This window comes from Orbicella franksi, chromosome 13 (assembly GCF_964199315.1).
Source record: "Orbicella franksi chromosome 13, jaOrbFran1.1, whole genome shotgun sequence".
Lineage (NCBI taxonomy): Eukaryota > Metazoa > Cnidaria > Anthozoa > Scleractinia > Merulinidae > Orbicella > Orbicella franksi.
This window is the reverse complement of record NC_138157.1, coordinates 21,059,876-21,176,020: the sequence shown is the minus strand read 5'-3', so window position 1 is coordinate 21,176,020 and position 116,145 is coordinate 21,059,876. Positions and strand designations below refer to the sequence as shown.

Here is a 116,145-nt window from a genome sequence, read left to right as displayed (position 1 = left end):
GAGGCGTGGAATTCGATTTGTAGCAATGCACAGGTGTTTAGCACATGCAAGTTTAAATGGTTTGGAATGTCTCTACGACAACATTGACAGCTAACCCAAACAAACGTTACCCAAAATTTACGGACTTTGTCCACTTCATGCTAGACTGTTAAGAGCATTGTTTTACTTAGATTCTATTTTACCATAACACGTTAAGTGCGGTTGGTTACGTTTTGTCCTTTTGAAAAATCTTTAACAAAGCATGTCTTAATGGTATGAAAACTAATTTACGAGACAAAAGGCGCGTGCTTTTAATTTTATATATAACAGAACACCCCGGCTAGTGTTGGTGAAGGTGAAGTTTCATTTGGAGGCGAGGATATAGAGCAGCTAACAAAGCTCGTATAACAGATGGATGGAAAGCAAGAATCCGCCTTTAACTCAGGTAACGAGAGGGCAGTTATGTCACTAGAGGGAACGACACAGAAACGAAAGCGAAATTCTGCGGCTTTGTCGTACGTAGCGGTGATAGCACACGCTATTCTCAGCTCTCCACGCAAGCGACTCACCTTGTCCGAGATCTACCAATTCATCGAAGAGCAACACCCGAGATTCACAGAGAATAGAGCCCGCTGGAAGAACACCGTTCGCCACAACTTGTCTCTGCACGACTGCTTTGTTCGCGGGGAGGTTGCCTTGAACAAGAAGGGGTGCAATTGGCGGATACACCCAAGCTTCATCGCTGAGTTTAGCCGCGGAGATTTTTCAAGACACAAGTTGTCGCAGAGCCCCTCTTTGCCTTTAGAGATCAGGTATGAACGTTCGCATGGAAACCAGTTTCCGGCGACTCCATCTATCCCATGCAGTTGTTACATTTGCTCTCCAACTGCACACTTTTTGCCTTCTCCTCCTTTGCTGCAATTTCCGAGGCGGGAACTTCAGTACATGCAACTTCCACCGTATTCTTGGAATCCTTGGATTTATTGAAATATTCCATGATCTGGAAGAGTCTCCACGGGGAACTAGGGACATTTCAAAGGTTTACAGCACACAGAGACCTTGCTAAATGTCCACTATAGTAGCACAACTAAAGAGCTGTAACTTGGAACAGGGAGAAACTGACTATTTAAGACTTAATTCACATCCGAAAGCAGGAGATTTAGCAAAGTACAACGAATAAACAACAGATCTTAAACTTGCTGCGCTAAAATCGATTCAGATGAAGGGCAGGTATATTGTGAATATATTCACACACGTAGAAACATTCGAGCTCAACATATCTTCACAAAGACCTTGTTAGAACACCTTTCTTTAAAATTGTATTAAATGAAGTTTTGACTTAATTATCATTTTGTATACACTTGGGTACGCAATAGCTAGCGGCTGAAAAAGCAACTTATCAGTTCTGTAGGAATAAACAAATTAGAAAATAAAGCTTCTCTTTATTGTGGAAAATAAGCCAACAGTTTTTCTTATTATCTTGAGAAGTGCGAAATGTTTGGTTGAAACAAATGGGCTCAGTTTTTCTTTCAACTCTGATACCCATTAAATGTGCAAAGGTACTTGACAGGCTGTCGAATGGGAACACTGTCAACTTATTCAACTCAGTCAGCCAGGGAACGGAAATTAAGACTATTCATCGCATTTCAACGAATGCAAATTGACCGTAACCAATTTAAAACGACCAACAAGTTGGATTGAAAAGAAAAAAAAAGGTGTAAAACAAGTGAAATCTGAATACTGTATTAAAATCGGATTAAGTCAGTGAAACGTGGAGCTAGAATATTAATCCAACACGAACTCGAAAGCCCCTCTGATGACGATGAAAAAAGGATGACGACACAAACATTTTTCTGTGTATAAAAGGTAAATTAAAAAAAAAAAGCTCTCATGGAAGCGCGAGATTACACCATGTCTAGCAAATGTAGCTTGATATCACATCAAGATCACCGCCACAAAGATGGGCCTTCCATTGCAGTTGTCAGGTTTCATTTGCGATACAGGAAGTCAAAGTCTGGCTATTTTTAATACAGAGACGTGTTTTTCTGAGTATAGTGCCCATACGGTGAAACACCACAGATGTTATCAGAATTGACTGAGAACACATGTTCAGCGGAAAGAAGTGGAATTTACAACTCGTCTAGACAACTTCACATATTCTTAGCATACAACCAGCTCAAGATTTCGAGGACTCTGTCATTTTTCAGTTCTGCAAACTCACACCCTTAAATCTTTGATCTGCTATGGATTTGGAAGATCTCGGTTTTGATAAGAAACACATAGAAAAAAATAATGTTGACAAAATCTAAGCTTTCTTGGAGCATTGAAGCAAGCCTTGTTATTTTCTATTGTTTGAAAGAGCACGTGCTTCAGGAGAACATGATCATGTTCAGGTGCGACACTACATTTTATGGGTTTGAAGTGAATAGTGATTTCCCATGACAACGAAAGAGGACAAATCTGCCAAATCTCTACTATGTATTTCTAATACAAAATCCTCTAACAATTCAATGGAAATGACTTCCTCAAAAACATCCACTTTTTTACCAATAAAATGCAGTGATTGATTTCCAGTACATTTCGTGAAGTGTTGAACGTGCACGTTTAGGGTTGTCCACAAGCCATTTTATCCTTGATTGACTTCCTTTAATCATAAGATAATTTGATAGAGTGGTAGGTTCTGACATCGTAAAAGTCATCAACGAAGCATTTAAGAAGAATTAATGAAGTCGTTAACCATATCGTACATCTTTGCACGACTGCACGTTGAAGACACGTGACAGGTTTCTTCTGTCACACAACAATAACAAACATTTCGGTAGCCTAAGTCATGTTTTTTTCTTCTGATGTTACTGCTTTAAGAAATGTTAAGACATATCCTTCCTAAAACTCTCTTCTTAAGGGTGTGAGTTTAAATTTTACTATGCAGCTTAGGATGTTCAATTCAGTTAAGAATTACAAAAAGTGTGAATTAACATATCAATTTCCATCATCGAACAAAGCTTAGCGTTGTACCACAAGCTTTATTAACATTACACAATTTTTCGATATCGGTCCATTAAAAGTTTAATGTCACGAAATCCTAAAATCGCGCGAATTTTTACAAGTAAAAGTCATGTGTTCAGCTAGAACTTCAGTTAATGGTGGGATCGTTTTGCTTAACACAACGCAATACATACAGACAGCTTCTGCACTAAAAATATATATCTTTGTTTTTTACATGATATACTTTTTCTTCACACCACAATGTCACGAAAACTACTCTTTTCATTTCATGTGGCAGATTGATGCAAATTCTCTATTTACTTTTTCGCTGGATCATTCAATTGCATTCAAAAGTTAAACACAGTGCCGTGGGCGACTATATACAAGGGGCGAAAATTGAGTCTCTTTTTTCTTTTTGGTGCATTTGGTAGACGAATTAACAATTTGTTACACATCCTTCGAATATTATTGTATCACTTTGAAACTGGTACCACGTGGAAAATAGATTTCGGAAGATGCAGGTCTGAGTAAATAAATTCAGATGTGGGCTTGCTTGAAGTTACGTTGCTACGGCACGGTATCTCCAACTTTAAACTACAATACGATTTATTAAAATGAAGCCGATGTAAACCTCCCATAAGTTGACAAAACACTGGGAAACTTAGTACGTAGCCGATTGATACAAAGCGTAAAATTGCTATGCAGAAATTGGAACAAATCACAGAAATATTCGGAAAATGACTCACTCGCATAGGGGAAAGAGGCTTTGCAACGAGCAGTTGTGTCACATGGAGATCAATTTCTTTATTGTTCGGTTTTTAATTACTCAAAACATGCCAAATTTACAAGTGCTTTTCTTTCGCCAAGCGATGATTACACCAAAAACACCTCAGCACATGCAAAGCACGACTCGAAACTATGGCCGGAAAAACAAGTTTAAGTTCCTGCCTGAGAAAGTGTTCCTGTTATCTTATACCTGAGCTAGCCACGTGTTTAGGTATGTCGGGGGTGAAAAGAACGGAACCAAAATATGCAGAAAAGTCACAACAAATGAACTTTTGAACATTTTAACACTTTTGAAACATTAACAACCATTCCTTGCGATCCAATTGCACCTGTAGTCGCCCCAATACTAGCAACTCTTACAGTTCTGTAATCCTTTAAAAAATAACCGAACTCATTATTGAAGCAATGAATATAATCTTTTTGGTCGAGATTTGATAGTCGGTTGGTTCATCAAGAGACAAGCTCCAATGAATATTTCATTTGGACTCCTTTACTCTTAACCTCTGTGAATGGTCTCTGTTACTAATGTAAAAATTTTACCATGACCAAATTACGTGCCTAACGAGAATAACTAAGACGCGTTTGTCTATCAAACACCCCGGCAGGTGTCAAAATAGAATTAAAGTGCGACATAATCGTAGTATTTGTGTGATAATCTCTTAAAGCGGTATCAAGGAGTCATTACCACATTTCTTTCAGCAATGCACTTTTAAACTTTATGGTTTTTGTTTTAAGGTTTTACTATATAGCAAAGGCCGGCATGAGTACGGCACGATTTTAGAGATATTATATGCTACTGATGTACTATTAAAAGCAGCTATTCGCTTGCTTTGAGGCTTTAAAACTTCTCTCAGTCTTACACGTGGTACAGAGCTGTTGTACCAACGGAACAACATGAAGACGAAATAAGAACAGTTCATCTTATTTAGAGGAGGTTGGTTAACCATTTTTTCCGCAATAAATTCACTGGTTTACCAATATTTAATAAAATGACTCTGCTAAAGCTAAAAGCAGCCGCCACTCGGGTGAGGCGGCGTTTTTGCCACTCGGTCTTTCAAGATGATTTTCACTTGGTGATGAAAGCTGGAAAATCGAAAGATATTTATGAATTACGCTCCATGAAGCACAACTGCCTAGATAGTAACACAATACACCCCTGTGAGAACTACATGGAGCCACGTATTTACGAACATTGATAGTAAGTTAGTTTTCCAGGTGCTGTTGATGTTTAACTTTGGATAAGCAGTTGGCACATGTATTATTGAAAACCGAACAAAAGGCTAATTAAACAGGCGACTAGAAAGAAGCTTTGGCTTTGGTGTTAGCTGATCTCCAGGTCCATAAATACCTCAAAACAGTCAAAACAACATTGATCCCAAATAAGCCGCTTTAGTAATTAGATAATAGCTAAAAAGGCAAATAAGATGAAGACAGTTTACGGGCTAAAATCCTCGCAAATTCATTCCGAAAACTTTACACTTTTCTCGCATTATTTTCGTTAGTCGAGTTCCCTAATAAAGAGAGTCTCTCTCGTGCATCCTAAAAAAACATTCTATTTTTTATTCCGTATTAACAAAATGGTTGTCACTCACCCGGGGCAAGACAAGACATAACAGGTAAGATAAGCACTAATTCATTGATGTTCAGAGATCTTTGGTTGTTAATCTTGCCTTCTATTGTCTGAAATCTGCCTTTGATGAGCCTTTTGGACGCCGAGAGTTTTTCGGTAGCTATAGCAATGAATATTTCAAGTGCAAATACCAATATATCAACCCTGAACACATGGTGTACTACACTTTATGAAGAGCAGTTGAATGAAGTTGATGGGCCAATGAATACCAAATTCGCATTGGGCGATAGCTCTTTCCTTGTTTAGAAATCAGTCCATAGAATCACAATTATTGAATCACACAAAAGAAACTTAGTCACGTCTTGAGCCGTTTGGGTGTTTACGGTATCAGGAATCCTTTTTTTATCCGCATCCTTTTATGATGGTAATAATGTGATGAACATCAATTTTCGGACAGAATACATTTTATGGTTGGTACACTGTGCACGTATATCATTACTTATAGTATTATTTCATTAAGTATAACAGCTAATCTTGTTGAGCTATTAAGTTGAATATCTTTTAGCAAACGACATATTCTACTTTTATACCTCTCATGGTATAAACGCGAGAAAATCTCCTTTACCTGTTGCACGAATATTACACAGTGTCATTTGTGAGTGGACAAAAGACTCTTTTGCTGATCTAAGAGGTGCTGAATGGAATCTCCACAGAGGTTATAAATTTCGCCAAAACGTCCTTTCTTAAACGCAAATTGGTCTACACACTCATAATTTGCACAAAATGTTTTCCGGTCCTGCCATAGACAAAAATGCCCCACACACCATGAATCGGGTTTTCGGCTTAGTTGCTTCGTTTAGCTTTGGCGTTTTCGACGCGACAAGGGGCAACAAAAGTAGTCAACAAAGTCGTCATTAGAAATGACATTTATATGGATGATTCTTTGAATCCCTGGGCCCCTTTATCTATTTGGGTACACCTGCAAATGTCTCTAGACAACGAGGCTCAACAATGTTTAAAATTTTGTCTGGAGGGGGCAATGTTTGGGCAAGATATATGATCGTCTACACATTCAGAAGATATCCAGTCCTTAGAAATAAGTGTCTCGACATTGGTTATCTTTTAAAGGAGAGTCTCAGATTGAGAGATAAAGGAATGACACTTTCGCCGAAACATTTCTTATGTGTCCTTAAAGAAGTACCTCAAGTAAACCCCACCAAGAACAAGTTTGTCTCTGACTGACTGACTGACTGACTGACTGACTGACTGACTGACTGACTGACTGACTGACTGACTGACTGACTGACTGACTGAATGAATGAATGAATGAATGAATGAATGAATGAATGAAACACTTTATTAAAGTGTCCATAGTATTTAGCTTAAAAAACTAATTGGCGACACTATTTACACAAATAGAACACGGTGGCTCATGTTAAGTCCCCTCACCTGCGCGGACCTTAAAAACACCAAATGACATATTAATGTATCCAAACATGAGCATTGACAGAAAAATAAACATTGCGAAAACAGCAATGGGCTTTTTTTCTATTGTAAAGTAAACATTATTTGTCGTAGTACCACTAGGCAACTGTTCTAAAGTCTTGAAAAATTGATTATTTCTTTCTTGTTCATTTTCTCACAATAATACATCGAATGCAAATATGGCGGACCACTTGGTCGGCACCCGGGACGAGTTGCAGGAAAGCGAGGCTAGTTGGGCCTCGGCGTTTTGTATTGACAACGCTTCTCCAGAAAAGTCTTGCTTCGTCGACGATCTGGTCTGTGTTATTCAGAACGCCTTAATGGTTCTCAAGTCTTTAAACGGTCTTGTTCCGAAATATCTCACGTCTAAATTTATAAAGCGAAATGAATCAAGCTATTCTCTGAGGAACTCGGTAAACAAACTTGTTGTGCCCTTTCCAAGAACTAACTACATGAAAAATAGTTTTAGTTACAGCGGCGCTACCCTTTGGAACAGCTTACCCTGTAACATTAGAGAGTCGCCTTCTCTACCATAATTTTTGAACACGGCATTCATGGAAACCAGGATTTTTCTTAAGTGACATATTAATGTAAGTTAACATAATGTTAGGATTTGGATTTTTAGTTATTCTCATGTAATTTTTTCTACCTTATGTTTTTACCGTGTATAAATAATGATTAAAGATTAAAGATTTCGCTATGCCTACGAGTTTTTGTGTTCCTGAATGCCACCAGAAGGGAATGAAATCTTCCACTGGAGGGAAAGTTTTTTTTTTTGTTTCCCCGTTCGCCTCTGAGGGGAAAACAGACGAAGGAAAGGAGTCCACGATCGCCGAGGGAACTGTAAAAGTTTGGTTGCTTCATTTCAGGCTAGAAGATCTTAGAAAATGTGTAACCGATCGCATTTAGCTCTAAGTCGTTGTCATTTGGCTCAATGCTTTCACTGGTTTCAACGACAGTCATTTAGTTCAGATCGTCTGTTGGCCGAAAACGACACGTTCTCCATTTAAGCTCTGCATGGTTCCAGAAGCCAAACATTGTGTCCTATGAACAGACACTTGATCGACAGTTCGCAAATTGGTATGAGCCTAGTTGGTTGGGTTTTCTTTAGCCATCGGTTATACAACAAAAGCAGCCTTTTAAAGGCAGTCTACTGATCTCGATTGTTGGGAGGCATATCGATTACTTTGTTCATCAATCGGCAGACCTATTGATTGATCGATAGATAGATATATCGATTGATTGATTGATTAATTGATTGATTGATAAATGGATTGATAGCTCAATGAATTGAGTGGCAGACTGACCGAACCCCAATTCCATACCACCAGCGACAACAGCACATATTATATAATCCCTACCAACACCCAATAACACTATACTCCTCCCCCAAACTATCCACGTCTTCCTCCACCCCCCTGTCGACGCATTGCGTTAACAAAGAGTGTCAGCTAAAATTACTTTTCTAAAAACCATTGTGGACGTGTATAATATCTCTGCTGCGTACATTGTGTTCACTGGGTAAAATCAAGTGACTTCGCCGGTTTAAACACAGGGTGCGTTCCTTTGGGAAGATTTAGATCAGGATCAATGATCCCAGCTCACTCGGATCATGGTGCATCAAAAAAATGATCAATCCTTGCCCGGAGTGGATTTCATCGGCTCATTTGATGGCCCATGATTCGAATGATCTTGGATCATTGATCTTGATCCGGATCATCCCAAAGGAACGCACCCACAATGTCACATAACTATATCATAAGGGTAAAGTCTGCATACGAGCAAAGTGGTCCATCAGGCCGGAGCCTATCCCGGTTTCTGTAGAATGAAGCGACCAGGAGTATTGCTTCTTCCCCTTGGATGGGATGCTAGAGCATCGCGGGGCTACCCCCAGCAGTAAGTTCGCCAGCACCCATTTATACACCCGGGTGGAGAGAGGCACTGTGAGAGTAAAGTGCCTTGCCCAAGAACACAACACAATGTCCCCGGCCAGGGGCCCGTTTCTCGAAAGCCCCGGAAACTTTAAGGGCCGAAAAGCCATTTTTAGTTAATGTGTATCTAAAAACAGAGATACGCCTGAAACTTCTTGTATGAAGGCAACTTCGGTTCATATTACGAATATGTGAATAAAACAGCTCTGTAATCATAAGGTTTGAGATTTTGCTACGGCTTTCTGGGTGCGAAAACTTTTCGAGATCTTCGAGAAACGGGCCCCAGGGCTCGAACCCGGACCGCACGATCCGGAGACGGTGAGGCCACTGCGCCTCCGACTCATAGAGGCCTGCCAAAATAATCGGTTGGTTAGTTACGCGAAACATTAAGAAACATTTAGAACTAAAAGATCTTTAAGCATCAGAACTGAAGCAGATTGCCGGAAAGTATCCCGTTCTTATAGCGATGGACATGACTTTTTAATAACATTAGCTAAAACCAAGACGACAAAAAAGAACTAACAAATAGTCAAAGAGATACGCGAAGTCAGTATGAGGAAAAATGGATGTCGACGTCTACACAGCATTTAAAACAAACTTCTTTAGCATCGTTCTGATGGAATAACGGAATGCACGATACAAAGTTATAATATATAGATCAAGATATAGATCGTATTGACTGTCAAAAAATGTCTTCAACATGATTACATTCTACGGAGGGTAAATTGCTTCAAGTCGTCCCTTTAATTAAATTCTACACCTCCGTTTAGAATTGAGTGAAAAACAATCATATTTAGACAAAATCATAGTTTCAGTCGTGATCAACTTGAAAAGCTTAAGTTGGCATAACTTTCAACCAACGTAAAACCAGGTCAAAGTGGGTTATTAGTATAATGTAGTTCCACGACCTATATACCTTACTAAGCCAGTCCAGTGAGTGGTGAACGCCGGGATTGTGCAGTTCACCAAAATGCATGTCACCTCCAACTACTTTAGTTTAGGCTATTAAGAACTAGAAATAATCTCGGTTGTCTCGGAATGGACCACTTTTAATTAGATCATTAAATCATTTAATCATTAAACATTAAACATTAATCAAAATCATTAATCATTAAACCCTTAAAAGGGTGTAATGATGACCATGAGCCAACAGAAACCGAGGTTGCGGTATTTCTGACAAGCATTCGTGTCCCTTTTACATGGCTGCTCCACCACTCCCCAGGCTAACAGACACTTAGTAAGTGAGCAAGGAACTGTTTATTTCTTGTATATGGCAACGGATTCAAACAAAGCACAATTTCGTTGGAGACTTCCCAAATGTTTTAGTCCAGAATATGCGCCAAAATTTCGGCCGAAGATGCAAACCTGTTGACAAGAATTTCATTTATCCAAAATGCACAAGCATTGTGTAGTGCACACAAAATAAACAGTTTGTGAAAAGTAAACTGATCAACGTGACACGAGCGTGGGACAAAGAACAAATCTGAGTCCCATGAACTCCCGAACACCGGGCGGGCGCTCTATCCACTAAGCTACTCAGATTTTTTCTTTGTCCCACGTTCGTGTCATGTTGATCAGTTCACTTTTCACATTTCATTACCGAACTTAAAATTCACTATCTTTATTCACTTCATATACAGTTTGTTTAACACACTTTGATTATTGAGCGAGGCTCCCCTAAGAAATTGTTTCTACCCATTTTGTAGATAAAGATACGCCAGAATATATCGTTATACGAGAGCTGAATCCTAAATTTTCCAACAATGGAAATGAACTTGCCTCCTTAAAAGGAACTGTTCAACTGTAAAAGCTTGCCGTGGGTACTTGAAAACTGAAGAGACTAAGAGAACAGAACCATATAGCTGCTATTTCTTTTTAAAAGATGTTGCTTACAAAAAGTTTTCCAGAGTTGGTAAGGAAATTACAGCGCTGTTTCCGAATTTGGTATTAAAGAAATGTGTCTGAGAAGTACAAATAAAGATAACAGGAAGAGATTTGAAGACACAACACTGCCTATAGCGGGGGTGGAGATATGTGGAACAACCAAGAATACTTTTTGGTTGTTATGATGATAAAAGGGTGAAATATTCATTGCCACAACTGAAAAGAATCATGGAAGAAATGTAAAGTGGCTCTACGAAAAGACTGATGTTTAACTTCATGATCAAATTCAAAGTTATAAATGCAAACAGCCAAGCAAGTTTAATGGTGATCAGGTTGTCAGGTTACGCTACTCCGAGGTTTCCTTCACAGGGTTGCCACGAACCGGAACAAAACAAAGTCCCCGACTTTTCACTAACTGTACAACAATTTTCTCTGACCGTGCAGGATGATTCTGACAATGAATCAACAAAAATAAGGATGGTTCAGATAATCTTTAAAACAAAATTGCCTTGTCTATTCGAAAACATCTAATAAAATAATTTGCAGCAACCTTAAGATAAAATTCCCTGACTTTTCTCTGACTTTGAACAGGGATTTAGAAAGTCCCTGACCTGATACAAAACTCCCTGACTTTTCCCTGACCTTGAATAAAATCTACTTTTCCCTGACTTTTCCCTGACCATGACAATCCTGCTTCATTTAAAGCAAGTGCGCGCACGATGTGTGTAAACAAGGGCTAAAGTTAGACCAGCTCTACATGTAAATAGAAATTCTTATTATGAATTGAATAAACTCCAAAGTAAATCGATGAAAAATTAAAAAAATTAAATCCTCTCGATACCTCGAGCTCAGAGGGCGCAAATCATGCCACGTTCTTCTCGTCTTGTACTAAACCAACAAGAGCAGACTGATTATTCCACTGGATGCATCATTTTAAAGTCCTCGTACTTTCTAAAAGCCAACACTGAGAGGTCAAAAAAGACCATTACTATTATGTCAATATACAAACACTACTTTTTTTGATGAAATCCCAAAAATAAAGAAACAAGAACACAATCACGTGGTACCTGACTGTAACCACTAAATATTCATTGGTGTTCCTGATACTAACTAATCACAAGGCAGTTTAAAACTGCTGTGTTTGAAGACATGAAATGTGATAGGTCAATTTCGATAGATCAAAAGTCTAACTTGGCTCCGAGGTTCGGGGGAGTAAAGCAAAAAATTATATCAACATTGAGGTTAGGGGTGAAAATAATTTCTTTGGCTTTATTCTCCTATGCCTCGGAGCCAAGTTAGAATATAATACATCCATTGTGTGGTTTACACGAAGTGTAAACCATTGAATGTCATGATCTACGTTATTTTCTGCGGGCGGGCGGGATTTGTCACGAACAGAGCGCTTGTCACATGGTTTGCTGGAGAGCCTGGTTACCAGTTTGTCAAACACCTCGAAGCTTGAGGTCGGCTGTTTTTGCTTTTGTAAATATGTTGTTTTTTGCCTATCGGCTTTTGCTCACACGTAGATGAAAGCTAGGAGAGGTATTTATGACTGTGGTCGTGTATCCGTTACAACAGTAAGGTAGCCAGGTCAAAGAAATCATACAAGAGGCCCGAGAAGACGATCGTGTTTAGCAGCTCGTAACATTATTTCTTGGCCAGAGAATTTCCACTCGCTTTCTGTCTTTGTGGAGTCTAAGGTATTAAAGCTTACGATCTTGTTACGTTTTGGCCTCATTGTTCCTGTATTGTTTTGTTTAGTATACACATTGAAATTCTGGCTGTGATCGAAAGTTAGAAACCCGTCATTTCATTCGTGTTTTAAAATACTTCAAGCAAAAAATGTGAATTGCTTTATCTTTTAATTTTGTTGTCCTTCACACTTCATTTCTTTTGTATTGCATGCAGATCGAGCAGAGTGAAAATTACTTCACAGATGGTATGCAAGCCAACCTACATGTACGATAGCGTAAATATAAGCTACTCTGAAATATTTCAGTGATGGATGGACAAATTAAGTGTAAGAGACTGTGACGATCTACTTTTTCCAAGAGAGACACTGTGCAATCATGTCTAACATAAGCCATGTCAAACACGCATGTTGGCTGGTGATGTAGAGTTTATTTTTGCTTCTAGAAATGAGAGATTTAAACAAATTGAAATCAAAACTTGAAATAATTATGGATAAGACAAATTATACTTGAAACTTGTCAACATAAGGATAACATCAGAAGCAGAATTGCTTCCACGGTACAATCAGCCTCTATACCTGACAATAACTTGACAAAAGACGAACAGCAAGCACTGAAACGACTGAAAAACGACAACAACATTGTCATACTACCAGCCGACAAAGGACGTGTCACTGTTGTTATGGACAAGACTGACTACTTTGACAAAATGGACGCACTTGTTAACGACAAACAAACTTACGAAGAACTTAAACGCGACCCGACGCCAGCACTTCAACGTAAACTTAACAGCAAAATACTTACGCTTAAAAAGACTGACGCTATTGACACTCAACGCTACTATCGACTGAGGTGCTCAGTACCTCAACCACCGAAACTTTACGGACTGCCGAAACTGCACAAACCTGGTATACCGATGCGACCTATAGTGTCATTCTGTGGGTCCCCTACGTATCAACTATCTAAGTACTTGACGACCATACTGCAACCCCTTACTGACAAATCAAGACGCAAACTACAATCTACGGAGAACTTTATTGACGCTATTAAGACAGTACAGATACCTGACGACTACAAACTTGTGTCTTTTGATGTGAAATCACTGTTCACCAGTATTCCACTTCAATTGGCATTACAGTGTACCGAGACCGCTATACAACAATCTACTGTTGAACTGCCGTTACCTACAGAAGACATCATGGACTTACTGAACCTTTGCCTTACATCGACTTACTTTCAGTACAACGGTAAACACTACAAACAGTTGCATGGAACAGCAATGGGGTCGCCTGTTTCTGTTGTTGTCGCAGAAATTGTGATGCAACACGTGGAGGAACGCGCCCTTGCAACTTGCCGACAAACGATACCGCTTTGGTTGCGCTACGTTGACGACACCTTTACCGCCGTTCACAAAGACGAAATTGACGATTTTCACGACCACCTAAACAAACAGAACGCCGACATCCAGTTTACTAAAGAGATCGAAGAAAATGGAAAACTTCCTTTTCTAGACTGTTTGGTAAGCCGCGACAACAACGAACTACGAACGACAGTGTACAGAAAACCGACGCATACCGACAGATTACTTGACGAATCATCCTACAACCCGACTTCACACAAAGCCACGACTATAAAGACTTTGACGAGACGAGCGCAACTAGTTTGTGACACACCGGACAGCTTACGTGACGAAAACAGATACCTTGAACGTGTTTTTCACAAAAACAGCTACAACGCTGACTTTATTAGACGAAACATTTACCGACCTACTGAAGCTGACGCTACGAACAGGAACCCTACGCCTGTTACTACAGTGACTATACCTTACATTAAGGGCACTTCTGAGACCATCTCGCGGATCCTACAGCCCTACAACATTCGTGTAGCCCACAAACCTACAACTACGTTACGACACTTACTGACCAACGTGAAAGACAGAGACGAACCTAACGACAGACAGGGAGCAGTTTACAAGATCAAATGCTCCGACTGCCAGGCTTCCTACATTGGTGAAACTGGCAGAAACCTTAACACGAGACTGACTGAACACAAACGAGCCACGAGAAATGGTGATGCCAACAATCACATTGCTGTACATCATCAACTGACAAACCACAACATTGACTGGGACTCTGCTCAGTGCTTAACCTACAGTACAAACTATTTTCAACGACTGACTCTGGAAAGCTGGTACACTAACCTAGAACAAACGCCTCTTAACAGATGTCAACAACTACCGGCGCCTTACAAACGACTTATCCACGACAGAAACGAAACCGACAAACGGACTTCTAACAGACCGACTTAACAATACACGGACCAAAACCGACCTACTTGACTAACAATAGACGGATCGAAACCCACCAATGACTGATGACAAACTTTACACGAGTCTTTCAGCCAATACCATCATGGCTATACTGACCAATCACGTTCAACGGACCAGACTTATAAGATCATCGATTGACAAACACTATTCACTTGACTCTGAAGATGACTTCCGCTCAGGTTGTCGAAACGTCAGTCACCAACAACAGTTCTTTTCAGAACTACACTCACCCGGACGATCACACTATACGAAATAAGTATGTTTTGTAATCATTGCAAAGATCTATTAGAAGAGATATATCTACAATCCTTTTGAATATTCACTGCATTGCTAGTGAGATTAGCACAAACAATTACTAAGATATATAGAAACAAAATACCGTGATTTGTGTTTCGAAGAAAGAAAATTGTTATTTTACTTACATATACGACAATATGTAGTACTATTATGAGGAAATTCGCCGTTCCACAGACAATTCTTTACTATTTGGAAAATTATAGGAAAAAAACCGACAGTAGCCTCTTTTCAGTTTACAGCTACAGATCTTAAGTTTTGTTCTTCACTGTACTTTGCCGATTCTTTGTATACCTGAACGTGTGCAACGCTGTTTCACTAACTTTCATTTAGAAGACAAGTAGTTCGTTATCGGATCATTTGAGTTTCTTTTTATTATTGAAATCTACCTTCCGTTCCCTCAGAAACTAGCCCGCTGAACTACTTTTCACTAATGAAGTTTTATTAGTTTCCTCGGAAGTTAGCTAGCTGAACTGCTTTTCACTAATGGAGTTTTAGTGCTTTCTATTCATAGGATAATTTTTCCTAGCTGTCGGTAACACCAATTCAGAATTTCAAATTTAAGTATCTCACTTTTAATTTCCTAAGTTTGTTCTATCTTAATCTCAGCCTGTGTAATTTTAATCCTAGCACTCTATTTTTAATTTTGGAAGCCTCGTGGTGTTGATTAGAATTCGCTATCTTAATTAAGTATTTTCCGCCCGTATTGTATACCTGAAGTTACATTAGCATATTGTAAACACTTGACGTGTAAAGGATGATATATAAGCAACTACGTTTGTAAAGCTTTATGGATTACATCGGCTACATCGTTAGGATTACATCGATTACTCCGACGAGTATGTCAGTTTCACCCTCAACGTTAGAGTGCAGAATAAACTACTGTTGGACCAAGTTATGTCTCTTCCTTGACGTCCGTAGTGAAGACCATTGAAGTAGATCCTCGTGTACCAGGAAATTGTGACGAATTTCCGTTCCCGCAGCCAAGCAGTGCTCTCCAGAGTTAGATTCCCCCAGTTGTCAGTTCAAGTGTCCGTTCAGTCCGAAATTTACAGTGTTGCAGGAAAAACTTATCGTCACAGTACACTTATTCAGTATTGTATTGCATCAAGCTGGGGGAATACTCTCTATAGTTGACTACACTAAAAGGTGCGCATTTTTTCAGGCTGGAGGTATTATAAATTTATTTTATGTATTTATCCAATCATTCTACAAACTTTAAACTCAATTCCACCCGGTTACGTGAACAAAATCATGACTGAATCTATCAGGCCACTATGGGAGCTTTTTTAGTTCGTAAAATCCTCAGTTTCAAAGCGAGGCTACCTGTGCAACCTCTGTTGTCAAAATGAGACTTCCATAACAAAAATTGGCCAATAACCCTCATCCTGAAAATGAGGATTTCAGGAGCTCCCAAATGGTCTGTTGTATGCTAGTTATCTTGATTTATTGATTGACAGAAACAATCTGCAAAACTGTCTAACTGAAATCACATATTAGTTCTACTAATAGAAACTCAATACACCATGTTCATAAATGGCTGTCAATTTAAAATCTTTTGTATGCATTTAAATTAGCTCAACTAACCTCGTTTGAGAGAACAAATTCTTTTGAATTATCAGCTCAAAAACAAGGTTTGTTGGGCTAATTTTAAAACTTACAAACTTACGGCAGCCATTTATGAATAGGGTCTCTAAGAGATCAGATACAAAAATTTCTGAGCTTCCCATCGAAGCAGTTCAATTTCGTAAGCCACACATTTACGCATGCATGCGCTTCTATTTCCTTTCACACGAAAGTTGACGCCTGTTCACAAGCTAAAATTGGCTATCGACGTGAATGACTCCCGTATTATTAGGGAATTTTACGAAAATGACATGGTCACTTCAGTTAAGATTATTTGTTACACAGCTAAAGCATGCCCATATTCTTAGAAAAACATTCGGTTATTCGTTAAGCTTAATGATCTTGGGTTTCTCACACCGAAAAGGTCTTCTTCGGCGAAGCTGTCTCAATAGAAATCCGTAGCACACTCGCTGTCCGACTCCACTGCGTCCAAACCAAAGCAATTCTCTATTTCTTACTACACTCGGTTGAAAGTCTAGTATGGCGTATAATAAAATAAAAGCTCGATCTGCGTGTATTTCCCGTGCGTGTATTAAACCGTGGCCTTTAAAGCCCTGGTCAAATGGACTCGCAAGTAGTCGCAAGTAGCCACAAGTTGAACTTACGTTGAACTTACGAACTTACGTTGGGTGGCCAAACGGACTCGCAAGTTTCCTCGCAAGTACACGCAGGTCGCAAAAACACCCACTTCAAGGTAGACATATCCTGTATTTCATTGGCTAATAATACGTTAATGGACGTCACTCAACTTGCGTTGACTTGGGTTGGGTGGCCAAACGGCGAAAAACTTGCGTCGACTTGCGTGCAAACTTGATCTCGACCAAAGTGAGCGCAAGTCATCGCAAGTCAACGCAAGTGCACGCAAGGTCTGGCCAAACGGAGTCGCAAGTAGACGCCAGTTGAGGACTTGCGTCTACTTGCGAGTCCGTTTGGCCAGGGCTTAATACTATTTTTACGACTGTTTATTTCTTTAATTGTGACAGAATCATTAAAATTATCACCCTGCTAATTGCCGTGGCTTAAAGTGTTTGGTTTGTTCAGCAAATACGTCAACATCAGAAGTCAAAGTGAATGGTGTGTGGGTTTGTAAAGTAAACAAAGAACTACGAGCGACGGCTGCGGAATCAATGTAGCAAAACACTGTTCACGAAACTGTTTTATGATATCCGAAATAACTAAAGGTACCCATCAAGCAATTAATTTCGAGTTATTGTACGTAAAAAAGACGTTACTCCGTTATGAAGGAGTTTTTTTCTAACAGAGTAAAGCTATATCGAAAGAAAGATTACAGTCGGAGACTCCGAGAAGTTGTCGTTGGTTGCATAATCAGGTGATCTGATTAAATAAAAAGGAAAAAAACAATGTTTTACAAAGGAAACGTGGCATTAATAGCGAGACTCATGCTGAATTTCTTTATTCTCCTCACCTGTGCACCTTGATAATGTATTGACATGGTAAAGAGAGGTTAAATGCCTATCAATGTTCTTTTTTTTTTTCTTTTAACTAAAAACAGCAATGACAAAACCTTAGCCTTCAAGTTGAGATGTAGAGCGTATGTGTTAAGTGTGCAGGTAATATAATTCGGCACAACTGAAGGCTTGAAATTCAAATTATTGCCATGTCAAGAAAATGTCATGGTTCAACTATCCTTTGTCTCATTAAACACACACTTGCGCATACGTGTAGATTTACAAACCACAAAGACAATTTATCGCACTACTCATTCTAGTGTATTCACCCGGATAACGCACTTTTTAATTTTTCGCCGATATCACGAACGATACGATTCACGATTTCTGAACGTTTAAATCTAAAGTTATGATAAGTTCGACTTCCTTGTTAACTAATTCCTTATTGCGAGAATAAAAGATTAGCTGATTAACATACAGCCGACCAAATTCTGACGTGGCCCTAGAAGTTGTCAAAAGAGTGGTTTCTGATCCTTGAGGAAGACATCGAGGAAGTGTTAATGACGATGCTACAAAGATCACGCGAAATGTTGCTCTTATTGATATTTCTTCTGGCTTTCACAGCGATACAAGGTATGCCCTAGTTTGAGTTGTAAACGTGACAAAGATTTAATTGAAATGTCGGAGATAAAGCTTTCGAGAACGAGTGACACACAAGAAAAAATAGTTCATTCCGCCGCCATACATACATGATCACTTCGTTGTTTGCTTTAAAAAGCGATTACAACGTAACGACAAAGACGCCATCAATAAATAAATCATTGATTTTGTGCTATTGATTTTTTGGGTCAAAACTTTACACAATACATGGAACTTGTTTTAGTCAGTCCAAATTAAAATGGATTCATGCACAGAAACGTTAGAGCATTAACTGATTGACTCTGTTAAAAAAAGTTTAATACCACGTTAAACACAAGTTAAATACAAGATTAAATATGTGACATTTACTAAGGGGTTTTCGTTATCCCGGAAACAAAATGTATCCGTTTGGTGTCCTGGCGTGTGACCCTCTTTTAGCTCACCTTCCGCATTCAGATCCCTCCCAAAAGCTATTAATGAAATCAGTGTTTTTGTTTACAGAAACCACAACGGCAGAACGGAAGATCGACATCCGTATATTCGACAGAAGCTACACCGTTAGCAGAGAGGACTTGGAGAGAAAATTGACCACGGCAGCTCTGACAGAACGAGGTTACCGAAAAACGACAACATTCTCCCAAACAGCCGAAGACGAAGATGAATCACGGCTACTTAAGATTGTGCGCTACCAGAAAAGAGTTCCTTGTCAAAAAATGGCAATGGTTGAAGACGAATTACGCAGAAGTATCCCTGGTGTCTGGGGGCATGAAGTGTCCAGCGAAGTGCAAAAAGAGGCAGCGAAAAGAAGGGAGAAAAACCAGCGATGCACCGCCGGAATTGAAATTCATTTCCCTTCAAAAAGATGTCAGCTGAAAAAGAAAGTTAAGCGTGCGGTTCCAGGATGTACGAACCCGAACTCTTGTTTCATGTGCTTTATAGCATCGGTTCAGTGAACGTTAAAGGATAGCTGCTTTTCAGTGTTGCATACTAATACTATAATGAGGGAGACGGCCTAAAGGGCCTATTTCTTGTATGAGCTGTTGAACTTACAACATCACATCAAACTTTGCAACGCACTAATTTTGCAATAAATAAGTCACTGACATTTTCCAATAGTGCATGTACTACAGAAGATATATTATTTCCGATGAATCGTTAACAAAATTAAAAATTGACTCGCGTGTCCGAAACCTAATATTTGTAAGAATAACGATTGATTTGAATGAGTCCGTGAGGTCTATAAAGTAATGACACAAGCATTTAATACAAATTACGGCACACATCGATTGAAAGAATTATGAATTTCTTCGAGCAGATATATTACACTTCGTATAGAGACTTAAGAACTTTGAAGGTATAGTGCGGAGAAAACGGAAACGATATTACACATTCTCCTTCAAATTGGGTTTGGGTTCGCTTTAGGTGGGTAGAGTAAACTATGACACGTTAAAAACACGTGAAGGGGTTTCGAATAACTAAAACATTAAAGGATAAAAATAAACGCGAGCACATAACTGTTTAACTATTACATTATTCGGCTTGTACGTAAGTGACAACAAATAATTCATAAAGTAACATTTAACGACGAAATCGAGGCCATCTCTGTTATAGTTTTCACTGAAATTCTATGGATTCACTCCGACAGTTTACTCACAGGCCGTCTCCGTGTGTTTAATTACTATATTTTCTCCTTTATTTCTCTCTGTTGTGTGTTAGACGTGCATTGATGTTAATTAATACCGAATGTAAAGAATAAAATTACATGTTGTCATCTTGTTTGAAAACAGTCCAAATGGGCAAACTGGAACACCAAATATTATGACAGACTTAATGAATTATATGCAAAGTGGAATGGCTGAATACACTCGATTTTTTTCTTTTAAGATCGTCTAATTTTCGGGTTAGGGATCAACTTTCTTAGTTTATTTTTTTTTTCTGCCATTAACCCGGGACCGGAACGTTTTTAAGATGTTCCCAAGGTACCATTTCCAATCGGTAATTTATTTAGCAGTTGTGTTACCACTTCCAATAGTTTTGAATAAATCGAGACAAGCTATTTGTATTTAAATATGTTCGTAACTGAAGCACTTGGTCATTGGACTGTGTAGACTAGAGTTTTACATTCTAGCAGAGTTCATCGATACTGTTGCATAAAAAAGTCGTCAACATAAAGTTCGTCAAGTGACTCTCAGCCTGGGCTTTGGTCGTAGTGTGTTCTTCAATCTGGGCTAATCTCAGCCTCAGCGCTGCTTCTGAAAAAAAAAAAAAAAGAGTGTACAAGAAGAAACGCTCGACAAATTCTGCTGTTGAAATTGAAAATTGTAAACAAAACAACTGGCTTACTGATTTGATTCAACGTGCAGTAAATAAAGCCGCGAATCTGGAGAGTAACCATGATTCCTCTCAGTCTTTGCTTCTCTTCAAAATCAAATGCAAGATCACATTGAAAGGTCGCTCTTTAAGTCAGCAGAGATCTGTTTGATTTTGGAAACGTTCAGATTTGTTTTTCTAATGGCAATTCACGGACTGCTGCTCTCGAAACACTAAGACTAACGGGTTCTCGCCGATCGGTTGTTCACCTAACGATTAGGTGATCATTTGGACTTAGAAAGGGTCGAACTTTTATGGCCTGTTTTTTGTTCGATTTTTTCCAGCGTATTTTGGTCTTGGTTTAAGCACTGAACAGGACTACCTTAAATCCCGGCAACTCCGCTCTCAAATGAAATGTTGTTTTAAATATTCAAATATGGGGCACATTATTCTGTTTTGAGCAACATCAATAACTGACAATCGCTCAACGTCTGTTCGTTTTTCGCGGCACTACAACTTACATGGGTCAAAAACACAACCAATGAAAACAAGGCTAAAAGTGTTCATTAAGATAATCTCAAATCTCAGCAAATTGACTTTATTTCATTTTCGCCGGACAGTTGGGACAAGAAAGTGTCTGCACTGTGCGTATGGAGGGTGTTCGTGCTTGCTCAGATATTAAAACAACTGATACCATGTTTTATTATATAAACACCAATGGAATACCAGGTGATCTCTCGCGCGAAAACATGATATCTTTATCACACGCGAAAATAATGTTATATTCACATGTGAAAAGATCATTGTCACTATGGTTACATAATAAATCGCGCCTTTCGCCGCGAAAGTGAAATCGTTTGGTATTTCATTGCTTGGAGAAACGAAATTCCTCTTGTTGTGTTGAAAGTATTTCACGAGTGAGCGCAACACTCAAAGATAAATTTCGTAACTCCGCGCGGCCATGTAATATCCTCTATGTGCGTTCCACGGGAACACCTGAAACGTTTTATTTATTTGTAATTTGGTTTCGAGGTTATTAAACTCAATTACCTTGATACAGAGGCTGTTAAAAGAAATTACGAGAGGAAATGAAAGTAAATGCGTACGTCACGCGCCTTCAATGGAAATCCGGCATATACAGAGGTGATGAATGTCTTGGTGCAACTAAACTCTTAGTTATCAAAAGCCCTTCCAGAACCTGACAGGCCCTTCATAGAGGGTCTCAATGGGGTTAACTGTCAGCCGTAAAAAAAAGGCCAAAATTAAAATTGGCAGTTTTAACCGTTAGCCGTGAAAAATGTTAACTGTAGAAATCATTTAGCCAAGAAAGTTCCAAGATCTCTTATGAAGACTTTTTTGCGTCTTGTCTTGTGTCTTGTCTTGTGTCTTGGTAGTAAAGTGAAAAGCCGGGGGACTTAAATAAATAAATATTCGGTAACAATTTTTATAATAATACCTTTTTTCCATTCCGGAATGGTCCGAAGACTTAAAATATGTTATACAGTAGCAAAAACAAATTTTCAACTTTTTGAAACGATGAAAATTAATTTTTAACAATGGTGAGAAATTTTTAAGATTTCTGTTCACTGTAAGGAAAATAAATCAGTTACCGTTAGCTGTCAAAAAGCGTAACTATTACTGAACCGATAGCCGGAAAAGCCACCACCGCATTGAGACCCTTGATATGAGTTGTTGTACCTGATGTACGGCATAAAGTTGTCAGTGGTTGTTTAATATTATCTCGAGAAAATCTGTTGGCTTAGGAAGAGTTAAGACGGAAGTTTAATGTAGTGGGAGGAATTCCAACAAACCTCTGTCAATACTTAAGCCACATCTCCGAAAAAACTATCAAAGCGGTCCATGCACATAAACTGAGGCTTTTACCTTAAGAGATTTACAAAGCAATTTGGTAAGGTATTACACAGAGTTACATAATGTCGCAGTGGCGCTACTTATGTCAGTGGCTCAGAGGCCAGACTTCTAAAACCTGTTACAACCGGTTCAAATAATAACGATGAGGATACAAGATTGTACAATATTCTGATTTAAAGTTAATATCTTAATATCGATCTGTCTCGAGACACTGAACATTCGAGGTGTAAAGGTACTTTTCATGGATTGTAACCAATCAGGTTTTGGAACAAGCTTAGTGCAGGCTGAGTCCCTTAACACAAATTTCATTTAAGTGTGATGGACTAACACAAAGCTCCATACCGCCTCAGAGATTTTCTTATTGGCGTACGAAATCAACTGAAATGTACACCCAAAACAAATTCGATCTCTCTAAGGCCCTGTCAATTGATGTTTAGTATCTCTTGTATCTTCCTGTTTGTTTGTCCGATGGTTTATTTAGAACGACATTTTGTCTTATATTTTTTCTAGCAACGAGTATTTCCCTTGTTTCTTACAAAAAAAATAGAAAGCAATTTTTCGTGTTCTGGAGAATGAGAAATGTTTCGGTAACGTAAGTGATGGGCGATTGTTAACACAGCTTTTGCGTGTTTCCAAACTTGATAGAAACACCAAGAAAAATGCTTTTTTTAAAAAAAGTTCTTTGAGAGTAAAAAAAAGGAGAGAAAAAGGAAAAGAAAATCAGATTTCGCTCATCAAAATGTAAATTCTCTTTACTGACGCCATCATTACGTCAACAGTTTGTGCTTGTTCTGTGGAATTTCTTTCAAGTTACATTAAAGAAGAACGCCTTTGTTTTCGCGCGCTTTCCAACGGGATGTTTCTAAGTGTACGTGTTTGCTCGCTTTGGAAAATTAAACGAAAAATGCAAACAACGACATACACGAAACCACTTCCCAATGTATTATTTACAAAGTGGGCTCTTCACACGGCCGCGGTAAAATGTCTAAGCTTTCAACACCGACAGCTGGTGGACGGAAGAGTTTGTTTGCTCCTGGCACGTGGTGTCGCCCGCGAGTTCTTGGCGCGCGTTATTTGTTTTTCTATTTACCGCCAAACCTGACATGTCCAAATCTTCAATAATTACTTCTCTAACTTGAAAACGGACGCTTGACAACAGATGCTTCAGAATTTTCTAGGCTTCACGTGAGCTATGTTCTAAGGAAAGAGCGAATGCTCCGTGTACATAGCTTTGTTATACTATGCATTGTGAGACAATTCCCTACGAGTCAAATACACTGGTTTTTCCCTGGAATCCCTTTCCTCTCTTAAAGGTGTTATTTTAATATACGAGTGGATAATACAGGTTAATTGAAAACCACAAACGTAATCTCTGTTATGCCATTTTCGTCATCAAACATTGAATGAAAGCCTGCTTTCCCTCGAATGATAAAGTTTATCGTGCCATGACAAATAGTTTTCAGGTGTCGAAGCGTCTGATAGCTGGCAGTTAATAAACTCCTTAACGGCAAAGTCAATGGGAAATAAATAAAAACCTAAGACAAAAAAAGAAACTAACTTCCAAAAGGTCCTAAGAAAAGTCTTGGCTAAAGTAATGATAACTACTTGCAACTGAAGCAGTTTTGAAATGACTCCTTTAATACTGTGCAGCATTAATTGTAAAACCTATTGACATTCATGGTAAGAAAACGGATGAAGAATGGGTACATTCGCAAGACGGAAACCGCAACCAATTAAGCAAACAGCATTACACACTTTAATAACTAAACTAGGTGTTAACTAAGAAAGAAATGTGCAATTTTCTGCAACGATTCCGCGAGGGAAGATAAAAATGGTGAGTAATTGTCCAGCCAAACACAGTAACGGGCTATCCTTATTGAATTATGGCCAAAATTCAATTGGAAGACAAGGGTGTTGATCTTTATCACCTCTTACCTCAAATTGAGCTTATTGAATCTATTCAACAAAAGGAAATTAGTAATTGCGGCCTGAAACTTGTTAAAAGAACCATAATAGAGCTATCAAACATTTCCTTATTAATGGCAAGTAATTATCGTCTGCAACTCATTTTAAAAGCGGCTGGGTTTATTATTACTAATGCCGAGATCACATAAATTGCCTCTGCTCCGTTCAGTCGTTCAAAAAACAGAATCTTTCACAACTACAACGTTGTACAGAGAGGCAAGGTAAGCCGAATTATCAGTCACTTGATGTTGATCGGTAACTTGATGTCCGATAAGATAAAACGTTTTTTAACCTCGCCAAATATCAATGAAGCTAAAGTAGCAAACAGACTTTAGAACGGCAGTTCTTCAAGCTAAGTTTAATCTCATAAACATGAGGCATTGGTCCTTAATCGATAGTTTTGAGAATTATTTTCTAGCGAGTACATTTTTCACGAGAATCCAGCTCATTGATATCGGCAGTAATGGATGATATAAAGAAACTGCAATTTGAAAGAGGGACTTAAATAATCCAAACAAAAGTGAATAAACTAATTGTGAAGGTCGAAGGGAAAGAATATTTAATTTCCGTTACGACTCGCTGAAAGAATCGCCGTCTTTTTTTTTTTTTTTGCTATTCTTTTGTAATAGACGAGCAAGAGATCGTTTAAGATTACAAAAATTTGTACTGGTCAGGTTTTGGCTTGAAGAAAAATCTCTAGAACTACCGAACAGTTTCTTAGCTTTACAAAAAAATTCTCACGACTTTTATTCTACAGAGACTATGGTACTATATTACCACATATCACAGCTGCTTTCTGATTGGTTAAATAAATTAGCATCCTAAGAATCGACCGAAATAATTTTTTTTGATATCTTCATTGTTACTACCTAGAGCATTGAATGATATCATATTCGAACGACAACACTCACTGAATAGAGGAAGGAAACAGTAATAAAAAAGTCTCAAGAAAGTACTGTACTTGTTCACAACTTCGATTCGTTGATTTTGAACTCCGAGAGCCCTACTAATAATGGCGGCCAAAACTGGGAAAATAAGGACAAGAGGTGAAATTCCACGATAAGTTAAGCGGTATCAGTTTTATTCTGGAAACTGTTATGCATGTCGAGTTTTCTAACAAGCACTGGCAGTGGTACATAAACACCAGTTGAAGTTGTGGTCTTGTATCATTGTCTTCCCCGCAGAATTTTCTAACAAGCACTGGCAGTGGTACATAAACACCAGTTAAAGTTGTGGTCTTGTATCATTGTCTTTCACGCAGAATCAGTACTCCGCTTTTAGAATGAAGAACATAACATGGTATATAGGTGCGATATTTTTGGCTTCATGCCTTCTTGTAACTACAACCGGCTCAATGCCAACTCGTCAAGGTAAGTCGCCGTGTAATAAGCTAGATATTAACTTCAAATTCCAATGAACAAAAGTCTAATGTGCCCTTCTAGTGCTGTATCCACTTCATTCCATTGTGAAAGCTAACAATCGTTTTGACCATGATCATAACATGACAGGCAGAATTGTAATTTATGTATAATCATAAACATAAAAAATCTAATGTACATTACCTGCTTGCGTTATGTAATAAAATTTTCTACCTCGAAATATAATTTCGTCCTATAATATCTCTGATCAGTTCATGATTTCATGACAATTTTGGGGCGAAAACTCCTCGTTGAAATATTCCTCCCACCAATATAAAGACGGAACACATTCCAATACGAGATGTACTCTTACTCCTGAGACTGGTTTAGGAGATTAATCCCTAAATTCTAAACCTCGGATAAAGCACTTGTAGCTTTCAGGGCCGGGTTATTCAAAGCCCGATTACGCTAACCAGGGTTAGCAAGAATTTTGATTTCAGTTTTGTATCTATTCGATGAAGTTTTTGTCTACAGTTTGTCTCTCAGTTTTTAATTTAAATAATCGCAAGCCACTGAAAACATGGGCAATGACAATTTTTATACAGAAAAAGTAATACTTCGGTGAACTTTTAATCCTGAGTTAACGTTAAGCGGCTTTCGAATTAACAACCCGGCCCTCTGATGGGTTCCCTGAATTTGGGTTGCCAGCCATTATACCCGTCTTTGACTGTATATATGGAATATGAATGCGGTGGGTCGCCAGGGAAGGAAAGCTCTTTCCAAAAAAAGAAATGGCTGAAAGAAGTACATTAGGTGAGCTTTCTATCGCCAAAATAAGGAAACAATACGAAGCAAATCTATAAATCCGGAAACTATAAAAAGCCAGAAAATACCACAATCAACTAAACTACCTATTTAATCGAAAGGGCTTGTAAATGTACAACAACAGCAACTGAATGAAGAAGAAAACCAAAAAGGAATTCAAAGGAAGAACCAAAAACCGACACAGCATCGTTCATGTTCAGTTATTGTTAGCCGTGAAAACACATTTTTCAGTATAATATTAAGCTTAGCAGTCCAGAAAAGTTTACTACCTTTGATACCTTTCAATTCCGCCTTGTCCTTTTATACTTCAATGCATTTGAACTCGATCGGTTTTGAGCAACACTAACAGTCTGTAGTCTTGATGATGACAGCCGCGCAAACAAGTAAAATTTGCTTCATTTGACTCGAATAAGGCGTCTCGGAAACCTTTCTTCTTGTAAACCTGGCGCTCGTCACATTTTTCCAAAATGTAGAAACCTTTGGAGGTGATTATGTGAGGATATTTCGGAAGAAACCTTTTTGTCTCGCTCGCTTTCCTGACATGCTTCATTCAACCCCAACAATGAAGAACGCCCGACAGATTTTCCCGCCATTTTTAGACCATGGCTTCGTTTAAATCACACTAAAATGCCCACATCATCTAATTGACTGTCTAATTTACTAAAACAATTATTTCATTCGCCCTTGTTGGATAAGAGGTGATTATAATAAACTCGGCGTTTCGTTTGTTATTTAGCACCCCGCATCCTACGTGTACTCAAGGAATAATTGTTAAATATTCAGCGGATAAATTCTGGTTACTGTACAATTGATACATAAAGTTAGATACCTCCTGCACTAAACAACCTTCTGCTTACGCCAACAGAAGTCGGATTTCTTAGTCTAAATACACATAAATGCCAGAACAGTGCGAAGATCATCTAACAACAACCCTAAGACAGTAAATATGGGATACTTTAGAAGCAAAAAATCTCAGCTTTACACCCACGCCTCTTGGGTTCAATGTTGAATCACACACGTCCATTTTTCTATGAAGTTCTTGAAGTACAACTTGAGAACAGACGTAGTTAGTTTACACGAAGATATTATAAAATTTCCACTTTATTAAGCTATATAACAAATCTTGCTAATCTTATACACCGCAGATTCAAGAGCGTCAGAAAACATCGCAATTCGTGTGTTTAACCACAACTATAGGGCAGCCGTCAGCGACGTCCTTCAAAAACTGGACAACGCAGAGCTCGAACACAGGGGCTTCACCAAGACTATCATCAACAAAATCGTCTCCACAGAAGGTGAAGCACCGGTTAATTCCACAGTACTACAGTTTTACAAAACAACTCCTTGTAGACAGCTGCTGTTTGTAGAGGAGGAAATCAGAAGTCTTTGGCCCGAGGCCTGGGGAGCAGAGGTTTCCAAACGGGTTGAATCCGCCGTTTCGCGCGCAATGTTTTTTGGCGGAAAAACATGTAGGGCTGGCATCGAAGTTCATTTGCCGCCACGTGGAGGCTGTGCTGGGAAGAAGGAGAAACGAGAATATGATCGACCGTGCGAAAAGTGGTGTCTGTTTTGCTTTGGCGCTACCACGGAAGACTGATCTTTTAGCGGTGTAATGAACTACATGTATTGCAGAATAAAATACTTGAAGATTGTAATTTCTCTTTTTTTTAACCTATGTTACGAAAGTGCAATGACTAAAGTGTTCCAATTAAATGTTTTACAGTATCACAACTGCTACTAACACTAGTACTAGCAGTGAATGTAATTAAACAAGTCATGTATGGATGTAGATCTAACAATAAATTATATGTTCACTTTGATGTTTAGTAGGAGTAACGTTTGCTAAAATGACTGTTTGCATTCCACATGACGAAATTCAGTTGTAGACAATAAGACAGAGCTTGATAAATGTTTATACTAGCTACGAGAATTTCTCTGATTGAAGTAATATGATTAACCGGTGTAGGATTTTGGGATAATTTTACAGTACTGCACATTCAGCATTGCATGACAACTGTAACTCTGTTAGTAAGGAGCTAAGCAGCACTGCAACTGAGGCATCAACAAAAGTTTACTTGTAGCTGGTTCACTTATTTGAGAAGTTTGCCTTTAACTCTAAGTCTTAAGTTTCTAGCCTCGTCAGTGTCTGAGGCGATAGGTCTCTAAACTTTCACAACTTAGTTGCTGAATTTAAAGAAAACGACAAAACTTTTAAGTTTGAAAGAAATGTTTTGCCAGAACCTACTGTCATCTTCAGTTGATTGATATACAAAGCGTTGGAAGTTGAATTTATAAGTAGAAAAAATGCGAATTGTGATGGATAGTGATATCGAATCTGCCGTTTCGCATTTTCAGACATTTCGCGCTTTCTATATCAATCAGCTGGAGATGACAGTAGGTTCTGTTGATACATGTCTTTCAAACTTAAAAGTTTTGTCATTTTCTTTAAATTCTTGACTTGCCTGCTATTATCAAGACACGTGTAGTTGCTGAAGAAATTTCAGCATATCACGGCTAACAAAAAGAAGTGTCTGTTTCAGTAACCCGGTAGACATCTACCACAATGGCCATATCCAGAGAATATCTCCAATTTTGGTAATTAAAAGTGAATTGACTAATGACTACATGACCATTACACGTATCTCCCCACACAAGGAATGCTATATTGCACTCCCCTGTAACTAGTTGGTCAACATCCATTTTTGCTATGTACCTACTGCATGATGGAAGGGAGACAGAAAACCAGGGCCACAATTCAATACAGTGTAGATTATGAAGTTTTAGTTTGTACCTCATTCTTGTCAGCTGGAGTGGCTTTCATCTTTGTTACTGGCATACACAGTGTAGAACACAAAGTACAGCGACACCAGGACAGCAAGGATAACAAACAAATACAATAACACAATCTGGAAAGAAATGAGATGCATTTAAGATGGCTCAAAACAGTTTCCAGCACTTAGATTTTGATGGGTCGTTATAACCACTCTTTTACAATTGCTGCTACAATCGTGGTATCAAAACGCTGCCCAATCATTGGTGAACACGTTAATAGGGAGTTTACGAAATCACGACGGCAACGGCAACGGGAACGTCACTGAACAAAAGAATTAATGAGCGGAACAATGGCTGTGCACGTGCGTTATAATTCTTGGTATATTTCTTTGCCGTCCTTTGCAAGAAAACAACGTGAAATGACCAAATTTTGCGTTGTCTGGAGAACGTGAACCACGACGGCTAATATTTTAAATTTTTATTTCAAATTTATCGCTGTGTTCCGGATTTAGTTTTGCGATAGTTTTGACAGTGATAAACAAAGTAAATGACTTTAGAGTATCGCGAGATTTGTAGGTAAAATATAAATCCATTTTTTAATCTACGTTGTCCTCGGCGTCGCCGTCGTGGTTTCGTAAACTCCCTATTATCATTTTCATGACACAATGGGTTACCATAGCCACAGCATGACCTGCAAAAAATACCCTTGACTTAATTAGAGCTTTAGGGGCTTATTATTCATAAAGGGCAAGGCAAATTCTTTTTATAATTATCAAATTTTAATAAGCATGCTAAGACGCAACTTTTGGCAAAGTTTTTAAAGAATCTGTACTTAGGGTTAGGAGTCACCTTAAAGTTTTGAAAATTTAAGGCTCTGAACCCTACATACAGACTTTTTAAAACCTTGCCAAAAGTTGCATCTTATCAATGCTTACGAAAATTTGATATAAAAAAATTTCACTGTGCGGTTTTTGAACTATAAGCCCCTAAAGCTGTAATTAAGGGTGGTTTTAGCAGGTCAGAATGTTGCTATGGTAACCTCTAGTGTCACGAGAATGATAACAACGTGTTCACCAACGATTGGGCAGTTTTTCGATACCATGATTGTAGCATCAAGTGATAAAGAGTGGTTAAAATGACCCATCAAAATCTAACTGCTGGAAACTGTTTTGAGCCACCTTAATAGGAAACTCAGAAAACCATGAACACCAGAAATATTTATGAAATGTTGATGTGTAGCAAAGGGAAAGGCAATTACATGTAGGTATGAGAAAACTAGACAGCAAACATCAATAGTAAGTTGGTTTGTGGTTTTAAGGTTTGCTAGCATGTCCTGAACTTTATTGTGATTGGTCAGTACACAACTGGCCTGTCAGAATCAAATCAAAGTGTTCTGACTTACACAGTAACATTTATGACTGAGACATTTGTGTACTGGTTATGTGTAAATAGTCTCTAATTTAAAGTGACACTATTCGTTAGAGTCAGTTCACATTTAATAGTCACAGTTACATTAAAATACCGCTTATTTTCTGCTGCTTTTACTTGTTTCATTAATGCCATCTCGTGCAGAACATGTGGAGTTACAGACAACACATACATATTTTATTCTCTCCTTTAAGGTCCAGAACTGTTAAGTGTCTTATGCATACAACAGTTATTAAAAGCTGACATGTAGAGTATCTCTCATTTAAAACAGGCTTCAACTTTACCTAAAGTCAAAAGGCTGCGTTTGTTCACCTATGGTATTTGAGATTCAGTTGGGGCTCCATAACACAGTGGTATCAAATGTCTTTGATACCACTGGATGTTTTTTTTTTTTTGGATACCACTGGATGTTTTTATCAACTCAGTTTAAAACATTCATGAATATCTCTTATAACCCCCTACCAACCACACCCCCCCCCCCCGCCCCCACCTGAATACATGTAAAAGTTTTGAGTGTACCATTCCTTACCCCTGCTGTCACATTTTAACAACATGAACTAAAGTCATGTTCCATGTCCAACCTGAGCATTATTAAAACCTGATTTGAAAACTCAAAATATGTCAAAAGAACAGAACAATTTTATCTCAGTCGTTGTTTCTTCTTGTGTTCTCACAAGTCAATAATAATCATTGTTATCCTGAATTTTAATTTACCTGAATAGTTCCACTTGATCTCCTGGATTGAGCTTTGTCACGAATTGATAGTGTCTTCTTTTTGCTACGACCTTTGAATTCCTGTTTTCCTGATATAGCAAAAAAACATAACAAAGAAATTATGTCAATGCTGGTCTAACAAAAAACATTGTATACACTGTAATTGAGTGATAAGGACATTGAAGCAAATGGTTAAATTGGTTTCCTGATCATAAGACTGTATCATCTCATTTTAAACACACTGCAGTAGGGAACCCTAAAGAAGCCAATTATGACACCTCTGCGTGCAAAAATGCAGGCTTCGGGCTGAGTGGCTGCTTAGGATGAGACGTCAAATTCCAAAACAAAGTAAATTTTAAAAACACTGCAGAATTGAGGTTAGAATAGAATAGATTTGATTATGCCAACTCTCAGTTACTGGTTTAAGTGACTGAAATTATACTTTCTGTGATCACCATCTTAACAAAATCCTAATTATCATGCAGAATGGCCATACAGTACAGTAAAAACCTGCATAAAAGAACATGTGTTTTGGGGGCTCAGGCTGATTTTGTTCTTACATGTATAGAGGGGGGTGAATAGGGCTATGAAAATCTGCTTATCCGTGCCTTTTCTTCACCAAATCCATTGATCCACCAATAGTTTTGTTCAAATCCGAATTCAATCTGTTCGAATGCCATTGTTACTAGTAATTTCACACAAATAGTAAAGAAGGCAACATGCTCGATGACTATAAGACAGTACAATTCCAGTAACAGTCTCACACCTGAGTTTAAATGTGCTTTGTTTAAAAAAAGAAACAATTTGGATGAACTCATTAACATACCGACCAAGGCTGAAGAAAGATCTATGATCCAAATTTTGTTTAGGACCCAAGATCCCAACATCAAGACAGGCATAATCCGGAATCCACACCAAAATTCAGAGCTGATCTGCAATCCACAGTGTTTTCAAAATCCGCAAATCCACTCAATTTACAGCAAAAATCCACAATCCACGTGCTTTTTAAAGTTCAAATCCGTCAATCCGAAAACGTATTCACCCCCCTTATATATCAGGTGTTTTCTGCAAAATCAGCCTGAAAATGTTCTTAAGGTGTTCTTAAAACTGTTTCTAAAAATTAATTACTGCATAGACTACCAACAGTTGAAATCAATGTGCAAGCACAACATTTTAATTAATTAATGGATTTCATGTCAGCATGTTGTGTCTGCAGCAAATAAAGAATGTGATTGACAGAAGGTAACAGTCATTTAGTTACATAAATTAGTCAAGTCTTAGAAACGATTGCTAAATGTACCCTGGAAATTCCCATACTTGCTGTGAAACTCTATGTGTGCAATGTTCTAGCACATATATTGATCTACTTAGTATTGCATCCTAGTAGGTTATTCTAATCTAACTGGCAGCCAATTTTTTATATAAGAGTAATTTTCATCTTTCAGGCTAAATATGTTCTATGTATATGGTACTTTTTGGCCAAATTTCAGCCTGAGTGTTCTTAATCCACTAGTTCTTTTATGCGGGTTTTTACTGTATTAGCTATTAGACAAGAAACACTTGGTCATTGCCAACTGATGGAGGCCAATGATATCCCCTTGCTAAGAACAGGGTGGTTGAACTTAAGAACAGCAGGTCACTTGCCATCCAAATGAATTAGTGACTATTACTCCTTATTATTAATAGCTATTGTAGCTCTGTTTGCAGGCTAGATGAACCAAAACCTGCATTATGATTGGCTACTCGAGTGGGCAAGATGGGGTTATCTCGCCTGCCTGGGACCCTGCTGTGTCCAGCAAGAAAAATTTCCTGCGAAAACCATAAAATAAATCCTTTATTGGCCAAGCTTTTGTGGTCAAGATGGCTGGATATTGGCCTAATGTTCCTTCCAAAAAAAGAACTCTGCCAATATCCAGCCATCTTGACCTCAAGCTTGGTCAATAACCAATTTTACAATAACTGCAGAATTTCTCGCTCGCTCATTGCCTAATTTTTATTGTCAATAAGTGAACAGACACACGAATTTATAATTTATGCAATGTGTCAACCAGTGAGAGTGAACTGTTATCGTAAAAAAACAAATTGAAGTCAGTTTTTAATGCGTCTATCCTGTAATTGACAATGAATTTCATCATAACATTGTCAAAGTAGTCTGCAGATCCACTCAACTATCGCCTCGTGGATCCACAGCTACTTTGACAATGACATGACGAAATTCATGATCAATAACAGGACAGACACATGAAAAACTTACATCAATTTGTTAAATAGATTGTATTCCTTTCCTATCAGTAGCCAATAAAACTGATTTTTGCATATTTGATTTTAAAAATTTGGTCCAATTAAATGCGCTAAGAATTTAATCTTTAATCAATATACACGATAAAAAATTCAAAATCAATTCTACTAAAATGTCTAAGATCCTAAACGTAAAATTCTAATCCTAATATTATATAACTTACAACAATATTCTACTTATAAACCTGACTACCATGAATGCCGTGTGTTTAAAATTTTAATAGAGAAAGCGTTTAAATTGCTATAATGAACCAAACTTTCTATGTAAATCTGCTGATTACATAGCTCACGTAGCCAATGAAATTGGTCGACACATCAGTTCTTGGATTAGGATATAACCAACGTACTCTTACTGCATTTTAGAAATTTTCGATCTTTCTCAGTGGCCACAATCACCACCCCATCCCCATCTCTATACCTTCTTCACCATCATAGCGAGCAGACAGCACACACAAGTCGAAACAGGCCATTTTGAGGCCGGAAGATACGTTTGAAACTTAAGCCTTGCACAAGAGTGTCGAGGCAGCCGAAAAGAAGTATCTAAAGGACCAACGTACGTGACTGTAGCGAGGCTCCCGCCTGGACCAAATCGTCAACTGTTTTCTCTCTCTCCTTACCTAAAACTACACGCTCAAGGTGGCAAGAAAAGATTTTTCAGCTACATAACAAAAGCGTTAAACATGGATTAAGCCCTCACCTATATTCTTCCTGAATTTTTCTACATCCGATCTTCCTTCCGCATCTTTACGTCCCATCAGAGTAGACTTTTTTTGCGCAGTCAAGACGACTTCTCAGTGATCTGATCTTCTTTGTTTTACCTTTGTTTATGTTGCATGACGTGTCAACTTCATTCCCAGATCTCTTCTCGACTGTCAAAGGACATCACGAATGGCAGGAAAACCCGAGCTCGCACCACCACCCTCGACTGCTTACCATAGAGATTGCGTGGTTCACTCATGAAATATTCATCCTTTTGTCACGCAACGCTCCTCCGTTGCGTGACATCCCAAAAAACGGCTGCGGAGAAGACTAGAAGTGGAAGGCTTCTCTTTTTCCCTTGAACACGAGACAGTGAAGCTGTTACAGTCTCCCTATTCAAGTTTTTCGCCCGCCGTGCCTTCCACCACCCCTACCCACGGACTTTTGTACTCTCCCCAGTTTCGCTCGCATCAAGAGACCAAGGTGGCGGCCCGTCAAACTCAACGATCGTCATCTCAGCATATCTTCGATCTCACGGAAAAATAAGGGACTGTGAACAGTCTAGGAAGCATTCAATCATCACTATTCGGCATTTTAACTGGCATTCTAGAATATAATTACACAGTTGTTGCACATAAGTAGGAAACTAAGGAAGCAGGAATAACCGTGGGGTATACATCGGAGGATACAGCTCGCCAAAATCCAATATTCTTCCATCCGGCATGTCAGAACCCCTGGACACTATACCATACACTTGACCTGATTCTCTTAGCTTGCACTTATCAGATTTTGTTTCTCTAAGCTAACTACTTTACTGACTTCGATCTCACTCTTAGAGCTAGATATATCGCTTACATATGCATACTTATCCTGTACGAAATCGATCACTGATTTGCTTTGGTTGGTTTGTGCAACAAGCAAATTCCCCACACTGAGAGGAACACTACTAAATGAAGAACTTTACAAATGTAACCTGTGTGATACAAAGCAAGCAATTCCGTTCAATGCTTGAAATTGTCATCCAGACAACTAAAGGACCGAATTAGGTCGACAGTATGAGTATCAGTATAAGCCTATCATACAATATATTTACATTTTTTGTTCAAGTGTCATCAGTTGATATGGCTGAGGGGCTGAAAGACAGTGTAAAAAGATTCAAGAGCGTTGTAAATTGTGTTAGAATATTTCGATCAATTTTCAATGGTGTTTGGTGATTTTCAGTTGTCATTACGAATGTACCGGTCAATTAAGGCACTTCATGAGAGCTAACATCTCGGGCCGTTTGCCAGTTGCCTGGCTGTCAAAATTTTGGCTGTGAGTTACAGTTCTGGCTTTAATCTTTATCCGTCAATTATCCAAACCGAACTCACATAATAAGACTAAGATGTGCTATATGTTGAGTAGCGTCAGTGGGCCAGCTAGCTAACACTTATTTCATGCCGCACGGAGTTGATAATCTGATTTAGGTACATACAGTAATCTCGGTTATTACGATCAATTCAATCAAATCGTGATCAACTTCCCCTATCAGCGAAAAAAATACCTCTCAACCAAGTGCAGTCTTAAATTGCTTCGATGTTCACCATTCTTGGATAAAAACAGCTTGTTATGATAAGCAACGCACTGAACAGCGAGGTTTCACATCGGCTGCCAGTGACTCAGTCCAAAATTGTTAAAGATAACGTAATTAATAAAGAGCACTGAATTGATTAAAAAAATCACTTGCAAACATGCCAGAGCGGTAAATTGACCTCCCTGTTTCTTTCCCCGTTAATATTTTTTGTTTTGTTTTGTTTTTTAAGTGCTTTAGTAGTTTACAAGCCACTTTAATTTACATTAAATTAACATCTCGTTTGCAGTGAACAAGCAGATTTGGACTACTTCGAACAAATCAAGATACCCTCCTTATAAAGGGTTTGAAAGGAATCTCAGCTAGGATCATTGTGATACACTCTTTTTAATAAGAATATACTTTATAAGAATATCGAGGCTGAAATTTGAGAAATTTGAAAAATATTTCAAGAATTCAATAGACCCGAGGCTGAAATTTTGAAACGAATATAGTTTGTGTGCCGAAGATTTCTGAATACAATATAATCTAAGAATATTCACAAGGATATTTTCAGCCTAAAATTCGCAGAAAAATAAGAATATTCAGCCTTGGCCAGAAAAACAATATTCCTATAAAAAAAAAGTTGTGTTTGCTATTAAACAGGCAGTCTCACGTAAGGCTACGTCGGTAATATATATTCTATTTTTTATTTTTTTTGAAATATTTTTATTCATCGAAAAACACTTAGAGTAAAATAAAACATACAGTTAAGTACATGCCATATAAAGCGATAAACAAATAAATTAATGCTTGGCGCTACTGATTAGAAATTTTGAAAAACATGAGAACATTGACACAAAAAAGGTAAATTCATTTCTCCTATTGAGACGTTGGTGGTGACAAAATTTCCAGAACAAAATCTTTTAATATAAAGCATTTCCATTTGTCATTAAAGAGATTGACAGTTATGTTTTTTTATTGAGACGTATCTTTCAGTTATTATGTTTCCTCGAACAGTGAGAAGAGTAAAGATTGTTCATTCAAGTTGCATTCGTAAAAGAAGTATTTTGTCACCAGTAAAGCCAAGCTTAGGGGTTGATGGTGATTGAGTGAGTTTGTAGGTCCGTAATGAGAGTTGAGTCTGGTGACTGAATGTTTTCACCTGTGACTTGCGACCACCAGTCAAAAAATTCATTCCAAATTAAATAAAGCTACATGGGAGCACATTAAAAACATATGCTGGATTGTATGCCTTTCACTTATACATGAATGGCACAAATCATCAGATATTATGTTGGCTCTTTTGAGTTTGTCTTTAGTGTAGATGATATTGTGGTTTATCAGCTTGAATTGAAACATTACTAACGTCGGTAATATTACGACGACCGCATAAAAGGATGAATTAGTTATATCACCGAGAGTAAACTATTACGGTGGAAACATCCGATTTGAAGTCGTTGTAGGTGGTCTATCCACTTAATAACAGTGACGAAGCTGTTTCGTGTTCCACCTCACGTAAGGATAAGCCATTCAAAGCCAATATTGAAGACTTGTTGAAATATATTTTTTGGTGATCTAAATATAACACTTCACCAAGGTTCTCGAAACAAGCTGACCTCTGATCATGTGGCTAACCGCTAAATCTACACCGTGTGTATTCGAATTATATCGAAGCAGACAACTAGTTTTAAAGAACAAGCTACAGAAGCTGTTGTTGATGGCCACAACAAAGACCACATTAGTAATTAGGAACACATAAGTAATTAGTAACTCGATTCGTGAACAATTTAAGTGTTCAATATTGTACATCATGCATTGCCGCTCAGAAAGATTTTATTCACGACACTTAACCATTCAACGGGTAATTAGTCGTGTGACAAGTGTTTAACTCATACCAGACAACTAAAAAAAACACGAAATCAACAGAAGATATCATTAATAGATACCCTGGAATGTTCACGAGTTGAGTCAAGTTTTTCCAGCGATCTACAGTGGGGGTAGGAAACATATAGGCGTCGTGGGGAAAGGAAACGTAGAGGCGTCGTTTTATAGCAAGACACTCTACAAGAGGTTATTCATCAGTTGTACAGAGGAAATGGTTTTCGAGACTGAAGTTGCAAACGACAAATGTGCCATACTCAGCCAGGGAATCATTGTGTTGATCCTGTTTGTGTTAGGAATGGTCGGCAACGGGATTCTTCTTGTGGCTTATTGGCGGGATTATCGAATGCAAACAACCACCAATATGTTAGTTATAAGCCACATTTCTGCGGAGTTTTCATTCGCCATCAATGGCATTCTCGTCTACGGATCGAGCCTGATTCGACTCGAGGTTCTGGGCGGGAATTTGTGTATTTTTGCCGGCACAGTCAACATGTTTTTGTTCTTTGTTTCCGTATTGAGTTTGGCGGCCATTTCTGTGGATCGCTACTTTGCTGTCGTGAAGAGAAGTCATCACAAGTTCACTAAGAAAGTAATCACGCGTGTCATCATTTTCATTTGGAGCCAAGCTGTGGTGTCGGCGATTCCCTGGGACTTAATCCTTATAAACAAGCCCGGAAAGAGATTTATAGCCTGGGTGCTCGGAAACTGCGAAAAGTACCTGACACTGCGAGAGCATCACAACGTTCCTGTGCTAACCTTTCGGATCGTACTCTGGATATTGTCCTTTTTCATTCCATGCTGTATAATATTTTACGCAAGTGTGAGAATCCTCCGGAGCGCCATTCACAAGCGCGCTCGCGTTCACGTGCTCGAATATCCAAGGAATCCTGCTGATGCGTACATGAGGTCTGCGTTTACAACGATTCTTATCATAACTGTGTACTTTCTCTGCCTCACGCCGAGCATGATATTGTACGTTTTCAGAGAAGGCAGTTCGAGTTTCTACTCTCTCGCACTACACAGCATCGCCAAGGTCGCTATGAGCTTCCGTTCCGTGTGTTATCCGGTGATTTTTATCGCTCGCAATCGGAAATTTTCCGGTTACGTTCGGTCGTTCTTCGTAAAGAAATTCAGATATATACGAAGGGCCTACGCATCGATGCGTTGCAGACCGACCGATTATGGATTGAGTACGAGTAACGTGTACGTTTGTACGCAAAACCCCAGTCACAGTTCAACGTGTAACATTGTCACGCCCTACGAACCTAAAACGAGGTCGTTTAGAGGAAAGCCCGTCAAATTAGCTTTTACTGACTTATATGATCTTTAGCATAGCCATTCGCAACAAACGCGATGTCAAAACTTTGAGCGCTTACTCAGCATTCGTTACAATGGAATTTCGAATGGTCGAATCAGCGTATTGACTTTCACCAAACTTCCGTCAAAAATTAGAAACTTCTTCGTCGGGGAGGTATCAAGAAGTCATGGGTGAAAATTTTTATTACATTTATTATATATTGTTGTTTTCGATTTCTTATTTATGTTGTTTGTGGAATCTTGCGCATTTAAGTCAAAATCCGAGTTAATTAAGCTAAAGAACTAGCAAAGCTGAAAAGTGTAAGAATAGTGACTAAAACGGTGCGACTTCCAGAGATCTGTTCTTGAGATCGGCTTGTTTCCCAACACATTCAGTTTTGTTCCGTGCGGAGCTGCAACTTCTCCAGATATATATGCGCCAGCTCTTTCAATAAAAGGCCGCTTAAAGGGTGGAGACTTGTAGCAGATTTAGACCGATGCCAATGCTCATCGTTAAGAAAACGCATGTTATTGTTCAAGTTCTCGCACGAGTCTTGGGCATCGTGATACACAGACAGACATTAGAATGCACAGACAGTAGAATGGGACATGCATGAGCGAAATTTACGAAGGTTAGCTTTTGTTGGCTTCTCTTCCACTTTATTCACTTATCCATTAAACATTCTTCGCCTGACTCTTAAAGAAGTGGTCCAAACACAACGGATTTTGCTGTTAAAAGCTATAGATAATCAGTGTCCTTGACTGTAAGTACAAGGCATATCTTGGTTGCCAAATATACTTTGTACTTACTTTTTACTTTGAGTAGTTTCCAAGTCGTTTAAATTGCTCGGAAAATACTCTAGTTGGAAATATTCGACCGCAATCTTTGTGTATAGTCGTCTAAGAAATCTTCACAAAATTTTATATATACCAGCTCTGGTGGAGCATTGGATAACATAATTAAGCGGTGTTTTCCCGTAGTATGCCATGAATAGTCCACTTGTAACTTGTCCTTTTGTGCCAGTATAAACTACATATTTCCTTCAACGACTAGACTATACTAGTCTTGTGTGAGACTAGTGTGTTATCTGAAACACCAAGCGATTTACACGGCATCAAGAGTCAGTGCTAGTCAGCTCTAAGAAATAGCACTTAATAATTAGTTTTTTTTTTAGTATATTTCGTTGTGACCCTAGAAAAACAAAGTTTGCTTTGAAAATCTTTCTTGATTTCCTCAGCCGTCTCAAGCGAGAGCTCTTTGTGTCCTTTAGAGACTTTGTGACACCATATCTTTGAGTAATTTATACACTGTTAGCCACCAGAAATTTCCGCTTTACGGATAAGTAACGTTCCGTAAATACCGGCTTTACGGTTACTTTACGGTGGCTTTACTGAACAGTAAAGTAGCTAATTTGCGCTGTGACGGTGTTTGAGAACGGAAGCCATTTATTAACGCATAATGGTAGAGGAAGCCGTTCCGCCTTTCATGACGAGATTCATGAGAGCCTGAAGCTACTGAAGGAGAGAGTCATTTGGTGAAAAACCTGCTGTGGTGATGTTTTGTGCGTTAGTCTTTGATTTGACGGCTCTGCATGCTTGCCTGATCATTGTGCTATTAACGGTAATTAATCCAGACAAATCGACTGTTTTGGTCTAGTTTTACGTTTCATTGATCATGAATGCATCATGGATCACGTCTGCGTCTTGGCATGATGAATTCCAAAATCAGCTCATCGCATCTGATGTTCACGTGACTCTGTCGATAAACTAACAATACGCATTAGCTCTTCAAAGCACAGATAAAACAGGAAGTAGCGAAAGTTTTCAGCCTGACACTAGAAAAAGCCTCGGAGTAAGTTTGCGAGGGTATAACATTTGCATTTTTAACTTTCGGAACCGTATGATTCACCATCTACTCCACGGTTCGTCGTTCTTCAGCCTTTGATCACAGTACGAAATTATTTCAATTCTTTAGACGACTGGATGCATGGTAAGAAGCTAAGGAATGGCAAAATCATGCTGATTGATTTGCGGTTCCCATTTAAGTTATATGAAAACAATAACCCAAAGGCACCTTGAGCTAGCGATTGAAAGCTTAAATGTTCAATGGAGAGAAACTGGTGAATCATAATGTTTCAAGTTCCATAACTAATCGTATCTTTATTGTTTGAGGCGAAACAAGTCCAAAGTCTGCTGACAAAAGACACAGATGTATAGTTGTTCTTATTGCTGACACTGTGATCGAGGATAACAGTGCACTGCATGGCCTTGGAATCTAACTACACAACCCAAGAGGTGCTAACCAAGGCTCCGTCAGCGGAGACGAAGAATGAATGTTTGTCGATTCTTCACCCAAACGAAACACATGTGATTATAGTTTGCACCATTGTTCTTTTGTTCTACGTCTTTGCTGCTTTGGGAGATGGTATGTTTATTTTTGCTTTTGCAAAAGACGTCAGAATGCGTACAACGACGAACATGTTGGTCATCAGTCACCTAACAGCCGAGTTTGCATCGTCCATTTTGGGCATTGCCACACACGTTTCTATTCTAGTAGTGCACGGTGAAATGTTTGATCGAACTGCGTGGTGCATTACAACTTCTTCTATTTTTAACTCTTCTATGAGTGCTGGGTTTTTGAGTCTTGTCGGCATATCCATCGACCGATACCTTGCTGTCGTGAAGAAAGTCCACCACAAAATGACTCGCACCCGGGTCCAGATCTTCCTGGTTGTAATCTGGACTCTGTCGGTCTCATACGGTATTCCCTGGGACTTAATATTCAATGGCAGGCTCCGCTGGCAGTATGTGGCGTGGTTGCTGGTAAACTGCGAGGCATCGTTTCTAGCGAACAAAGATTTACGAACATGGACGTTAGCTGATATTTTACGAGGGTTGTTGTTTGTCTTTGGCATTTTCTTGCCATTGGTTATTATGACCTTCGCAAGCTTCCATATTCTCCGAACAGCCCTTAAAAGTAGACAACGCGTCCACGCTATTGGAACGATAAGTAATCACATAGCGACAGCGTATTCTAAATCTGCTTTCACTACATTGCTTATCATTGCAACTTATTTCTTATGCCTGATTCCATCCTTGGTGCTAACTGGGGTATGCGAAGGAAGCTCTTCCAAGTGCTCAATGGCACTGTATTTCTTGGCGAAAATAACCCTTTGTTTTAGATCAGCTTGCTATCCAGTTATTTACGCTGCCAGGAATCAAACTTACTCGCGATATTTTCGGCAATTCTTTCATCGTCCGAAAATCAAGATTTGCACTAATTACTTCACTCGTAATGAACAGCAACTGAATAGGGAAGGTACAAGCCAGATTACCGTTTCTCGGACATGTGGCTGTGCTGGAGAGTGGGCAGTCCATCACCGTACATGGCAAGGCGCTCCAAGCAACCATAAACCAAAGTTGGCTTTTGTGGATCTGCGCGAAATTTCAAGCGAGAACGAAGGAATAAATTCTTGATTATTATAGAAACGTATTCAAATACAGCTGAAATGATAGTTTCTTGCAATAATCCTTTAAGACAGCTACCGTTGTCAATTATTATTGATTAGTATATAATAATAAAATATTCAATCTACATCTATCCTTAACATTACGTTGTACTTGAAGCTGGAATTTTTAGTAAAGTCGTCATTTTGTATCTACTCAAACGTTAGAGGCAAAGCAGAACGTTAGCACAGATTACGTTCCTGCCTTTCAGCAACATCCCGGAAGAAGGAACTTTTCCTCATAATTTCTCTAACATTCTAAAGGCTGACTTCCAAATGATCGCCAGGATCACTGAGAAAAAAGAGAATACAGTTCAGCAATCGTTGCAATCATACATAGACCACCTCTCCAGAGGTTGCAGTAATCGTTGCAATGATACTAAATGTGCCAAATGCACTTCTTCTTTGTTTAATCCAGGTCCCCTCGGACATTTTTATTATTAAGCGATCTGCGAGCAAATCTTGACAGTCGCAGTCGCTCGACTTTTCCTGTGACGATCGCGGCTATCATATGGAAACTAGCCTGTAGTGCGCGATGAATAACACTGTGCTCTAAGTTGGGCTTATTATTTATTGAGCCATTTTCATTCTCTTTCTAGCTTATCAAGGGCCCATTAACCGATTTATGCGCGCGCTCGCGTGCGTTACTAAGGAGGTGAAATTCCACCTCCGGTTACTTACGTCAGCCTGAGCGCGGAAAATAAAAACAACTCAATAACTTCCAAATTCGCTTCAATTTTAGATGTTTTTTTTTGTGTGTTTCACAAAATGCAAAGTGAAAAAAGTACAAGCAAGGACAAAATAAGAAAAAGACAGAAAAACAAGAGCAACAGAAAGAGAAAAACTAACTCCTCGAGGCTTTGTTCGATCTTACCGAAGTGCGCTGGTAGTGTAAATTGCGCACGTGCTAACAGGGTTTTTTCCAATATATATCGGGCGCACTTCCGGTTTCTTTAAATGCTAAAGGAAACGCGGTTTTTCATTAAATCCAGCCTTTTTCGACGGATTTCGATTAAAGCCAACGTTGGAAAGCTAGTTATGCATTCTTTTTTCAAAATTATGCTTTTTTTCAGAAAATTACGAATTTTTTAATATTTTGAAATTCTCTCAAAATCTGACCTTTTAAAATGAAACAAAATCTATGCATAGCGTAATGAGGATTTAAATTAAAATATTAAATCAATGAAAAAATCCCGATAAAGTAATTTACCTGGGAGCCTTTGCGTTTTTTTCCTTATTAGTCACATGACCATGGGCGTGGCCTGATGACGTCATCACTAGTGTTACTGATCATGAAAAAGTTAAAACACATGAAATAACTCTGAACTAACCAAAACTGATGAGGTTATATGAGAATAAATTTTCCTTAGCAACGGCTCGAAAAGATCGGCGCCCTTAAGTGCTTCGTGTTTTGTGCGTTGCAACAGAGTATTTTCACATTACATCCGAGTCACTGCGGTCATTTTGTTGTACCTGAACCAATCCTGTAGGAGTTGAACTTTTTTTTATGCAAGCACTTTCTTTTGCTCCCAAGAAATGTGCGTGGCTGCTGACCACATGAGTGACAGCGCTCTTTAGTGGGTCATGTGACTACTAATGAAAAAGGTATAAGGTATCTCTCAGAAAGTAACTGCACGGATCTCCAGGGATCACATATGTTGTGTCGTTTTGTTCTGTCAGTTCGTGGTCCTCAGCATGCACGCACTTTTACGCGCAGTTTAGCAGTCAATGGGTTCAGTTATTAACCTTCGCCTTAATCAGTAGATAACACTCACCTCGACCTTGGCCGACGTGAATTTTGTTCTATATTTCACTGACCGCAATTTAAACCTAATTGGGCAAAGCGTACGTCAGTAGGCATTCCTCTCATTCCATTTTGAGGTCCGTACCTAAATAACTGATATATATTCTGTTTAAACCTCCCCTCCTTTAGACATCCTCAGAAATGCTTACTGACCCTGATCAACTGTATTTTTGGAAAATATTCATAGGAGTTGACACTAAAGAGAGAACAATCCAAGATGTTTTTTAATGTGTTAGTGCACCAACGGGACTAGTGCCCGTGTTTTTTGTTTGTTTGTTTGTTTGTTTGTTTTGTTTTTTGTTTTTTCTCTGTTTGTTTGTTTGTTTGTTTGTTTTGTTTTGTTTTGTTTTTTTGGGTTCGAATGCCTCTTTCAAAATCTGGACAGGGGTTTATTGCTGCTTTTCGTTCATTGACCGGTCAAATCACACCTACCAACAAAGCATAATACATTTCAAAAAGAACTCACCAACATCGCGAGAAGTTCAAACTACTAATGAAATTTTTGAAAAAAAAATTCTAAAGCGTACTAAAAGAAGGTTTTTCTTTTCTTGATCACACAAAATTCACAGGCTCCTCCAGCCTTACAAAAAAAAGAACTTCCGGTGAAAATCGTCCTTCCTTTTTATCCATTTTACAGCACTTTAAAGGGGACAAGAGATAAAATCCATATGATGAAAAGCTTTTCGCATCTATCAAGAAGGGAAAAACAATAACAAAATAAATGAGAAACACTGAACGTAGCACGATCTTATCGTAAATAGCAAATGAGCAACTTCAATCAAAACGGTCCGAATCAGAAGGTTCGGCAGAAATAATAACAGTCCTCTAAGCACCTTCCCGGCATGTAATTTCAATTTCATTAATTTGCATTGGAGCTAAATGTATTTAAGAAAATATTTTGTATTTGGCATTTAACAATACAATCTTGACTGTACTTGCAGATCGCAAGATAGAAAAGATTTCAATGTACCCAAATATTGACCATTTGAGTCGACAAGGGCGGATTAACACTTGAATATGAGAAAACCCAGCCACGTAATTGCACGAATCCGAAACGAATGTACGCATACAACACTTGTTCTTTGTAATTCAAATTTTGTACTCTGTCATTATTTTCACAACTCGATCTAAAATGCCTTGCGATTGTGTGAAAGCAATTACGCAGCAAAAAGTGCGCGTTTTAAAAGCATTCTTTAAGCATACGTATTCGGCTCGACGAATTCATTAACAATCTGTTAAGGAGCTGTGCTTTAAATAAAACCACCTACGTAATCAACGTATCAAATATGTTGAGGGATCACGTCCCACGAAACACAGCATTCGATTTTCTTTAGTGATATTGTATTAGGTAAATTCCTACTTGCGTCGATCACACATTCTGTTCTGCTGATCGATAAGCTCTCAAAAGTCTTTTCTTTTTTGTTTTAATTCAACCTTAATTGTCACTTACAAGACTACGATTTCGTTTTCATGTACTTGTGTTTATTTAATGATATAAGGAGCCAAAAACATATGTCATTACTTTCAACCACTTCAAAGAATCTTTTCTCTCAGTAGCTGGCATCCGTCGTGAAGAATTAAATTGTTAATTCCTAGTCTTTCACCTAATCTGGATTGAACGCCTCTTATGAATTTGATATTTGCCACGAATACACGATTTCTTTTTTTATCAAAGCAACCTTGGCAATCCCTCGTTTGTGATTTCTATGGAATTTTCTAATTAAATTTTCGAAGAGTTTTTTTGGATGTGAAATGACGCCCAATTATTGCAGATTTCAATTATCGTTGATGAACAAAACTCTCACTGATTTTCCAACTAATTCTCGGCCGATGACAGACACGTCGGCTTCAAAATCATAACGAACACGCTGCTTGATTCGAACCTCGTGCGCGTAATCTTGGGAACTAAACATTAAAATCTGCAACACCAGAAAACAAAGAAACTTCTCTCGGGTTCCTCCAATAGCAGCGAAGAAAAAATCTCTAGAGATTATTAAAAGGATTTTTCACAAGACAGGTTTAATTTTAATGATCCTTCAATGAAAACCGCAGTTTCACTTCTTTCATATCAAGCACCTCACGATCAAAAAAATAACCTGGAACTAGTTGGCCGTCAGAAATAAGACGTGATTTTAAACCAAGTGATCACCTTAGGCATCTAGGAGAGAGCACTTTAAGAAGAAAGCTTGACTAATCTTCGGGCAATTCGTTTTAGGAGCAGCTGCAGAAGAGGGCCTTATATGTAATACGCTGTCGCAAGAACGAGTCGAGCAACGACTGAATATGGGAAACAAAAACACAACAACAGAGGTTAACAGTTACACTTTAGAACCAGTCAGCCCCAGAACCTTTGTTGCTTTGATAGTATCCTGGACTTTGCTGGGACTTGTCTCGGCGGGATTAAACATTCTCGTCTGCGCAATGGTGTACTTCAATAAGAAACTTCGCACTATGACGAACTATCTAGTCGTTAGCTTGTCAGTGTCAGACTTGCTTGTAGCAATCGTATTTGTTCCGGTGTATATTATCGACCACTATGCTAAAACTATAATCGGTGGTTATTTCGTGGCTTTCATCCTGTTAGCGACGGTCTTCAACCTCTGCGGCGTAACATACGAGCGTTATATCGCGTTAACACGACCGTTCCGTTACCGAACTATCATGAACTGCCAAAAGGTGTCCACGATCATTGCGATTTCGTGGATCATTCCTTTGCTGTTATCGCTTCTTCCATTGGCATGGAACACCGACGTGAAGTCCACCATTCACAAAGTGTACCTGGCGATTGTTTTGGTGACGTGCATCTTCGTCCCGTGTACGACCATGGTTTGTGTTTACATGCGCCTACTGCGAGTCGTCCACCGGTTTGTGCTGAGAAACAAGAAGCGAACATCCAAAGGAAACGCCACTGGACATCGAGCGGGTAACGACGAGAAAGCGGCGCGCGTGTTCGCCATCGTGCTCGGGATGTTTCTTCTTTGCTGGCTGCCCCTGATTTACATTAACATCTGTTTGATATTCGACCAGAATCAGCTTGTCACTAACGAGCTGATTTTCATCTCCTTTTACACGTTGGTCTTAAACTCAATCCTGGATCCTGTTATCTGCGCTTTTTACAAGAAGGATTTCCATGAGATGATGAAGAAACGGTTAAAGTTGAAATGTTTCTCCCAAGAAGAAAGCGGCCTGCAGGGCAAACTGGATTCTGATATGGCTTTAAGAAAAGTCTCTACCAGAAGCAAGATCGTCGCGGAAGAGACAGACATAGGACCAAAGACAACCACCTTCGTATAAGTCTGTCACAAACTTTGAGAGACATGTTGGTTTATTCTTAAAAGTATAAAAAGTTTACCGTGATAGTAAAAACAAGTACATAGAAAATCTAAAGGTCGTTAAAAACTGATGATTTGTTTTTTTTTTTGAGGATGTTCGCAAACTGGCAAATGAGTTTCGATCAATTTTTGTGGAGATAGACTAATGTGGAAAAATTATTGTTAATATATCGTCAATTCTTCAAGTACAGAATTCTTGTGGACATGTTCATTTAAACGTCCAATCTCCACTATAAAACAAAGCTATTTAATGTATTTATAAAGTGTCCTTCAAGAAAACTCCTCAAATAGGTATTTAGTTTGTCGCTAATACAAAACAACTGCATTAACGAGTCTATATCATATATTAGCTCAGTCGAAATTCGCAAATAAACTCAACATGTGTTCCAGAATTGAAAGGAACGTGGTTTTAGTAAATTACATATGTGAGGTTATGATTTTCGAGTGATAATTACAATTACATTGAGACTATTTACTACTTTTATAGGATATCTCCGAAATGCTAACAAGTGCAAAGATTCGCACTGGTGAAATAGCTATTTTTATGAGTTGCCTTTGTAAATTGGCGATGTATTGGAAGAAAGGAGATAATTACGATATTTCATAACGATACAACGTTGGTGCGATGCCCCAAAAGGTCATTATGGCCTAATCTGACTGGAGCAATATATTCCGCATTTGTAGAGCTAATGCAATTTGAATTCTATTTTCGAATTGTCCGAAACAAAAAGATTAGCTAATATTCTGCATTTGTGAATAAACTCTTGTCTTGAAACAGATGGCATAATGTGTATTGACTCGACTGGGTTTTTGTTTTAAGCTGAAGACCGAAAGGCCATGAGAACGCGAAAACATGAAAAACGACACTGATTTATTTCTTCGATAAAAATTCATCGGGAAAAGGCAGTGCCTAATTAAGCTCGCTTTCTATATTTTAATGCCTAAAGCTTTGATGTGATGATTCTATTTACACAGAGATTACTATCAGCGATATTAGAGAGATATTTTGTTCGATCGTAGTAATATGTTCAGTTGTTTGCAGTTACACTGTTCAGTCGCCTTACGCGATTTCGTGCAGGTGAAAATAAATGTCAGTATCATTTTGCACACAAGCACTTTGTTATTTATTTATTGAAACTGCGAACCAAGGAAAAAAGAAAGATCACTGTCAAGATTGCGTATGGCAAATCCAAAACCAAGGAATAACTTGCAAAGCATAAATGATTTTGGACAAATTGACTGATGAATGTACTGCTAGACTACTAGAAAAAACTCTCGTTTAAGCGATTTCAAAGACAGTAATGATAAACTTAACGGAATCGAAAACGGGAAAATCTAACATTTAAGGCGTTTTAGGAATTTCTCGCGTAAAACCATAGTTTTTGGCTGAATTAATAATGAAGCGTAATTATTTCGTAAGAAAAATTGCTAACACAAAAAAACATAAAATCTAATAACCGCCTGATTTTGCCCGTATCAACGTAACACTAATTAAATGCACGGTTAAAATTTGCAGTGTGAAACATGCCCAACTTATATTTCAACAAGCACTGGAATTTACTTTTTTCAGTAATGGATGTGCCGTTTATTTTAAGATAATTTTACTGAGAGAAAGATAAATAAATGAATAATCGCTTGCAAGTTTCTAAACACAAAGCTAGCTGTTAGCAAGCCGTTACTCTATAGAATTTGCATTCGATTTTGATCCCTGCCGCCGTATCAGTTTTTAAACGACTTATCGACCTAAAGAGCCGGCTTAATTTGACGCACCGGTAGCGCAAAACACATTATACGTATTTTCAGTCTTCATACACGTACCGCGGAATTGTATATCGATGATATTTGAAAATATATCAGCCCGAAAACAAGTCAGTTGATTCGCCCCGGTAAAATACTAGGCAAGCTACTGGTAAGATATTTTCTCTTCTTTATTAAATGATAGACTATTACCTAAAAATCTGTAATGGTTTCATCAACAGAAAACAAGACGGACCTAATTTTTAAGAAAATGTTAGATAATTTAAAATAATCAGTCCTAGAATGCATTTTAAAACGGCAACGTATCCAACCAGACTCGCAAATATAAAATCTGCACCTTTGATGAAAACACTATATAATGAATTATAAAATGCACTTTTATTGTAATGGAGTATTCTTTATTAAAACCGCTATCACACCCAAAACGACATACTCCGTCGTCTTCTACTTAATTCAGTGTTAAGCTAAATCATTTTACAACGAAAATACTTAAAATCCGAGAACGAAAGGTCTTTGCAAACACTTTGCTCGTCGACTAAGCTCTCATATTAACCTAACAGTAATTGGCAACGCATGCTGCATAATCATACATGATCGAAAAGATTTTGAATTGAGAAACTCTGTATTAACATCAATTTGAAAATCGCAGTTCGAAGCAAAAGAGTTTGTCAAAAGATTCTAACAAATGGTTTTCAAGTTAATAAAATAATTTCGAGGTTTTGGCCAAAACCTTTCTTGGCTTAATTTACACATTTGGATTTGAACTTTCTGGACTTGAACAACCTAAAAAATTAATGGAAATCATCAGTCTTTCGTTTCTTTCATTCACCTTTTCATTCTATTGTCTCTGGAATGAATTAATTAGCAGATAATTTAAATGCTATTAGACATTTATCTCTTGGGCACTATAAAAATAAGTACATATATTTCCTTGACGTAGTTTTTCCGTGTTTCTTTCTTGAATAATGGCATTACTGAAGTACGTCAACACATCACCAAAGTAGAAAGGTTTACGTAGAGGATTTCAAGCCAATTTTTGCACTTCCGAGCGGCGAGCTCGAAGTAATCGCAGGACAACGCGGTCTATGATGTTAGGAAAATGGAAAAATGCAATTAACTAAATAAACTTCGAATGCGTTAGCCAATTATAGTAGTTGAATTATTTGTCCTATATACGTTTATATTTAATTCAAAATTACCCATTCTAGACCAAAACTACAAAAATGAGTTTTCTTTACTAATTGTACGAAGATTTCATGTTAATTCATATAAGGATTGATTATTTCAGATAATTTGTTGGTGCCCTTGTAATGAGCATCTTTTTCCTCATCATCTGTGCGCTAATAACAATGCTTAGCAGTCCTTATTCTGTTATTTCGTATCGAATTGATTCTCAGACTCATTATAGTATTTACAACTCTCACAAAAGTACGTGTTTCGCTTATTTGACACAACCATTCGACATCTCGCAGCAATGAAGAAATTGGCGTACCTATCAAAAGTAGCACCAACATGGCGGCAATTCAAAGAATAAATGAGCATTGCTTGAGGGCACAAGGTTAGACTCGACGAGCCAGTCTTTCACAGGATCAATTGTATCCAAATGTCGTGTATCGTAGCATTATTGTGAGTCTGTATTCTCTAGCTCGCAAAGTGACGTTAGAATTAAAGATTTTAAGATTACAAGTCAAAACAGATTATTGTTGTTGTATCTACTGACAGACTTATAAATGATATGTACATTATCGTGCAACTTGCGTCTGAAATAATTTGTATTCATGTACGTGGATAGGCACAATTCTCACCAAAAATGATTTTTGTTTTTCAATTTTTCTCACGTTAGGACTCCAATTTCCCCTACACATTTCAAGACGTACTTTGCAACTCAGGGCTCGGGTGGGGTGGGGGTGAGGGAGTTGGAACTGGGGCTGGGGGTGGGGGGGAGGGGGTGGGGTTCTCACTTCTTATATAATCTTTGCAGGTAAGTTCTGCCACAAATGGGTTGAATTTATACTTGTTTAATTTCGCAGTCGGATTACATTTTTCTGGTCATAAATAAATACATGTCTTTAAAGCGTTTAAAGGGTTCTACAAGACCGATATATCAATGAGAACATTATATCTAAACATATACGAGAAAAAGAAAAGTGAGTAAGAAAATTTATTACTAAACGATGCGATATACAACTAAAGATACACATTTTAGACGATCAAACCTTAAAAAGAGTACTGGAGAATGTCCGGGCACCCAGCCCCACTAACGCAACATTGCCTTTACCCTCTCCTCCCCAAGACAACTGCATTCGACTGGATGGCTGTCACAACATTCTCCTGGGAAATAACAGCTCATATCAAGTCGAAAAATGTTATTGTAATGGTTAATTAGATTTTAAGGCTAATTAGACTAGAGAAATACGAAAGGAATAGACTTTTATGTAAATAGCATGCACGGGTCAACGCTCTTCAATTTTTTCAAGCAGACCGACACATGTTTTTCCATCTGGAGTTACACAACAATGGTGTTATTTACTTTCCACAAGAACAATGATAGTAAAAATCCCTTTTAAATCCACCCAGGAACAATATCGAGCAAAGACATTGTCAACAAGGTAATTATTATGATAATATCGCTGCTAAAAGTGGATGTATAATTGTGCAGTTAGTAATCCGTAGACGAGCGCTTTCCACACGCTTAAACATTTGAAATACTGGTAGATTCTGAAGAAGGTGCAAGTGTTGGTGAGTTGAATAGGGAGTTGATATTGAGCTAGATCAGATTTTTTCATAACTTCTAAAGATTTTCGTAATGATATTTGTGTTCCGCTATGAACAGTGTTTGCATCTCAGAAGCGCCAACAATGTGAGACGAGAGTCTTGTTTTGGGGGAACCTGGTGTCAAACGTTTTGAATCTTCATGCTCATTTGTGTCTATATAGCAGTTAAGCTCGTTTTTAAAGAAATCAATAAGAAAAGAAGGTACACAGATGTACAAAGTTTTACAAAATTGACAAGCTACGCACAATTCTGAGATTTTTATGTTTACTTCACGGGAGCTTAATTAAGTGAATCATTTTGTCGTCACGCTGTTGTTTATAGCTTATGGCCCCGCTGTTTTCCAACTTTTTCGATGTGCCTTGTATCAAGTGTTTAAAGAATAGCTAAAGAATGAAAAAACGCAATGCAGTCATCGATAAAGCCTCGCTTCGTGGGTGGCAATGAAAAAAAAAGGACGAACAGCAATCAGGCAATACGCTGGCCATTAAGTCGATTATTACCAGATGATACTTGTTTTGATAACTATATGATAGCTATTTCTTTAGATGGACATCAGATATCGATATTTATCACCAAAATGCATGCTAAAACAATGGCCTCTACTGAAAACATTATTTTATTTATCAGTTCCTCCAGGCGTTCCTCAAATCATCTTTTTATTCAGCGCAAGAGTGACTGGGCAAAAACGATGACAATTAATTTCTTTTTTGAGCACAAGATGGTAAATTAATGTTCTTTATAATGAAAAAATGGAATTTCATTTTCACAACTGTATGCCATGAAAACACCTTACTTAATGTATGGACCACGAAATAATTGTTTTTTTTTTTACTTTCACTTCAATCTGTATACTCTTTGTAAGGGTAGTTAACGATTTTCTGCCGAAGAAACGAAACCTTGACTATTTACATTTACTGTTGCTTTTGAGTTACGATTCTAACCCGAAAAACATGTTGTACTCTTACCTTCGTTCAGTACGGCATAACATTTCATGTAAAATCACCCAATCCTGCATAAGCCAAACAAATTATCTTTATACTTGGGTCTGAGACGAAAGCAGTGTTTACTTGCCTTCGTTATGTTACGGTCGTTAAACACAGTAGCAACTACTGCGGGTTATAACTATCCTCGTTAAATTTATCCCACTTCGCATTTCGCAACGACTAATAGCGCATAAAGCGTAACATTTGTTGTGAAAACATCAGGCGTACTGACATAAAAAGAATGCTTTCTTCATTGTTCTAGTACAGCAGGCTTCATACATTCGTCAACTAAATAAAAGGATGCACGAATTACTTGCAAATAATTTCATCGATTTTCTCTCTATCGCCCTTTTTGGCGTTTCAGTGTGAGCTAAAACCTTCAAGGACTAATATGATTTTTCCCTCTCTCGGTGCGGAATAAATTATTTTTTTCTTTTCCTTTTCGGTGTATAATTTGGCATTAACTGAATAGCACGTATTTTAATAAGCATTGTTCACAACAGCAAGGTCAAACAAAAGCCAAGGTTTTCTCAAAAACCCAAATCATTTTATCTTTGGTAAGGCCATTAGTAAGTGATAAATCTCTTCTCCTTTGCCATAATTACTAACAAAGAGACAAGCATTTTAGCTCTAATTGAAGATACATTAGAGGGTGGATTAGCGTAGGAGCGCTGGGTAATGAGAGAAAATAGTTATCAACACAAATCAGAGTCACGTTTTTCTTAATTTTGACAACTTATTTGGTATTTATCCTCGAGGACTAATAATTTTTAAAGATAATTACAGAAAATAATGTCAGACTGCGTACTATTTATGTATTTGTAATTCTCTTCTTGCGACTTAACTATTGCTAGCGTAATAATAAGTTTTTTGGTCTGAGAAAGCACTTTTCTAAAACCTAGGTGGATAACTCTCTGGCTGCAGATAGGTCGGGATCTGTTAGAGGGACGCTATGTTTGGAGACATCAACAATTCACATAACGCACGGTCCAATAGATGCGTTTTAATCCAAATACGGGATAGTGGTATCCGGTCTCCAACCGCCGGAACCGAAGAACAATATATTGACAAAACGCCTGTATTTTACTAGTCCATGAAAAAATGATGTAATCTTTCGTTTACCATTTTCCCGTGACAACTCCAACTGATCATTTCAATAGATCATTCGCCTCAAACGAAGCCCAATTTGTATACTTTTATATTACATTTAAGGCCAGGGTTTATTTTCGAAATTCTGCTGTTCTCATGAGTAGCCGCCTCGATGAACGAACACGAAGACGCGCCGATTACGAACCAGCATCATAATGACTGTTTTTTTGTCAAGTAAAAAGTTAATAGAAATGAATAAGACCAGCTCACGTCACTGTTTCGAGTACTGGTGCCTAGCAACTTGCCTTTGGTAACTTTTAAGACCACATATAAGCAATAATAAACAGAAAAAACAAATTGAAACTGGCTATGATAGTTTCCTAAACAGGGGCCTTGTAACATATTTTGGAAGCTCAAGTACATGTATTATGTTTCCGAGGGAAGTGGGTGAGGGCGTCGATGACTGTTGACCAAATAATGTATTTAACAAATTGAATAAAGCTTTGCATGCGCCTGTCTTTTATTGATGATGAATTTCGTCATAACATCGTCAAAGTGGCTTTGTGTTACGAAGAAATTTATCATCAAGAAGAGCACAGACGCATACAAAGCTGGCTTCAATTTTTACTTTACTTTATTTATTTATTTTTTGTACAATAAAGTCAAACAAGGCAAGGAAGGCCGATCAAGCGTAAACCCATGATGGAAATAAAGTCTTCAGTGTAAGCTCAAAAGTGCGTGAGAACGTGAATTTCTTTTTATTTAAAATGAATCTCATATCACGACGTCATAAACATCAAACTACGTACTGAATAACTTCGAAATAAAACGTGAAACGGAATTTTTTGCCACCTTTTTGAATTTCTTGGAAAACAGCTGAGGTACAGTACCAGATTCAGTCCACTTGCATAATTAAGACACAGCAAAATAAAAAGAATCCATTTATCGAGCTCTAAGACAATTCTTGGCTAATACGTGTCATTCGCCTATAGTTGAATCCAATCTAAATTCAACTTTGCGATTTTATTTTTAAATAACTTATCAGTAACTGAAAACACCAAGAATGCTGCAAAGAGTGGCAAATTCTCATTTATATGTCTGTACTCTTATCAGTGACGATGAAAATTAGTCCAATGAGCCGGAGGAAGTTTGACAGTTATGGAATAAATTAATTTGGACCGACCTCTCAAGTTGTCTTGACAACCTCTTACTTTATCAGCTTAAACCTCTTCAGTTAGGAAAGAAAAATCATCAATGTATACTTTTCCGTAAATCAACCAGTTACCAGTTACTTTGACTTGTGGTTTCCGGCTAGTGGCTGCAAAGTTTCTGGCGTATTTGTCCTCATCCTTTAGATTTGCTTTTTACAAACAGTTTGGCTCGCGCCGACGACGTGGTCAAAGAAGCTCTAAGGAGAAACGCATTTCAGCTGACTCATGGCATGTAAGGAATTTTGTATCTCTTTGCAAATAAAATTGATTTTTTTTCATTTTTTTTAAACTTCATCTTTTTAACTCAGGATGTGTGGTACATATTTCCAGAGTTTGACACTCGAATATTTATTAGCAGATTTCCCGCTTTTAAAGAAGCTAACGGATTGTCAGACTTCTCGCATTGCATTAATTGGTGAGTAAAAACGTACATCTATTCTCAAGCAAAGGCTTTTGTCACGCTTGAAAATGAAAATAAGACAATAATAAACAAGGAAGCAGGTAAAATGCTCAGGATCCAGGCCTCCGAGCTAAATTTAAACACGGAAAAACAGTCATTTTTCTGCCCAGCCCTCATTGTAAGAAGATCATATTTATTTGGAATTACTGCTTTCACAAAGAAATGTACAACCAGGAATTTAATTTGGTGAAGATAAGAAAATGAGGCTGAATGCAAGATTCTAAAGTTGCTGAACAGTGTGAAAGGTAAATCAGAGGCACCTCAAGTCTTGCCTTTAGCACATGCCATATTGTTTATGCTCTCATCCATACATGAACTGAAATCGTCACTGAAAAATCGTGAACGAGCATCTAGCAAATATTTTTCCTCTTTTTTACCCGGAGAAATACTTGTCGAATTAATGAACTAGGTCAAACTAACGAACTGAACCCTTAAAAATGAACCCCTATAAAAGGTTTCTTGTAAAACCGGAAAAAGTACAACGCAATTTAAATGCAGATCAGATAAGGTAGTTAACTACAGCGTGTGCCCATCAGTTTCCAATGCCTTGTCTTCGCGGTTCTCTTTTTTTTTCGGATAAGATTGCGGAGTTTTTCTTGTACCAGACAGAAAGGTTTCTGTTTTCTTTTTTAGAAATACCAACTCGTGGTCGATGTAGGGAAATTCCCTTAAAAATGAGAAATACTTATATCTTATAATGCAACTTGATTATTTAGCTTCATTTGCAGTTACTAAAAATAAACTGGCGATTTCATTCGGGTGGCTGAATGAAGACGGTAGAAGTCATAATTGAATTGTAGGTGCAATCAGTTATTAAAACACATCTTGATTTGCATGCTTAGAAACACACACACTTTTTGATTATTTGAAGACTTTTTAAACTGGTGACCCATTATATTGTGGCTCTTTCTTTGTTCGCTCCAGTTGGTCTTCGTTGGACTGACTTCTCCGCAGTGCCAGTGAAAAAGAAATATAGCGTGCCCATAGTTAACATACTGTTACAAAGATAATCGCGAACCAAAGGCTAGAAATATCATGAACAAAAGCTTTTACGTCTGTCATATTTACAAAGACTTTCACAACGTGACTTTTACGGCTTAGAGATTTCTCTTTATCATAGTGTTTAAATATATCAGCAATTTTAATCTTCGCGCTAAATTTCGTGAATGATATAGACGCTCATTTTTGTTGGAGATACTTCGTGATGACGGAATGTTCGTGTTGGATTTATGACGATTGAAGAACATAGTCTTGGCTTGAAATAGCACATGGACAACATCACCTCTAAATCAATTCATATACATAGTATGTAGCAAGTGTCAACTCCGAAAATAGTTTTAAATAATCCGTGAGAAACGTTCGCCGGCGCTGCTTTTCTGGAGACTTTACGGTGCCGATTTGGTGAGCTACCATTTTTACTTCTGTCTCTCCTAAGCTCAGTGCATTCCAACATGGCGGACATATCGACAAAACAAATATTATTTTCATCATCATCATCATCATCATTATTATTATTACTATTAAAACACTTCCGCTAGTCCATTTTCAATCTCAGTACCATGCTTATTTAGAATTTCCTGGTTCCCAAATGTTGAAAAGTTTCTTTATTTCAGCTATCCTAGCATCTACCTAGATGTAGAAAATATTTTCTCCTGTACTCGCAAATTTGTCTATTTTAAATTAACAGAAGTTTTCTAATCTGATTCGTAATCAGCGGAAAATCAGTTTGCTTCGGAATGTTGATTCACAATAACATGTGTACGTGTGCGAAGTAACTCCTAAGCACTTTCAACATCCTAGGGCTTTACGATTAATTTACTCTTACATATACATCTACAGATCACACTCCATAAAAGCCTCGATCAGTTGAAAATAATGTATAATATTGACGATACATGACATGGAATTTTTAAAATGTACTATTCTTCGAAGACATGACACTCGAGAACGTGCAATATAGCATATACGATGGACAAGTTTTTTTTTCCTTACAGAAATCGAAACTATCAAATCAGACCAATTATCGAGAAACCTTTCTGCCGGCGTGAAACATTTATAGACATTTCCTGATGAAAGCGCGGCATCTATAAATATAAACTGTCAGTAATAAATTATTGTTTCTAGGGTTAAGGTCAACGTAAGATTTTATGCACGCCGAATGCTTTAGCTTTCGGCCCCTTTCTATTCCTAGCAATATTACAAACGTTGCAAACATAAATTTTCTACGGTAAAATCAACAGCTAAGAACACGTGCAAATTTGGCTTGTCCATTAAACGTATGTCACAAATCAGTCAAATCACCATATCGCAGTTTATTCTGAAAGACCGAATGAATCCTCAATGAATTAGCTATTCAAAAATGTACTGACGTTGTTTTGGTTTAAGAGGGGCAGTCCGGCTAAGAAAAATATAGCTGCCCTTTCCATGGTTTTAAATTGTTTTACCACGTTGACACTTACTTCCTCTATTTATTCCTTTATTGTGTTTAACTGGCCATTCACAAGCGAGCGAACTGCGTGTTTCTAAGAGAAAGGAGTTGTCGTGTCGTCTCGTAATTACATATTCACGTTTTCACGAAAGCAAGTTAACTTTTTAGCCTCCATCGTTCGTCCGGTCAGCCAGAACTTGAAACTGGAAAGCAATGGTCGAGGTAACGTGACTTGCGTCTTTTAAAACTTCGCGTTTTATTGAAAATTGGGTTTATGGGGTTAAACAAATTTATATTCAAACAAGACTGTGTAGAAAAGTCTCGCGGTCTACGAGATTTGTGTTTCTATCAGTGGGATTTTTTTTGCTATTGTATATGATGTATCAGAGTCAATTGAGAATTGTTGTTAAGTTGCTCTTTGAAAGTTTTAATTTTTCTTTGTCAACACCACTAACATAAAACAAAACTATAGTGATCGTAATTTTATATCTTAAGTCTTTCAAGCTGCCAGCGTTGCAGACTAAGAAATATTGGTCAATCGAAACAAAACACTAATCCCTAAAACATAGCCTGGCGTTAATCACTTTAAAAAGCATTGAAAAACAGTTTGCTCTGATTCAGTCAAACTCATTTAAAGTGGAGGTTCCTTAATTCTGACGACAATTTACCGATATCCTGTTTTTTACTATACTCAAGGCTTTACGAGCCAGTTTCATCAAGCAACAGATTGCCTGGTTATCTGGATTCGAATTTCATACCAACTTATTTTATTATTCATCTTAGCCCAATTTGAAACGTTTTCAGATGTTAAATAATAGAAACTGCGTTTTCCAAATATTGGTTAAGCCTTTGATCGGCAAGGGAGATAGCAGCGTAAAAAGCGCCCTTAGTTTCGACTTCAAAAACTAGAAAAAAGGTAGGTCGTGAAAGTCTGTTTCTTGCTACAGCGAGATTTCGTCTTTTAATCTGATAAAGTTTGCCAATCCTACTTCTGTGATATTTTTGACATTTTATTTACTTTTGAAACAAAACAACGGATGCGTAATCAGAAAAGACCCGTCGATCGACGATGTTACATGATCAGCTATTATCGAGAAAAAAGCTTCCGAAAGTCATCGTATATATTGGCAGCAAATTGCTGTCTCTGTCATGCTTTAGAAAAACAGGTTGGCTATTAACAGTTCTAAAGTTTCTTGGAAACGGAACTCACTCCGGCACTTCTCAAATCCGGCTACGTCATAGCAAGCAATATGTGTGATACTCCGACCGACCGTACTAACTTGTAACAAAGCAACTGGAAAAGAGGACGTGAGGAAAATTTAATTGAGATTGTCGTGCGTCAGAGAGAGACAATACAGATGGTGTTCCTAATTTTATTTACTCGAAGATTTAAACATCTCATTTGGTTTTTCAACTTGTTAGAGTAAGTCAGCCAATAGTTAATGCTAATTTATAAGTGCGAATGGCTATGTTTATAGTGTTTTTGTTACTCTCAATATTAGCTTCAGTGAATATTGTAACAAGACAGATTGCTGCGTCATCTAAAAGCAACCTTAATGTTTACTTTTTCAATTCAGGCAAAACCAAATTTTTAGATAAGCCGAGGCTTTTTGCCTGGAAACAGACTCCAAGCTAAGCGTGTGAAAAGTATTGTTTGAATTGACCAAAAGGTTTCTGCAAATTAGTTGTCCAAAGTTCTTGACAGTGATTTTTAGTTTCACTGCTAGAATCAGAGTTACTTTTCTGTCACATTGCCTTTTACATATTTGCATCGCAGGAATCTCAAACAATCTATTTTTAAAATAATTTTAGTAATTCCTTGTAAATTGAGCTTTAAATCACGGGGGTAAAGATCGCAGGAAGAGATAAACCATAGAATATCACGAGATGACCTAAAGCACATAAAAAAATATTTCTTTTTTTTTCCCCTTTTTTTTTTATAAACTGCATTGTATCACATCTGTTTCGTCAGTTGTGTATTTTTCACGCCTTAAAACTAATTGCACTCAAATCAAAGGCCACAAGTCGAATTTGGTGTGGTAGAGATAAAATGCGGTTAGATACAAAACACACACACTCGATCTAGGAATCTGGTTTATACAAAAGCCTGATTTACTATCCGGCGTTTATAGTAGTTTGTCATGCTGATGAAATTGGCTTGCAAATTCGAAATGCAATCTTCGCACGACCGCATTATTTATCTTGGTTCAACCCTTAAGAATTATCTGAATTTTAGATCGTCATGAAAATCTGGCATTTTTTCCAACAGTGACGGGGATTGAGTTTGCTCTCAACGAGACCTGTGTGGTAGAGATCATTTCACAGATGAAACTGAGATATCAAGTCTAGAAATATTTAATTTGGATGACATAAGTGGATATTGCAGGATGAAAATTTAGTGGCGGTGAGTGAGCTCTTCACATATCAATCGATAACGAACCCTGTAGGTAAAACCCGAATTCCTTAATAAGAAATGCAGCGAGGCGAGAAATGACTTCTGAACTTCATACAATAAGATCTCCACTCATGAGAGACCAGTATGAGCATTGACTTGATCCGGCAGTCAGTGGGTTAACCATCATCAGGTTTAGGAAATGTATCGGCTGAATCTTCAGTTAAAAGGTAACAATGATCTTTTGTGAAACAATTTATTTAAAATTATATCGTTCATGAACGTTTTAACTTAAGTTTCCCGCAAATATTTAACCAATTCAGTTGACGATTATATAAACCTTAAACATATGTCTTTCTCAGTCCATGCACTCTTCCGTATACAATTAAAAACGCTACCTAACCAGAATATTTCACCTCCGAAAAGACGAAAAGACGAGAGCTTGGCATGTCATTTATATTAAACCTTCGTCTGTTTTTTTGTTTTTTTTTTTTACCATACCGAGAACGGAATGCTAAAGAGCGAAGGACTTATGAAAGCTGGGTCAAATTCTAAATTTACAAACTCTAGATTACCGTCTACCGTTTAGAAGGACTCGTTCACTATCGCTCTGTACATCAAATCAGTTACAGCAGATAATATTCGGAAGTAATTAAACGCCGAAGAGAGTAATAAAAGGCTAGGATTAAGGTCATTTTACGCAATGTTCTTGTGATAACGCAACCAAGATTAGATGGAAAACTCGTAAAATATATCCTAGAATCAATGTAAAGCCGGAGTTCACTTAAAGCCATGGCACAACATTTGAAAGGTGATCCACGCGCATGTCATAAATAACATTAACAAAACTAAAGGAAATTACTGATAACTTTTAATTGAAACTGGTTTTCAACGATAACCTTTTTTTTCCCTCATGACATTGAAATGGTTGCACGAAAGAGAGGAAGGGTGCAAGACCAGCTCTGTGTCAAAGTTTTAATTACCATACGGTAAAATTTCGATAGCATATGATAGGCTTATACTTCATTAAAAGGCTTTGTCGGCAGGTTATTTTTGGGAGGGCTTATTATCGAGGTCTTACGATCGAAAGGACTCTTGCGTACGCGTTTTAATGCATAGTTTTACATTTGGAAGAGATGCTGTGTTAATAATTGAGGTTAAGTGTAATCGGAACATTGCGATCTGTAAAACTCTCTGTAAATCTCAATAGGAATTAAGGTGGCTGAAAACAGTTTCCAGCACTTTCCGAGACTTTGATGGGTCATTAAAACCACTCGTTATCAATTGATGCTACAATCCCGGTATCAAAAAACTGCCCAGTGATTGGCGAACACGTTTTTGTCATTTTCGTGACCCAATAGGTTTCCATAGCAATAGTATAATCTGCTAAAAACACCCTTAATTATAGCTTTGAGGGCTAATAAGTCAAAAACGGCACGGTGAAATTTTTTATATCATCAAATTTTGATTAGTAGGGTAAGAGGCACCTTTTGTCAAACTTTTAAAAAAAATCTGTACATGGGGTTCAGAGCCACCTTAAAGTTTTGAAAATTTTAGGTGGCTCTGAACCCTAAGTATGGTGCTATATTTGGGTGGGGAGGAAGGGGGCATATTAAGTGTGATGGGCTTAATTTCAGAGGAGGGGTTCAGTTTTATCTGAATTGTAGTGTCATTTGCCACATGACACTCTTGAGATTAAAAAAGTCGAAAGCAACGTGTCATTTGCCACATGACACTCTTGAGATTAAAAAAGTCGAAAGCAACGTGTCCAGTAACTCAAAACCAGAGTTAAAGTTTAAGCTAATATTCAGCTAACTGACTTGGATCAGTTCGTGCTGATCCACTGCTGTGGCTGAGAGGACGATCCTAGTTCAGCAGGAAATTTAAGTAACACTTTGGGTGTAATTTCCCTTTTTTTTTTTCGCTAGTTCAGCCAAACTATCAGGCCAGGAGGAATTCATTATTGTGGAGGTTAAAACAGCAAAAATGAAACTGTTTTGCCTACTATATCTTCAGCTGTTTGTTCAGTAGAGTGAAAATATTTGTATTTGCAGTGAATGGAAGGAGTCGCTTTTCTTTTTTTGAGTGATTTATTTAAGAAACTTGATCAGAAGAAAAGAACACAAAATCAGAGGTCATTTTGCCGTTTAAAAGTCGCGCTTAATCTCATTAATGACTCCTGTAATACGTGAGCAAGCAGCTAGATATCGGCTCGCTAAGAGATTAGTTTTAATATTTTCCCATGGTGAATTTTTCCTCTGGTTGCAAAGATAAGAACAATTAAAGCAGGGTAATTAAGGTAGCGTTAAAGACAGGATCGTTTCAGTTTATCTGCCTTCTGATTTATTTCCATCAAGCAGACGGAAACAGACGATATCTGATAAACTTTAAATAATTATTAACTGTTGCGAAGTAAATTTCGTTCTTACTGGATCGTCTACAGTAGCTAGGAAAATACATTTCAGTTTTTAAGTTCTAAATTTTGGAAAATACTAGCAGTCCATCATTTGGCACTTAAATAATGTGATTTCTCTGCCCGAGTATACCTCAAGCACAAATCCAAAATGGTTGGTGATTGTTGTGTTTTCAAATTCCTCCGGCGTAGTGTGGACGGAAAACATTTGATGCGTTTTCAAAGCTTTAGTTACGGTTTTCTCATTGTAGTCCCCAGAATCCGCGATCCCTTTGGTCAGTAACTAAGAATAGAAACATCTTAGAGAGTCAAACACCGGATGTCCGGATGTCAGCGAATCTCGGACTTCCCGTCAGATCTGGCAAATCTGATTGGTCGAGAATGCGAAACGGATAATCTGCGTATACTCAGAACCGGGTCTGAGGCCCGTTTCTTGAAGGTCCAGAAAAGTTTTTGCATCCAGAAAGCCTTGCAAAATCTCATATCTTGTGATTACAGGGCTGGTTTATTCACACATTCGTAATATGAACAGAGGTTCCCTTTATACAAGAAGTTTCAAGCGTATACACCTCTCTAACATACAGATTAACTGAAAATGGCTTTACGGACCCGAAAAGTTTCCGGGGCTTTCCGCGAGAAATGGGCCTCTGGCCAGAGACCGTGTTTCCTCTTCCTGAATAGACGAGAGAGCGATTGTTGAACACTCATTTCTTTCATGCATCTGAGATAACGTCACGGGCCTCACAAGATGGCATCACTGATGTTCGACTTCTAACAAAGACTTTCCGTCACGTGTTCACAAATGTAACATGTTAACGCCAGCTATCTAGATTGATAATAATGTCAGACTCTCCCGATCGATTCAATGTATACTTCCTGCTTTCTTTGTCTATATTGTCGATATTTCAATTAAGAAAGCATACATGGTAATACGAACTGTTAATTGTTTGCAAATACCATAATGGCATTACAAAGATCGTATCATGACCGTATTTTTTAATTAATTTTGAATAGCGCCATACAAAAAAAAGATGACCTGCTTTGAGAGCATTCACGAAGCAGTATCTTGTGACCATCTTGATGAACAAAGTTGCCTTTCGATCTACCCGTTTTTCCTAGATTTCTTTGTTATCCCTGGTTGTCGTCATATGCATTGCTTTCAAAGTAAGTAACACTAAGTAGAGTTTTCGCATGAGACAGCTCTTTTAGTCATCATACTTTCATCCAACACTGTTAGTATCAAAATTAATCATATTTTGAGTCTTTCCATCATGTCGATAAGCCAAACTTTTGATCAGGAAATGAACTGACCAATAAGCCCAGCGGAAGAAATTATAAAACCGCCAATGAAGGCTAATTTGTAGAATGGAAATCATCCGATATAAATTCTCTGCCAAATAGATATATTTTCGTTGACAGACCCTTAACATATTGAACTTTAATTTAGTGAAGAAGTGTTTATTAAGAAGCAAATCAGCAAGATATTTAAGCAATGCGCCCCGCTGACGTTCTTTGTTGATTAGTCTGTCATTTCTAATTATAGTTAAAGATTGCAACCTTGAAAAGACACGCTCGGAATATCGCAACGACAATGTTTCCAGTTTCTGGCATATTTTTGCGACTTTACGATCAATGTACTTACGCCTGGAAACTAAAGGTATGTGACCACGATTTTCACCGGTTATTTAATTTCTGGCTAAACAAATCGCTAAATTGCTTTATCCGCTGTAAGAATCTACTACGCTGTAAAGAAAACTCTCGTTGTATTATTACAAATCTTTGTGCAACAAAGTACGAAGCGCTTGAAAGATATTCTGTTAAGCACATTAATATTCGACTCCTAAACATCAAAGTCTTCTGACTGCAGCGCAAATCAATTTCACATGTCGCTTCGACTTAACCACGCGAGATCTAGACAGGTCGCTTGTCCAGTGTTCATAACTCTTCGATCCTGAGGACAATTAAACTTCGCTTTTTCGTTCGAGCGTACCATCATATTAAGCTTATTTAAGCTAAGAGTCTGAATAGTAGTTGATAGCCTGTACGGAATTAAAAATACGGAGAAAGATACATGCACTCTCGAACACACGGCAAACACGGCAAAATCACCCAAGTACCCGCACTTATAATATTCTGTTAGTGCCTCTGTAATTGAAATCATTGAAAATCCTTTCTCGCGCTTTCGCCAGTATCAATTCAACCCAATTACACAGGTTTCGTTCATTGCCTTGAATACTGCCAAAATTGGTCAGTCTGTTCAAATTGTACCGTGTTCAGTGAAGATTCAATTTCTCTTATCATGGGGGTTTTTGACTGTCTGTAACGATAATCACAAGTCTTCTCCTGTGGCCGTAAAACACCACACTGGAACTAGATATTAGTTCTGAAAATTACATGCAAGCTTTCGGAAATAAGACAACGCATAAATTGTGACAAACGGTGCTATGCGATAAGTGAAATTTTTGAAGAGGGCACTATTATTTAGACTAGAGAACTATGCAAACGTCCAATTCTGGTACATCCGTATTAGACCTATTGGTAAAAAACATTTTTTTTTTTATTTCGCACTCCATTAATACCGAAAACGCTTTCAATAATCACAAATAGCTGTGTATTAACTCGGTGAACTCTTCTAAACCTTCTGAGCAAGCACTCTTTCAACTCAGGAGCAGTCTCTCTCGATAGCTCTTGGTAGGCTCCAAGGGATGTCAAGAGAGATTGTTCGCAGCCGAAAATGTTTTAAGTAAAAGCGATATATTATTCATGACAACATGTCAACAAGAGTCGATGAAGCCATTTCTTGATACACAGAATGCCACGTAAGTATTGCGAAGAATCTGAGAACATTCGTCGGAACAGCTTTTGCTCAAAAATTAGGGAACAATGGAAACTTTTTTTCTTGTTTCCATCGAAAGATCGTCTTCAGCAAATATTAGTTTTGACCTTCACATTCAAGCGTTATCAGAAAACCAGACAGTTCAGTTTCAGCTGAGAACTTATTGGGTTGTCATCGGGTAAGGAATGCTATGTGAATATCGTGTTTCTAGTCGAAACAAGAAAGACTTGTTATGTCCGAAAAGAGCAATCAATAAATTTCGTAAAACTTTTGTTCCGAAGGTTTATTCCGCTATGTAGAAACCGAGCATTCTAGTTGACAAACGTTCTTTTTTGAAGCAGAATAAAAAAAATTCGTTAATTACAAATTAGAAAGCGATTTTTACTTGAGTGTCTTACGATAACTAATCTGCAGAAGTGCTTTGATTATGCCGACATAAGTTCACTTAGTGTCATTGCGTGTTGATTAGAGTCCTATTAATACGAACCTATCTCAGTTAGTCTAGTCACTAGAAACGCAAATGACAAGATGAACCAATGAGATATCTAGCGTATCTGGCGCCAAGCGCAGGAAAAAGAGCACGACAAAGTCGTGACTGACTTTTCAGAGTGGAAAAACGTTATAAGCCTGCGCGAGTTTTGGCCGCGTACCAAGCTCAAAGTTTAAAAGAATTGGCGGTAAATCGTGTAAGCAAAAAGTTACGACATTTTAACGTGCTTTCACCGAATTTTCTCGGCAAGAAACGTTATTTTCACGTCACTAATGGAAAGCTGGTGCATAGTTTTCGTGGGGAATCAGTTTTTTCGGACAAAGTCAACCTAAAGAAGGTTTCCAAACCTTTTATTTCTCCGCGGTATACTTTATTTATTTCGATGCGAACACATTTTTTTCCACAAAACCTCTTTACATATTGCATCTATGTAAACACTCCACTGAATATATAAGCAACAGAGCCTCTCAGCAGGCAGGGGGACCCTTGTTTTCTTAATAGTGAAGTGCCAAAAAAATTCATGCTTCAGGCCCAAGTATAATTAAATAAATCAGCTGAGCGACATCCTAACGTATCTTATTACAGTCCGTCGTTCCTTCCACCAATTACAGGATTTAATTTGCAGCCTGCATTATTACCTGAGCCTGCAAGTACATTCTCGTTCCCAGAGGCCGCGCTCCTGTTGGTCAGCACCAGGAATCGCGACCTCTGGCCGGACCGGCCGGACCCGATTTGCTGAGCATGCGCAGAGTATTCGTTTCGTATTCTCAGCCAATCAGATTTGCCAGATTTGATAGAAAGTCCGCGAGTCGCGGATTTCTGGTGTTGGACCAGCCCAGAGGCCGCGATTCTTGGTGCTGACCAAAAGGAGCGCATCCTCTCGGGACGAGAATGCAGTAAGTAGTACTAGGGATGCGCAGAAAGCTGCGCGGTACGTTTTTCCGCTCCGAAGGTTGGCTTCGGTTTGAATCTGATTGGTTGAGCATCTGGCGGGAGTATTTTTGGCCAATCACAGAGCGCAGTTAAGCTTAACCAAAGTAATACTAGCTTGCTTTCGACGGAGCTCAATGGTTGAAATCTTTTCAGAAAAAATAAAATAAAATAAAACAATCAGCCAATTACTCAAAATGTCGAGCAGCCGTAATCACAACCAGTGGCGATTTTGTTACTTGTGTTGAACTTTTTTTTACCATGGCTGCATGCATATTATATGTTAGCTGGCCAACGCGATCGGTGAGTTTTGTGTTCACGACATTCAACTGAAATCCGCTCTATTGCAGCACTAAATAATTATTGTCAGAGATTTGTATTTTAATATGAACCGTTGCATGGGTTTCGATTCAGGCTTAGGTGTAGTACTTTAACGGTACGCTATCTAAAAGAAGGTCATTTCACATCGGTGTTTATGCTTTCTCTTTAATTTCGTGATAGAATTGAATTCCACTATGAGGTTCTTTTTGTCTTAGTGTTTGCTGAGCTTAACCAGCTAAGCATATACTGTGCTCTTGAATAAATAGACCCTTTCAGTGAGCGAATCTCTGCTCAGGTAAAGCGCGCTCATTTACATTACATAAAATATTTCATGTACACGGATGTCAAGTTAAAATATTGCTCTTTGATGATTGTCATTTACCATGTTTACACAGTGTTGCATGGTTTAGTAGTCCATGATGAAGATACGCTTTGTGACTGGTTCCCTGAGCGCTCCACTAAGAAGCGCCGCTAAGTAACCAGTTGCTCCGATTTGCTTTTTGAAAGATCGACACACAGGAAACTTTCTTGATATATCTATAATTGTTTGGCTTTAACTTGAAAATGCATGAATGTGGTCGACATTTTCTTGCCAGTTTGTAGGATTGGATTTCCTCTGTATCCATGGAAACAACATGAGACAACTCCATAGTTGATCTTCCTCTATCTCTTTTGTACATTTATTGACCTCGCCTTTGACTGAGTCCGTAAGTTCCCCCATGTTTAGTCTAGCTCAATAATATGTTTATATGTTGAAGACGCCGGGCTCAATGTGTTCATCACCTTTAATATGGTATGATTAAATCCTGGTAGATTTTAGTCAGTTGCAGACTGATTTAACATCCTGGGCTTTGCTAATTTGCACGGTTAAAACCATCGCTTTTTGACAATGGACGGTCTCAGCCCAATTAACGTTTGGCAGTTATTAAGAAAAATGTTTGATTCCGTTATTACTGGAATGCATTTTGGAGCGAGTCAGCCTAACTTTCACTGCTGAATTTGCGATGAACCAGCAAAAAAAACTAAATTCAAGAAGACTGAAGAATATTTCAAAAGCTTATCAAGAAATCAAACCTTTAAGTTCTATAGTGTTGAATATGGATTAGTTAGTTACTTAATTTTGCCCAGCTAGACAATTTCAAAATATAGCAGCTGTGATGCACAATAGACCCTCTGCTGATAGATAGCCATTCCTGGTTGACTGTTGATCATGAGGGTTACCTTGTTTGACAGTAGACAGCTAAATTTTGCGTCACGCCCTGTCACTGGCCTAATCATGGCAAAGAATCAGTCTTGTGAAGAAAGGTGAATTCATTATGTCACGCCATGTATGAGTCATTTCTGAAAACAAATGAAAAACAACGGAAGTAGCTCTTGCCCAAATGTTAGTTATGGGCTCCTAGTATGTCTTTTATATGTTGCGCTTTTTAGCTTCAACGTTCCTCTAAGGGAGGTTCTTGTAAAAAAAAGGAATTGCATTTGATTTTGCAGCCATGATTTGTGCAGACATTAGCCATTCGCTCGTTCTCAGTTTTTTAGCTTTTATTCTCGATAACGTTTGACCTATTTTTTTTTTTTAACTTGTAAATTTCGATAACGTTGGACAGATATCAATAAGCGCATCATCAAAATGTGGGAGAGCAATTGCGCTAAAAGTACTCGGGCCGTCTTTAGCACAAGGTTTGAGTTTAACGTACGTTAAATCCAGCACCTGAAAGTCACAGAAGTTTTTATTTTTCATTCAGACAGGCAGCAAACACTAATTAGTCGAAAAATAACTATGTAAATATGAAGAGAAGGTTGTGACATGTGTTCAGTTGTGGAAAAATAAATACGGTCTCATTTAACGAATAGATCATTTCAATCCAACGAGCAACAGTGACTGATTCTTGGTAAGTTTAAATTCCATGCCTTTAGATTAGGTCGCTTGCAAAACACTGAGATGTCAAAAAATGTGATAAAAACCTACCTAAAAAAAGACAGATACATTATAAATAACCCTTGTCTTCATCACCATATAGTTCAGACCTCCTAGATTTCCAGGCAAACTTGACCTTCCTGTGAAGAATGCAATCTCGCGCAAGTATAAAAGACAAGACTGTTTTTCAAGTACAAATGAATGAGTTCAAGAAAAATCTATTGTCTGGTATATATAACAAAGCCATAAACAAGGACTGGGATAAATCTTTGTAACAAACTACGTTACTGCCCAGATTTATCAACGACAAAAGGCAAAGGCCTTAACTTTGAACGGTTTGTTACTTACAGTTACTGGATAGCACTTTTTAGCTGAGAAATCGACGTCTGACAGAGTCAGTGTTAAAACCAAATTTCTCACTCAAACACGGGAAATGTTTTGAAATAGCAAGAAATATTCAAAACAACTGTCATCTGGCCCCGAGCAACCCCACCAAGAGGGGAACAATGACGTTTCACTCTAAACCACACCAGCCCTCCATTTTTAATTACCGTGCGTCGCACAGCTTAATGCTTAAAACAAAACCCCTCTCTGATCACCTCTGGTGAAAAATTAAAATAGCTTTTTGCAGAAAAGAAACGAAGGAGTAAATAATTGGTGGGCACGGCTTGCCAAAAAGTATTTTACATTTGCTTGCGCCTGTGTTAATTGAATTTCAATTTGCATGAAAAAGTTATCATAAAGAAGTCGATCACAGATTCAAGTACAATGGCCCGCGAATCAAGCTCTACTTGGAATTAAGTTGTTTAAAAAGGTATAAGGATTAGTTTTACTTCAATCCCCCTAAGAATAACTAGGTTCACACCACGAATTATCGCCAGAGAGGTGTTAATTTTCATTTTTCGAGCAGTTCCTCCATTAAATATTTATTTAGTTTAGCTCTTTCTTTAGAAAGTGTCAGCTTCAAAAAACTTATTTCATTAACTTGTTGTCCAAACATCTATTTTTTGACAGATCGATGAAAAAACCGTAATTGGAGACCAGGCTACAAGTGATTCTTCACATGGCGCAAAGACTGCAAGTTTAGCTGATTGAAGTTTCTCTAACTCTGCCACACTATAGTGGGGAACAAACGTTAGGAATAAGAATCTGCCAATATTGGCTGAACGTGGTGAACAGCTGCCAACTCCTGTTTATCCACCCTCGATTGCTAAAAATAACAAAACACCGAGCACATTAAAGAAAAAACACAGCTGACACAAAGCTCAGTCATTTAACTGGGGAATCACAATAATTCAGTGATGCAGCTAGCGAACAACACGTCGACTTCATTTGTCCCTGGTAGCGAAGGCCAACCACCAGTTAACGCCACTGTTCTAATCCCGCTTTCAATAACATGGGCTGTACTGGGTTTTATATCCACTATACTCAACATCGTCGTCTGCTTGATAGTCATGATCGAGAAGCGACTGTGGACGATTACCAACGCATTCGTCGTGTCGCTCTCGGTGGCCGATCTTCTCGTTGCGGCTGCCCTCATCCCAATCTACATTTACGAGAACTTTTCGCAATCGCATGTGCCAATCACTGGATATCTGATCGCCTTTCTTCTCTTGGCGTCGATCTTTAACATTGGCGCTGTCACATACGAGAGATATGTTGCCTTAACGAGACCGCTCGGTTACCGCATCACCATGAACTCCACCAGAGTAGCGGTGATTATTTCTCTATGTTGGGCTGTACCGTTTTGCATCTCGATACTTCCACTGGCTTGGAACGCGGATCCAACGACGAAATATCACAGAGTTTACATGTTCATTACCGTGTTTGGTTTCGTCCTGCTTCCCTGTTTGGCCATGATTTGGATTTACGTGCGATTACTTCGTGTGGTCCGTCGCTTCATTTTGCGAAACCGCAGGCGTTCAACTTGGGGGAACAGGACCGGGGAACGTGCGGGCAATGAAGACAAGGCAGTCGTCGTATTTGCCATGATATTCGGGATGTTTCTTCTCTCTTGGATGCCACTCATTTATATCAACATTTGCGAAATATTTGACCAGCTTGAGCTCATCACAGCGCCGGTGCTTTACGCCTCTTTTTACACATTGCTTTTCAATACCATTATGGATCCGCTGATTTACGCGTTTCTGAAAAAAGACTTCAGCGAGGCTTTTAAGAGAAGATGGAAGAAGACGAGCAACAGCAATGATCCCAAAGGAGAAACGTTAGTTGAAATAACCACGTGATTAAGTTCCAAATCAACAGAGCATCTCGGCATAATTAAGATGCATTTTGTCTGAGGAACTCTCGCTCAAACAGCAATGTGACATTTACCACAATCGGCATTGCTTCTGCCATGCATAAGCTGAACTTTAAGTTTCTTTTTCTTTTGCACTAGGGACACTAAAAAATACATTAGCCATGAAACTTGTTCGTAGATATTTCAGTGAAATAGTTAAGGCGTTGATGTATTTTTTCTTGGAAAATAAGGTAAATTAAATTAAAAAGGCACTGAAGCGGAGAAACTGATTAAGTTTGATTTTAACTGTCCTAGTTGATTTTTGATTCCAAGCTTACGGAACTTACTTTAAATTACATAGTTATATTAAAGAGACATCAATGATCAAGTTCACTAAAGGAAGTAAAAATATGTTGTAAGTCGAACTGCCAAGGTTCGCTTTTTATAATGCATGGATGTGCCAACGAAACTATCTTCTTTAGATAACGTCTCTTAATCTTAATTTCTTTTCGATCAAAAAAATAATGATTTCGGTATATTTGTGATGTAAAACCTTTCAAGTCAACCCTTGTTGTGCGTAACTGCATGTTGAATTAAATTCCACAAATTAAATTAAGAGAGTTTATCTTCGAAGGACTGTTTCTTCGAATCCTTCGGTTTCGCGCTCAATTCTAAAATAATTTTGTGCTTAGGATGACCTGTCAATGCAGTTATTTTAGAGAACACTCACTGCCAACCTGAATTTACGACATAATATAACGACATAGAGAAAGAAATACGTCGTTTCAAAATGGCCTGCTTGAGTGGTACAACACTTCCAATTGAGGCAAAGCGCGAGGCTGCTGACTAGACATACCTGAACTCTCCCTTCTCCTTTATTGATTGGGGCTCAACCCAGGCGGGAGAAAAGAGATAGTCCATAAAGAATAACGTACATGCGTATGCTCAAAGCGAACCAATTGGAGCGTGGTGCTGACGCGAACACTTGAGTTTAAATATGCACGATAGATAAAGTAAGTTTGCCTTTTTCAGCGACGTTTTGGCATTACTGACTTCTTCAGTGTTTTAAAACTTCCACATTTTAACAAGTTCGTAATCTGCTGTCGTATGCAAACTACTTGCGCGAGCTAGGTGTTTGTGCGCATGCCCCTAGGCCGCTCGTCACGTTGACACCGTTGAGGCAAATCTACCTTTACACTTCACTAGGATATCATTCAGCGAATGACTTGCGCTTATTAATGCTGTGCTGTAGGGGGTCCCCCTTGCGGTGCAGAACATCGAGCCTATGTCACGGCATTTTTACAGACCGGTCTAGCTGAAATTTCATAAACTGATTCAATATTCCTGGACACCAGCATTTGCCAGTACAAAGCAAAAGATTAAAACAAAGCTCAGTGATTGATGTGCTGCGTGTAGCGGCCATCAGTCGGCGAACAACTCTAGGAATGACGGTGGACGATATTTAAAGCTTAAATTCATCTTTTATCATGAACGGTAGCTAGGTGGAGAAACAACGCGAGGTACGGTTAAAACTGAGGCAAATCCGATGAAAAGGAAAGTGTTATAATGATAAAAAAAAAAACCCCGTTAGTGAACTAAAAAAGGGGCACACACGGCAGATTCGACTTACATTTGTTAACAATCCTGGGTGCGACGGTAGGATGACGAACAAACTGCTAGGCAACTGCCAGTAAAATCTGCTACTATACTCTGTGGCCGCTAAGTATAGCTAATCGTATGAATGCGAGAGCAATTAAAGATTTACACTACTCGTAATATTCGAAAATTCTCTCAAAATTGCACGAGTCTTTCGGTGAGTGCAATTTGAAAGAATTTTCAAATATCCCGAGTAGTGTAAATCCTTACTTGCTTAAGCTAACTTTCATACGATTCAGTCATTTATTATATGACTGAAAGAATTGTGAACATGCGCGCGTTAATTTGCACTGCAGTGCAAAGTAAGAATTGGCGATAAATTGGCCTGCTCTCAGCCAATCACAATGAAGTAATGTTCGTAGTCATATAATAACAGAAATAATAATATACATGAAAAAATTACTCGATTCTGATTGGCTGAGAGCAGTGCAGTTGAAGTGTAACACCAGTGCAAAAGTGTAACATCAGTGCAAAAAGTGTAACACCAGTGCAAATTACACATCGTAATTCTAGATTATGATTGGTTGAAAGAAAATAGGAAATTTCTAAGCCAATGATATCACATAAAATGAAGACGAAAATTTAGTGCAGAAACTTTGAAAAAAGTTTTCTCGAATGAGAAAAAATGGCCTCAAGAAAGGTCTTCCGGCATTTCCCCCACGCGACTTTTTTTCATGTTTTTATTATTAATAAGTAATCATACGGTTTTTCTCGTTCAATTTGGAATCAGCACTTTAAAAAAGCAGAAAGTGCACTCGCCGAAGCGGCTCGTGCAATTTCAGCTTTTTGAAAATCTCACTCGTGCAAATTAATTCCAAATTGAACTCGAAACCGTATGATTACCTATTCTAACTGCGACCCTGATTGCAGAATTTTTCTTACGACTAAATTTGCATACCGCACGCCTTGGGTTTGTTATAAAGCGGCTAATTAGACTTGCCACAAGTCGACCTTTGCTTAATCCTTCGTTATTCACATGTTCCTCGAGCGAAGCGAGAGGGCAATCCTCGCGCGAGATAGTGGAAGGTCGACTTGTTTCACTTGCACTTGCACAGGGGAGCGTATAAATTTTTGGCACGAAATACATGATTGACATTTCTCATTTTTCATGTGCTACGCGCGCGATCATCGCGAAAGCAGACGTGATTCCCGCCACAACTTTTTCGAGTACTGTCCCCTATTAAAAAAAAGCTCAAAGGAAATTATTTGTGCTTGGATGTGGTCAGCTATTTTGACAAGCGGCGAAAACTATTACATTAAGTAATCGATAGTCACGCCTCCTGAAAAGACACAATCGTGTTTAAACCGATTGAGAATTATTTGTTGTAGTTCAGATCGGCCAGAAAGCAGTACTGTAAACTTATGTAGATCCTGTGCCGGCAAGAATTCAAATTAACTAAAGAAGATGGGGTTAGTCAGGGAAGGCTTTAATTCTGAAAAACTCTCTTTATTAGATTACGTGGAGAATCGAGGTCGCAACGAAGGGCAGAGAATAAAAGCACTGTTCCCGAAAGTAATTCATGACCATTCATCGCTTAAGACAAGCCACGTTTAAGGTGGCTCAAAACAGTAATATTTCCGTGAGAAGCCTGAGCTCTAGCGCTCACTTTAACGCAAGGCATCGCGCGATCACCCGACTAAGCTGTTTGCGTTATCAGTTACTTTTAACTTCGAAAACATTCATCCTTCATGCCAGGCAATTTCAAAGGAAAACATTCCTTTTTAAAACCGCTATGCTGGAACGTAAACGAAAATTGTGATGTTGATGTTGCGATCGATCGCGCCGGCTATCAATCCAAAAAACAGCAGGAAAAAAACTACTCTTCAGGTTTTCTTCGTTCTTTGTACTTGGCTAGTCTCACCTTCCGGTATTTATGGTACTCTTCTTATACCGCTTATGCTGCTAACGACAACAGCGAAAAAGAAAACACTATTCGCGGACTATTCGCGTTTATTCGCGTGGAATTGCGGGCATTACTGATCAGCGGACCACCTTCACGCGTGCGCAAGGGGCGATCTTGCAAAGTAGATATTTTAAGGTTATTCCCCAGTATTGCATTGCGCATCCCTGCTGCGCATAATTTCCCGCGTGATTAGCGCGCGCGCATTAAAAAATCGCGGCTTTTTCTTTACAGCTGGACCTCGCCATAGAGGTAAATCATCATTTTCTCGCAAACGAGTATGGTGACCTGTCATTTTTTTCTGTTGTTTTGAGCTGAGTAATAAATTTCTCTGTGTAAAATAAATATGGACCAATTCTCAGTGTAGAACAAAAAGCAATCGTCGGAAACGTGAATTTAGTAAGCAATCGTGACTACAATCATGGTGTTATTATAAGGATTTATATGGGTATAAACAAGGTGCTGTTGCTCCTAAACGAACATGGGGACTCCTCGTTTTTATTTCAAAATTGAAGTTCCTAGAATATAAACAATCAATAGGCAAAGTTTCACAAAAATCTCAGTGCAGGTTCTATTTCAGTGGAATGACCTTAATTTGCGCGTAGAACGCGCGCTAAAATACCTTATCCACGAAGCTAATATTTCAAATACCGATCCGTTGACCCTACTTTTTTAATGCATAAAACTATTCAACAGCAAAAGCAGAATGCATGTGCGAAATTGTAAAAAAAAAAAAAAAACTGTGGAGTAGAATTTCTCCAACTTGGAAATTTCCATTTTTCTTAATTTAAGAAAAATCCACTCCACAGAATTTTTTTATAATTTTGCCTGGTTTTTCTTCTGTGTGGAATAAAAAGATTTTTATAATAGCGATTGGGGTCACCGGCTTAGTTATTAAGATAGATGCAACTGATGGTAAAAAGTGGGTCAAGTTTGCTGCTATGCAACAGGACAGTGCAACCTTAATTTCTGACTTAAACACGATGAAAGGCACAGTGGAGAGTTACCTTGAAAAATAGCACAGCCATTCAAAACAGTACAGTTCCGAGCCTAAAAAATCGCACCTAGTTCTATATGTCTCAAATAAACAGAAAACTGTTTTGAGCCATCTTAAATGAAGTCAGCGATTCTGCATTCCTTAATGAAATGTCTAATCTATTCCATATTTCTAGTTTTCTGAGGGCCTCTTCACATGAGCCCGGTCAACTGGGCTGGCTCGGTTTCCGAGATCTCGCCTCGCTTCTCTTTTCTTCGTAAAAATTTCGATGCGTTCATATGAGAAGCCAGGCTGGCCCGGTTACCGAGATCTCGGGTTTTGCGACCGAGATCTCGGTAACGGGGATGAAAGTTTTCCCATATGAACGCTCCAGCCCGGGTAACCGGGACGCAACTTTTTAGACGAAATGGCTTAGCTTTCGCAACATAGCGGCCAAAATGCATAATTTTTTCCTTGTATGTATTTCCACTTTAGGAGTAGGCGAATTAGCTTTATAAGTAAAGTTGCAAGAGTCCACAAAGCTGCGACAACCGCAAACGATACAAGTTTATGTTCCACCACTTTGGTTGTATTTCTTGGATTTTATCCCGGTAGACCGGGCTGAAATTTCCCATATGAACAGACAACAAAATTCGTCCCGGTAACCGAGCCAGCCCGGTTACCGGGCTCATATGAAGAGGCCCTTAGTTCTCTAATTCTCACGTAGTGCTGCGTATCGCAAACCATGTGTTTACCGGTACAATTTGACCAATCAGAGCGCGCGCGTTATATCTGTTATTTTACAAATAAAGGGAATCGATGTTTTGACCTGTGTTGCTGTTTGGTCGATATTTGTGGAAAGCCACTCTTCGTTATACAGTTTGACGTATTATTTTGCTATCTTATTTTGTTGAAATGATATTTATTACACGGCCCGGAGAAAAGGACTCCAGTCAAAGTTCGTTATTATACATAAGTTTCCAAATATCGCAAATTGTAGTCGAGTTCATGCTGCTGCTGGTACTCCTCCTGCTCTTCTCCTTTTTCCATGTCTTGTCATTGTCGTCCTTCTAAGTTTTGTTGCTGTCGGAGTTGTCTTGGTCCTTGTTGTTGTTGTTGTTGTTCTTCTTCTTCTTCTTGTTCTTGTTCTTGTTCTTGTTCTTCTTCTTCTTCTTCTTGTTCTTGTTCTTGTTCTTCTTCTTCTACTACTACTTCTTGTTAGAATTCATCTCCTTCTACTGCTATTTCTTCTTCTTGTTTTCCTTTTGATTCTTTCCAGCTGTCTGTTAAATTTAAAAGCTCAACAACTGAGTTGAAAACTCGAAATATGAAAAGTCGAATTTTAAAATTAGATCACGGCGGGAATTTTTTTTTTCAAACAGGATAAGACAGTTTCGACAAACGAGTGATATAACATCAGACCCATTCGACATAATGTTCTCTTTCCCAGGGTCTAGTTTCATACTATTTCAGTAGGCGATATAAACGTGTTGGGAATGACTTGGTCCTCTTGGTACAATGGAGAATTTTTATTAACCACCGAAAAACAACTAAAGATTTTGAGCCTCTAATGAACTTCTTCACCAATTGACATGATGCCTGCATCGTCAGATAGAAATTCAAATTGCAATGGAATTCATGAATTCCTTGATTCATTATTCCATAATTATTAACTTAACAATAACTTTTTTCCATTCCAGATGTAATTTGGATTAACTCTGGGATGACAAAAAGTTTCCTAGCTCCTTCTTCTGTTTCTAGCTAAGCAATTAGTATATGCATGGTTAGCATAAAAGAAGAATAACGACAGAAGTTTTAAAATGTTTTCCTAAAGAGGTGCATAGTTGCATTTTAAAGGAAATTTGCTTTAATGGTAAATAATCCACCGACCATAATCTAAACAGCCACATGAACTTAAAAAAAGAAAAAAGAAATCGATGAACATTAAACAAACAAGGTTGGATAATTGAAAATACAATGGTTTGGAAAGTCCTATTTTTGAAGTGAATAGGATACGCCCATGACTCTCTGATGCGAACAATGAGCATCAAACCCTAATCTCGACAGGGTGCAGATATTTCTTAAGGTCCTTAAGAAAGAAAGTAAACAAATAAATCGTAATTACGCTGTAGAGCTAATTTCGATTAAGTATTCCAAATAAAAGATATTGACAGGATCTCTAAACACTCATTTTTCCATTTATTGCAATGATATTTCACTTTCTTCTTATTCTTGAGGAAAACAAAACAAGGCAAGAACATTTTACCTCCATGAGAAGAAAAGCGACCAAAACTGTTTCAGTCTGGACTTTCAAATATGGTGCATTTTCAAACAAACAAAAAAATCTCAGAAGCTTTTTAACGTAAATTATATCAAACCAGTCGGAATCACAGTTAAGGTTATTCCCCAGTATTGCATTGTGCATCCCTACTGCGCATAATATCACGCGTGATTAGCGCGCGCGCATTATAAAATGGCGGCTTTTTCTTTACAGCTGGACCTCGCCATAGAGGTAAATCATCATTTTCTCGCAAACGAGTATGGTGACCTATCATTTTTTTGTGTTGTTTTGAATTGAGTAATAAATTTCTCTGTGTAAAATAAATATGGACCAATTCTCAGTGTAGAACAAAAAGCAATCGTCGGAAACGTGAATTCAGCAAGCAATCGTGACTACAATCATGTTGGTATTATAAGGATTTATATGAGTATAAACAAGGTGATGTTGTTCCTAAACGAACATGGGGACTCCTCATTTTTATTTCAAAATTGAAGTTCCTAGAATATAAACAATCAATAGGCAACGTTTCGCAAAAATCTCAGTGCAGGTTCTATTTCAGTGGAATGACCTTAAAGAGAGAAAACCGAATAAATGCTCGTCAAATAGTTATGGGTGTTAAATACCTGAAAAACATTGTTAAAGCAAACAGTAAGCAGGCCATCTATAAATAATAACGGCTGATCTAAGTCAGTTATATGGCTTTTTTGCGACTACCAAGTTTATTTTTATTGAGTTAAAGGATATTGACAACCCAAGACACTCACTCTGTTTTTGCAGTACTTTGGGCTACAGCTGCATTCCTCACGACATTCCTGGCTTGCAGCTTTACAACGACACAGCCCCTTACCACTCTTGTGGGCGCATCTTTTCTTTTTTTTGCAAGGACATCCCACTTTCTTCTTGAGGGAAAGAAAACATGGCAATAATAGATTACATCTATGAGAAGAAAATCTACAAAATGTCTCCGTTTATTTACTCCTTAACGAGGTGCGCGGTTGAGTTTTGGACCAAAGCTTCTTTAAAACCGTGAAATGTTCCCTTCCATTTAGATGATGCTGGAAAGTGGTAGATATTAAAAAGATCATGGAGGGAAAAGTCTTTGGAAAATATTATATTGTTTTTCAAATAGGATAAGGGAGCCGGTTTCGACGAACGAATGATATAACATCAGTTTGCAGTGTCTAGTTTCCTATATTATTTCAGGAAAGTATAAATACATGTTAGGAACATGTCAAAGTTTAGTTGGTGAAGGAGGGTTTTCTTTAGATACAGAAAATCATATTTTGACGTAAAATAGGAAAAGCTTTTTGTGATCAGTGAACGAAACAACCTGCTACCTTCAGAAAGAAATTAACTGACTGAGCTGATCGCGATCGCAATAACACTACTAGATTTTCCTCGCGCTTAACTGGGCAAAAAATCTTGCAGAGGACAATCCAAAATATGAAAGGAGATTGACAACTCTAGACACTCGATCTGTTTCTGTATTTCGATGGATCGGACTGCAATTACAAGCTTTCCAATATAACTCAAATTAAATGAAGTACATGGTTGAAATTCATAGGCAACCTTCAGAAGCTTATGAGTATGAAATATTCAGTTCAGTTATGAGTATGAAATATTCAATCAGTTTCCAAGTGAGAACTAAGGAATAATTACTGCTACCTCTTATGTATTTGCAAATTTTGGCTGGAGTATTTGAGCATTGACCACGCATACCTTTATCTCTTGTTCTTGTTCTTGTTCTCCCTCCCTCTCTTCTTGTACTTCATTATCTTTTTCTATTGTAATTAAAATTAGACAATATTCAAGATCGAGGAAGATAAAGCAGGATAAATCTTTTTTTGTTGTTGTTTTGTTTGTTTTGTTTGTTTGTTTTTTTTAGCATTATATCATTGCAAAAATGTCACCAAATCGCATTTTAGAGCTGCAATAGATAGACTAGTTTTGGGTAGTGAGGAATATCGCCTGGAGGCGAGGCGGTAGCCCCAGTGGAATAAAATTAGTCTATATTCCGCAAGATTGAACAAGACAATTGTACTGCTTTTCAACAAATTGAGAAGTAAACGCATTTTTACAGCTAGAAAAACTGCATTTGGAAAATCACGTATATCGTTGGGCTCCATTTCCACCGCTCTCTCCAGCCCGGTTTACGTCTACGAGGGTGGCTTCGAGGAAAGAGCGCGGGCTCCTTTCGTGAACATCGGCTGGTAATCGAGCCTAGTATATCGTAGGATTATCTGTTATGTACTTGTGACAGATGGGTATTTGTTGAATAATAGATTTGGATATGAACGCAAGGTGTATTTTATTATAATCCCTTTACTCCCATTTTCTTACCTGGCTCCAAACTATAATAGTGGAACTCAGGGATATGTCCAAGAAGAAACTGTCGAGGATCCTGGGGATGTTGTACATCCACAAGTATGTTTTCGTCAGGTCTTATCACGTGTATATTCCTACGTAGAACATTAGCCAGGACTTGCAGTATTATGTGGTCTCCCCATTCTCCATCCCTACTCATCGCTAGCAGGTATCTCTCTAAGTCTGGTATAATTTGCTGTATATTTGGGATCTGAAACTCAATCAATAAAGTCTATGAAATAAGGACTAGTTTACTACAAAACTTAAACCAGACTCACTTGAAGTCATCATGGGATTAACTGTGGTTTTTATGTTTCTTCCCCTAAACTTGATTCTCTGATTTCAGCCTCGCTACGCAACAGACAGTATACGAGCCATTAAGTCTATTTTGCACCTTTCTTTTGGCCGAGCACCAGAGTGCATGAGCATATAAACGTATTATGAAACCAGATAAGTAAGAAACAATCGGATTGCGCACTGTTGGAAATATGGACAACGGACTAGGTATAAAACACTGACCAAAAGTATAAAATACGGACTTGGGTATAAAAACCAGTCAATAGTCCGTAGTCCCCAGTCCCCAGTCCGTATTTATCCTGACCGAATAGCCATCCGGTTTACGGTGTAGCGTAGTGAATGATAAAGAGTTGAGAAACATTACATAAAACATTTTGGAGAAGCAGAGGGTGGAAACCTGTCGATTGAAACGCGTCGTTAAACAATAATACGAAAGCTGAACTCGTCATGGCCCCTTTGGCAAGGTTATACGCTGAAGCCCCGCGTATAAGAACCTAGAATTTTCGAGGTCAGGCTGACCAGGTCTCGTATTATATATTGGGGTAGTTTTTCACAATTCAGGCTGATTAGGTTTTTTGAAGAACCTAATGCTCTTATTTTTCAGAGGCTGCGTAGTGTAACCATTGGCATAATACATAATGGTTTAGCTTTTGTATTTTCAAAAACAAAAATGTTTGCCTTGTTTGGTAAACAAAAACATACAGAACAGTTCGAGAATAAGGTTTATTTATTTGTAATATATTGGTTCATTTATTAGATTCACACTACAATTTCCGCAGTTTTAGAGATTTTGTCTTTGTGTGAGATATCTTAGTTCGCTACGACATTCAAGAGATTGAGAGTTTTTTTTTCTTTGAGTACAATCCGACCAGATATAATTTTGATCAGTATTATCCTAGATATTTCTAACTATAGTATTTACACAGTTGTCACAGAACTCTCATAAATTGTAGGCTATCAGTATCAATAGCCTACCAGCGGGCCCTACGTTTTTGTTTTATTTTACGATTTACGCTGAATGAATGCATTCCAACTGTTTTAAATTCCATTTTACTGACTTTACTCACACCATGTGTGTTATTGCGTAATGCTTCCACAGCGCGCGTTCTGAGTCCCTCGTGATCGTGGCCTGGCTCTCCCAATCGTTCCATTTGGTCAGCGACTGCGTGAAACATACAGTTTCCGTCACCCGGAATTTGCCGACGATAACGAAGGCCGGATTTTCTCATTTTTTCCTCCAGTGCCTGTGATAAGCTCATTAGTTTCTCCGGTGCCTCTGCTAAGAAAAACAAGAAGATGATAATGATAAATTAAAAATCATCCTGTATCAAGTATAGTCCAGACAAAAGCGTGTATACTCTATCAGATTTTTACTAGCTAAGTCCTTTGACTTTCAGACCAGCAGCCCGAATACTAGGCTAAATTGAGAGAGCCCGGGCATTATTGTAAACGATCGAGGTTGATGAGACTGACAATGATTATCATGATAATGATAATGATAATGATAATGATAATGATAGTGATGACGATAACGATAACGATAACGATAACAATAGCGATAACAGCGACAGCGACGGCGACGGAGTCGGCGACAACGACAACAACAACGACAATGGCCATGATCATAATGTTAATGATAGTTTGTTTCAGTTGTCGGCATTTGAATGAAATATAACTGGAAGGTGCAATTATAGCTATGGACAAAATGATAACAAAGTCATTTAAATAGCATTTTGCGATTTTATCGAATGTTAAATTGGTAATATGTGATAATAAGTAACAATGGTGACATCCATATTGCTACGACTGTGACATAGTTGGCATTTTTGCATGAGTTTTCAAGAGGCACTTGATCTCAGGAAGAGTTTGGAGAGTATGAATTCGGAGAGCTTGAATATATGTACCCTGATCAGCTTCACTTGTTTTTGTTTGGGGCATGTGTTTCTTCAGCGCATCAGCAACCTCACTTGGCATCTGTTTGAAATCTTCGATGAGTTTCTCTTTGTCCTCAGCTTTCACTGATGTCCAATTAGGCTGCCTCAAAAAAAGAGAAACTTGTGATTAATTAATGTCATAAATCCATACAATCATTCTTATATTCCTTTATTTACTTATTCATTCATCCATCCATCCATCCATCCATTCATCCATCCATCCATCCATCCATCCATTCATCCATCCATCCATCCATCCATCCATCCATTCATCCATCCATCCATCCATCCATCCATTCATCCATCCATCCATCCATCCATTCATCCATCCATCCATCCATCCATCCATCCATTCATCCATCCATCCATCCATCCATCCATCCATTCATCCATCCATCCATCCATCCATCCATCCATTCATCCATCCATCCATTCATCCATCCATCCATCCATCCATCCATCCATTCATCCATCCATCCATTCATCCATCCATCCATCCATTCATCCATCCATCCATCCATCCATTCATCCATCCATCCATCCATCCATCCATCCATCCGTCCATCCGTCCGTCCGTCTGTCCGTCCGTCCGTCCATCCACCCATCCATTCGGCCCGAATTCTTTTAACTCTACCCCAAAGCAACCCTTTTTAATCTTCTCCAATTTTTCCCATTCTCACCCCTTCGGCTTTATGGCGTTTCTGTTTTTCTTTTGAGTTTTTCTGCAGTTTTAAGCCGCTTTTGTGATATGTCGCCTTTAAGGTTACCGTATACCTTCAGGGGTGTCTCGCGTGCAAGTGACATAGTGCGTCCAGTATAAGCTGTAAATACCTAAATCCTATATCAAATTAACTCTTTAAAGTCACCGCTCCAAGCGAAAAAATTTATTCGAGAAAACAGAACTACTGTTAAACTCCTGGTGAAATTTACGCGCGAATTTCGAAAAGAAACCTTGTGTTTCGCAATGCTCTCAAGGCGCAGAGATAATTTTTCTGTAGCTCGGTTTTCTTAAAGCTAGTCTGGCGAAAAGGGATACGACAGCTAGAGAATAAACTAAAGCGGCTGGTAGAAGGGAACAAAAAAACAGAAGAAAGTGCTGCGGAGCAACTGTGAATATATAATAATAATAATAATAGATTTGTATAGCGCCAAATCCAGGGCTCATGGCGCTTTACAGTAAAAAATGTTATTAAAAATAAAATTTACATTAAAAATTTACATCAGTGATAAAAAATTACTAACAAATAAAATAGCTAAGCTGTAAAAATGGGAGTAAAACTAGGAATCATTAAAACCTTTAAATAAAAACTGACTAACTTAACTAAGTGACTGACTAACTAACTAGCTAAACTATCTAATCTACTAATTAACTAACTAACCAAAAGTCTAGTTATAAAATTTGTTAAAAAGATATGTCTTTATACAAGTCTTAAAATCTGATAGCGAGCCGCTCCCTCTTATATTGTTCGGAAGAGAGTTCCATAGGCTAGGTGCTACAAAAGAGAAACACCTATGACCATAGCCTATTAACTTGACAGGTGGTACTTTCAAGAGGTTTTTGGAGGAGGATCGAAGATTTCTGCTTGGTACATAAGGCTCTAGCAGTTCAGTAATGTAATTAGGGGCCTGGCCGTTGAGCGCTTTATAGGTTAAAAGTAAAATCTTATAATTGATGCGCTGGCTTATTGGAAGCCAGTGTAGCTGCTTTAAAACCGGCTTGATATGATCGTATTTCCTTGTTCTGGTAACAACGCGAGCCGCAGCATTCTGGACATTTTGTAGACGATCTATCAAAAATTTTGGTAGTCCATATAGAAGCGAGTTGGCGTTATCTAGTTTGGAAGTGATGAATGCATGTACTAACTTTTCAGTGTCTGCTAGAGATAGACAGACTCTTATCCTGCTAATGTTTCTAAGATGGAAGAAACAGGCCTTATTTCAGTGGGTCCGATGAGTCCGACGATTCGTCGGTATCGGACTCATCAGAAGCTGGTCTCTTTCAACATCGCTGTTATCGCTGTCAAATTCCCAGTTTTTACAGAACCTTTCTCTTCTTTTGACTTGATTTTTGTGCCCGCTTGATACAATAGCTGTAGCTTTATCCACGAGGCGAACTTTTGCCTCTTCACTCATGATCATGATGTATGTTCATTCGTTCTTCGCTGTTTTCGCTTCATCGAACTGGTACATGTTTTTCCGTGGTTAATGTTTACTTATAACTAAAGTGGAATTACTCCTAACACGAAAAATGCTTTGCAGTCAGAACAACAGTACTGATCAACTGAGTAGCCAATTCGTGACATCCATATAAGTAATTCCCGCGAAAGTGATCTCGGTTGATGCATACAAGCGATAGGGCTGTCAATCAAGAGGTCAGTAAGCTTTTACTTCTGGCGAAAACGTAAAACCGCTATTTCGCCGCCAATATCTAGTCTTTTTCAATTTTTTTGTCAGAAATTAGAGATTACTCTTCGACCACTACTTTGACCCAAAAATCCAAATTTGAAGAAAATTGTCGATCTGAAAGGTATACTGTAACCTTAAATCTATAAATAGCTGGTGGGGGTTTGATTTGCCTAAACTAAGGTGAACTAAACTCAAGTTAAGACTAGAGTGAAAGAATTATTTGAATTCAGTGCCATGTGCCTTTTTTTCTAACTTAATCCATGAGTACGGTAGTTCTCTGGTCACTAGAGTATTGATAAATCATATGGCGAATAGGATCGAATAGGCCTCGCAGAAAATCTTCATCATAATACATATCGAACAGCTCTCGTTCTGTCTCTTGTGTATCAGAATACAAATATAGAAAAAAAAACTTTCAAATGTCAAATCTGAATATCGTTGAGAGCGCTTCAGTTTTAACTCCTTAAGGTCCACGTTATGACCTTATCCTTGGAGGCATTCAGACACTGAGGCCGAACAGGCCACACGATTGTCAAAGATTAGTCAGTTAGTCTCTGGAGTAATATTTGGGAACTTAACCCTTGAGCGTACGACGGTCCAGCAATGCCTTGCCCCCGTACGAAGGTCTAACGAAGCCTTCTCTCCCTTCCCCCTTGAAGAGAATTTTTTTACAATTTCAAAAGGCCTGCTAAGGATCCCTCGAGATGTCCATGACGGGGAGGAAGGGAGCGGCAGGAGCGACTCCCTACACATTCTCTCAAAGAACCACAATCCTAACAATAATCTCCAGCATACAGACAAATCAGGAATATAGAAATTTGTAACGCAGGGTTATGAAACATGGGCGTGAAAATCGTGACGGCCAATCGGCCGGTGTTCAATGGCATTAGTGCATGGCTCAGGCATTTCCCATTTTGAGCTCCTTGAAATTTATTCAGAACGGCCGTTTTTTGTCTTCGGAACCAGAGAGCGTTTGAGGACCTTTGAGGCCTTCCTCCTGTAACTCTTATAGCAATAAAGCTATAACAATTAATGAAATTTGGAGGATTCATAGTGCGCCCAAAAATGGTCTCCTTTAAAACTCTTGACATGCGATGATGAAGTCATATGACGCTGAAATGACCTCATTGTTTTTGAAAACCACGCATCTCGAATTTTAGGAAAAAGACAGGAAAACTGAGTAAAAAAAGTCAAAATCGACAAAGAAAGCTGACGGCTTTATCTAAAAATGTAAAAGTTGCTGCAACCAAGGTAAAATGTTTCCATTCGAAACAGGTATTTGAAAAACATGCCATCACCGCGAAAAAGCGGGAAATGACGTCACCAATATCATCACCAAAGAGGATGTGGAAAACAAGCCAATCAGATGTGTTTCGTATGAATTTTAAAAAGTGATGTATTCTCCGGTAAAACACTCTTGTCTATGTTATCATGGTACAATTCAGGTAGCTGTCGCCTTCTTCCCTTTAATTTAAAGCACCGAGTTGCTGTTTTCGTCTTTCTATTTGCTGCCTTTCTCTAGCATGAGAGTGACTCTGACACCAATAGACAAACTGGAAGGATTGAATAAAACAAGTATAAAGTCAACTTTTAAACGTATCAACCACTCGCTGTCAAATGTTACGCGAGAAAAAAAAACATAAATTTTGGAAAACTAGCCACTGATGGATCACATCAAGTGGCCTCTTTGCAAATTTTCAGACCACGGTCCTTGGCCCCTTCCTTTCGCCCGCCCCCTCCCAAGTATGTGAAAAACGCAACTTAGTTCCAAATGTCTTATATCTTTAACGGATACGTCGAGCATGGTCAACGTTGTCGCCAACAAACTTCGGACGTCTTCATCTTCCCTCATGCTGTCCACCTCTTTCTGCCAGTGGCAAAATGGATGAGTGGCCACGTAACCAGGGGGTTCTTTTTTGACCTGTAAAGAATGCTTAGCAAGGAATAAAAATGTTAAAATCAAAGGAAGACTTCTCCTGCATTTTCAATCCAATGCAAAAGAAATCTTTACCTGTACACGTAAGCCGTCCTATATAATAATTAGATTATGAGCTAAAGGCGATTTTTCTTTGAGGTGCTGTGATTTATATTTTACACATAATCATTATATTATTAAAAGTGGAATACATCTACTAAAGTTTCAGAAAAAAAAATAAGTGACGTGAGTTCCAAACTGTACCGAAAATCGCTAAATTAAAGTGTCGCTTGATACAAATTTTCAAAATGACTAAATTAACTTGTATACTTCTTTCTTTTTTAGCAACAATGCTGACATCAGCATTTTTGACTCAGATTCAAGCCTAATTATCTCTAAAAAATGTATGGTTACCCCAGATTATTCTTTGAATTTTAATGAACATTGCTAAGGTCTCTTTTCTCCCCACAGTCTGTCTTCATACCCGCACTAATTTATAGACTGGCCTAACTAAAAGGAGACTACGTACCATAGAGACATTGGCGTCCCATTTGAACTGATCAAATTCCTCAAAAAAACCAGCCTTTTCCATTTCGGTAAAATCCATGCATAAGCGCGGATTGTTGACATTGATGCTTTCACGGTTAAGAGCCACGATCATGATACCCGGCTGTGGTATGTTTGGGTCTTTAAAGTACTCTCTCATATGTACTGCGAGTAACCTCCTATAAATCAGGCACTGGTGAAGTTTAACATTGTATTCAGTTGCGAATTTCCAAAACGTTCCTGCATGACTACAAGTGATCCAATCCAAAACTACCACACCACAACCATCCTTGTCATTTCCGTTCATTAGGCCAATAGCGTCTATTTTTCCACTCCAGTAATACCGCCTTTTCTGTCCTTTTAATTCTGTGGAAAACCCACCTATATGTATTTCGCTCAAAACAATTTTTAATTGAAACTTTTCTTCGATGTCCTCGACAAATTCCAACAATTGCTGTTCTTTAGCGGTATATCCATTTTCCGCATTTTTTCTTTTCCTCAAGACCTTATTTAATGATGCATGAATGATACTCCCAACGATCGGTCCCTTTTGCTTCCTATCCTGTCTAGTTTCCATCGATTTTCCCTTCGATGGGACTTTCTTTTGGCTACCGGGATTAACCTATGAAAAAAACAAAAAATAAAAAATACCAAAAATAAAGGGACCGCACAACAATTTGTAGATAACGGGGAGTGAGAAACTGGAGGGGAAGGATCAATGTACAATCTTATACCTACTAAGTGCGGAGAAAAAAGCATGTGAATTATTCTAAAGGTGGCCAGGCACGAGGGGTCATGTTGCAGGGACATGTTGCAGCGACAAAAAAACTTGTGTAGTACACACTGAGGAGACATGTAGCAGGGACCTGTAGCGGGGAAATGTAGCAGGGACAAAATCATAACATTCGCACACACATGAAAATGTTGCGGGTACATGTCCCGGGGATATGTTGCAGCGACATGTCCCCTCGTGTAAACTGACACTTTTTTACTTTTGCAACACCATTTTGGGGGATATCTGTCCCAGCTACATGTCGCACAAAGTTCAGCTTGTTGAACTTCATGGGACACGTCGCGGGGACAAAACGTTGCAAGGATGCCATGAATTCGAAACTTCGTGTGTACCGTTATGCAACATGTCCTTGATACAGAATCAAAAGTTGAGCATATCAGAGACAACGACCAGGATTCTTTGTGCTCATGCACAGGGAAAAACAAGATGGCAGCCATCAGTCAGTCCGGGATCGTTATCAGACTTGATAACCATGTGACGTCACAACATGGCGGCCATTTCAAAAACCGGGAATTTTCGTATTCACTTCGCTTTGCTCGTTATTTGTTGGATTATACTCGGGTAATTTACCCATAACTCTATTCGATAATTACCAGAAAAGAAGGAGGCTCACGTGTTTTGAAGATGGCGGTTGAAGACCAGCGTAAACGATGTAAAATACTACTCGTAAAGTGAAACAGCGCTTGCAATTCTGCATCCAAACCAGGTATGTCTTTCATTTTGTCATTAGATTTAAGTTACTTGGAGATTTTTGCGAAAATCAGAAAAAATATGTCGTTAATCTCTACGCCATATTCTTGGGATTTAACGTGTTTTTAGTGTTGTGCACGATCTGTGAAAAAAGTGCACGGGGTATTTTGATTTGCGATGTGTTGTTCGTAACGGCGGCCATATTTACAGCTGTAATTGATGTGTTCCTAGGTATTGAGATGGCGGATGCTGGTACCCATAGAATCAAAATAGCAAATTTATGTCGATTTTGTGGATTTAGCTTGGTCATTACATAGGGTAGGTTTATTGTTGTCGAGTTTTGCAGCATAAAATTTTCGTTTCTTTTAGACACGCACCATTCAACTTTAAGAATTACTGGTGGAAAAATCAAGGGGTACGTAAAAGTAACTTACATAAATCATCTAAGCCCCTTCAGAAAAAATTATAGCTCTTAGTGAGTCGCTCGATTCTTGGTACGGCAGTCCAGGTGGTCGGGAAACCACTTGCGAATCTAACATAAGTTGTTTATTTTCTTTTGAAGGGTTACCATGAGTTCAAAATCAAGGGGCCAGAAGGAACTCCTTTTCATGTCCTTCCTGAAAATTGGAAACAAAGACCCGTTCACACTTCGTTGTGTTTTGCCAGAAATTAGAGAAATACCCGAGACATTTCTAGACGTGCCACAGTCTGGTATCAAAGAGCGCTAAGAGAAATTACACTTTGAGAGAAGTTGCTGGAAGACAGATAGGCCGGGTGCAATACTTCTTAAACAGGGAACTAAAACACCTTTCGGACTGCGGGAAAATCGGCAATCACATTAAAAGGTAAGTTGCCTATATTTTAGAGTCAATTTCAACAACTCGCGGTCCTGAAATATTTTCCGGAAATGCCGGCTAAACTAGGTCAGTTTTCTGGCACACCAGTCGTTATATAATGAAGCTTATTGTTGGATTGAGCGAGTGAACTATGGTACGAAAACATATTACTTGAATCATAGTTTCTTTTATATGAATCGGTCATTAAAAGCGTTTTTCCATATCACCGAATGCACAACAATAGACTACTGATCTACAACTAAAACAATTTTTTCCGGAAATGCCAAGACTTCCAAGTTTACTGTCACATCTCACAACATAAAGTGTTGCATGTACCCATTCCACTGAACGGATGTGTATCACGAATTAAAGTAAATATACGTGCTATATTTTTGTTGTTGTGCCAGAACCATATCAGGCGAACCCACAACGACAAAGAGAACTCCGGTGCATCAAAGATGGAAACGAAATGTACAGCACGGCGGAGGGGATTGAATTAGCAATCGCAGAAATGGAATTAGGCGAGGGATTGGATATGGCCATCGAGGTAAGCTATTCTATCTTCAGTACATCTGGACAGAGAGTCGACAGAGGGATGGTCGCGAACTGTTTCGATACTGTTAGTGATGAATCACAGTAGGAGATGTTTCGGTCCTAACCACGCTTCGCTCATGCAAATTGAACGAACTTCAGTTACAACTCTCCGCTTGGAATACAGAAGCAACTTGTTCAGTGTCAATTTGCGAACTCAAGATGTATTTACTGTTAGTGTTTCGTTTATATTTTATACAGACTGTTGAACAGCCAGCTTCGCCAACTACCAAGAAAATGAAGCCTGAGTGAAAATAGGAGCTATCATATTAGTACCAATAAACAACGCTTTTGTGAACAGAATAACTGTTGTCTACCTTCGTGTGTTTTTACTCGGAACAAATATTTTACGGTGTCTATCTGAAAATGAAACTTTTCGCAGTAGCTTTTGGACAAAGACAGTTTTCTTCCATACATCTCTGTTTCTATTCCATAATCCAGTAACCTATTGTGAAGCAAACATACAATTAATTAAATGAATTGCATTGTGATGTTGTGAAAAAAGTAACTCCTTTCATCGCAGCACCCCGTCGACCGCCATATTGAATTATACACTGTTGCTACCAAATAATGTCACGTGAACGAAAACTTGTGCAGCGATTGGTTAATGATTTGTTTTGGTCGAGGTTATCAAATCTGATAACGATCCCGGACTGTCAGTAGCGGTGCTCGTGATGGTGCTTTTCACTGGTATGATTCTTTTTGCTTTTTCATACATCTCAATACCGAGCTCCTTAAGCTGTGCCACCTCGATTTGATCGCCGCTAGGTTTCTTGGTGGTTGTGCCCTCCTAAATCGTGCTAACAAAGGTGCCATTGCCTTTTTAGCTTTCTGTCTGTTAGCGTTGTCTTTTAGTTGCTTGTCTCATAGAATTGGATTATCCTTGAAATGAGCAATCAGCATACGTGTCTGGCTATTACTCCTAGAAATACGACCGCTGTCGTCAGGATTTTTAGCTGGAGAATCATCCTCAACCGGTTCTACTTCGATGGCCGCCATTTTGCTTCAACGATGCAGTGCCTCAAAGCATGCTGGGCATTACCAAAACCATGCACATGCGGTCAGTCAGTTCACACGAGGGGACATGTCGCAGCAACACATCCCTGGGACATGTTCCCGCAACATTTTCATGTGTGTGCAAATGCTGTGTTTTTGTCCCTGTTACATGTCCCCGCACAATCTTTTGTCGGAATGCAATGCAATGCGCAACGACCACTGCGCGGCGACCAGAATGCATTGTGCTCTGGTGGTGCCTCACAAAACACGAAGGGCAAACTGTCAGCGGTCTTCTTTTCGATTGGCGATCTTCGATATTCACGATCTGAACCTTAACGAACATTGTGCATGATAACAACTGCTGACCGTGAATGTTATGACAGCAAATAGATTGACAAACTCAAGTTCACTGAACTGTAAAAAAGTTACATTGTAAGCCTGACAGTGCGTTTTCCGATAGTTTTGTCGTTTTATTGACACTTTTGTTTCCTACTTGTGCAGTCGGCTGCCATGAGCTTCTTCTGGATATTCTTTTCTCTTTTCAGTGGCCGTGCGGCTTTGACAGGTTTTCACGTATTCACACTGAAATTCTAGAAGCATTTTAAAAACGTAACTCGTACCCTGGCTTTCACACATTTGCACTTTACTTCTACACGCATTTTGAAAACTTGAATCTTAAATATTTTAGATCTTGCATTGTAATGTGGACTAAAATTTTACTCCGATCCATTTACGGGGAGTGTTTAATCAGCGCGGGTCGCGGGTAAACAGCGTAGTTCGCGGGTATACGGCGTGGGTCGCGGGTAAACAGAGCGCGTCACGCAAAAAATAATCATAAGAAAAAAAACCTGAAATAAACGTTTTTATACACCAATAAAGGATGATCGATCTTTGGTAGACCTATCTTTAATAATATTTTAAACTGCCACCTGTTCCTCTAGCCGACTCTCGTGATCCATATTTTGTTCATAGATTAACTGACCGGCGTGCCGAATCCTGATAATCCATCATTTGTTTTTAAGACCAGTAAGTTTATAGCAAAATTCGCACTTAGCATGGACAGAACTGAAGACCGTGCCTTGAGTCAAGAATTTTGTTTTTTCGATGGGAAGGTAAAGAGGTACAAAGGTTTGGTTTCACTGACTGCTAGCGTCTATCATCCTCTACTCAGAAACTTATACCTCTCGCCACAGTGAAATGTGAAAGTGAAGATTCTTGCTCAGTCGAGCTTTTTTGGAACAGCGTTAACGAAGTTCTAAGCTAGAAGGAAAGAAAGTCGAAATGAGAAGTATTTCTTTCATCCTCGTGGCACATGGTGGGTTCAAATATGGACGGTCTGCGACGGTCAGTTGGAGAGAGTCAAGACTTGCGAATTTCATTTCAAAGATTGTCGGAACCGACGGGCTCGAAAGTTAAGAGAAGAAGTCAGAAGCCGTTTTAAAAAACTGTGCAATCGTCCTTTAGAGGCCGAATGCCTGGTTTCATACAACAAGGCCAAGGAAGACTTAAAGAATTTCGTTGAAGAGGACAACGATCGAAAATATTTACACAAGTGGGTCGAATGTTGGCACAAAAGAAGAATCTATATATTTTGAGCATTTGTACCGTTACTAAGTAAGTCTGGATAAGCCGTTGTTATGAAGAGCTTTGGTAAATATTCCCGTTCAAACTCCTATAGTTTCGCCATGACACCTAATGCGTAAGTTGATCATCTCAGAACTGGAGCTGTCTGTACTGTTCTCCGCAAGCAGTGGAGCGGAATCGTGTTCCGCCAGTCCAACCATCAGTCACATTAGAAACCTACCTGGAAGAGGTTAAACAACAAATCGCGGAGATAAAAATAACCAGACAAAAACCAAACTTGTCACGCAAAGAACGTAAAGCGCTAAATGTTTTACAGCAAAGCAAAGATCTTAATTTCAAAAAAGCGGACAAGGGAAGCACACTTGTAGTCATGGATAAAAATGATAAAATACAAGAGGGCCAAGTCCAAATCAATGACCTAGATAATTACAAGCCTCTTGACAAGCCTATAGTTAAGGAAACACATACGAAGGTGTCACGCTTGATCTCAGAACTACACCGTGGCAACTACATTGATGACATGACTAGAAAGTGGTTATCTCAAACACCAAATCCACCGCGGATTCCGGAATTCTATACCCTTACAAAGATCCACAAACCTACTCTAGTAGGAAGACCAATTATCTCAGGCTGCAGTGGGCCTACAGAACGAATATCAGCATTTGTTGACACATTACTTCAGCCTATTTCCATATCACAAGCGTCTTATCTAAAAGACACTACAGATTTTATTAATTTCATTGAAAAGACGAAAGTGAATAAACAAACATTCCTTGTATCAATGGACGTAACAAGTCTATATACTAATATACCACAAGAAGAGGGTATAACTACAGTATGCAGAGCATACGAAAACTTTCACAGAAATAACCCTCCTATCCCCACACAATATCTCAAAGAAATGCTAAGCCTGATACTGAAAGAAAATTCTTTCCAATTCAACGGTAAGAATTATCTACAAATCCACGGTACCGCCATGGGTACTAAAATGGCCGTTGCTTTTGTAAATATTTTTATGGCCAATATCGAAACAGAGATTCTTAGCAATAGCGTCGCAAAACCCACAATCTGGAAACGATATATTGACGATATTTTTTCTTTGTGGGATGTCAGCCAACCTGATATAGACAAGTTCATCGAACAAGCAAACTCACATCACCCTACAATCAAATTTACAGCTGAAATTTCAAATACTGAAACTACATTTCTGGATACAGTTGTATACAAAGGCAAACGATTTAGAGATCAATCCATCCTGGATATAAAAACACACTTTAAGCCAACTGAAACCTTTCAATACACTCAGTTTTCCTCTAGCCACCCACCGGGTGTCAAAAAGGGATTCGTGAAGGGCGAAGCTCTAAGACTCTTACGAACTAACTCTTCAAGAGCAACATTTGAAGAGAACATTTACAAATTCAAATCACGTCTCCTTGCTAGAGGTTATCCAAAAAATCTGATCGAAACACTCCTTTCAGATATTAAATTCACCGAAAGGGAATCGGCGCTAAGACAAAAACATGAAAGCCGGAAAGAACTCTTGCCTTTTGTAACACAATATCAACCATCAGTGCCCAACCTCAAAAATGTTTTAATGGAAAAATGGCACTTGATACAAAATCAGCCTTCTCTACGGCAAATTTTCAAAGAGCCACCACTAATATCGTATAAAAGAGGTAAATCCCTAAAAGACATACTCGTAAGAGCAAAACTATAAAGGGGTCATATATTACATGGTACAAAAGTTTCCATGTTAGAAGTTGTGCAGGCCTGTCACTCCTTGCTAATTCCCCCTCCAACCTCCGTCGACAAGCGCTTAGCAGGCGGAACGCACGAGAAATTCTGCAATCATTTTGGATAGTACTACTAGTGCTGTATAACAGTGCCTTTCGAGCACAGTCGAGTGCAGCGATGAAGACCGAAGAAGCAAAACTTGTCTCGACAATTTTTCCTCTGATTTTATCCGAGACAACTCCTGTTTCCTCGCTAGTGTGGATCGGCAAATAACGCGAATAGTTACCTGCTGTTCTTCAGAAGCGTTGTTTCCCGTATCTGCTGACTGTTCAGACTTCTTCTCACCTTCTTGGCCTTTGATGCCTTTGTCTCCCTTAAACGAAGAATCAACTGCTTTCTTCGCTTTGCGTCCTCGTTGATTAAACTACGATTTAAAATTGAAATTAAGTCTTTTGAGCTGCAAAATTAAATGATGGTGACAAGGAGACATTGAATATTTAAAACTATTTGCTATCTCTGTTTAGATATGACTCACCTTAACGGCTATCATACATTGCGGGGAACTAGGATTTCTAGTTTCGAAAGTTTTTCGGAGCTCATCTGAATTTTTTTTATAAAAATTCTTTAAAGAGTCCAAATGCTCTAAAAAGTCTATAATTTTCGTCTCAAAGGTCTGTTCCTTGTGACTCCTGACGACGTCAGTTTTGCTGCTCATATCTCATCGGCTCTAAAGACTATGTCATTCAGACTGTTAACTCAAGCTTGTCGGGCTGCCTGCCTAGTTCGTAAGGCCCTAAATTTCTGATATAGGTACAGCCTTTGAACAATGCCAAGTAGGAGTTTAAAAGCGGATAAAATTAACGTTTTGATAGTCGACACAGTTCTTTTAATTTATGCTGTAGGATATAAATCGCGTGATTCTTTCGGTTTCAAGTGTCTTGATCTTTGTAACTAGTTCCGGCTGATCACCAAGACAACTGAATTTATTTCACTAGCGACGCAAACAAAAAAGCGCATGCAAGCATAACAGCTGTAATTTAACCATAAAAACGGCTTCATCGCAAGTATAAGCACAGGTGCAAACATAAGCACAAGAATCAATTGTTTTTCCTGTTTTTTGTGCTTGCATTAGTGCGCTTGCGTTCACGTTTTGCCGTGTGAAAACGAAACACAGCACAAGCACAAGGAAATTTACTTTCTCTGCATGACCAGTTAAAGCACTCGATTCAGATCCCCCACGTTGGAGCATTTGAACAAGGTTCCAGAGGCCGCGGTTGATTTAAATGAAACGTTTTCCGAGGTATTTTGGAACTATAAGAATATTGTATGCCAAAGAGTGTAGGGACTTCAAAGACAGAAATAAAAGGGCACAATGCAAGTGTAAAATTTAAGTCACGATCTCTAAGTTATAACTCCTCCACGAGATTGCAAAAAACACCCTGGCTTCTTCTTTCTTAAAAATTCCCGTAACCTAAAAACGTTTCGTTTTTCTCCTTTTTTTGCAGTCGCTTTCGCTTTTTTCGTCTCAAGTGTTGAAGAAACAACAACACTCGGGGCTTGACTAAGGTTTTGCCGCCGTATTGGCCGAGTCGAGAACGGCGCCTTGCAACTAGGAAACATCGTGTTCTTATGCTTGTACCTATGCTTATCACTGTCGACCTTCGTTTACACTTGGCATAAACACCTTAATGCTTAGCTTGCGCTTGTGCTTGCGTTCGTACTTGCATCACCAATGAAAACCAAGCATTAGAGCCATATCTCTATATACAAAATGCACTGGACAAGTTTATTCTTGTGCCTTCCTGCCTAAAAAGAAATTAAGACACCGTGGGAGACGACTGATTGAACTTTTGAGCTTGAGTGCAATTGCAATCTACTGGGGGTTGAAGCCTCTTATGGAGAATAGAACTGACAGTCAACTGCCACTGAAGCCTAGCTAGTAAGCTCTCTCCATTCCAAGCAAAGAACAGTATGTCAAGTAACAGATATATAACCCGCCTCCCGGGGGGGGGGGGCTCCCATATAAAAAGGACGGGGGGTGTTCTTCGTACCTTTCAGGGGTTAAAAAAGCGGTTTTGGTACTTCTTAGGGTGTTCAGCCTCAAAAGCTCCTCAGCGAAAGCTTTTGCGTTACCTTTTAGGGTATTGAGCGCAAATAAATATGACAGGGGATATTTGAAATGCAACTGATTTTTAATTTTCTCTCACAGTTGGTGCCTCTTAGGGGTTGAAAATACTTTCAAGCCAGACCCAGAAAACAGGACCTTGCTACCTCTCAGAGGTTCTTTCCAAAATTCCCCACGAGCACCCCCATCCTCTCTATGTGGGAGTCCCCCCGGAATATGTACAGCTTAGTGGAGTAAGCGAGTCAAACAGAGAGACTAAGCCCGCATTCTACTCTTTGCCTTTTCAAGGCTGGATTCCATATGATCTCTATATGACCACGGCGGGAAAAGTTCAGTTATCATCTTTTCTATCATTAGTCTCTTACGTAGCCATCATTTGTGTTGTCACGCAACGACCCTCTCCCAGGAATTAGTGGGGGAGAAACGTTGCGTGACGACCCAAGTGATGGATGTGTAGGAGACTATGCGTCATTGCATCTCTTAAAATCACCTTCAAGGATCGAGGCTATCGTTGCGACAACGATCGTTGGGATAGACTTTCATTCTATCTCGACGATCACAGCGATCATATGAAAACCAGTAGTCTTTAGAATCGCTCAACGTCGTCTACAGCGATCTCAACGATCACAGCGATCGTAGATCGTAGCGAAAATATGGTCACCAGCCTTTAACCTTTTAGACAGGTGATATTAACATAAAATGTAGACATCAACTGCACAATGGTAAAAACGATGAATGAATTACTGAAAGGAGAATCAAATTTTACGTAGCCACTGAAATTGAAAAAATAAGAGATCAACTCTAATCATTGAAACTTAATGTTAGCTTTTTAAGTTGGTGTTACCCTCTTAAAATATTATTATTATCATTATAATTATTATTATTATTATGATTATTATGATCATTATTAACTTTGATTTGTAGACTGAAACAACTCAAGCGAGTATTTCCCCACTAAAAGTGGTAAATACGCAGACCAAACCCGGCGTCATTTTTGGAAATTGAAAGGTTGCTGCTTGAACATCGATCTTTTCTCCTGCTCACTTCCAGTAAATGAATCCAGCCCGCTATGTTGTGACGTCACCTTGAACATGCGATTTGATTCATGCATTAGCGTGCATGCACTATCGAGTTAAGGTGCAAGCGGGAAGTATGGTGAGTATGATCCGAAAGAAGCGGCACTCTGTTTTCAATTAGTAAAAGGTGAGGATTCTTTGTGGCGGGATTACGCACATAGCAAAAAACATTGCACTTCCACGACAGTATTTTACGTAATAAGCTCCGTTTATAGCGCATTAATGTCTGATGTGCGGCAAACTGGTCAAAAATCAAAGCATCAATTAAGGAGCTCTTAAATGAGAAATCCAGAAAAGTGAGGATTTAAAAGTTGTTAAAATGCTTATGGAGTTGTTCTGATAGGTTTTTTTCGCCTGCTGACCCAAATACTTATGGGATAGTCTTTCAGCTCCCTTCTGGTTTTCGGCGAAAATACACAGGTAGAAAAATATTTCCAGAGAAATCTCTTGGCTTCAAAAGTTCCGTTCATGGCTGGTGGATTTACGTATAGCCAGGGACGGAACATATGTTGATAATAAGGAGTTACTGATAGCTGAGTGATAGGCATGAAAAAATGGAAGATTTTCTTGAAGGTTGTCAAAACAGCTCTGGGAAGGGAAGCTGAGATGATAATTCCCAGCAGTTCTATTTAGTCTCTCATTCGTGAAGTTATTTTGAGTTAATTTAAAATCATCCTATATCTTAACTTTCCTGTCCTTGATCGTGATTTATTTGGAAGAAACTTTATTTGTAAATGGGCAATTTACAGTTTTATACTCACATGGTACTCTGCAAGTATTGCCGCCATTTTTTCCGCATAATTTAGCGAGATTTAAGCTCTGGATACCTCGAAAATACGCACACATACATGACCGACACTTACTGAGTTATAGAGTCACAGTCGTGACTTTTTTTTTTCCTGGGAGTGCTAGGATATTCAAAGACGGCCTGATCATACTCTGAAGACGCTCGAAGAGTTCCGTCGACGTTCCGAAGATTTCCGAAGGTTTTTCAACATTTCCCAGTCCCAGTCCTTGGATATGTTTCGCCAAACATATGACACCGTTGCTAAATGTGTTTGAAAATCGGAGGGCTGGGGAGGTGAGCCGTTCACTTTAATTCCAGAACCAAACTTCTCTTTCCATTTTTTTGTGCCGCAGTTTTTCGCGCTTTGCTCTAGCTAACTGAACGCCTGCAAGCGGGCAACGGGCATTTACCAGAATCTTTTTATTTTATTTTAATTTTTTGTTTTTAGGGCAGGCGTGCATGAAATTTTCTTTTATAGACATGAGATCGAAGTTTTCGGCCCTAACACGAGATTCTTTCCTAAGGTCATGGGATTAGGCAGGTAGATGCACATAGCTGAAGACACCTTTCTGAAAATCACCCTACTTCGTAAGCGGCTCCGTTTATACTGAAAAATTATGTCTGAGTGTCAAATATAGTTTGTGTAAAATATATGTTTCGGGCTTGGCCCTTCTTCAGTGAGTTGAAAAGGGCGAGCAAAAAAGGTTATGAGACTGTACGAGCGCACCGATACGAAAACCCCGCTCGTGAAACACAGTTGAAAATAAAGAGCAGCGCCATATTGAAACTTTCGGGCAGTTTGCTGGCTTTTGTCGATTGTGCTCGTAAAACGGGCATACAAGGAATAACGCCGTTTAATTTAATTTGGAACCGCCGTTTTCTACATTTCTAAGCACCCTGGCTTGATTTTGTATTAATTTCCGTTATGTCTTGACTTTTTAAGAAAATAGTGAAATCGAATTCGACGATGGCGGATCCAAGATGGTGGGTCAAATGACGTCCTTTGACGTCATATGACGTCATAATTTCAAAACATGGTATCATCTTGTACAGCAGGCTCAGGGCTATCTAATCTACGTAAATTTATTTCTTTGTGCCTTAACAGAACAAAAATACAGGGGAGGAGTTCCATCAACTCCCCTCCCCCGTTGTGCTATGTTGGGGGTATGAATTGACTTAATTCGGTTTCAATAAACGCTCCCAAGAGACTGAAGCTCTCTGTACCACATTGTAAACTGCTGAATTATCTCAAATGGATCTTGGGAAGTGCTCGGATCGACGACGAGGACGCCATCTGAGATGTTAGAGCTCAGTCAGCTCACTACCAAGCCGTATACGTGGAGCCTAAGACCGAGAAACATCACACCTACCCCAGGCAGCCCCGGAGACAACAGCAGCAGAGGTTTTAGAAACAGAACAAGTAAAAAGAAACGAAATTACGTCATTTCGTGAAGGTCAGAACTCAGAAAAGCCAGATGCTAGCTGTGCTACATTTAGTTAAAAGCTAAAAATTATGCCCGGTTTGCTAAATTATGCCAAAAATTACGCTAGCTCAATCGACAAAAACCTATTTTTTAGCATGTCACATATTTTAAAGACCCGAATACTCTAGAACAAGAAGAGATATTTGAAAATATTAAACAGCATTTTTCTTTCAGTACAGACTACCTGTTTTAGCCCCACCACGCAGGCGCTTGTCAGTTCTACCGAACCAAATTCCGTACGACTCGAGCTACCAGCGAGCAAATATCGATTACCGGAAATTTCGCTCGTCTCAAGCCCTCATCTTCAATCTGGTGTGGTTAGAAATCCAAGATGGCGGGTTCCAGCGTAGGTTAGGAAACAGTTTCTCTTTACCGTTCTGTTTTGTCAATTTTCCTTTTCATTCAGCTGCTTTAAATTCTGAAGTTATTCCAACTCAAGTTATTCTTCTTAACTGCCTTATTTTAGTTGTTGTGCCTCGCAATTTTCGCTTGCTTGAGGAACTTGAAGAAGGGCAGAAAGGCGGAGACGGCACAGTTAGCTGGGGTCTAGAAAAGGACGACGATATGTCTTTAACCTACTGGAATGGAATGATTCTTGGTCCTCCTAGAGTAAGTAAAGTGCCTAAAAAGCTACTGTTGCTGTTTTGAGACTTAAGCGCTATTGTAAAGCGCGATTCTGATGAGTGCTTCTAACGTACCTTAGAAGCTTTTATCTGCTCGTAACTTCATATGAAAGAATACGCTGCTATCAGTGACAAGTTTATACTGTGAACTAGAATACCCGCCTTGCATAGCAACGGAGTAGAGTTTTATTTATTGCAATTTTAGGCATCATTAATTTACTTAGCTTCAATAGTCAACACCATTGTCATAGTATAAAATATTCAAGGAATTGCACGTTCTTTGATTGGCCAGATCTAATTTACTAATTACCAAACAGAAGATGGTTTTCCATGATCTTTAAAGACAAGTTGTTCGCGTAAGCTCTAGATGAGCTGTTAGTGGATGGACAAGTCGTTAAGTGAATCCATTCTCCTGCTTATCGAGGCCTCCATGGTGGATTATTTTCTTTTAGAAAATAGCCCCAAAGAAAATATATTCTTTGTTGGTTTAAAAGTGTGTTTCTATTTAACAATTATTCGCCAAAGGCTCAGTGAACATTGGTGAATATTCATCAAGAAGGAGTCAAGGTGAAAATTCACCAATGTTCACTGAGCCTGAGGTGAATAATTGTTTTAGTATAATTTTCAGAGCTGAGCAAAGAGGACTACAGAATAACGGACTCAACATAAAAACACAGACGCAATTGTTCATTTGCATACACGTATGTAGCCGTAGTGTTAATAATAAGCTTTCATGTACATCGATTGTGAATCAATTTACTCATCCAGTTTCATAGTAAAACAAACAAGCGAAACACTATGAAAAGTAAATTCATCCCGTATCTTTGTTTTATCGATGTTGACTTCATTCACAGTTGTCATCATCATCTAAAAATGAGTAGCTTTAGTTTGAAGAAAAATAAATTTTGGTCATTCGATCTGACCTGCTGGCAATCAACGTAACTACTGTGTTTACAATTCTTAAATGCCTTGAATATGAGTTCTTGAAAGGTTTTTTGGTCTTTTCAAATATCCTGGACTTGGAGTAATGTCTTCTGAATAAATGAAAAATTTATTCAGCGAATGTCTGCCATGTTTACTTGCCGAGATGGCATAGGTGGTGAGCCTAGTGACCAGACCTTGAAAATGTTATATTTACCGCCTGGAGCGGTGAATATAGCATCATATAAGGAATCTCTCAACCAATCAGATTGCTGGAAACTCTTTGTTCTGCTCTGAAATTATACTAAAACTTGATAGAAACACAGAACTAGTTTGAGCTGTTGACGTAATAATGGCAAGAGCAAAGACAACTTACATTTTGATGATCTAAGTAAATAAGCTGTTTTCTTTTTTTCATTGTAGTATTTTCTAAAAGAAATAGAAAACATGTTCTCCATGTTTCTGTTGAGTTAAAATTATAAATTAACACTCATGGAAGTTTGGGAGAACTTAAAGGGGCAGTATCACAAGAGGTCTTCTAAGTTTTTGTGCAAACTATGCTAAAAAAGGCATAAATTCAATCTCCAAGAGGTCAATGATTTTTAGTGATTTTCCTCCAAGTAGCATTGTTAAACTTGAAAACGTGGGCCCAACATTTTGGACCACTTCTTTCCTACTCGTCCGTAGCCACAACAGCTCTAAATAACTTTTGTGACTAGTACGGTACATTTTAGCAAGATTAGGCAACTACTAGTGGATTTCCAATTAATACCAACACCTTCATTGGATTTTCAAGAAGCAGTAAATCTTGGTGAGACTGCCAATTTAAAAAAAGCTGTGGAAACACTTGCCTGTCGGTTTGTGTTCCTACAGCATTTCTCATTCTCCCAAACTTCTACTAGTGTTTCTATTTAGTAATTATTAGATTATGAGCCTAAGATTTCTATTGCCCAAGTCAACTATCACACATAGAAATCGAGAGCGAAATTGAAAGTGAATGTTTATGCAAGTGCTTCATAGAAAGAATTCTGAGATTTGCTTCTGTTTTAATCTTACGAAAACAAAAGTGAAGTGTTCTGTTTCCATTTTATGGCAAAAAATATTTTGTTACTTCTAATGAGTACAGCTTGCTATGCTAAATAATTCTCATTCAATTTCTGTCAGATAATCTTTCTGCTGTCCTACTTCAGATTTCATAAGAGCAATTTAATTTTTTTTCTTCAGACTAGTGCTTTCTTCTACACTGTCATGCTTTCATCTAAAACCAAGTTGAATATTTCTGATAAAGTTATGTTTCATGGATGATATTATTAAATTAACAAAATTATGGAATGATACTATAAACTCTTCTCTGGGTTTTGGTTCTTCTATAATGTCCAGCCATACATCTCTGTTTTCTGTTTTTCATGTGACATCATCATTTTCCAAAATTAGAAATTACCAATCCTTATGAACTTTTATTTCCAACAGATGTAAGACCCTCTAATACATTGTAACTTGACATTTTCAGCTTTTCCTACCCGAACAGTTCTTGTGCAAGATAGGAAGAAGTAAATTAATTTCAAAGTGTCGGAGCGCTCAAGTAATAACTTTTCATTTCAGTAGCAAAACTCAATGACAAATGTTTACTCAGGTGTTTGTAAAAACCCTTCCAAGGGTCACCAACATGGCATTTCCATATAAAGCTCTATAAATTTGGGTGAAACACTTTTCTGAATACAACACCCAAATAAAAAAGGATATGGACCTAGATCTTGGATAGGTTGTTTATTACTACTTATTTACTGAGAGTGAGGTCCTTACAGGAAAATCTCAGACGGAGACTTCTCGCTCGGTCAATACGGCAAGGTCGAGGTTTGAGATTTTCCCGTAAAGACCGAATGTTCGAGGTTAATAAGTTGTTTGTTATGTGGCTTTTTTCTTTGTTTTGCAAGCCCGTAATCAGCCCGTGGGCATTACAGGAGAATAATACGCTACAATTAGCCAATCAGAGTGCACGTTATATTGGTCACAAGAACAACCTATGTAATAAACATGTATATCAATCGTCTATTATATCTTGAGCAGATCTATTCTTAAAATTTATTGGATGGTTATGATTTTCATTTTTGATGGCGTGACAGTGAAAACCAGCAATAGAAAAATCATGCATGTTGGGAACCACTGGCAGGTCTGGAGCAGTTTTATTCTATGGTGAATCTTGATGATGCGCATATCCTATATTATATGGGTACATTATAATATATTCACAGCTGCTCATTAGAGAGCTATTTTTTAATGGGGTGTCCTGCAAATGTTTAGCTAAATGGTAACCTTTCCCAATCAGATAAAATGCATGCAGTGCAACTTATTTAAACTTGAAGATAACTGGTGCAAGGATGCCAAAATGCACCTTACCAAGCTATGGTTGACCTGGGTTTGCATTTTGCATTTTGCAAGTTGAATAGAAAGTGAAGCCAACATAATCCTTCTGTACTGGTGGCACTAAAACTAAGAGCAGTGCTCCTTATAGGTGAGGGAATAGCAAATTTTCCGATGTAGATTTTTACAGATTATGTGCTTGCCCTTGACTCGTCATGCAATAAGATCTGACAGAGTAAATTTGCAACGAAACAGAGAAATACTTACGGCAGCTTGTTTATGGTTGCATTTTCTATTATAGATTTGAGATGAACTTTTGAGAACTCTAACAACACTAATTTAACAACTGTGGGAAATTGGGTGTACCAAGTGCTCCTTAGTCTAATGTATGCAACTTTAATGTCATTAAAATTTTTGTGTGCTTGTACATGTACTTCTAACAGGGTTGCCACAGGTAAGGAAATGGTTGGGGGAAAAAATATTCTTCAAGGTCAGGGAAAAGTCAGGGAATTTTATTTTGAGTCGCGAAAATTGACAATTTGAAGAAAAGTCAGGGAAAATTTAAATAATTTAACACAGCTGATTTAATACCATTGAAGGTTGGAAGAAACATTTTGGGTCACCGTGATCTCAGCGATATATATTTACTTAATGAAGAAGGAAACTTAATGATCAGTCTTAATGATTGAGTGTAAAAGAAGGCTGTAAGTTGAGGCCAGAAACCACTCTAGATCTGCAATTTTGTGTTTATTTGGTCAGGGAAATGTTATTTTGATCAGGGAAAAGTCAGGGAAGTTCGAAAAGTGATGTCTATGGCAACCATTTTGTAATCAGTGGACTTGAGACACATCTACTATTCCTTTACTGAATTTTGCATTTCTCTGTAACTGCTTGGTTTACAGACCCCTTATGAAGGCCGAATATACTCACTGAGGATTGAATGTGGCACAAAGTATCCTGTTGACCCACCTAAACTTCGGTTTGCCACAAGAATTAACATGTCTGGAATAAATGCAAAAGGCGAGGTGAGTCAAAATTCATCTGGTCAAGGACAAAATAATTATTATTTTAGTATAAATCAACTGGTATACTCATGCAAATGCTGCAATCTGATTGGTTGAGCTATCATACACTATCAGCCGTTAGTGTGCTGTCGCTGTAGGTTGTCTACAAAATGGCAACTTTTCTTGTTTATTGAACATTTTGGGGGGAACATATGGAAAGAAATGGATAAATAATAAAATTCCTGAGAATCATTGCTGAAAGAAGGAAATTCACAGTTTCTTGACTTACACGTAAGAACTCAAAATGTTGAAAAACCTGATAAATGTTAGGGCTGTCATTAAGTTTCGAGTCACCTGTAGCCTTGTTCTCCACACCCGTGGCAAACTCATTACTTTATGGGTGAATTATATCAACAACAGGCAATTGCACCTGTAGCATGAAGGGGAAATTAGGCATACTCAGCCGTAACAGGTGTCACGGGTTATGGCCCTTAATGAAAGCCCTGCATGTATGTACACATGTATACATAACTGCCGATTTCAAATGACAGGTCTTGAAAGTGTGAAATTTAATATTGTGTAGAAAAATAACTGGACCCTGTTGTTTGAAGCAAATTTCATTTGGGTCTGTTCTTCCACAACACCAGTAGGGTTAAAATTTGCAGGTCCTGGCAGCAAAGCTGCAGGTCACCCTTGTCATTTTCATTTTTGCATTGTGTCCACATGACCACATGGACATGAGAATTTTTGGTGTCTGTCTGCATTTACAATCCTGTGAAAGCACTCACTATTTAATCAATTTTGACAACTAATGACAAACGTTGAAGTGACAGTGGTTTGGGTTATTGATTATAGATAATTGGTTTTCACTAATTCAGATTCAAGACGTCTTCTGATATTATGTGATGGTGCTATTTCACACAATGCACCACAAATCACATCTGGAAAATTGCATAATTCGCAAAAAATAGCACAGTTTTAACATAATAAATCATTAATATATCATTAATTTTGTGTAATTATTTATTGCCTCACGCAGGTTGAACCAAGGATGTGTAAGGTGTTAGCCACTTGGAATAGACAACACAGTATCAAAGCTGTTCTCCTTGAGCTGAAGAGGTAAACTATACAATCATGTACATTTGTATACTGGTAGTGCAGCTAAATGTGTTTGATGACAGCTGTTACTTATTTTTTGTGGCATTTTATCTTTTTTCTTGGTACATGTAGTTACATTGTGTATGATAAGCAATTAATGACTGGCCCAAGGGAAAGAGTGAGTTTTGTTTTCCTGAGACTTTCAATGTTTCGCGAGGCAAAACCAAGGGGAACATTGAGGTCAAGGGGAAACACAACTCACTGTTTCCCATGGGGCAAGTCATCAAGTGGTCTTTGTTATACCTCCAAACTGTGAAGGAACTGTGAAAAACCTTATTTGCTTGACCCCAGCTGGCACAGCAAATTTGCTGTAGTTTCAAGGTGCATCACCTGATCACGTGTGAGTCAAAAGGTCAAGTTGTTATTTACCTTGGGAGTTAGCGAGTTTTGACCCATGACACATGACACATTCTCCTCTAATCAGAAAAGATATTTGAGTTGGGAGGTAAAACAATTGCATTAAAGTTCTGTAAGTAAGAAAATGACTGACTCAGCTTTTGTTTGGGCCAGAATAAAGTGGCCATAGTAATGGGGTGGCCCTAAGGCAGGGTTCCACTGTACTGGATAATTCCATTAACCTGGGGTTTCAATAAGTTGTTCAGCAGGTAGGCATCAGGATTTGACAACTGGGCAGAAAAAAAATAAAAGGTCTGAAGGGCCTTGTCAAGCTAGGGCAATTCGGAGCACAAAAACAGATAAATCAATTTTCATAATCTTTTACTGATCACATAAAAAAACAGTATCACTATTCCATAATTACCAGCTTTTATAGGTTTGTGGCAAAAAAAAAAAAAAAAAAAAAAAATTGCAAGAGTTTTTAATGCTCTGCTTTTTTAATTACTTGGAATGAAAAAAAATGTGCCTTTAGCAAACCACACAAGCAGAGTTTTGATTAAGAGACTTTTGTGATGTGCAAGTTGGCTTCTTTCCATCGTTTTAAAAATGCATTAATAGCACAGAATAATGCCCAGGAAAATGATGAAACAGAGCATGACATTATGTTTTTAATTCAGTGCGAATAGGTTAATATAGAGTTTTGTCTGCTGTTTGTGGAAGACTGAAACTTGAAACTCAAACCAGTGGCGAAGAAATTGGTCACATGCTAGGCAACCAGTGAAAACAGCAAAACAATTGAGATGGCAATACTGTTTAAAATTTCATAACTTTCTAGGGCCAGTTGGGCCAGGCTGAGCAATAATTTTATGCTTCCTTCACACTTTGTAGAGAAAGAGCCAGAAACAGAAAAAAAAAAGAACATTCCCAGTTATACTGAATTTTTGGAACTCTTTTGCTAGTTTTGCCAATTTCAGACCATTTGCTGTTGCGGGGAAATGCCAAAGTACATTCAATATTTCATTATGCAAGAAAAAAGTTTTCAACACAAAAACAGTGCTATTCCATCAAAACAGGCTCTTTTGTTGAGGTTTATAAATTAGTAAATATAATTCACTTGTCCTAAGCAAAATTATCCACGAAAAACTTTTTACTCCTAACTTGACAGCACTACAGTACTTTTGACGCAATGTACAAATGTAGGCCTAGTTCACTAACCATCAGGACACCACCCCTGCTACATACATGTACATGTACATTGAACGCTACCACATTATAATAAATGGGAAATAATCATCGATGATGAAACGTTTACACCTTACCTGGAGGTACACATTTACTGTGTCTGGGCTTTTACATTATTAGTTGTAATTAATATGAAACTAATTGTTGTCATGGCCAAGGTCTGCCAATAGAATCCATGACAATACATGTAGAGATAGAGAAGAGGTTCGTTTATAGGCTTACTGAATTAGGTTTGGCTGTTGGTTTTTTCTTGCAGAATGATGAGTCTAAAAGAAAATTCAAAGCTTTCTCAGCCACCAGAAGGAAGTACCTATGATTAGAACATCTAAATTAACTTTTTACCTGTTTTGGCATTTCTCAGTTTAGTGGCAGTGCTGTGTTGCAAAAAAACACATTGCAGAGGCCAGGATTTGCATGTCTTTTTAAAAGTAATTCAACCCTGTGCATGTTTCTAGGGGAACTTGTACAGCTCTTAGGAACCTGAAAGGACTTCAATCTTGTTTTTGTTCCATTTCCTGATGTTTTGAGTCAATTCTTGATTCCTTCCTGAAATACGTTAAGAATAACAGTATATTTACAGTGCCATGGAGTTGATCAGCAGTTGTGTGCAGTGTCTTTACGCACTTGCCTTTCACGTGAAGCTACTGGTAGTCACAAGTTAGCTCACAATAGTTTTTGTTGTAAACTGCAGGATATATTCTCAGCTATACTTAGCTAGGATATTTTGGTCATTTTTCAAAACAAATTTAGAAAGTTGTATACTTCTGTTACTAGTGTACTTGTGGGTTGTTTAATGGCTGTTTTGTGCTACATGTATGTGAGTTATAGTGAGACTAATGTATTAAAGTGTTGCTTTTTCAGTTCTTTTGTTTTTCAGTTTAGTATTGTTAGTAATAGTCAGAAGATAGGTAATTGTTATAGATTCATATAAATGACTGGATGTGTTTCCTTTTAGCCATGGAAACTAGTTTACACTTGCAGGATTGATTCTCCAAATGTTTTTTTGTGAATCTTTCTGTTTTTGACACAAGGTTCAAGTTCTTTCTTTAAAGAAGGATAAGAAGGTCAGATTTATCAAATGATACAAAAGGAAAATGTCACTCATTTTTGCCGAGAGCCTGCAATCATGCAGTTTAAGGGTGCGTAATGCTATTAGATCACCATCCAATGTATTGCAGTATCAAGTGGATGGTGATTTACATTTGTATCTGCTTGGAAAGTGTTCTCCAACCAGTGAACAACCAGAGTCAGTAAACCTTTCATTCACATGTACAGTTGTACAACTTGCCAAAGCAAGTCCTCCGTAGGAATAAAGATGGTGACTGCTACTTTGTAGTGCACAAAAACCTTACCAATGCACAGTAAACCAGACCACATGTACAGAAAAGTTCCAAAAACCTCAAACTTAGCGTACTCAATGTCATTTCAGGGACAAATATTGCAAAAATATATTTTTCTTTGTGCTTAATGGCCTGTGTTGGGTTTGCAAGTTACTGTGGTAAAACGTACAGTCACCATCTTTGTTTTCTATGGAGGACTGTGGTGAATGAACAGATGTACACAGAAAAATGAGATTGCAAATGGCTGTTTCACAAACATCATGAAGTATGTCACCATATTATGTAATAGCCCTTTCGCGGTTGATTTTTCATAATCATTTGTATAAAAATATGTTCTACCCTGAGAGGCAATTCTGGCCAATTGTGTGATTTTGATTTTTTGCAGTTTTAATTTTTAGTACTATGCAGATAAGAAAAATGAACTGTGAAAAGGGCTAATAATGTAGTGACCTGACGCTAAGGCTGGTTTTCAGGAAGATGCCATAGGTGTGGGTAGAAGCACTAGCATATGCATGAGCATAAACAGGAAGGTCCTTACAGTGGACCATAAACATGAAAAGAAGGTGGAATTGATTAATTTACGAGGAATCACACAGGCAAGAGCTTCAGCAAAAGCAACAGAAAATAAAAGCAAGTGGAAGTTGACATGCTTGTCTATGCTCTTGTTTATGACTCTTTTTGGCCATGTTTAACATACCAGAATTCTAACATGACCCAGATGCTTTCTGCGTAAATTGTAGATTTTCTAAGATTCTTTTGTCTTGTAAATCTCATACTTGATGCAAAGAAAATATATATAAACAATAGCCTCCATTTGATGCGAAAATATGCTAGGATATTTGTCTGCGGACATCATCTCTTCCGAGAGGCGAACAGTTTACGCTCGAGAAAAACTGTGAGCTTCAAGGAACAGATAATGTCCAAGGACAAATATCCGAGCACATTTTTGCACAAAATGGAGGCTATTGTGTTTATTATTCATCAAATATTTTTCGCAACACGCGCAGTTTTGAAAATTGGGGAACATTCGGTCATGTGACGTGTTAAGACAATTGCACGCAAGCGAAAATATATGATGGATTGTAAAACCAAATACGCCAAAGTTTGGCAGAAAGCCTCGGTACCATGTTAGAAACGTGGGCTCTACTGCTTGTTTTTAGGCAATTTTCATGCTTTTGCTTCATCTTACGCTCGAGTTGAGCACTTGTGAAATCCAGCCTGTCAGTGCTGTTTTTTTTTTGTCTTTGAAATATAAACCCTGCAACCTCTCGTATTTTCAATCCTCATCATGAACTGACAGAAAAATATCGAGACATTTTCAGGAATTTTCTCTCATGATTAGATTTCTTAAGTTTTATAACAAATTCAAACTGGCAGTTCATGAATTCAAAGCCTTTTTCATTACTTGAAAAATGTCCTGACCGGCGTCAAAATTCTCCCAAGCTGAACTGTTAATAACAGTGTAAAGTCTAATGAGAATTTTGATACCGGCCATGAGTCAAAGTCTGTGCTGGTAATATACCAGCAGTCCTCCATTTTGTCTTGGCAGAATGTCTGTCAAACGTTTTGCTATGTTTCGTGCGAGTGTTGTCTTTCTATGACGTCTAATATACTTTTAAACTTTGAATTAGCAAGAGCTTATAGCCATATAATCATGTGTTATAAAGTAGTAATATTGAATACTGTAATTAAAGATACTCTTGTGAGAAAAGTTAATTGTCAGAGTGTCTTTTTGTGTTGTCGTGTTACATGTGCCTTTGTTGTTAAAGTGAACGTTTTGATCCGCGAAGCACTGTACGTAGATCTTCATCCGATGTTGCAGTACTAGACGATTCTCTGTGAAGGAATCCCTCTGTTCTGCTGTGCAGGACGACGTCCTATCTTTCTGTGTTTGCATGTCTTATCTTTTACTTATACTGCCAGCGTCCGTTCTCTCTACCACCAAAATATGTTTAGATGTTGGTTCCAATCCGTTTACGCCTGAATGTTCTTTTTTTTCATGCTTTACTTTCACACTTAAAGGTTGTGCACAGAACTGTGATGATCATTCTTGTCTTAACATCTTTCTCCGCAGTTCAAGTAGATACTCGGTGCATTGTTCACCCATGAAAGTTGTTCGTTCTTTACAGCATTCGCATCAAATCACAGACGGTTAAATCGACAAATGGAGCTTGGGATGGCTGTTACATTTGTTTGTCGCATAGTTAAATCTCACTTGGCAAACGGTACTTCGGAAAAATTCCTTTTCCTCGGCCGTTGTTATCTCAGACTTGGACGGAACTGCATGCCTCATGAGGCAGTTAGCCCAGCTGTAAGCACAGGTCTATAGAGCGTTTTCACATGACGTCACGGCAGCCACATTGGTGTTCCAAAACAATGAAACGGCGGCCATGTAGGTGTACCAAACCAATCCTTTAGGAGTTCAACTCTTTTCCTATGTAGACAGTTTCTTTTCCAATAAATCTGCATGGCTGCTGGTCACGTGACTGAAAACGCTCTTTATACAGTTAACACTTAATGACTGGTCCGGAGGGGAACAGTAAATTTTGTTTCCCTCGAATCTCAATGTTTCCCTCGACTTCGTCTCGGGAAACATTGAGAATCGAGGGAAACAAATTCAATGTTTCCCAAGAGACAAGTCATTAAGTGATTTGTTATATAGCAAAAAAAAAAAAAGGTCAAACCGGAGGAAAACAAATAATCACTTTATTGACAAATGACGTGTAACAGCGGTCAACATTTCGCGGGTAACAGTGAACTGTTTCCCGTTTGACGTCATAGTTTTCACGGTGTTGTCCGCTCGTGGGATTTGGCGGGAAACAGTTTCATTGTTAGATGTCATGTGACCATGAACTAGCCCATGAATGGGCGCGCTGTAGCGGGAAAAACGCCAGCTATATAACAATTTCCTTTGTTTCATGTGGAGATTTCATTTTTCAGGAAAACTGAAACCGCCCGTACGTAATGCTACGTGATGTGGACACTTCAGAGTGAACTACTGAGAGCGGTTTTCTCTTGAATGTTAGCCTGCGGAGCATGCAGGCGGGAGAGGGAGGGGGGGGGGGGAGGGACAAAGTATGGATGGATGCAACTCAGGCTACTTGAATGTTGAAAAGTAATTGGTTTTGCATTATTATGCTAGAAGATTGAATTAAAAAACTCGCGCCACTTTTTCATCCAATTGGAAAAGTAAAACCAAAACCAATCGCAGCTCGCTCGCACGCGTTTTCCCGCGCTTCACGTCAGCCACACTCGCATGTATTTACTGAGTTTTAATTGGTTGACTGCAGTGTCAGTGGCCTTTGTTATTGGGCAGAGTGGTTACCGTAGAATTCCGAAAGTAACGGCCCCCTCCGAAAATAATGGCTCCCCGAAAGTAACGTTAATTTGTTACCTTCCTATTGAACCCGAAAGTAGCGGCCCGCATGAAAGTAGAACTTTGGAAGAAGTCGCTAGGGGAGAAAGGCTCTGATTTCAAGCGCGATGCGGATGGAACAGCCTGACTGCAGACCTGAACAACTTGAAGAGTTATTTGTGGTTTTCTTTCGAACTTAACTGAACTTTTCTTGAAATTATGATTTATAAGATGTATTTGTCTAGCAGCAGAGTCAAATGATGTACTGTATGGTAATCAGTTGTACTGCCGGTGGCAGATCTGGGGGAGGCCCGGGGGACCCGGGCCCCCTTATTTTGGGTTAAAAAAAAAAGTCGCTGAAGGAAGAAAAGCCCCCCCCCCCCCCCCCCCCTTAGCTCAAGGTCTGGATCCGCCACTGATTGCGACCATTATACGTTCGGCCTACAGTACCAACGCTAGGGGCGATGTTTGTTTATACAGTCTGCTTTGGTTAAATTATGTGGGTAGTTAGGAACATATTTAATTTGATGTGTTGCGCGTCTGCTTTGTCTGAGACGACTAGTTCTGTTACCATACAGACGTTTTTTAACCATCCGAAAGTTACGGCTACCCGACAGTAGAGGCCCCTTTTGGCTGCTAAATCCGAAAGTGACGGGGCCGTTATTTTCGGAATTCTACGGTACCTTGGTTTCGATTTTACACAGCGTCTGCGTTCCCAGGCGAGGCTTTACGACACTCAATTGAAAATTTTTACCCAGTGTGAATCCAGTATCAGTGGCTGGTTCTCCTTTGTTGAAACTTGAAGATCTTCTTTTATTGGATAGTTTTCTCGACATTTTTTACAACCACGTGAGTGTGCTGACCGTCCATTGCCGTACGAGCTTGTTGTGTGAGGCCAGGGGCCTCTTTCTCGAAATTCCTGTAACTCAATACGGACCCGAAGCCAAATTTTTTTAAAAGACCTACGGAATAGTAGTGCGGGTTTTAGCTCAAAACCAGTCCATTCTGTTTCTCCAATTTATTGTTTGAATTTCCAAACTATTAATATCTCGATCTTGAATGTAAACAGGGCAAACAAACAAACAAACAAACAAACAAACAAACAAGCACGTGCTGGGGAATATATATTGGCCCGATATCGAGATAGTACGGTCCATACAAAAACAATCGAGAGCCAATAATATTCCTGGCCGGAATATTCCCCACTGTGTGGCTCGAGCAACAAAGCAATGCAGGTTAGTAGGTAGTTTATAATATGGCACTCAAGCCACGACCCGGCGTGGGGGTGCAGGGGGAGGGGGGTATTCCCAGAAAAATTGGATAAGGGTGTGTGGCCCGCTTCCCAAAACCCTTACACCATTTATGACCAAAATCTGCGATTTTCCCTACTCTATTTATGACCTGACCAAAATTCGATTACCTATTTATTACCTGACCCCCTATATTGTAGTCAAACGTCCAACACGCTACACTAGTATGCTTTACTCGAAGGCACGAAATGTACAACTTAAACGGTGAAAACGATGAACGCGATGAAAGCGATGAAAAGCGAGCAGTTGCTACAAACAAAATGAATTACTAGTTATGAACGAATGCAATAAAAAGAAACAGAAATAACGAACCAAGCAAAGGTAGACGATACTTACAAACGTCGTATAACTAGGACGGCTAGGAACACGGTAGAGGAAAGCGGGGAAGACGGTGAATTGAAACAAGATGACTGTAACGTCGCGATGGAAATGCACATCAAATAGACTAGAAAAACGCATACAAAAAAGGACTGAAACAAAACGAAATTATGCGAAAAAAAACCTAACAGAATATTGATTACGTGAAAGCGAAATAAACGAAAAGGATGCGATGATGACGGGAAGAATGCGCGTAGAAACGGAAAAAAAAATAACAAAATAATTAAATGCGGCCATGCGGCGGCAACACCTTGTTTCAGACCTGCCTTACAATTAGTTCCTTAGTTCAGACCAATGTTTTAAAAACATAATTTGTGAAGGGCTTTTTCGACGGTCTTTTCTATCATGATGAAAAAATAGCCTCTTTTTAAAAGCATACCCATATCGAGACTAGAAGGCAAAAGCCATACCCTATTCATGATTACCAAAATGGCCAAAATCAGTACCCCATCTATGACCTAAACAGCTGAAAAACCATATCCTTTGGGGCCGTACATATAAGGGAGTACACCCCGGGCATGACAAAATTCTGACCAATCAGAACGTTCGGATTTATCTCATTCAAGACTACTGAGACTACAAGAGGCTTTACATCATCAACTTGGGCACGGGGCTCCAAAAGCTGCCCTTTATACTTAGAAAACCAGCTGCAGAGGCCTTTCAACCAAAGGCCCTTCAA

At 38.5% G+C, this 116,145-nt stretch overlaps 11 protein-coding genes across 17 annotated transcripts; 8 read left to right on the top strand and 3 right to left on the bottom strand.

Annotated features, from left to right (window-relative positions):
* The first annotated feature begins 390 nt into the window (after positions 1–390).
* Positions 391–966, top strand: LOC145465109 (forkhead box protein F1-like). The gene has a single exon (XM_081448886.1). It carries the CDS (start codon positions 391–393, stop codon positions 964–966), a length of 576 nt encoding a protein of 191 aa, XP_081305012.1.
* Positions 967–16,573: 15,607 nt separating this feature from the next.
* LOC145466835 (uncharacterized) lies at positions 16,574–19,561 on the top strand. The gene is made up of 2 exons (XM_081450549.1): positions 16,574–18,602; positions 19,110–19,561. The coding sequence occupies exons 1-2, from the start codon at positions 18,530–18,532 to the stop codon at positions 19,559–19,561; spliced, it is 525 nt and encodes a 174-aa protein (XP_081306675.1). The 5' UTR covers positions 16,574–18,529.
* Positions 19,562–20,775: 1,214 nt separating this feature from the next.
* LOC145466836 (uncharacterized) lies at positions 20,776–35,773 on the bottom strand. 4 transcript variants are annotated; one of them, XM_081450552.1, is made up of 4 exons: positions 34,848–35,773; positions 31,853–31,941; positions 29,730–29,844; positions 20,776–20,860 (listed from the first exon to the last, which is right to left on the bottom strand). In XM_081450552.1, exons 1-3 carry the CDS (start codon positions 34,903–34,905, stop codon positions 29,740–29,742), a joined length of 252 nt encoding a protein of 83 aa, XP_081306678.1. In that variant the 5' UTR covers positions 34,906–35,773; the 3' UTR covers positions 20,776–20,860; positions 29,730–29,739. The 4 variants fall into 4 exon arrangements, with proteins under 4 accessions (XP_081306678.1, XP_081306677.1, XP_081306679.1 ...); XM_081450551.1 differs by lacking the exon at positions 20,776–20,860 and adding an exon at positions 25,358–28,452; XM_081450553.1 differs by lacking the exon at positions 20,776–20,860 and adding an exon at positions 25,358–28,447.
* Positions 35,774–38,496: 2,723 nt separating this feature from the next.
* On the top strand, positions 38,497–39,615 carry LOC145465108 (rhodopsin-like). Its single transcript, XM_081448885.1, has one exon. The coding sequence runs from the start codon at positions 38,497–38,499 to the stop codon at positions 39,613–39,615; it is 1,119 nt and encodes a 372-aa protein (XP_081305011.1).
* Positions 39,616–41,656: 2,041 nt separating this feature from the next.
* Positions 41,657–43,058, top strand: LOC145466847 (QRFP-like peptide receptor). The gene has a single exon (XM_081450560.1). The coding sequence runs from the start codon at positions 41,844–41,846 to the stop codon at positions 43,056–43,058; it is 1,215 nt and encodes a 404-aa protein (XP_081306686.1). The 5' UTR covers positions 41,657–41,843.
* A 3,919-nt stretch (positions 43,059–46,977) lies between these two features.
* On the top strand, positions 46,978–48,185 carry LOC145466731 (adenosine receptor A2a-like). Its single transcript, XM_081450439.1, has one exon. It carries the CDS (start codon positions 47,175–47,177, stop codon positions 48,183–48,185), a length of 1,011 nt encoding a protein of 336 aa, XP_081306565.1. The 5' UTR covers positions 46,978–47,174.
* Positions 48,186–51,925: 3,740 nt separating this feature from the next.
* On the top strand, positions 51,926–74,354 carry LOC145465906 (adenosine receptor A2a-like). 4 transcript variants are annotated; one of them, XM_081449668.1, is made up of 3 exons: positions 52,699–52,720; positions 61,197–61,331; positions 71,242–74,354. In XM_081449668.1, the coding sequence occupies exon 3, from the start codon at positions 71,529–71,531 to the stop codon at positions 72,471–72,473; it is 945 nt and encodes a 314-aa protein (XP_081305794.1). In that variant the 5' UTR covers positions 52,699–52,720; positions 61,197–61,331; positions 71,242–71,528; the 3' UTR covers positions 72,474–74,354. The 4 variants fall into 4 exon arrangements, with proteins under 4 accessions (XP_081305796.1, XP_081305794.1, XP_081305795.1 ...); XM_081449669.1 differs by lacking the exon at positions 52,699–52,720 and adding an exon at positions 58,281–59,149; XM_081449670.1 differs by lacking the exons at positions 52,699–52,720; positions 61,197–61,331 and adding an exon at positions 51,926–52,590.
* Positions 74,355–76,615: 2,261 nt separating this feature from the next.
* On the bottom strand, positions 76,616–83,275 carry LOC145465470 (OTU domain-containing protein DDB_G0284757-like). Its single transcript, XM_081449251.1, has 5 exons — positions 83,009–83,275; positions 81,621–81,855; positions 81,000–81,061; positions 80,045–80,176; positions 76,616–78,282 (listed from the first exon to the last, which is right to left on the bottom strand). The coding sequence occupies exons 1-5, from the start codon at positions 83,198–83,200 to the stop codon at positions 78,241–78,243; spliced, it is 663 nt and encodes a 220-aa protein (XP_081305377.1). The 5' UTR covers positions 83,201–83,275; the 3' UTR covers positions 76,616–78,240.
* Positions 83,276–87,715: 4,440 nt separating this feature from the next.
* LOC145466095 (uncharacterized) lies at positions 87,716–96,334 on the bottom strand. The gene is made up of 3 exons (XM_081449874.1): positions 96,253–96,334; positions 88,726–89,364; positions 87,716–88,214 (listed from the first exon to the last, which is right to left on the bottom strand). Exons 2-3 carry the CDS (start codon positions 89,317–89,319, stop codon positions 87,951–87,953), a joined length of 858 nt encoding a protein of 285 aa, XP_081306000.1. The 5' UTR covers positions 89,320–89,364; positions 96,253–96,334; the 3' UTR covers positions 87,716–87,950.
* On the top strand, positions 94,423–96,058 carry LOC145465717 (uncharacterized). Its single transcript, XM_081449489.1, has one exon. It carries the CDS (start codon positions 94,603–94,605, stop codon positions 95,947–95,949), a length of 1,347 nt encoding a protein of 448 aa, XP_081305615.1. The 5' UTR covers positions 94,423–94,602; the 3' UTR covers positions 95,950–96,058.
* A 5,384-nt stretch (positions 96,335–101,718) lies between the features above and the next one.
* LOC145465190 (ubiquitin-conjugating enzyme E2 variant 2-like) lies at positions 101,719–112,139 on the top strand. Its single transcript, XM_081448958.1, has 5 exons — positions 101,719–101,788; positions 101,905–102,047; positions 106,246–106,368; positions 107,387–107,466; positions 109,340–112,139. The coding sequence occupies exons 1-5, from the start codon at positions 101,770–101,772 to the stop codon at positions 109,401–109,403; spliced, it is 429 nt and encodes a 142-aa protein (XP_081305084.1). The 5' UTR covers positions 101,719–101,769; the 3' UTR covers positions 109,404–112,139.
* The last annotated feature ends 4,006 nt before the right edge of the window (positions 112,140–116,145 follow it).

Bases quoted from the DNA above. Each gene is read 5' to 3' on its own strand.
- LOC145465109 (XM_081448886.1), top strand. From the start codon at position 391: ATGGATGGAAAGCAAGAATCCGCCTTTAACTCAGGTAACGAGAGGGCA.
- LOC145466835 (XM_081450549.1), top strand. From the start codon at position 18,530: ATGACGATGCTACAAAGATCACGCGAAATGTTGCTCTTATTGATATTT. The intron at 18,603-19,109 runs GTATGCCCTAGT...TTTTGTTTACAG, and splicing joins GGCTTTCACAGCGATACAAG to AAACCACAACGGCAGAACGG.
- LOC145466836 (XM_081450552.1), bottom strand. From the start codon at position 34,905: ATGGGACGTAAAGATGCGGAAGGAAGATCGGATGTAGAAAAATTCAGG. The intron at 31,942-34,847 runs GTGAGGGCTTAA...TTGCTATATCAG, and splicing joins AAAATTCAGGAAGAATATAG to GAAAACAGGAATTCAAAGGT. The intron at 29,845-31,852 runs GTAAATTAAAAT...ATTTCTTTCCAG, and splicing joins GATCAAGTGGAACTATTCAG to ATTGTGTTATTGTATTTGTT.
- LOC145465108 (XM_081448885.1), top strand. From the start codon at position 38,497: ATGGTTTTCGAGACTGAAGTTGCAAACGACAAATGTGCCATACTCAGC.
- LOC145466847 (XM_081450560.1), top strand. From the start codon at position 41,844: ATGGCCTTGGAATCTAACTACACAACCCAAGAGGTGCTAACCAAGGCT.
- LOC145466731 (XM_081450439.1), top strand. From the start codon at position 47,175: ATGGGAAACAAAAACACAACAACAGAGGTTAACAGTTACACTTTAGAA.
- LOC145465906 (XM_081449670.1), top strand. From the start codon at position 71,529: ATGCAGCTAGCGAACAACACGTCGACTTCATTTGTCCCTGGTAGCGAA.
- LOC145465470 (XM_081449251.1), bottom strand. From the start codon at position 83,200: ATGAGCTTATCACAGGCACTGGAGGAAAAAATGAGAAAATCCGGCCTT. The intron at 80,177-80,999 runs GTATGCGTGGTC...TCCCTCAAGAAG, and splicing joins AACAAGAACAAGAGATAAAG to AAAGTGGGATGTCCTTGCAA. The intron at 78,283-80,044 runs GTGAGTGTCTTG...TAAATTTAACAG, and splicing joins CAAAGTACTGCAAAAACAGA to ACAGCTGGAAAGAATCAAAA.
- LOC145466095 (XM_081449874.1), bottom strand. From the start codon at position 89,319: ATGGAAACTAGACAGGATAGGAAGCAAAAGGGACCGATCGTTGGGAGT. The intron at 88,215-88,725 runs GTACGTAGTCTC...TTCCTTGCTAAG, and splicing joins GGGACGCCAATGTCTCTATG to CATTCTTTACAGGTCAAAAA.
- LOC145465717 (XM_081449489.1), top strand. From the start codon at position 94,603: ATGGATAAAAATGATAAAATACAAGAGGGCCAAGTCCAAATCAATGAC.
- LOC145465190 (XM_081448958.1), top strand. The intron at 106,369-107,386 runs GTGAGTCAAAAT...TGCCTCACGCAG, and splicing joins GAATAAATGCAAAAGGCGAG to GTTGAACCAAGGATGTGTAA. The intron at 107,467-109,339 runs GTAAACTATACA...TTTTTCTTGCAG, and splicing joins GTTCTCCTTGAGCTGAAGAG to AATGATGAGTCTAAAAGAAA.